The sequence below is a fragment of the Puma concolor genome, chromosome D2 (genome assembly GCF_028749965.1).
Source record: "Puma concolor isolate L17-30 chromosome D2, mPumCon1.1.hap2, whole genome shotgun sequence".
In the NCBI taxonomy this organism is placed as follows: domain Eukaryota; kingdom Metazoa; phylum Chordata; class Mammalia; order Carnivora; family Felidae; genus Puma; species Puma concolor.
In genome coordinates this window covers 36,396,485-36,539,934 of record NC_141677.1, presented here as the reverse complement: position 1 = coordinate 36,539,934, position 143,450 = coordinate 36,396,485, and the positions used below count along the sequence as shown (strand labels likewise).

Below are 143,450 nucleotides of genomic sequence, written 5' to 3'. Positions count from 1 at the left end.
GAGAAAGTGATGTGAAGACAGAGACCAAGATGGGTGGACTTTTTTTGAGGATTAAAAAATGAAATGAACATACAGTTAGTTGTAGAACTCAGGGATCCTGCTTTAAGATTTGGGTTGGCAATATTAACCCCTCAGGTGTGTCCCAGAGCACTTATTGCTGGGGAAACATGGTGAACAAGATAAGAGATCTGTACTGCAATGAGAATTTTAAGTTTTATGTCTGCTTTGGAGGCCTCACAGCCTGATTCTCTGCCTTCCTCACCTCCTGACTCCCAGAAACAGTCTAGAGCTCTGCAGTTTCCTTATCACTAATTGTCTCCCATTAGCTATTCTCCCCCTTCTTCCTTTTAGTAGCAGCACCTGCTGAGTGTCAGCTGAACATGTGCTTTCCAGGTAGAGACTTCATTTCCCAGACTCCCTTGCAGCCGGCGTGGTCCCCTATGTTCCAACCAATGGGGTGTGAGAGGAAGTGACGTGTGTCCTGAGAAGGAAGTTGCCTGCCTTCCCATTCCTCCCCCACCTCCCACACTTCCTGAAATCCACAAGTGGGACTGGTAGAGTCCTTTTCAGCCAGGCAGGAAGGGCAAGAGTCTAGAGGTATGCTGTTCAACACTGCAGCCATTAGCCACATATGCCTACCTAAATTCATTAAAAATTAAATAAAATTTAAAACCCAGGTCCTCAGTCACTCTAGCCACCTTTCCAGTGCTCAGCAGACACATGAGGCTAGTGGCTACTCTACTTGCACACATTGAGAATACCTTCATCATCACCAAAAGCTCTACTGGACAGCACTGTCCTGGAGGATGTGGAGCAACAAGACAGAAGGAGCCTGGGTCCTTGGACCACTTTAAGGAGCAGAGTCACCCTACAGCCTCCCCTCCCCTGACTTCCCATAACATTATATTTTTACAACAGAGAAAAAAACTTGTCTATGTATCTGTCAATTCAGCCAGATTTATATCCTAATAAATACTTTAAAAAATCATTTAAGTTACCAGAGGCAATTTCTGTTGCCTGCAACTACTACATGTAAAACAAAAAAGGAAAAAGGGGGGTTGCTGATGTGGCCTGAGGGAGCAGTGAGGACTTTCTTGGGGAAATGCTGTTTATGCCAAGACTTTTGCCATTTGCCCTGTCCACAGCAATGAAACTGGGTTTAGCTCTTTGGGTCCTATAGTGCCCAGGCCAAAGTGAGACACACAATGTGAGAGAGGATGTCCCTCCCCGCAGAGGGACCTAGATTTAAACAGAAGATCCCAGTTCTGAGGCAGAAAATGTACAAGATGAGCCATGCTATACCAGTCAGTTAACGAGGACTCTCCAAAGACCTCTAGGGTACTGTCAAAACGACTCAGGAGACAACTGAAGTCCTTCCATTGGACAAAGATGGGACAAGTTGGGCATTGATAATAAAACTAACTGCAGTGGATTGAAACACATCAACATGTTTAAATCTATACATTCATAATGATACTAAAAGCAAACAAATGCAAGAAGATGATAGGGAATTAACTTGTTCTTTTGAAGACTAGTAAATAATAGAACAAATCCAGCCTTAGCCTGCCTTTCCTATATCAATTGTACTCGGTAACCAAGTAGTAGATGGAAGAGAAATTTCTCTCTGCTAGCAAATGAAGAAGGAACGATAGTTTTTGCAGTCTCTTATGAATTTATGGATCTAGGTATTGAGTATCCGTGGTCCCTAATACCACAAAAAGAGAGACAACCAGACATTATGTGTCTCCTGATGGAATAATACACTCCCACAGAGTAGCCTTACCAAAAACAGAAAAAACACCCACAAAACAACAAAAAATCTAAATCTAATCAAACCTTTAGATCCAACTTCCAATTTTGGGAAATTCAGAGTCCAGAGGAGGCTTACTGAACATATAATTAGAAAACTCAGGCTATGGGGCATCCGGGTGGCTCAGTCGGTTAAGCATCCAACTCTTGATTTCAGCTCAGGTTATGATCTCATTGTTCATGAGTTCGAGCCCTGTGATGGGCTCTGCGCTGACAATGTGGAGCTTGCTTGGAATTCTCTCTCTCCCTCTCTCTCTTCCCCTCCCTTCCTCCCTCCCTCTCTCTCAAAATCAATTAATTTTAAAAGACATTTCTTTCAACGTTTTTTTTTTTTGTTTTTTTTTTTTTGTTTGTTTGTTTGTTTGTTTTTTGGGACAGAGAGAGACAGAGCATGAACGGGGGAGGGGCAGAGAGAGAGGGAGACACAGAATCGGAAACAGGCTCCAGGCTCTGAGCCATCAGCCCAGAGCCCGACGCGGGGCTCGAACCCAGGGACCGCGAGATCGTGACCTGGCTGAAGTCGGACGCTTAACCGACTGCGCCACCCAGGCGCCCCAAACATTTCTTAAAAAAAGAAAGAAAATTTCTTTTTTTTTTTTTTAATTTTTTTTTTCAACGTTTATTTATTTTTGGGACAGAGAGAGACAGAGCATGAACGGGGGAGGGCAGAGAGAGAGGGAGACACAGAATCGGAAACAGGCTCCAGGCTCTGAGCCATCAGCCCAGAGCCCGACGCGGGGCTCGAACTCACGGACCGGGAGATCGTGACCTGGCTGAAGTCGGACGCTTAACCGACTGCGCCACCCAGGCGCCCCATGAAAATTTCTTAAAAAAAAAGAAAATTCAGGCTGTGGGAAACTCCTCTGAACAACATTCTAGTTTCTTCAACAAATCAACTTTAGGGGGAAAAAAATAGAGGAGGCACTTATGGATTGAAAAAGACTTTTGAGATACATCAACTAATCACAATGCACAGACCTCATTTAGGTCCTGATTCTGACAAACTAAATTTTTTTTAAAATGTGGCATTAGTGAGACACTTGGAAATTGAATATGAAGAGATATTCGATGATCTTAAGGAATTATTGTTCATTCTTCTAGGTGTAATAATGGTGTTATCAGTTGAAGTGATGTGATATGAAGGATTTCCTTCAATATAATCTGAAAAGGACAGAAGTAAATGGGGATGTGGATGGGGGAAAATGGCCATGAGTTGATAATTGTGGAAGTTGGGTGATGGGTACAAGGGGTTCATTATATTCTTCTCTTTCTACTTGGATATGAAAATTTCTGTTTGACATTTTCTTAAAGAACCCTTTGGTATCTTTATCTGTTTGAAATTTTCTAAATATATATATATATTCTTAAATAATTCTCCACACACTAAATCTCAAAGCATAAATTAAGATGACTGGACCAAGGTAGAATTTGGTTTCTGCTGCCTTCCCCACCCCACCCACAGCCACCTCCCTCTCTATCAGCCAACCTACTGGTCCCAAGACTGTCTCATGGTGATTTTATCTCAGGGACCTCAATAACCTTCCCTCCTACCAGGTCTCTTTTATTATGGTTCTAGTAACAGCTTTACTGAAATATAGTTCACATATTGCACAATTCACCCACTTAAAATGTACAATTCAGTGGTTTTTGCTATAGCCACAGAAATGTGCAACCATCACCACAGTCAATTTCACAACATTGCCACTGAGTCTTTATCATATATACATTCCAAAAGTTCTTAATACCTGCACATATTACACAAAAAGAGTTGGAGTCTTGGTCCTTTCTCTCCCAGAAGTCTGCTGCATTTATGCCAGTCTTCCTGCACTGATACAAGTCCCACGTATCATTTATGTTACATACACACACACGCACACACACACAGTGTCACCTGCCTGGCCACCACATCACAGAATGATGGTCTTCCAAGGCCAGGCTCAGCTCCAACAGAGGCCAGGAGGCATGAAGCTGTGAGCACAGGGGTTGACAGGAACCCTTAGGTCATTCAGAGGTGAAAGAAGCAGATGGAGAAATCCTGGCTGGGTGGAGGAGACTCTGGTGGGGCCCTAGCCATTAGCGGCTGCAGGTGCCCCTTCCCAGAAGGGTGGGAGCTGCTCTCCTCTGCCCTCCTCCCAGATAGGAAAGCTCTGTGTCCTCACTGCCCCATTCCTGCCCTCCCACCCCACTCCCGAGGCCCACGAATCATGCCGGCCACTAAGCCTGCGCAGCCACACCTTTCAAAGCAGTGGTTACCTTTATGAGAGGACGAGAGACATTTCCAATGTGGGCAAGAGCCCCTTCTCCTCCCCATCCTTTCTTCCCAAGGAATCAATCTTCTTAAATTTTATCCTCCCAGAGACCATCTGGATGAAAACCATTCAGGAAACTCGGCTGGGTACTAAGCTTAGAGCTCTCATCCATCTTGCCCTGTCAGAGCCCAGTATTTTGGCCTTAAAGAATCCTTACAGCTGGGGCCACCATGGGCCTCCTGCACTCAGGGAGCCTCACCTTCCAGACATCTCAGGTCTGCAAACTGCCTTGCAGTCTTCTCCAGCCCTTGCCCTATTGCTAGACCTTTGGTCCTGCTCTGCTGTGTCACCCAATTATAATATTCAGAGAAATAGTGTGATAGAGAAGAATTCACATAGACCCAGGACTGGAACTTTTCTCTGCTGTGTGACCTCTGAGCCTCAGTGTCCTCCTCATCAGTAAAATTATGGTAAAGATCAAATAGATAATGTACTTGAGAATTATTCTTCTCTTCATTTATTCTGCTCGAGCCTGCTTGCTATCCCTTGAATTGTGCCAACCATCTTCCCAACTCAGGGCCTTTGCATTTGTTCCCTGTACTTGAAAGCTCTTTCTCTGGATAGCCATACGCATGGCCCACTGCCTGTAGGTCTTTGCTCAAAATGTTATCTGGTCAGGGAGGCCTTCCTTGACTGGACTGTCTAAAATAGACACTGCTCCCACCCCACCACATCCACCCCTCTGTGTCCTTTACCCCACTTTAATTTTCTTCAAAGCCCTTAATACTACCTAAGTCATTAGAGAATAAGGCGTTTATTGACTGCCTGTCTTCCTCACTGGAATGGAAGTTCAGTGAAGACAGAAACCATGCATATTTTGTTCTCTGTTTTATCCCCAGTGCTGGGACAATGCCAGGCACACAGAAAGCACTCAACAAATACTTAACCAATGGAAGAATAAATAGTGGATTGCATGAACATATTACACAGTACAGTGACCATCACAGGTGCTCAGTAAATAAGAATTATTATTGCTACTAATTTGGAGATGCTAAGAATGTCCCAAGCAGGGGCTGGATTTCTCAAAATGGGTAGGGACTAAAGAGAAGAACTCAGAAAATTCCCTGGCCTGAGAGGGACCTCAAGCTCCACCCACAGCAAGCCCTTCCCCCTGTGCTCTGGGAGCTTGGTCCTGGGTAGGTAGGGGACTGCAATGACCTGAGGCTGGACACCTCCCACCCACACCTGGATGGGTGCTCAGCTAGCCCCAGCAATAGGGTTAATAAGAGGCTCTTTGTCCCCACAGGGAAGCCAAGCATCAGAAGGGACTGGTCACTAGGACCAAATTTGTGATTGACCCCCCCCCCCCCCCCCCCGCAGGCCAGGTAGGGCATTAGGCCAGGCCCAGCCAGAGGAACCAGAGAAGAGGATCATGAGTCTATCACCCTGAGATGTACCTCCAGAAATCCGGGACTTCCCAATTCAGAAGAAGCTGGACCCCAGAGTTACAGAGGAAAGAGCAAATCTGCACAGAAAGCCCAGCTCCATTACTTTGTGTGATCTCAGGCAAATCACTTAATCTCTCTGAGCCTCAGTTTCCCCATATGTCAGGTAGAAATAATAATATCCACTTCAAGATGTTGACAAGATGATTATTAAGAATAATAATAGTCAGCATTCACTAGCACTTTGCTATATGCTGGGGGTGTTACGTTATCTCCTTTGATCCTTAAAACGTCCCTAATGTTAGGAATTTCTATCCCTACTTTACAGAGGAAGAAACTGAGGTTCAGAGAGCTTAGTGACCAGCCCAAAACCACACAGCTAGGAAGAATCAGAGCAAAACTGGACACAAGTCTGCTGATAGTAAAGCTCTGTATTAACTACCATCTACAGGATGCACTTAGGCCCCAGTACCTGGCCAGGCACTAATAGATTCCCAGTCAAGGTGAATTTTCTTTCCTGAGCTTCAGGTCTGGGGGGCAGGTGAGCCCCGCTACAGGGGCTGAAGGTACAGGGAGCCAGGTGGCCCTTATCCACTGAGTTGAGGCTGCAGCAACAGCCCCCACCCCATCCCCGGCCACGCACTAGCAGCCTGGGCTGGCTTCAAGCTTCCAGAGGGTTGCAGGAAGCTCCTTCCCCAACACCTCCCCAGCTGGGATCAGGCTGGGCTCACCCCCGCAGAGGAAGTTCAGCTAGGTCAGACCTGCCCCTTTCCCACAGCCCCAGAGTGACCCTCCACAGCTTTTCCACTCACCTCTGGGCTGAGAATCTCCCAAGGTCCCCCGCCCAGGGCCTGCAGGGTTATGCTGCCGTTGGTGTTGCGCCTTCTATTAGGGGACAGCCTAATTCACGCATGACCCACACCAATAAATCAGGGAGGGGTGGGGGGGGGTGGGGACATTCATAAATCCATATCAAACAGTCCCCAAATTATGACAGATGACATGGCAGTCATAAAATTGCACAAGCAAAACTCACCAAGTCATTAATTTCATGGCCGTAGAAAATAAACAGACACATTTTTTCGCGGCCCTAATAAATTTTTAAAAACTCAAAGAATGGTCCATCTGCTTCGAATAATTTTTAATTTCCTATTCTGTCTCATTCCCATTAGCTATTCCACTGAGATATTTGCTAAATTCTTTCATTTACCTCCTCCCATCTGTATTCAATTACCCTATTCCCAAATAGAGTGAGTTTTTGTTTCTCCTAAGCGCGGGACAAAATACCCCCGCCTGTACCTTAAAGCAAATGTTATGTGTGTTTTATTATCTGTTAGACTGTATGAGTCATTCTAACTCCATTGCCTGTGTGGAAAGGTTTGGAGAGCAATCTGATTTTGATGTTTTTTGGCTTGGGTGGAAAACACCTGCCCGATTCTCAAAGCTAATCTATTAACGTGGTAAATGCTGTAGCAGATGTTCCTGAGTGAGCAAGGGGCCGCACTGGGCTGTGACCAGGCCCAGAGTGTCGGGCACACAGTGGAAATGCTCAGAGATCAGAGGCCAGAAATATCACTGGGGGCCAGAGCTGTCATGAAGTCACATTTTCTGGCTGCCCCCAGACTCTGGCTGTCAGGAGACTCCTCACTGCCTCCCTGGACTCTTAGCAGCCACTCAAGACAGAAGGACATCTCAAGGTCACCTGGTCTACCCCTCCACACCCCTGTTTTTTACATAAGGGACACTGTGGCCCAGAGAAGAAATAAGCCTTCCCCAAAGCCACACAGCATCCTGAAAAAGGACAACATCCTTTTAGGCTGCAGACCCCAATGTTCGGAAGACCTTACAAGTGAGGTGAGACTCCTTTTGTGGAGCTGAGATACAGAGGGGAGAGCATTCTGTGAGCACACCTTTCCCTACCCCCCCCCCCCCCACACACACACCAAGTGCCTTCTACCTGGGAAAACAAGATCACTGAGGGGCTTTTCAGTCTAAAACTCTTCTATATCTTTCCTCATCCTGGAGGAGTTGGGCCAGGCCTGCAGGAAGTGGGGTGAGGGGTTAAAGCCTTTGCTCCATGGTGGGTTAGTTTCAACACTGTGTACATACCACTGGGAACTGCAAAGCCCTGGAACATGGACTTCCAGGCCAAGCAGCAGATCTGGGGAGGAATCAGGGTCTCCAAAGACACACATTGTAGGAACTATGTTGTTGCTCTCTGGGTGCCCACATCCCCTCATCTCTCATTAAATCCATGCATGCTAGTGGCTTCTTACTATGGGCACCTGAAATACTGCCCAAGAGCTTTCTCTGGCCTGGGATTATGTTCAGTAGAACCTCAGGACAGGCCAGAGGTGCCAGGGACTTGATGGCCCCAAGAGCAAGCCTAAAACAATGATGAATGGGAGTTGGTGTGCAAATATCCCAGCTCCTTCCCCTCTTGGATGGGAGGAAAACAATTCTGAGACATGTTCTAAAGCCATGGTTCTCAACCAGACATGATCTTGCCCCAGGAGACATTTGGCAATGTCTGCAGATATCTTGGTTGGATGGTTGCTATCTGCATCTAGTTGGTAGAGGCCAGGAGGCCACCAAACATCCTATAATGCACAGGACAGCACCCCCCCCCCCCACTCCCCAACCAATAGTAATCCAGTCTAAAATGTCATTAGTGTGGAGGCTGGGAAACCCTATTCTATATCCTCTCCCAGAGGTTCCCAAAGAGATTGAGCCTCAGACGCCCAAATCAATAACCTGCTCATTTAGGCACATTCTCCTGACTTCTTTCCCCTCCCTGGCTCACTTCCCCACTTTCCTTTCAGCACCTCCTAGGACCACCTCTCACATAACTACTTTTACTGAAATCTTCATGTCAAGGTCTGCTTCTTAGGGGACCCAACCTAAGATTATCCATTACTACAGTCATAACAACAACCTTGGAAGATCCTCAAAGGTTTGGGTTCCTGTTTCAGTCACCTACACTCATACGATACACATGAAGTCCAGTGACACCCAAACTGATGTGGGTGATTAAGGACACACATATGTGAGGGCACACCAGCCAGCCTGGCTAGGAGGTTCCTTGGTCCTACTCTAGTGGACCAGCTGATTGGAACTGTGCTCACCCTGAAAAGTGACAGAAGACTTGAGTGCTGATTCAATGCAATCCCTACCAGAATCTCAGCTGATTTCTTTATAGAAATGGATGAGCCAATTCTAAAATTCATATGGAATTACAAGTGACCAGGAATAGCCAAAAAAATATTGAAAAAAAAAAAAGAACAGAGTAGGAGGACTCATACTTCCTGATTTCAAAACTTGCCACAAAGCAACAGTAATCAAGATAGTACAGTACTGAGACAAAGATAGATATATAGATCAATAAACTAGAATTGAGAGTACATAAATACCCATATATCTGTGGCCAACTGACTTTCAATAAGAGTGTCAAGATCATTCAGTGAATAGTCTTTTCAACAAGTGATACCAGGACAACTGGATATCCACATGCAAAAGAATGAAACTGAGGGGCGTCTTGGTGGCTCAGTCAGTTAAGCATCCAACTCTTGATTTTGGCTCAGGTCATGATCTCAACAGTTCATGAGTTCAAGCCCTATATCGGGCTCCATGCTGGCAGTATAGAGCCTGCTTGGTATTCTCTCTCTCTCCCTCTCTCTCTCTCCCTCTCTCTCCCTCTCTCTCCCTCTCTCTCCCTCTCTTTCTCTGCCCCTTCCCTGCTCGCATTCTCACTCTCTGTCTCTGTGTCTCTCTCAAAATAAATAAATAAATAAATAAACAAACAAATAAATAAATCACTTTAAAAAAAGAATTAAATTGAATCCTTACCTCACACCATATACAAATATTAACTCAAGATGGATCAAAGATTTAAATTTAAGAGCTAAAACTATAAAACCCCTAGAAGAAAATATAGGGGTAAATCTTCATTATCTTGCATTTGGGAAAGTATTTTTAGATATTACCCCAAAAGCATGAATAGTAAAAGAAAAAGTAGTTAAACTGGACTTCATCAAAACTGCAATATTTGTGCTTCTAAGAACACCATCAATAAAGTGAAAAGACAACACAGAATGGGAGAAAATGTTTGCAAATTAGTATCTTAAAAGGGACTTATATTGTTAGGTATCTATGAATTTGGAATTACTATTTTCTCCTGATGAATTTAAACCTTACATATTGACCTTTAATACCACTATATCTTCCATAGCCTTTTTTCCTTAAATCTATTTTGTCTGATAGTAATACAATTATGCTAATTTTCTTTTGGTTAGTATTTTTCTGGTTTTCTTTCCCTGTTTTACTTACAATTTTTTTAAAAATCTGTCCTCATGTTTTAGCTGTGTCTCATACAGGCAGAATTTGGCTATTTTTTCTTTTTAAATTTTTTTTAACATTTATTTATTTTTGAAAGATAGAGACAGAGTATGAGCAGGGGAGGGGCAGAGAGAGAGGGAGACACGGAATTCAAAGCAGGCTACAGGCTCCGAGCTGTCAGTACAGAGCCCAACGCAGGGCCGAACTCACAAACCGTGAGATCATGACCTGAGCTGAAGTCAGATGCTTAACCGACTGAGCCACCCAGGCGCCCCTTGGCTATTCTTTTTAAAATCCAGTCTGAGGGACACCTGGGTGGCTCAGTTGGGCAAGCATCTGACTCTTGATTTTGGCTCAGGTCATGATCTCACAGTCGTGAGACTGAGTCCTGCATCAGGCTCCATGCTGAACATGGAGCTTGCTTAAGATTCTCTCTCTCCCTCTCCTTCTGCCACTTGTGCACACACTCTGTCTCTCTCTCAAAAAAATAAAATAAAATAACAGGGGGCACCTGGGTGGCTCAGTCAGTTGAGCATCCGACTTTAGCTCAGGTCATGATCTCACAGTTCATGAGTTCAAGCCCCACATTGGGTGCTGTGCTGACAGTTCAGAGCCTGGAGCCTGCTTAGGATTCTGTGTCTCCCTCTCTCTCTCTGCCCCTCCTCTGCTCACACTCTGTCTCTCTCTCAAAAATAAATAAACATTAAAAATTTTTTTAATAAAATAAAATTATCTTTAAAAATAAAAAATAAGAAAAAAATAAGAAAAATAAAAATAAAAGCCAATCTGATAGTCCATGCATATTAACTGAAGAGTTAAGTCTATTTATATATATAAAGATTTATGTAATATTACAATTATATTTATTTATAAAGATTTATATATATTTATAAAGATTACAAATATATTTGACTTTATTTCTATGATCTTTTTGTGTGTGTGTGTGTGTGTGTGTGTGTGTGTGTGTGTGTGTTTTAATTTGTCCTGCTTCCTAAGGATTTCTTTTCTTCTTTGTTGCAATGTTTTGAATTGACTGAGGTTTTTTTTACTCATCCCAGTTTTTCTCCACCTAGTAGTGTGGAAGATAGGCATTCTACTTCTTCTTTCTTTTTTTTTCAAGATTTTAGTTTTAAGTAATCTCTCCACCCAATGTGGGACTTGAACTTACAACCCCAAGATCAAGAGTCACATTCTCCACTGACTGAGCCAGCCAGCTGCTGGCTTATTTCTTTACTGGTGATTTGGCATTTTGAAATGATTACCTAACTTAACATAATCTAAAGTGAATCAATATTTACCCTTCTCCCAAACAACGAAAAATACTTTAAAAGTTTTAATTCCATTTATTGAGTCCTGGGCTTTAACTCCTTCTCTTGTTTAACCCCATAGAATAGACATTGTTTTGGACAATCAGTGTGTTTGTTTAAATTTACCCATATTTTTATTATTTTCTTAATTCATTGTTTCTTCTTGTATCTCAGACCTTCTTCCTGAGATCATTTTTCTTCTCAAGTTCCTCCTTCAGAAATCCCTCTAATGGAGGGGAGGGATCTGTTATTTACAAATTCTCTCAGTTTTAGTATAAATGAAAATGTCTTCCACCCTTATTCCTATTTTTTGCATTCTTATTGAGATGATTCACATACTATAAAATTGGCCCTTTGAAAGTATACAATTCAACAGTTTTACTATACTTATACAGTCTTACAAACATCATACAATCTAATTCCTGAACATTTCATCACCCAAAACAGTATTTTTTCAATTCTCTTTAGTGTATGAGTATATACTTAGGATATACACTTATTCTTAAAAGATATGATACCTTTTTAAAAAATGTTTATTTATTTATATGGGGTGCCTGGGTGGCTCAGCTGGGTGTCAGACTTCGGCTCAGGTCATGATCTCACAGTTTGTGAGTTTTAGCCCTGCATCAGGCTCTGTGCTGACAGCTCAGAGCCTGGAGCCTGCTTCAGATTCTGTGTCTCCCTCTCTCTCTCTCTGCCCCTCTCTCACTCACACTCTGTCTCTCTCTCTCTTTCTCTCTCTCTCTCTCAAAATAAATAAATAAACATTTTTAAATGTTTAATAAATACAAATGTTAATTTATTTTTGAGAGAGAGAAAGAAAATGCAAGCAGGGGAAGGAGCAGAGAGAGAGAATGCCAAGCAGGCTCCATGCTGTCAGTGCAGAGCCCAATACTGGGCTGATGAAACTTGAGATCATGACCTGAGCTGAAATCAAGAGTTGGAGCAACTGAGCCACTCAGGCATTCAAGATAAGTTATCTCTTAAAAATTATTTCAGGAGATGCCTGGGTGGCTCAGTCAGTTGAGCATCTGACTGTTGATTTCAGCTCAGGTCATGATCCCAGGGTCATGGGATCAAGCCCTGTGTTGGGCTCATGCTGTGCATGGAGCCTGCTTAGGATTCTCTCTCCCTCTCCCACTCCCCCACTCATGTTCTCTCTCTCTCTCTCAAATAAAATTAAAAATAAAAAAATTATTTCAGTCTTATTGAGGATGAGTCTTGGGATGGTATGACTTTTTTATTTTTTATATATATATTTTTTATTTGTGAGAGAAAGAGGGTGCAAGTGAGTGAAGGGCAAAGAAAAGAAGAGAGGGGGAATCCCATGAGGGGCAGAGAGAGAGGGTGAGAGAGAGAAGTGGGGCTCACCCCAAGTGTGGCTCCAGCTCACCCAAAGCGGGGCTTGTGCTCACCCAAGGCAGGGCTCAAACTCACCCATGTGGGGCTCAAACTCACGAACCATGAGATCATGACCTGAGCTGAAGTTGGATGATTAACTAACTGAGCCACCCAGGTGCCCCAGTATGACTTCTTTAAACCTCTTTAAAGCTACTAGTCTTCTTTCACTGTTACTATTGATACTATTGTAAACTGATCAGCCATTACAGTCTAATTTCTTCTAATTATAGAAGTTGTGAACAATAAAAACTTTTCTGTTATTTTAAAGATCTTCTCCTTGGCATTCCTCAGTTTGACTATCATGTATCTATGTATGGACTTATTTTTATTTATCATGTTTTGGATTCACTGGAATTCTTGAATTTGAAAGTTCCGGTTTTTTTAATATCATGGAAAATTCTCAGCTACTATCTCTTTGAACAGTGCCTCTCTCCCATTACTCCTATAACTGCTTTCCAAAAGTCTGATTAGACATATATTAGAGCTTCTTATTTTGTCTTCCATGTCTCTTCTCCAAATTTTTCATTTTTCTTTCTGTGCTGAATTATGTGTAGTGCTTTCAGACCTGTCTTCCAGTGTACTAATCCTCTCTCCAGCTGTGTCTATTCCATTTATCTGATCCACTGAGTTTCTCATTTCAAATGTGATACACTTACATTTCTAGAACCTCTGTTTTGCAAACATTTCTGGTCATTTTCATAATCCCTTGCTTCTTTTTTGTGTCACAGAAGCTCAGGGTGTGGAGTTGTCAGCTGCCCAGCAATGTAGGTATCCCTGGGGACATAGAAATTTCAGCACTCACTCTCTTCCCTGGGCTCATGTTCCCAATTTGTTCCTGGCATCTCAAAATTCCCTTATTTTATTTTTTTTTAATTTTTTAAATGTTTATTTATTTTTTAAGAGATGGAGAGACAGAGTGTGAGTGGGGAAGGGGCAGAGAGAGAGAGGGAGATACAGAATCCAAAGGAGGCTCCAGGATCTGAGCTGTCAGCACAGAGCCTGATATAGGGTTTGAACCCATCAGCTGTGAGAAAATGACCTGAGCTGAAGTCTGACACTTACCCAACTGAGCCACCCAGGAGCCCCAAAATTCCATTATTTTCTTAGAGGCTCTTTTGTTAACTGAAGAAAATTTCAAAAACATATTTCTAGCATCATTAAAAATTTTTTAAGCTTATTTATTTATTTCTGAGAGAGACAGAGGGAGTGTGAGTGGGGGAGGGGCAGAGAAAGAGGGAAAATCAAGCAGGCTCTGCCCCATCCACACAGAGCCCAACTTGGGGCTCAATCTCATGAACCGTGAGATCATGACCTGAGCCAAAATCAGGAGTCAGACACCTAACTGACTGAGCCACCCAGGAGCCCCATCATTAGATATTTTGTAGCTGACATATTTGTATGCCTTTAATCATCATCATCTTATAGATTTTTAAATACCTTTGTTCCTTTTCCAACACCCATGTTTTCAGAACATAGCTATTAAGCACCTATTATGTGCCTAGAACTGTGCTGGGGACTGGGAGAATGAGACAGAGATTGTCCCTGCCCTCAGAGTTTCTTATGGTCTGTTGAGAAGCCAAACACTTAACCAGACATCTGCACCCACCCCACCCCCCATTAATCAGTGTGCTCTGATGGGGGAGGCATTCGTAAACAAGACCATGATGAGATACATAAAGTGCAGAAATACTCTAATAATCAAGTTAATCTCTTTATGTAAATATTCAATACTTAATTTAACGGGCTAGCTTAAATAAAAACTCAAGCTCTTTGGGGCTGCTGGATGGCTAAGTTGGTTAAGTGTTCTACTTTGGCTCAAGTCATGATCTCATGGTTCATGAGTTTGACGCCCACAATGGGTTCTCTACTGTCAGCACAAAGCCCTTTTCCAGATCCTCTGTCTCCCTCTCTCTCTGTCCCTCCCCCACTTGGGTGCTCTCTCTCTCTCCCTCTCTCTCTGTCTCTCTCTGTCTCTCTCTCTCTTTCTTTCAAAAATAAATAAACTTTTTTTTTTTAAAGCTCTTTTTCTGCATTAGAAGGCATGAAGGAAGCTATTATTATTCAAGCCCATATTGTTACTGGGACATGCATCTTTTGGGGAGAGGATCTAGCCCCACCCCAACCCCAATCTACTTAGAAAATCAATTACTCTAACCATATACCTCTTGGAGGGATGGTCTGGTAAATTTTTCCATCTCCTTGCATTTCTACTGATGTTTCAATTGCTTCCCTAGTCATCCCTTAATTCTGGTGTTCTGAGTAACTACTGCTGTATAACATATCACTCCAAAACAGTGGCTTAAAACAACTACATGCTATTGGTTGAATTATGTCCCCAACAAAGATATGTTGAAGTCCTAACCCTCAATATTTCAGCATGTGATCTTCTTTGAGAAATAGCATCATTGCACACGTAACTAGTTAAGATGACATCGTACTGAGATAAGGTGGGTCGCTAATCCAATATAACTGGTGTCCTTATAGAAAGTGGGAAATCTGGACACAGAGACACAGGAGGAACCCAACACAAAGATGGAGGCAGAGATTGGAGTGATGTATCTATAAGCCAAGGAATGCCAAGCTTTGCTTACAATCATCAGAGCTAGGAGAGAGGCATGGAACAGATTCTCCCTCAGAGCACTGGGAACCAATGCTGCCAACACCTTGATTTGGGACTCTAGCCCCCAAAACTGTGAGAGAGTAAATTTCTGGCTTTGTACCTAGTTTGTGGTCATTTGTAACCTAGGCAGCCCTAGCAAATTCATACATGATCCTTTATTCTGAGCATGAATCTAAAGGCTGCCTGGATCCCAGGCCGCTCCCACTCTGGGTCTGTCCTGCATTGGTGGCTGGGGCTGTGCTCGCTCATCTCAAAGGCTCCTCAGGCACATGTCTGACACCTGGGCTGGGAAGACTTGAACAGCTGGGGCTGGATGCATTGGGGCCCCCGGGCATTTCTCTCTCTCCATTTCTCTCACCTGGCAGCCTCGGGGGGATGGACTTCTTATGGGGCAGCTGACAGTTCCCAGAGCAAGTTTCCAAGAGAGAATCTGGGAGAAGCTAGCAGGCCTTTTCTAACCAGCCTTGGAAGTCATAGAGCATCACTTCTGCTATGTTCTATTCATAGAGGCCCCCCTATGTCCAAGCAAGGGGCATGAACTCTACATCCTGATGAGAGGAGCGTGTAAGTATTCATGGACACGTTTTCAAATCTGCACACCAGCTCGGTCAGGGGACATCTGACCTGAGGGATGGGGGAAGGCTCCCTAGAGACAGTAACGTCTACCTGCCTGAATTCCTAGGCATGAGGAGTTAGCCAGGGAGCAAGGAAAGGAGCCACTCCCCTCCTCCCCCTGCCCTGAGCCTCCCAGCTGATGCGGGAATCCTGTCCCCCTTCCATTCTCACTACAGCCCCCAAGCCCAATGAAACCCTAGGCTCACTCACTCAACTCACTCACTCAATTGAGCCAGGCCCTGCACATCCAGACTCTGCCCAGATAACCACCCAAGCCAAAGGTCAGTCCGGGCTCCTCTCTCCCACCAACCAAAGAGGTGGAGGGCAAACTTAGGTCCTTACGTGCCTGACAGAGACCCTTCCTTTTCTGTTCATTTCTGTCCCTCCTTCCCCACTGCTCTGGGGCAGACAGCAGGCCCCTCAGAGAGACTCCCACACATACTATAAGCCCCAAGGTTTGGCATCTCAGCCTTAGGGTCTGGTGCAGCTACTCCCCCCATGTAACCCCTTCTGTGGCTCCCAATTCTCTCTTTGTACTGAGTCTTTACAAATCTGCTCCCTACCCCTCCCCCAGCCCATTCCACTGATAAGGAGATGAAAGCATCTCTGGCTATGTTGTTAGTCTGCCAAGGCCACTTTTCTGTGAAGGGCAACATCCAGGTGTCTCATCACCTGGAAGCGCCTAATCTGGGACAGTGAGGGGGCGGGGGGTGTACACACGCACACAGACAAACACACACACACACACGTGCGCGCACTCCCTTTTTCCCCACCAGGCCTCAGAGCTCCGGAGGAGGCTGAACAAAGGTTTGTCCAAGGTCACATCCTCCTCCTCTCCGATCCTGCCTCCACCCTCAGAGCAGCAACCAAGACCATCAGACCAGTGTGTGCAGGGCAGGAGTGCCCATTTGTTGAGTATCTGCTACAGTTCAGCCCTGCGCCCTCTGTCCCTGCCAACCCCCTTACTAGTCTACTCAATCACAGGATGAAAAAGCCGAAGCTGGGTCTGTGCCTGAGCTGAGATTCATTGTCATGTTCGTCTGAACATTGTTCTCTAAAACTAGATCCTTCACTTCTCGCTTCCTCCTACCCTCCTCCTCTTTACCTCTCCCTCTCTCTTCCTCTTCTTCCCTACCTCTGTCCATCTGTCTATCTGTCTCTAAGCTCCTTCTCTCTCTCCTTTGCTGTAATCCCCCACAAGAGTCTAGGGCTGTTTAGAAGCTAGAATTATCTCCAAGATGGATTTGACCTTCTATTCAGTCTTTCGTACCAGAATCTGGCCACACTTGTTAGGAAAACTGCAGGGAGGAATGAACAGTGGGCTATCTGCTGCCTCCTTGCCCCACCCGCCAAGGGACCTTTCTCAGGTCTTTAAGCTGAGACCCAAGGTGGGTTGGGTGGGGGAAGGAACGACTAAAGACCAGAATGGTAAGGGAGATAGATCATTCCCAGTGGTCAGGCTACAGTAGGACACATACAGCCGAGGAGACAGGAATTAAGTGTTTATCAGTAATCAAAGTTCCTCCCAACCTGAAAGCTCCAGCCCAAAAGAGTGCTACCACTTGAAACCTATGTGACCTCTGTTATGTCACTTAACCTCTCTGAGCTAATAGTAACCCCTAATTTAAAGGACTGTTATAACGATTTAGTGTTGATTTCTTTAGAATGCTTTGGGCTACAAATAACAGAAAAGTCAACCAAGACTTCCTTGAGTGGGGCGCCTGGGTGGCTCAGTCAGTTGAGCGTCTGACTTCGACTCGGGTCCTGATCTCATGGCTCATAAGTTCGAGCCCTTCATTGGGCTCTGTGCTGACAGCTCAGAGCCTGGAGCCTGCTTCAGATTCTGTGTCTCCCTCTCTCTCTGCCCCTCCTCAACCACCTCTCAAAAATAAATAAACATTAAACATTTTTTTAAAAAAAAAGACTTCCTTGAGCAATAAAGATAGTTAATTCTTTCAAACACTGAGATCTGAGAGGTAGGTGTTTTCAGGTTTTGTGCAATGATTCAGAAATTCCATCAAAAACAAGTTTCTTTCTACATTTCTGTTCACTGTCCTTACCTTGTTGTTGGCATTTCATACTGCTCCTCATGGTTGAACGTTAGCTGCTGCCACTCCAGACATCATGCACCACATTTAAAAAGTGGGGCGGGAGGGAGGATATTAATAATACAACACCCCTTCAGACAATGGATCCTAGTGCAGATGATCAAGGATCCCACCTTAAAAGATTCTGCCAATCTTTTGGCATGATCTCCCAATGAGAAACTCATTCTCAAGATACTTTTGCATCTTAAAGGTTCAGAGAAAAATGGTGACACCCCAATGGTAGGGCTCCACGCACATGTGAGGCTAGGTAGGGCAGGAGAAGGCTTCTTGGAGTCTCAGGTCATATCATAGACCTTCAGAGCTGGAAGAGACCAGAGATAGTCTCCCCCAACCCCAACCATACAAATGGGGAAACTGAGGCCCAGGGCAGAGAAGTGATTTCCTCATGGTCACACAGCAGAGCCAGGATCAGGAATAAGGATTCCTGGCTCTGATCCCCTCTTAGCATTCTGGGGCAAGTCCTCAGAAAGGAGGGCTTAGACCAGGAAACGCAGGTGTCTTAGGTGGGCTCCCCAGAAGCAGAGCCTGAATCGGGGATCCCTATTCAGATGGTTCACTGGGAGAGGCTCTGAGAAAGGGAGTGAGGGCACGCATAACAGGGGAAGGTAAAAGCTAAGTCTAGCCGCAGCCTGTTCCCACTGAGGGTCCTGGAGCATGATCAGCATCACAGAGTTAGTCCTACTTTGAGGTCTGGGGGCGCCTGTTGTACCACCACATCCGCCAGCCACTGGCCGCAGCCCGCCCAGCTGGTGCGGCCTTCGGGGTGGGGCAGCTCTCCTCCCTCCGGTGAAGGGGCAGCTGTGAGCCACTAGCAGCAACTCTCCGGCAGCTGGGGGAATGCACACACCAGCAGGTTAGAAGCTAAACAAGCAAGTGTCCTCCCAGAGCCCTAAGCCATTCCTGGCAATCCCAGCCACAGAGCACGGTGTACCAGAGAACAGGCCTGTCCCCTCTGCAACGTCAGTTTCCCTGTTCATAAAATGGGCATGCAGGACCAAGGGACTGCCAGACTCCTTTCCAGCTCTTCCTTCCCAGCTTCTTTGATGCTACTTCCTCCTCACCCCAAAGTTCCAACCGGGCAACCCCAGCTCCCAGACTGGCCACTTGCCCGGGCAGTGGAAGGATCAGTGAGAGCAAAGCAGGGTCTCCACTCAATCAGTCTTGAACCCCACGAGGCTGGCAGAGGCAACAGTTTCTTGGCATGTGTACGTCTCCAGCCTGCTGAGCAGGCCTGGGGAGTCAGTATTTCTTGAAATGTAAGTACCGAGACCACACTGGGTTGTCAGTAAATTCATTATCCCATTACGCAGACCTGAATTATTCAGCGCTCTTGAGGCCGCCTCAGGAACGTGCCCGAGCGCAGTCGATGCCGGCATTAGTGGGATGGATGGAGTCAGGCCCGGGGCATGGTTGGTGCCAGGATGATGGATCTGGGCCCAGAGAAGCTGCTGGGCACAAGGGAGTGTCTGACTAGCAGGTCCTGGGCCCTGGGTGTTTCTGGGGCCTAGGAAGTGGATAATGCACACATCCACCACTCCCCTCATCCCCCAGGAAATTGGCAGAGTGTGTTTTTGGAGCCCCATCTGCTCCACAGGGCCCAGGGACAGAAGATCCAGACTTCACCTTTTCCTGGCTGTGTGACCTCCAGGAGGCTGTTTGCCTCTCTGAGTCTCAGTTTCTTTATCTGTAAAAGATAAAGCTAAATGATGTTCCCAGTATCCATTCTCCCACTTAAGTTTAACTATAGAACTGATTTTTCTCTGAGCATATAATGCTCTAGAATAAAGGTTATTTCTAGACTGAAGTGTGGCCATATGACTAAGTGCTGATCAAAGGAATGTAAGTAGAAGGATCCAGTGAAACTTTCAGGAGGTGTCCTCAAAGGAAAGGGGAGAGTCCTGTTTTGTCTCTTTCGTTTTGCTGAAAACTAGGATGAAGGTGTGATGGCTGGAGCTCATGCAGCCATCTTGCTCAGAGAGGAGAAGCCACATGATGAGGATAGCAGCACAACATAGTACAAGCCTAAGTCCATGTTGGCCCTGGAGCCTCCTTATCACCTCCATCTCTATAAAATAGAGATCAAACTCTCTCTTGCTTAAGTTGCTATTCTTTTGGATTTTTCTGTCACTCCCAGCCAAACCCAACCCTACCTTGTTGGGCAAGTCTGAGGGTGAAATGAGACGTTACAGGAAAAGCAGCCACCTCACTAGGCATTTCCTCTAGGACACTTCAGTGATTAAGAACTATAAGCCCTGAAACCTTAGGATCAAATCCCAACTCTATCGCTTATAAGCTGTGCAACTTTGGGCAAGTTGCTTAACCTCTCTGTGCTTCAGTTTTCTCATCTGCAAGACAGAGATAAAAATTACACCTTCCCCCTCACAGGGTTAATGTGGACTAAGTGAGTCAATATGAAGTTACAAAAAGTAGCTGACACACAGCAAGTGCTGTATAAGAATCGGCAGTTAGTATCCCATTTTTACCTTTCTAGGGGGATTCCATACATAGCTCAGGGACCTACGTTCCCATAACATCTCCCAAAGCTTCATCTCAGTTTGGTTTTTCCCCTGAAGGTGATTGTGCTCTCAGGGCAACGATGCCAATGGCATTCTCAGTTTCAGCCATGACACCAATAGCTTTGCCTCGAGGGAGAAGACCCCGGTCTGAGCCAGTAGAAGTGGGTGGCAGAGACTGGGCTCCTGGTGTGGACCCCAAAAGAGGGTTTTCTCTCCAGGATGCCTATGAAGTACTCAGGAAGAGAGAAAGAGAAATAAAGACCCCTTACTGGCTATGTATCCTGCACAGATATCCCTTCCTTCTGGGCCTCCGGGGAGTGTATTAAATCAGAGGTCACAGCTCATGTGCCAGCAGGACAGAAGACCAATATGAAATATGAGTGAAATGTGTCAGGTCTGAGGCAGCAGGGAGCAGTGGAGACCAGGACAAGAGCACATGACCCAGGGGGGCAGGCATCACACAGAGCCAGCTAACCTGCCAGGCTGCACAATGGGCCTGCTGCTGTCAAATCTTCCTTTCCTTTTTTTTTTTTTTTTTTTTTTAAAGTTTATTTTGAGAGAGACAGAGAAAGAGAGCAAGCAGGGGAGGGGCAGAGAGAGAGGGAGAGTGAGAATCCCAAGCAGGCTCTGCACCATCAGCACGGAGCCCAATGCAGGGCTCACTCGAACCTGTGAACTCTGAGATCATGACCTGAGCTGAAAGCAAGAGTCGGACACTTAACTGATTGTGCCACCCAGACACCAAAATCTTCCTTTTCAAAAGGAATGGAAATCAAATCTGAATTCTTTGTGAAGTTTTCCGATCCTTTACTGTTAGCTCCATTCAAACAAACAAAACACTGATAAAGGCAAACAAAATATGTCCCCGGGCCAGCTTCAGGCCACCAGATGTAAAACAAGTGCTGAGAGGTGTGCTATGTGACACAGTCTGAATTCTGGAGTCCCAGGATATATTTCACGGCGTATGTGAGGGATCAGCTTGTGCTGAGCCTGGGCGGGCAGCATGGAGGAAAGACAGATGCTGGGAGTTTTCCCTCCCAGGGAAGCAGGTGCCGTGGGCTGGACCGGGGTTCAGGATGGCAGGGAGCGCGGGCAGAGGCTCACGCCTACTACCTCAGGCAACACTCTGGCCCCCAGAGCTTCACGTCCTTCCTCTAAGAAACAGATTAGGGAGTCCGGTTTCGGCCCCCTGGCACAACCCTGGCCCACCTGCCCTGCTGAGGCCCTGCCCAATCCACAGCCTCTGCACCCACAACTTTGGGGACCCCCTCGGGGCCTGTGTTGGCTTGGACTGCTGATCCTGCCTCTTCAGTCTGCCATCCGTAATGGGGTTGCACGTCCACACCCTTCTCCACGTGACTTCTCCACTGAGGGGGTAGACTACGCATGCGCCTGTACTCAGCCTGGCCAAGTGACTTGCTGTGGACACTGCAACATCAGCAGCCCTGACTGAGGCAGAGGCTTTAGAACCACTTGGGTGCTTGGCCTCTTGCTCCTGTGCGCTGGTCTCTCGCCCTGTCTGGTCATCGTCACAGAAGTCCCTGTGCCCCTCCCTCCGAGGCAAATACAGAGACTCCCTCTGGAGGGGGAAGTCCCCCAAGTTGTGGGCTGTGAGACCTTGGATGAGCTACTTCCCCTAAGAGTCACCTGTAGGGTGTGGGTGACATGCCTACCTCACCAGGGATTGGGAGGTGTCCATGGGATGCCTCAGGTCTGAGGGGCACAGGGGTGGGAGGAAGTACCCAGGGCTGCTATTTGGACTTGTCAGGAAGGGGAGGAACTTGGCCTGCCTCAAGGGATGGGGCGTCTCCTGTGAGAAAGCTCACCCCTGAGGTAAATGGGGCCTCACTTTTGCAGGGTGTGATTTTGAGTACAGTGGGGAATCTGACACTCTAGCCTGAAGAAAAAGCAAACAGGGTTATCTCAGGACCCACTCCAAACCACTCCTGTGGGAACAGGCCACATTGTTTGTATCAGGAATGCTTTCGAGCTTCCAGTAAAAGAATATGCAACTAATCGTTGCTTTTTTTTTAAACTTTTTTTTTTTAACATTTATTTATTTTTGAGAGACAGAGAGAAACAGAGCATGAGTGGGGAAGGGGCAGAGAGAGAAGGAGACACAGAATCTGAAGCAGGTTCCAGGCTCTGAGCTGTCAGCACAGAGCCCAATGTGGGGCTCGAACTCACGAACTGCGAGATCATGACCTGAGCCGAAGTCGGACTCTCAACCGACTGAGCCACCCAGGCGCCCCCGAATCATTGCTTAAATACAAAGGGTTCCACTTTCTTATGTAACAAGGAGTCTGAAGGAAAACAGTTGCTGGTGTTGGTTCAATGGCTAGATAAGGTCTTCAAGGACCAACCATCATTCCTCTTGCCATCTTTACTGTTTGTTTGGGCTTTTTAATCCCGAACATGATTGCCTCACAACCACAAGAGGGCTGCTATGGTTCCAAGCATTTCATTTTTACACAACCCCATTCAAGGTAAGAAGAAGCTAAACAAAAAAAAAGGAGGAAAAAGTCCTGAGACGCACCCCTTTATCTCTGGCTGGAAAAGAGCTACAGGTGAGGATGAGACAGCAGGTATCTTCAAAAAAGGACTGGGATGGTCATGCCAGTCTGAGACCCATCACGGTGCACCCCCCAGAGTTGGGCATGCTGCCTGAACAACATGAGCTCCTGCAAGCAACAAAGAAAGACGCAGACAGTAGACTAGGTTGACATTAACAGTGTCTGTTGGAGGTGGAAGAATCTTCCCCACAGAAGAGATTGTACCAGGCAGGACTCTTAACTGCAAATCTCACAAGCTGCTCTGTGACAAACAGCAGATTTCACTTTGTTGCAAACAACAGAATCCACTTGACTGCAGATAAACTCCATTGTGTTGCAAACAGCAGACTGGTGGGCCCAGAGAACCGGGCTTGGGTGCTACACAGCCAGGAACTCCACCTCCGGAAGCTCCACCCACTCACTTCCTGGGACTCTTCTAGTTAGAACACAGCTCCCGCCACAGCCCACCTGCGGGAAGGGGCTCCACCAAACCACTCAGCAGAGCGGGAACATCCACGTCTGTCACATTTGCTTGCCAGGGCATCAATCTCCACACAGCCAACGCACGCCGCCCACACTGGCATTCGGGACCCGTGCAGCACCTCTGATAGGTGGAAGCAAGGTCACATGAGAAGTCTGTATGCTTGTCTTCTTTTTGGGAAGGAAGGACCCACAACATAGGCCAGTGTCTCAACGTGGAGAGGTAAGAGCTGCAAGGAGACGCTCTCCACCCGTTCTCGGAAGGGCCCCATGAAGTCTTGGCCATTTGAAGCCTCCTGAGGATCAGCCAAGATGCCCCACAGAAGCAGTGACGCCCAGGAGTCACCATGGCAGCCCTGGCCATCCCGTCAAAAAAGGAGGAAAGTGGGGCACCTGGGTGGCTCAGTCAGTTAAGCGTCTGAGTGTGGCTCAGGTCATGATCTCCCCGTTCCCGAGTTCGGGTCCCACGTCAGCCTCTGTGCTGACAGCTTGGAGCCTGGAGCCTGTTTCAGATTCTCTCTGCCCCTCCCCCGTTCGTGTCTGTCTCTCTCTCTCAAAAACAAACATTAAAAAAAAATTTTTTTTTTTTAACATTTAAAAAAACAGGAGGAAAGAAACAGATGACATCATGAGACACACACCAAGGTCATCGGGGATTGTGGCAGACAGAATTTTGCCCCCACGATCTCTATGACCTCCACCATCAGTGCGAATCCTGTGGTTCTTATCTTAAATGGCAAGGGGACTTTGCAGATGTAACTAAGGTTACTAACCAGGTCACGTTAAAATAAGGACATTACCTGAGATTATCTGGGCGGGCCCAACGTAAGCACAGGAGCACTTAAAGGCAGAAGAGAAAGGCAAAGTGATTTGAAGCACCAAAAAGATCCAAGATGTCTTTGCTGGCCTTGACATAGGAGCTTCACGAGAAGGAACTGAAATCCACCAACAACCAGTGGGCTGAGAAAAGAGCCGGGGGGCCCGGCAGAACCGCAGCCCCAGCAACACTGTGACGTCAGCGTGGCGAGACCCCAAGCAGAGAATGCAGCCATACCTTGACAGCTTCTGCCCTACAGGACTGTGAAATGATAAATGGAGGCTGTTTAAAGCCCGCACGTTTGTGGGTGCTCAGTACACAGCGAGAGAGGTAGAGAAGTATCACCCTCATTTTCTAGCTGAGAAACTCTGAACTCACAGCCACGGAGCTATGGGACCAATGACAGACCCCAAGTCCATCTGATCCTAGAGCCCGTGCTGTCGCTTTCCCACTGGGCCTGTCCAGATAAGGAAGCCGGGGCACAGGAGGCCGGGGCATTGCCAGGTCTGTAGCATCTCAGCACAGAGGAGGCAGGAGCAGGCAGTGGGGCTCCATCGTCCCCACCTCATCTGAGAAGCCCCAGAAGCCCCTAACTCATGGTCTCTCTGATTCCATCCGTTCGGCCTGAAACACCCCTAGAGCCTTGGAGTCAGGGCATTGCCCCCGCCCACACCCCCAAAGTCTTAGGTGAACAGGTGCCATCCTCCCTGGGGAGCTTGGCAAACCTCACCCAGATGCGGTCAGACTTCAGGCTGCAAATTTCTGTATGGAGAGGCCTACGGAAGGCAAGACCTGGACAGAGGCTCCAAGGTGCCCCTGGCAGCCCACAGCTACTGGGGAAGAGCCCACTGAGCGTGGGAAGCGGATGGAGAGCCCAAAGGTAGGAAAAGGATTCCTGAGGTGGGGGCAGGGCAGAGGCGTCAGCTGGCCCCACCAGACTCCACCTCCACGTCTCAGCTCCTCTGATACATGCTCCCAATCAGAGGAAACGGTGGTCCCAGGGGCCAGATCAAACCCAGACATCAAAGATGTATTCAGTTCGGCTGAAGCAATGCTTAAAAAAAAACAAAAGTCTAATCCAAATGCTTAAAATGGTGAGGTTTCACATTACAAGCCAGATTTCAACCCTTCTTGAGAACTCACAAGCTCTGGCCACACTGCATCCATCTTCCCACATGGCGGCATAGGCGGCCAAGTGGCTGCCAGGCCTTTGGACGGGACATGAGCTCTGCAGTGCCCCAGTCCGCACTGCCCCCTACTGCTTCCCCTCACCTACCTGTGCAGCCCCTGAACACTTCCATCTTGCAATTGCTTAGGCCTGACCTGACTCCACAACCCTACTTTTCTGCCCCTACCCTGCCCTGCACAGTCCTGGGGAGCCCCTGGGAGAGAGGATCCAACCCATGTGATGTCAGCAGTTCAGAAGTAGAAGCTGGGGGTGTCATGATAGAAATTCAGGGGCCTCTTCCAGACCCATTGTTGTGGAAAGCTGTTTCCAGGGCCCTGATTTGGCTAAGAATTTGTCAGGGGTCAAGTCTCACTTCCTGGTATGGACCTAAAGGCATGAAGAGGCACCCACTTTCTCTGCCCTTACCAGCCTGAGAGTTCCTGGGTGCCTAGTGGGGCATTTGACCTGCATGGGACCGAAAGGGCAACCCAGAGAGGTAGAAATGGTGTTCCCCCTGCCCAGCCCCTCATGGCCCTGGGAGCAGCTGCCCACATCCAGATGGCCCTTTGGGGAAGCCCAGCTCCCTCCTCCCCACCGCAGGGGCACCTCTGAGGAAAAGAAGCAACACTGACTTTGTTTTCAGCCTCCTGCAAAAGGCTCTGTAGGATTCCAAGGCGACACTTTGCGCCCTTCATTGTGAGCTGAGACGCCCCGGTGCTGCAATGCAAGAGACAAGAAATGAGTAGCAAACGGGGGAGGGAGGTGGAAAAATTAAATTTTGCGTGATCAGCAAGGTTTCAAACAATCGCTCGCCAACTGAAGTGGGTGCCACGTCTATAAGTCATTCTGTTTTATAGACCATTAGGATCTCCAGAGAGAGCCTGCATGGAGACCACTGCTTTTTGTTGAAATTAAAATGTCAGAGAAAAAGAAATAGAACAAAACAGGGAATCTGCAATTAATTACCAGGCCATAAAAATTCAATAATCAGGAGGCAGAGCGGCCGCGGGCCCAGAGGTATCAGAGCCAGCGTAACAAGAATGGAATACATTAATCTTTTCAAATTAGTTTTTTAATCTGACGGGGATATATGGTGACATGCCTCCCCCCCCCCCCGCCCCCGGGGCTCCCGCCGGAAGCCAGGCTTGGGGAGGGAGGCTCGGGTGTGAGCTGGGGGCCTGCCCAAATCCGGACTCCCAGACAAGGTAGAGCTGAGCCCAGGGCCCCCAGGCCGGTGGCCTGGTGGAGAGAGCCCAGCGCGGCTGCCAGGAAAGCACTTCCTGGGTGTCTGGATCTTGCTGGGTCTCAGCGCATGGAATCAGTGAGGAGGGCACCTCTCTGAGCTTTGGTTTCCTCCTCGGGAAAATGGGAATAGTATGCCAGCCTCGTAGGTAGGCTGCATTTAGAAGGCCTGGTATTCAGTGGAAGGCCCCTACGGTTACTGTGTTGACTGTCTAGACCCGCAGCTGCAGCAGCAAGGAGCGGGGTGCCGCTCCAGCACACTGCTCAGGCCGCACTTATGTATCATTTGCTGTGTGCTCAGCCCTGGGAGAGGAGAGACCAGCAGCCCTTACCCTGGGCATGAGGCTCAGAGTCTGGTCAGAGAAACATTTACTGGGGGCCAACCAGGATGCAGAGGATTCGAAGGCAAGGGGGCAGGTGCTTCCCAGCCAGCCGCACCCCCGCCCAGCCCAGGCACAGACAGTAGGCTCCACCCCGCGCCCGGGGTCAGTCCCGCCCTCTGCGTCTGACTGGAGGTCACGTCAGCGGCTCCTGGAGACTTGACCCGGAACTGAGCCCTCCTCCTGCAACCGCCTCCCAGCTGGGGTCAGGGCTGTGCTCCAAGTCTCTCCAGCTCGCTCCGATCTTCCTCGGCTTAGCAGATCTCACGGACCACCCCCTAAACCTCAACAAACCTGCCTCCGGGCCTCGGGGTCCGGGGGCCTCGCACCCGCTAAGCCTCCTCTGGGAAGCCCCCCGGTGAAGTTCCTGACTGGCCAGAGTGGGTACTAAATGGGCTGTTGGAGCACCCAGCCCGGGGGGGAGGTGACCTTGAGCGGCCGGATGACCCGCTGCCCTTTGGCCCTGGACTCCTTTTAAATGTAAGTTACAGCCCAACAAGTGCCGGCCCTGTGTAAATCCTTCACGTGGATTTTCTCGTTTCATCCCCTGGGAGGTGGCGACTGTGAATAACCCCATTTTGCAGAAGAGGAAATTGTGAAAGCAGAGCTGCTCCCCATTCTAGTGTGTGCTGTGGTCTCTGAATGCAGCGTCACTAGGGATACAAGCCACTGGCTTCTTTCGCCTTCCCCACTTTGTGTTACAGTACGTGTTCCATCAATGCTCACTGGAGAGTGACCCTGCAGAACAGCCCTGCAAGGGGACCTCACCTGCCCTCCAATCACTCCCCTCCCCCAAATGTCTCCACTCCTGCCTCCACATGTCTCCACAGCTGCCATTTACTGGACACCTACTGTGTGCCAGGTTGTGGGATCTGGTGCTGTTTACCGTAAGACCGTGGTTCCTACTTCACACAAAATAAACAGGCTGAGAAAGAGGGACCCAAGAGCTCATACGTCTGTCTGGCACCCAACGGCGGGTTTCTAAGAACCTTGTCTCAGAGCCCCATCAACAAGACCTGCCTCTGGACTCTCAAGCCTCCCCTCCTGTGGTTTTTGTCCCCAAACCGGGTCCTTCAATCGGATACCCTCACTCACCTCCCACAGGAAGCCTCCCCTAATTCTCTCAGTCCCTCTCGGAACTCCTGTAATTTCTATCACTTCGTGCAAATTACTATCCTGTTACGCCAGCGGCCCAGCCACCCACCCACATATGCCCCAGGGTCCCAGCAGAAGCAGCAGCGATAATAAGAAGCACCCAGGAGGGGCATCAAATTTCTACCTCCCTGACCCAGGACCGTAGACCTCGAGGACCCGCACCGAAAGCCCAGACCCCAGATGCAGGGCTTGCTCCCCTTCCCGGGCGCAGTTCCAAGCGCAGCCACCAGATGGCGCCCGGCTCGCTCTAGCGGGGCTTGCAGTAAAGCTGTGCGGCCGCCAGATGGCGTTCGAGACCGCAGTTCTGCGGGCAGTACCGGGACAAGGCGGAGACTAGAAGGCAGGCGGGTTCCAGTGCGGGCGCAGAAGCCCAAGCCAAGTGACCTGGACGTCGCTCCCTCCTGGCCGCACCATGATCCAGCCCGCACCCCGGCTCTCTGTGCCCGCCGCGTTGGTCCTGGGCTCCGCCGCGCTGGGCGCCGCCTTCGCCACCGGCCTCTTCCTGGGTGAGTAAGGCGGGGCCTGCGGCACCTCCCGCAGAGCCCCCGCAGGCGGGGCAGGTGCGGGAGCGGAGCCCGTGACTCCGCGAGGCTGGCTGAGGCTGAAGCTCAGCCCTGGCGCCCCGGAGTCCCAGACCCTGACCCAGGACCCCTCCCCGTCAGGGAGACGGTGCCATCCGGAGCGATCCCGGCGAGAGAAGCGCCTGCTGCCCCCTGAAGACAGCCCCCTCTGGCAGTATCTGCTGAGCCGCTCCATGCGGGAGCATCCGGTGCTGCGGAGCCTACGGCTGGTCAGCAGGGCCAGGGGCGGGAACAGGCGCCCACTTCGGACCCAGCGGGCCCCACGTGCTTGTGTGACCTTGGGCTGGGCCTTGGAGCTCCCCGGGCTTCCGGGACACCGCAGGCGGGGCGCGGTGGGCGTTCCCTGAGGGCCAGTCCCCCTAGGCCACGCCCACAGCCGCGCACCTGGAGGGGGTGTGAACACGGGGCGGAGCTGGGTGACTGGCAGTGGTGGTGCGACCCTCTCCCCTCCACCACCGCGACACAGCTGACCCTGGAGCAGCCGCAGGGAGATTCCATGATGACCTGTGAGCAGGCCCAGCTTCTGGCCAACCTGGCACGACTCATCAAGGCGAAGAAGGCGCTGGACCTGGGTAGGGCGCACGGCTGGGACCACTGGGAGCCTAAGTCATCAGTGTCCCCCATTCTGGCCTGAGCCTGTCCATGTCCCTGCCCATAGGCACTTTCACAGGCTACTCAGCCCTAGCGTTGGCCTTGGCGCTGCCCCCGGCCGGGCGCGTAATAACCTGCGAGGTGAACCCGGAGCCTCCGGAGCTGGGGCGGCCCCTGTGGAGACAGGTGAGTGTCCCGCACATTTGAGGCCCTCGTCAGGCCCTTGGAGCCTGACCACTCCCAGCCCTAGGAGAAGGGACCTGCTGGCTGTGACCCCACTCCTTCCGCAGGCTGAGGAGGAACACAAGATCGACCTTCGGTTGAAGCCCGCCCTGGAGACCCTGGGTGAGCAACGAAGTAGAAGGGGCCTTGGCACCATTTTCTAAGTGGGACGACTGGGCGTGAGCTAGTGACCAGGTCTGCTGGGCGGGCTTGAGGCAGTGACAGTCCCCTGCTTCCTGGCCTCACCTATGCGGCCACATGCTGGGTGGCAGGGCGCCCCTCCAGACCAGAGTCCCTGAATGGTCACAGCACCTGGGCAGGCCTGGGCAGGGGCTTCTGACCACCTGGGCTGCGGACTCAAGACCTATCTTACCCCCCGCCCCCGCCCCTCCCTCAAGACGAGCTCCTGGCCGCGGGCGAAGCTGGCACCTTCGACGTGGCCGTGGTGGACGCGGACAAGGAGAACTGTGCCGCCTACTATGAGCGGTGCCTGCAGCTGCTGCGCCCTGGAGGAGTCCTCGCCGTCCTCAGTGTAAGGGATAGACTAGGGGGAGAGCCCTCCTGGGCTGGGTCTCCGTCTTTTCCCTTGGCTCCTTCCTGTGCCCCGCCCCCATGCCACAAAGCCCCGCCCAGTGCTTTCTCCCCCTGGGGTCCTGTCTCCAGCTCTCACCCCTCCTCCTGCTTAGGCACCTCCTCCTCGGCCCTGTCCCTCCATGATGCCCCGCCCCTCCGCAGGTCCTGTGGCGCGGAGAGGTGTTACAGCCTCGACCGCGGGACACCGAGGCCCAGTGCGTGCGGAACCTGAACGAGCGCATCCTGCGGGACGCCAGGGTCCACATCAGCCTTCTGCCTCTGGGCGACGGCCTCACCTTAGCCTTCAAGATCTAGGGCTGGCCCCCCGAGAGTGGCCTCAAGTGAGGGGACCTGGGTACCCCAGACATCAACCCTGAGTTCTAAATTCGACAATAAAGTGGGGCCTGGGACAAGATCTTCTCAGCCTCCGTACGTGGCTCTAACGTGGGGTAGGGAGGGAGGGCCCAGCACTGGCAGGTTCTTCAGCAAAAGGGAGCCTTGAGGTCATAGGCGTCATCCCCTCCGTGGCACTGTCCTGAGGACCACGTGGCACCAGGGCTAAAGCCTGAGTAGGAGCCTCCAGCTGACGGGAGGCAAGATATAATAAAGTTTTGATTGACCTGGCCACATACAGTTGCTCAGAGATCCCAGCTCTTGGGATTTGCCTCCACTCCATAGGATGCTGGCTAGAGCCCCACCTTGGTCTCCCTCCTACTTAGCTTCCTAGGAGGGTCAAGTGAATGAAGCTCTTGTTTGGCGCAGCTGGGACTGGTTGGGAGACCATAGCTGGAGTCTGACAACAGGAAACAGACCCTACAGCTGACCAGGTTTGTGGCTGGGTACTTTCACAGGTTATGCTGGTTCTGCTATCTGCCCATGTTTTCACAGCACTGTCAGCTCGATCTCACCTCTACAGTGGAGGCTCTGGTCAGTGGACATCACTTCTGAAAACCAGGCCACTTGACTTAGACCTGAGGACCACGAGGTTGGAGTATATATCCTGTCCTCCCCCTGAAGTCCTGGAGAAAGGTGAGGGACTGAGTGGGATCACTGACCAGAAAGGTGTGAAGCAGGCCAACAGGTAGGAGGAGACCATCAGTACTGCGGTTTTAAATAAGTTCCCCAGAGGAAGATGAAGATACGGTTAGGCTGTCCGGCACCAACATCTACGAGCTGAGGTGGAGGGAAGCCAGGTGCTTCACTTCTCTCATCTAAACCTCCCTAATCCTAATCCCCTAGGAAGATATCTCCAGGCCACAGATGAAGTGTTCTTCCCACTAACACTGCCTCAGGCAGAAATGGCATCAGCCTAGAAGACAATCAGGTTTTGCCACCACTTGGTTAGGCCTGGGTGCTGCTATGAGGCTGGAGGCTACTAGAAACAAGGCCACAGGAGACCATAACAGGCAACTTTCTTAATCCTAAACTTCTTGGTACGTACATTTTAACCCACAGGGCTCTGGGTATGAACCAACCCTTGTCTCTCCACACATTAAAGCCTATTAAGGTTGCACATGGGGAAGGGGCGCCTGGGTGGCTCAGTCGGTTAAGCGTCTGACTTCGGCCCAGGTCATGATCTCATGGTCCGTGGGTTCGAGCCCCGTGTCGGGCTCTGTGCTGACAGCTCAGAGTCTGGAGCCTGTTTCAAATTCTGTGTCTCCCTCTCTCTCTGCCCCTGCCCCATTCATGCTTTGTCTCAAAAATAAATGTTTTAAAAAAAAAAAGATGCACATGGGTGAACAGGCCCAATTTACTCTTAAATAGATCTTTGACAAACTGGTAGCTCACTTGTGCCACACCCAGTCCTGAGTACTGGACCAGGTAAACACAACATGAGGGAAGGCCACTGGTTAACTAAGGGGCAGCAGGTCATCCAGGAGGCTTCAGGGGTCGCCAGGCCTGTGACCAGTTCCTTCCCACCAAGCACCGCCAGCAGTTTCTCAGCGGTCTGCTGAGCTACTTCACACCTCTCCTGTGTATCCCAAAAGCATGAGGTGTTTTCACACCTAACTTGCAGACATCTTTTTTAACCTAGCAACAGTCTCTCTCAAATGGCTCAAATTCCAACTTTCTGCCATTAAGTCCTGTCTTATTCATACAGGCCATATCTGCCAGTCCGTCAAGATGAACACAGTAAGATCAGAAAGACCCCTTTTTTGTTGTTTTTAGAGGAGAGCACGAATGGGGGGAAGGGGCAGAGATTGAGAATCCTAACCAGGCTCCACACTGAGCAGAGCCCAAGGCAGGGCTTAATCTATAACCTTGAGGTCATGATCTGAGCTGAAATCGAGTCAGATGCCTGACTGAGCTACCCAGGTGCCCCAGAAGGAGCCTTTTTATCACCCCAGTGTGGAAAGTTTGCTTGGGTTTCTAATCTCTCATCAGATTCTTTCTGACCTAGAAATATTCAGCATGTATCATTTTTTGGGTAGTGAGTCTGAAAGTACTTACATTTCCTTATCTGTTCTCTCTCAGACTTCAAATGGTACACTGGGTCTAGTAGTTTCAATGTGAACAAATCTCTCCCTTCTCTTAAACTCTGATCACATTATTCAAACTATCTCCTCCCATCAGAACACTTGCTCTTTCCTACTATTCCAACCAGAATCACCTATTAATTTCTATCATTCAGTCCAAGTGCAGATTAAGGGCCAGTGGCCACAAAACCTGAAGGCACGGCTTCTGGTCTCACACACTTAAGCCCGACCCTTTCAGTCAGTGTCTGCCTAGAATGAAATGACTGACATCTGACCGAGGCCCACATATTCCCTTCTCAGTTCCTCTGGTTACAGACACCCCACTCCACTTGCCTACACCTTGTCCCATCCCACCTATGGCCTAGCTCATTTTCCACAGCGATAGCTTGCAGGGGTGTGGTGTATGTGGCTAACCTTCAGCACCATCCCTTCTTCCTTTCTTCATCACTTACTCTCCACTCCCTCCTGGGGTCAACAGTGATCCAATGGAATTTTGGACAAACTTACAAACTAAAGATATAAAGGCATATATCCTCTTATTTTATTGTAGTCCAAAAAGCTCATGGAGTTACTTTAGGGACACAGAGGACTTAATGGCACAGATTTAGGTAAAAAGCAAAATGCTCACCAGAAAAATAAAGTACTAACTAGATACAAGGGAGATTTGACCCTAGCTGGCAAATGTTTAACTCTGCAAATACTTGGAGTCATTAGTTATGTATACTTGTTTTATTCATAATCTGTAATGTTTTGGGATACCAAAAGTAACTCTAATAGTTGAATTTAACAAAATTTTTTAACCTCATCTTAAAACTTCCACTGATCCATCTCATTCAATGGCAATTTTCAATGTTAATAAGAACATAAAAACAAACATGCACACAATTGCACAGTTTTCATAAAGGTCTATTTCATTATTGGTGGGTAGCGCATTTAACAGTTAAATACATTTAAATAATGTATAGGTGACTGCACAACTGCAGCATTGGTAACTAGATAGATAACCGATTCAACTAGAAACCAGCTAACAAGTAACTGTCTAAATATTTAAAATACAGCTCTTGTTTAGATCATCCTTTGTTTTGATCACCTTCTTGGGGGGAAAAAGCCTGCTGGTCGGTCACACTGGAAATATATTAAGGCCAAATCTTCTGATATCCATTCCCAGAGGTTTCTTTCAGCTAGATTAAGCCTCCAACTCCAGGGCAAGCCCAAGTTTGTGGCCTCCAGCATTAATGCTCTTCCCATCTACCAGAGCAGACAGTGTAAGCTTGACACCTGTAAACAAAAGCAGGCAACTATGATTTGTCTGAACACCTCGCAAGTCTGCAATCTTTGATAGCCTGCCTGTCCCTCCTCAGCCTGTCAGATGACCTACTAGTGCCAGACACCAGAGGGCACTTAGGAGTATCAGAGATACAAGAGAATTCAGAAAGTAAAGAGATAAAGTCACAGAGCATAAAAATGTTAATAAAGTTCAAAGTGCTCTAGAAAATATAGTAATATTCAATATGCTACAAAGGAAAATCATAATTGGACTCAGGAAAAGAAAACTACAATAGAGAAGTGGGGGAAACAGAATACAGACTACATGTATAGACTATTATGTATTGCTAAATTAATGTTAATTTCCTTAGCTGTGACAGTGGTATTGTAGTTAGGAAGAAAAATGTCTTAATCTCAGGATATGCATGTTAGGGCTGGTGTATCCACATGTCTACAAAACAAATAATTCTTAAAGGCATATAGAGAAAAAAAGGATTATGTATGCAGACATGGACAGAGAAAACACATGTGGTAAATGTTAACTGGTAAATGTGGCTAAGGGCATATGGGTGTTCTTCATACCATTCTTTCCTTTAGGTTTCCAAAAGGCCAAAATAAAGTCTGGGGGAAAATCCCTATTTGAAAGGGGGGGTGGGGGTGGGGGGGAATTCCAAGTGCTTTAGAACCTGCTATTCAAATGTGGTCCAAGAACCAGTAACACTGGCATCACACAAGAGCTTGTTAGAAAGACAGAACCCTTCATCCATATCTATGGGCTCAGAATCTGCATTTTGATGAGTCCCCGGGTGATTCATGCACAATAAAATTTGGTAAGTACTGCTCTAGAAAACATAGCAAGGCTCAAAATAGTACATAAAGTAAACGAGACTACAGAGACCAAACAAGGAAAGCAATGAGTTATGTCAGAGAGCACAACACTCCTGTTCTGAGTAGATGCATGCCGAAGCATTCAGGGAAGGGTCATGACAGCTCCAACTTCCAAACAGCCCAGCAAAAAAAAAAGAAAAAAAAAGGAATAAAAAAAATTGTGGCAAAAGATAAACATGTTCATTGTACTTTTTTTGAAAGGTTTACAAAGAAGCTGAGAAATAAAAATAATTTTTGAAACACCATCAAAAAAATCCTACGTATCAAGAACACTTACCAGGCCTCAGAGTCTGAGTATAGCCCACTCCAATTAAACTAGAGTTGTTGACTTTTGCCTAAAATAAAATACAAAAACAGCTGTAAACTTTTTGAATCTCTGGAGAGACAAAGGCCCTCCAGGTTTCCCTATCATGCAATTATGAAGTGTTCTGCTTTTTTATTCACATGTGAAATACTAAAATTCAATATTGTTATTAAGCCCAACAACAGCCAGGTGCCACTTAATTCTTATCCATTAAACTCAAAGTCAGATTATCAGTAGGACCCAATTTTCTTCATTGTAAAAAGGTGACAAACAACCTCTAGGATCAAAACAGATTTGGAAATTATTTGATGTCTACACTCTTGTAATATGTAACATCAAAACAGTCCAGTCCAGAGACAGAAATGATGTACCTACAAGCAAAAGTCACATAAACGGCACTTACATTCACTCGGCACACAGCCAAGCCTTCACTAGCCACCAATGGCCAAGTGAGCTATTGGTCTTAAGAAAGAAATGCCCCACTAGTGACCATCTTGTGCCCAACAAGCTAAGAGCCTCAGACAAAACTGGATACAAGTTTCTACTATTTCAGAATAGAAGTAAACCATCAAACTGTGATGGGCAATACTTCAGGGTGATGCTTGACTGGGGCACAGGGGCACTAGAAATGTTAGATGTATTTCCAAACTAATCCCCAGGAGTCACTCAATGGCACACAGGCCAAAGTTGCCTTCCCATTTTAGACTATGAGAGAGCTACATCAGCTGGCATTAAATCTGTGATGGTGCCATGGACATACATTTGAAAAGAGCAGCAGCGTAGCTACCAGAGGATAATGTGTGAATCCTAAGGTTTTTACTGCTACAGTGTAAGTGGAAACAGACGGGAAAAATAAATGAATCACCGCCTTGCCAATGGGAAAAGCATTCTGGGTGCTTCTCATTCTTTCTGCTTACAACTGCTATCATAAAATAAGAGTGAGGCTAAAGCTTAACTGCCTAAATTATCAAAACATTGTTCTCAGGAATGAAGACCACTTTACGTAACAGAAATAACTCTCGGGGAAGGTTTAACTTCCTTTCATTCCCAGTACATACAGTATAGGCAATGCCTGACCTGTAAGCAACTGACACACAGGAACAGCTGCTAATGTGCCTCAAATAGAGCCAGTGCCTTGCCTCTACACTCTCAGACACTGCACACCCTTCTACCCTAAACCCACTATGACTGAAGGATGAAATAGCAAAGAAGCAAAGCGACTGGGTAGCTCAGTCAGTTGAGTGTCCAACTTTGGCTCAGGTCATGATCTCATGGTTCACGGGTTTGAGCCCCCAGTCGAGCTCCGTGTGGACAGTGCAGAGCCTGGAGTCTGCTTTCGATTCTGTGTCTCCCTCTCTCTCTCTCTCTCTCTGCCCCTCCTCCTGCTCAAGCTGTCTGTCTGTCTCTCTCTCTCTCAAAAACAAAAAACAAACAACAACAAAAAAAAAAGCCTAAGAAAAGGACTAGGGTGGCTATCCACCCCAACTAACCAAGAACAGGTGGAAGGGAGTCCTTGGGATGCAAGACTTTTTTTTTTTAATGTTTATTATTTTGAGAGAAAGCGCAGGCGGGGAGAGGCAGAGAGAGAGGGAGACACAGAATCCGAAGCAGGCTCTAGGTTCTGAGTTGTCAGCACAGAGCCTGACACTGGGCTCAAACTCACAAACCGTGAAATTATGACCTGAGCCAAAGTGGAACACTTTGCCGACTGAGCCACCCATGTGCCCCTGGGATGCAGGACTCTTAATGCTAAAGCTGGAATAGTCCCAGGCAAAGCAGGATGAGCTAGTGGTCACCCTAGCCAGGAGGGAAATCAAAAGATGTACAAGTCCAATCCTGGTTCTATCCCTTCTGCTCTGGGCCTAGCAGTAAGGAAAGTCCTTTCTCTCTCTAAGCTTTGGGATCTCCACCTGCAAAACAGCATTTGTACCACAGACCCTGAAGATCAAATCTAAAGATATTTTGTTAACCATAAAGACAGAGTCCAACTAACATAGTACTACTATTTCCTATAGAAAGACAAAGTAACAATTAAAATGCTATTACTCCTGGCCTGGGGCCAAAACACTGGTTTACCTGAGCTTAGACAGGCTTGGAGCTCAGGGTTATTATCCACACTAACTGAGCAGCTTTTGAGGTTAAACAAACTCCTATGACCTGGTAACAAACTTCTAACACTGTCTCCACAGAAAATGTAGCATTACAAATTCTAATTCCAATCTAGGAGTAAACTAGGGATCCTGTGAACCACGGTTCAAACTTTCAATACAATTCAATCCACCCAAAGATGAATTCCCACAAGCAAAGAGCCCACTCCAAGCCCACAGCAGTACTCACAGAAATGGAAGCAGTGGGGTCCAACTGATATTTGGCTGCAATGCCAAAGCGAGTGCAGTTGGTACCTGATGTCCAAGCAAGGTTTACTGAAGTGTCAAGATCTTCACATACTTTCTGATAAATTGATCCTCCAAATTCTGTCCCATCATTGCTGTAAGATACTTTAAATTAGTAAATCTAAAACAGACACTGTAATGTCTACAGCACTAAGCTGATATTGTAGAATTATAGTTAAACAATGCTATAGTTATACTGCTCACATGGGTCTCTAGTATTCCACTGAAAACGTGTTTTAAAAGGTCTTTATTCCAATGTATGCCCCAAAGTAAGGTCATACAAATCATGATAAATCATTCAGTAGAATTACCACCCAGCCATTAATAATCATGCTGTAGAAGGCTACAATAAAATTATCAAAATGTATTAAGGTAGTATGGGAGGGATTATAAACCAGGCTTTGTAATATGTATTTTCTATATTTACATATAAAAAGAGAAAACTCCCAAACGTTATCAGGTAACAAAGATTATACATCTAGATGGCAGGATTAGGATTATGAGAAATTTTGGTCTTCTTCTTTGTACTTCTGCTATTTAATAATCCGTTGTTTTTATAAGGGAGAAAAATTCTTAAATCCTTTCAACATACATACCTAATTTGGGTTAGGTAAAAACACCATACATTTTAGGCCAATCCTACCAACTCAGCACCTCAGATATCACAGACAAGTCAAACATACTGGTAATTTGGCAACTCTTAGCCTTTTCTAAAACTCCAGAGCACATCAAACCTCATATAAATTAAACATTTACTCTCTCAGTACCAAAAGTCAGACTAACGTTTTTTACTATACACTTCTAAGGGCACCCGGAAATGCCTAAGGATGATCATCTTTTGGTGTTAAGAGAGATCCTTTAGGGGTACTGGGTGGCTAAGTTGGTTAAGCATCCAACTCTTGATTTTAGCTCAGGTCATGATCTGACAGTTTGTGAGTTTGAGCCCCTAGTCGGGCTCTGCGCTGACAGTGTGGAGCCTGCCTGGAATATTCTCTCTCTCTCTCTCTCTCTCTCTCTCTGCCCCTCCCACACATGCATGCACACACACTCTCAAAATAAATAAAGAAATTTTCTTTTAAAAAGGCAGAAATTCTTTTTTAAGAGAAATCCTTTAGATTGTACCTGGGTTCATAAGAAATGACAGGTGACATCAATACCACTCCCAGGTCCTATGTCCCCATAACCCACAAAGGAAATACTCACACATTAGTGTGTAGCTGGAAGTCCCCAGTCCTGTAGCCCACTGCAAAGTTGTTTCTTGTCAGCTTTGATTTGGCACTGTCAAAGGTCATCTGGTACCCAGCAAGCCAGCCCTCATAACCAAAGACAGCTGAACCATGGATTGCAGGTCCAGCAAAATCAAAGTCAACATCACAACCGAGGTTTATACACTCCCTCTTGTAAGAAGACTTGATTTTACCACTTTTCTTTCTGGAAAAAGAACAAGCTGACTTAAAACTGATGCCAGTGGGAAAGCCTTACACACTCAACCTCTGCACAGACAGCACAAGAGGGATTTATGAACTGCAGCACAAATGGGGAGTAAAAGCAGTAGCAGGATAACCCTAAGAGGTAAAGAAGATACAGCTCAGTGAGCTAGAAAAAACAAGGGAACATGGAGTTACTGGACTTCTACCACCATCAGAAGATTGCTTTTTGCACGACTGGCAATCAGTCACAAAAGCCTATTAGAAACATGTTAATTACCCAAGTTAGTGCCACAATGGGAAGAGGCATATATTTGAAGGGAAGCCAACAATAGCGACTGTAGTACTCATCATCTTCCAAAGGCAAAAACAGAAATTCACCACCACAAGGAAGTTAAGGAAGCTATCAAACAGTAAACGTGCACCTTTCCTAAATATACAGAAATACTTTTAAATTTAAAGCAGATAAAGGGGTGCCTGGCTGGCTCAGTTGCTAGAGCATACGACTCGATCTCAGGGTTGAGCTGAAGCTCCACACTGGATATAGAAATTACTTAAAAATAAAAACGAAATTTAAAGCAGATAAAAATGTCTGTACATGCTTACCCCGTGTTTGGTGAAAAGGTAGTATCAAATGTCAGTTTCAAACCTTGACAAATCTATTTTGAGAGAAAAAGAATTTGTTTTCATCATTATTTCCTTTTTGAATTACAAAAATAAATTAATACTAAAACACATGTTCAAAATGTTACCTGGTCTTCAATTGCTATTTCTGTTCCCAGAGTGTTATCAGTGTTCCATTTTTCTGTGAAAGTCAGACCATACTCACACCATTTATATTTGGTCTCCAAGGTTCCAGTAACTTTACCAGTGTCTGTGTTAGATGAACCAGATGTTGAGAATTCCTAGTAAGACAATAAATGACTTCATGAACTTTCTTGTAAGCCTAGAAGAATCACTGCCTAACTTACATAAAAACCTGCTAAAATACAAGAATTTCACTAATCCTTTTTTCTAGTTTCCCAAATATTCCTATCCTCTGCTACTGTGAGTACATACAAGAACAAATTAGCCTGTCAGTTACTAACTGCCACCTTACATACACTGGACATTTCCAACCAGTCAATCACAAGTTAACCTGTATCTAATTCTCAAATGAACAACAAACTGTAGACCTTTTAAGGAAACTTCCACTAAAGTGATTTTATTTGGAATTTAAAAATCAGGGAAGGTGGCAGGGAGGAATGAATGTTTTGGCACTGTTTCCTTTCTGCCTGATATTAAATAAAACACCACGAAGGTTAGTATGGTTAATCATAGATGCCCCCCATCACTAAAATGAGCATTTATAATAACTGACACACTATTAGGAAATGTTTCCTGAAAATTCCTACAACAGAAAGCACTCCAGTGTAGGAAGAATTCATGCCATGAGAAAAAATTTAAAATCTTTGGTAACCTCAATATTCTATTTTTCTGAGATGAAGTTTTCCTAAGATTTCATACCTTCCCAAACATCTTTCACATTCTCATTAAAAACGAAACAAAGTAGGAAAAGATTTGCTCTACAACTGGTTTTATCATGCATGATGTAAACTATATTATGTATGATAGATAATATCAGTAGAGAAAACAATCTAATACAGGTATTAATTTGAAGTACACCACATAATCTTATGTTTGCAGCAAATATAAGTAACTTGCCAATCCCTAATTGACACCAACTGGAAAGGAAGGCATAATATGGAGGGCTTACTGAAATTTACAATCTGCTATAGAAAATCCAAAAACCTAATAATCTTTCAAAGTTTATTATACAGACAGGCAAACTTCCAAGTTAAAATATTAAAATACCTACTGAGTGTTCTGATTCACAATTTGTCTGCTAATGATGGCTACACACTTTGGCCAATGGAAAGCCAAGTCTAAAGAAGACAGCTAATCTAACTAATAGAACTCAACCTGAAATTGTGATGCCTGCAAGAGTGAGGAAATATCAAAAATATATCAGTGGAAGAAAAGGCCAATCATCCCTCACTTAGAAAACAGAACATTTGTATAACTATTGCTCTGCAGCGAGATGGACTCAATCTCCTGACGTAAAATGCTTTAACAGGAATTTCAAGTCAAGGCTTGGCACTCAGTGCCCATACTAAAAAGCACTGGATTATCAGGAAAAAACACTGGATGTAAAATTTAAGAGTCCTGGCATCCAGTTCTGGCTGTCATTTAGTAAATGAGTAACACTGAAAAAGACACTTTTCTGGGTCTCAATTTCCTGTATTGTATTAACAAGATCTACCTTTGGAGGATTAAATTGGACTGGCACTGTGAAAGCTCTGCACATTTTCCTGTGCTCTACACAAAAGGAAAGCATTACTAAAACAATATATATGGAGCATGTTCTTCTAGCAAATCCTTGGAATGCTGAATGTGGAAGTAGCTATTTTTAATCCTGAGTGACAAAGACCAATGACTCTTGAGGCTCCACCCACTGCCATCCATCAGCCTATAGGTTATGAGCCAGCCTATATATATATGTGTGTGTGTGTATATATGTATCTATATCTATATCTATATCTATATCTATATCTATATCTATATCTCCAAGGAATCCTCAAGACACAAAATCAAGATCATCATGTGGGACCGTAATTGGACCAGATGACATCACTGGAACAGCTTACACCTTTCACTCCAACACCAAACACTTAAGGCTTCTACATTCTGGAGCAAACTGGACACCTCTGCAGTTTAGGTGAGAAAACAGAACTAGCTGTTAAAGGGACTTATCTGGGGCCAGGTACATACTACAAGAGCAGTACCACATTGAGTTACACATTAAATGGAAACAAAACATACTGTATGGAATCCAACCCGTATACATCCTTCTTGATCTTAAACCTAATTCTGTAAAGCGTTCCTTAACCACTGTCCACAAAAAGCCTTTTCTCTCCAACAAAGATTTTGATTAATCAATCTAGTACTAGATACACTTCTGATTGTTCTCCAGATTAAAGTTTATTTTGTCTCTCCAACCAGCAGTAAACAAGCTCTTTAAACAAGGATTGAGTCTTCATTTTTCTCAGAAGGCTTTTGTGATGCCAAAAGTGCACAGCAAGTGCTTATATAGGACTTCAAGAGGTTAAAGAGTGGGAACACAAAAACAAACACTAAGTCACTGCTCTGTACTATTACTCTGAGCAGGTAAGCTGCACAACCAGTGAACACTTGGGCTTCCTTACAGACCAAAGAAGCCAAATGACAGATGTGACCAATATAATACCCCTGAAATCCAAGTCTGTGCATTAAGAAACTACAATATGATCAATTTTAATAAATATCAGTTATATGCACTAAGGGAGCTAACAATTACAGCAAGAATTTATCAAAATAACCAGTTAATAGTCAGTATTCACACACATAACCATCCCCAAAGCAATCTCAAAACAGGGCAGCGCCTGGGTGGTTTAGTCAATTAAGCACCTGACTCTCGGTTTCAGTTCAGGTTAGGGTCTCACAGAGCTCAAGCCCTGCATCAGAGCAGTGTGGAACTTGCTTGGGATTCTGTCTCTCTACCCCTCCGTTGCTCATGCAAGGGTGTGCGCACGCTCCCACACTCTCTCTTCTAACAAACAAATGAATGAACACTGAAAAACAAAAAAGGCAGGGGGCACCTGGGTGGCTCAGTGGGTTGGGTGGCCGACTTTGGCTCAGGTCATGATCCCGAAGTCATGATCTCGCAGTTTGTGAGTTGGAGCCCAGCGCACGGCTGTGCTGACAGCTCAGAGCCTGGAGCCTGCTTCAGATTCTGTGTCTCCCTCTCTCTCTGACCCTCCCCCACTCATACACACGCTCTTGCTCTCAAATGGATTAACATTAAAAATGTTTTTTAAAAAGAAAAAGGAAAGTTATTTAACAGTTCATCAGGATTTTATTAGATATCTAACACTCACCACACCACTGCATGACTTTGTTTTCACATCCAGTTTCACCAACCCAAAACCTTCAAGTAGACAGTAAAAGAAAACAAAATGATTATTCTGTATAAAAAATGCATACCAATAGCTGAAATCACATAAAAAACAGAAAAACTTCATATATTCAGAGGAGCATAAAAATGTGGGTTGATACAACATTTAAATGAAAAGATTTTTAATTACTCTATGTAAACTAACATGTACAGCACAGAACATCTCATGCAGCTTTGCCTAGTGTTCTGGTGTATATATGGCACAAAAAATGGTTTTCAAACCATTTTAAAACCTAAATATCAGATCAGAAAATTAACTTTAAGTCTTGGAATAACCAATAGTTTATTGTAATACAGACATTTAGAACAATTATCCCAAAGAGATCTTCCTTTAGGATTAATCAACTAAGTAACTGGAAAAATAATCCAAAGTAGAGGGGGTGTATGTGGAACAAAATCTTCAAGAAAACCCAAACTCACTTGAAAAAATCCATAAACCACTAGGAATAACCACTGCCAAAGCAAAAACACTTTAAACATCATAATTCTAGTCACTCAAGACCTAAGCTGTATCTGAAGGAAATGAAAGCACAGCTGTTTTTTTCTTATAAATAAAATCCATGAACTACAGTTTGAAAAAAATTAGAGGAAACTGGGGTGGAGAAAGATGTGGATTGTTACTATTTTAACAGAAGTTTTATCTAAAATGTATCTAGTAAACAAACCAACACAGCAAGATATTTACAATTTGAAATAATTATTAACTTCCTCAAGCAATCCAAACACATTTTCACTTCTGATCGGGGCGGGTAAGGGAAAAAAAACAAAACAAAACAAACGGAAAGAAAAAAAGAATCTTACCAAATCCCTTGTTGAAAATATCTCTGGCAGCTTTGCCAAGGTCAGCATATGATGGAGGAATACACATTGCTGGTGGGAAGAAACATTCCAGTGTTAAGGTTCCTGTTCCCCCACTTTCTGTCCAGGAACTAGATTATCACCCACTGCTATCTTTAAATTGAAGCAGTCCAACTTGTTGAAGATGTTTTCTTTTGATACTACCAGGAGCTACACTAACTATATGTATTCTAATGATCCGTGAAAGAGATATCACCAATAAAGGTTTTTTTCTAAAATGAATAACCACAGTAAGTGGCTATATAAACTTGGGCAATTCCTTCTAAAACAGAAAAAACAGACTTTCTATTCTGAAATTTACACAGTATCTACAGCCTCACCTCTTAGGACCCAACTAGTACAAAGAACCAAACACATACACATAAACATATCTATACACACAGAAATCTCTGCCAAAATTCACTGGGATAGGCTGATTTAACCAAGTGACCTAAAACCAAAACCTGAAACAAGGCCCTCTCCCATAATAGACCTCTTAGTATCCTCCATGAGTTCGAAACCAATATTCTGGAGTGGGAAAAGACAGGTAATTAACACGTTAATTTCAATACTAGAATTTAGACAAAAACACAATAAACTGGGATTCACTCAAGTATCTACATCAACTAACTATCAAAAAGCACTTTAGGCATATTAATATGGCACTCAAGTCCTTGGCCAATGCTATGCGGCTTAAGGACAAGCAATCTGTGGTGGTTATACCAGCTCATTCATTCTACAGAGCACGTCCACGCCCTTAGGAGCACGTGTAATGACCTTGTGCTCTCACCAAGGGGGTTACTACTTCCTCTAAAAAAGTGACTGACCCAATCTTCCAAAGGCTGAATCCAGCAGTTAGTAACTTTTTGCTTTCGAGTTCGTCAAAGGCACGTTCAAGAGGTGGCGGTGATGCGTCCACAGACCAACTCCCCTGACCTAGTCCCTCTATCTGAAATCCCACAGCCCAGCCCCTCCTCCGCAGAGCTGAGGCAGTCAGACGGTGGAGCGGCTACCGAAAGGGGCGAGTTTCCAAGCCCTTGGAAAGATTAGGGGAAAGAAGGTGCGGTTTTCCGGTGGACAGGCTTCGACTCCCAGCCAACCCCGCCCCATCCCGCAGACATCTCTGCTCTACTTACGCCGCGCGCAGCTCTGTCCATAGGTCGCCATGGCGAAGCCACAGAAAGAGGTGATCTGCTGGAGAGACAAGAGGTGCGGTCAGCGGGGGTTAGGGACAAGTCAAGAGGCCAGAAGGGGGTCTCAGACAGGGAGGCGAAGAGCCGCGGGGCTGCGCGGCCATCTTAGGGAGCCAGGGCCGACCCCGAGTGTGGGTAAGGCGTCCTGCTTGGCCGTCGGGGCCTAGGCGGCCAAGAGACGCGACAGCGGCGTACCTGGTGCTCTCCCGGGAGGGGCTGCTGCCGCCGCTCTGCTCGCAGCTGAGGCCGCTCGGCTCGCTCAGGCTTGGGCTGCAGCTACCGCGGCTGGAGGGCGAAGTGAAGGAGACACCGTTCCGCCCGCCGCAACCCTGTCCTCCCCCCGCCAGGACCCCGCCGATGCCCCCGAGGCTGTCCGCCGCGCCGGCCCCCGCAACGCCGCCCGCTGTCCACTCCAACCTGCTTCAGAACAGCCACGAGGGCCGAAGACACACCCGGCCCCGGGGTGGGCTGCTTCTGTCCGTCGACGGGGGCCGGAAAGGCAGAGGCTGCTGGACCTCGGGTCAGGCAGCGACGAGGGCAACCCCAGAGGAGAGGGGGCGGGGAACGGCGGAGGCAGCGCTGTAGGGACTGCGCGTGCGGGGAATGGGGCCGAGGCCCGGCGCGCGCTCCTCATGGATGGGGTGGGGCGTCAGGCGCGCACCCGCGCGGGACCCGGCGCCACTGGGCGCGGCTGCGCAGCACGGGGGTCACGTACGATTCTCCAACTTCCTTCCAGGGGTGTGTTTCCCGTTCCCTGCAGAGACCGTCTCCGTGCAGGGCGTCTGGAAGGAGTTAGCTAGCGTTACCCCGGCCTAACCTGAGCAAGTGCAGCGTGCGCTTCTGAAAGACTCTCTCCAGGCCCAGGAAGAACGAATGGGACACTGGGGCGCCACCTCCAACGCCACCCGCACTCACTGCCTTCGCCCACCTCCCATCGCAGAGGCCGCGGTGGGAGGGCCAGCCCAGAACCAAGTGGAGCCGGCCTCAGGGTGCCCCGCCCCTTTTCCTCGCTTCTAGCCCTTAGGGTTCCTCTTTTGTCGCCGCCTCCTGGCTTAGGTATAGGACAGCTTTGTACACGCACCGAACCGGAGCTGTCTTGATGAGTCAAGCCTGCTAGAAAATTTAGGAATCTTGCTGACAAGGCAGTAGAATGTTGCGCTCAAGTTCCTTGAGTGTGCTGGAAGAGTGAGGGAGCTAAGAGAACAAGAAAAAATGAGCCTTCTAATGAGATAGAAATAAGGTCAATTGAAGTCCCAGAATCCATCAGCAATCTCAGCATTTTATCCTTACTGTATCTGAGTTTCCTCATCACTAAAATGGCAAGTTTAAAGGAGACGAAGTGGTCTTTAGTAGCCATTCAGCCGCACACAATGAGGAGAGCCTCCCAACCCCCATCCCCTCTGGCTCTGAAAGCCACCTCTGCTCAACTCAAATGCTGCTGGAAGTTCCACCCTCCTCCTAAACCAGACGGTAACCAGATAGAGATTTCCACAAGGCAAACCCAGATTGAAGGTGCATCCTGAGGGACTCCCTCCCATGTGTAAGCTCAGCCATAAAACTTGCCTGGTTATGGTTGGAACTACTCCTGTAACAGGTTAGAAGAAAGGAAGAGTCTTTGCTCAGGCACCAGAAACACTAATTAATGCCTTCATTCAAGCTCAGACAGGTTGCGCCGAAATAGCCTGGTTCTACTGGGAACTTGTTTGCTTTGGCTGCGCTTGATGCTTTTGTGAAACTAATAGCAAAGACTGATGCCTCATCCCAAATGCAGCCTGACACGCCGCCTTCCTGAAAAACCTAGTCTGTGCTCAGCCACCTCCATTACCTGCAATAGGGCTTATTCACAATGTGAACTATCTGTAGTATTTTTAACCCCCAGAGAATTTCACTGTGCCACAGAACACAGACCTTAGGCTTTAGTTTAACCTCCAGGAACCCAAGGAATGTACAGAATACCTAATGACCAGGAGAAGAGTCATGGCAATTTATTTCAAAGTTGTATTCAGTAAATATATTCCAGTGCTTTCATTCAAAGCCCCTTAGAAGCAGCAATAGTAGCAGCCACCACTATAAGCAACTACCTTGTGTCGCCCACAGGGGAAGCAAAGTACACTCAGCTGCACTTCCTGCTCTCAGGGCACTCACGGTCAAGTGTGTGTAGAGGTATCCAGAACTGTGAAGCGTCCAAGATTTTACTCCACTCGCAAGCTAGCAAGTTAGTCTACCATAGTTTTATAGGTTCATAAATGCTGGCAGAAGACATGAGACTCAGTCAGAGACAAAAGACTTTATTACTTGTGGCATGGCAAGCAACACAGGTTCATGTTTGAATTAGTTCCCCTTGCCCTCTCTGTCCCCAGGGGTGATGCAGAACAGCCCATGTGGAAGCTGTGCACAGTAAGTGTTTGTGTCACAGCTGAGGACCTGAATTTAAGAAATCTGTTTTACAAAAAAAGAAAAAGAAAGAAAAAACAAACCTCCTGTTTCACAAGCCGCTGCCGCAAACCTGCCCAACCTCTTCACTCTGCCCCAGACAGAAACACTATCTCTATCTTCCAAGGCTGTTCGCTATGCAGACATCCTTGAAAAGATAGTTTGGGATAAAAGAAGTCATAAGACCTGGAGAACCTCCATGGAGAACTGTCCCACAAAAAAGGATAGGGAATTCAGGAATTGCAAGTACAGTGCTAAATGCAAGTACAGAGATTTGTGGGCATAGTCACACTGAAAAGACACTTGCCCTAAAGTCTGAAAGGAGAACTTATCAAAATTAAAAAGCCAATAGGTCAAGGGTGGAAACCTAAATTCTAGAAAGAGACATGTGCAAAGCCATACAGGTACTTCAAGTGGCAAGAATCACTTGGAAACCACAAGTAATTAAGTAAACCTGGAAAAACCTACAGGAAAAGTTGAAGATGTTGGGTGGAGTCAAATGCTGAAGGTCCTGAAAGCGGCAAGTGAAGAGGAATCTAGGATGGCTGGGAGCAACATTTCTGACCTGAGCAACTGGGAGAACAAAGGTTCCACTCAGTGTTGTGAGGGCTACAGGAGGAGGGTCAGGTGTGAGGATGGAGGATGAGGAAGAGAGAGGAAAGATGATTCTGTTTCAGATAAGTATGAGGAACCAGGGGCCACATCTGAATAGAGCTATCCAGTAGGCAATTATGAAGCCTAGGAGAAAGGTATAGGTAGGAGATACTGGAATGAAAATTTTGGTTTTAATTAGGACTATCCTTGGGTGTGATTAAAGTCAATAAGTGATGGGATAGCAATAAAGATAGTAGAAGCCTTAGCAGTGTTGGTATTCCAGGGGTGAACAGACTGGCCAGGAGGCTAAAAGAAAACCTAGGAGGGAATACTTCCTGGAAGCCAAAGGGCAAGAGCAGTGACTGGACGGTGCTCTGCAAGAGCAGTGACTGACGGGGAGAGTGCTGGACGGTGTCACATCCTGAGGAGTGGTCAAGTGAGGCAAAGAGTATTAGCTTCTCTTAGCTACAAATTACCTCAAAACTTAATATTTTAAAACAACAAACATTTTATTACCTGAAAGTTTCTGTGGGTCAAAAATTGGCTTAGCTGGGTAGTTCTGGCCCAAGGCCTCCCACTGAGGCTGCAGTCAAGATACTTGCTAGGGCTACAGTCATCTGAAGGGTTGACTGCTATAGGATCTGCTTCCAAGATGGCTGCCTCATATGGCTCTTGGCAAGAGGCCTCAGTTCTTCACTATGCGCATCTGTCCATAGGGTTGCTTGAGTGTCCTCATGACATGGCAGCTGGCTTCTCCCAGAGCAGGTGATCTAAGAGAGAGAGGCCAAAGCCACAATGTCTTAGATGATCCAGCCTCAAAAATCACACTGTTGGGGCACCTGGCCGGCTCAGTAGATACAGCATGTGACTCTTGATCTCAGGGTTGTAAGTTCAAGCCCCACATTGGGCACAGAGCCTACTTAAAAAAAAAAAAAAAAAAAAAAAATGGATTCCGAAATCATGCTGTCATTTCTGCCTTATTCTGTTTATTAGAAGTGAGTTATTAAGTCCAGTCCATGCTCAAGGGGAAAGAAATTAGACTCCATGTTTTGAAATGAGTGTCAAAGAATTTGTGGATATATTTTAAATTATGACAATCAATGCTCTTGTCACATTATTTACATTTCTCCTACATGGAAAATATATTAACTCCCTCTGAAGATCTCCCCCAAACCTCCAGCCTTTATAGCATTAGCAGAAATCTTCCGAAGTATATTTCCTTAAGTACAGCAACTCCAGTACAGTTCCTCTTGATCTGAAGACTTATGAACCAAAGAGACAAGCTGTCTACCCCCAACACATACACACTTTCAGTACACATGGGGTAGGATAGGCACAGGATATCTAACTGCTAAAGACACCCCTGGTCAAAAAGGGAGAAATAGGACATATACAGGAGTCCATAGCAGTTCTGAAATCCAGCCAGGCAAATTTTGACTGTTTCTCTATTAGGACTCAGTCCTATTGTTGCCTGTGCCAGATGAGGTCACATAGGGAGAGACAGCCTTAGATTCACATGTCTTCTTTTCCTGTCCCAAGCTCTGTCCCATTATGTGAAGGGTACACCCCAGCTCACACTTCTACTCCATCCCCCTTCACATACACACACTCCTTGACCACTTCTGTGGGTTCAGGGGTATGTCACTGGCAGTTCAATCCATGCTCAAGAGAAAGGACTCTGGGGAAGAAATCCTTACAGTCCCCAGAAGCAGGCTGAGAACTGTTTCAATGGGGAAGACAGATCTTCTGTATCCAGAGTTTGGTCCAGCTATGGAGAAGGTGAGCATGGTAGGCATGTTTCCTTGGCCCTGCAGACTCCTCACCCCATAGAAATAGGTACAATCTGAGGAGGGTTTGAGGGCGGCTTTCTAAAGTATGAGGCCCAGGGTGGGAGGGCCCTTTTGCCCAGGTCTAAGGACAGCACTGGGGCTAAGGACTGGGAACCTTCATATGACTGAAACAGACATTTATTGTGATGAGAGAGAAGGAGAGCCAGGATGGTAAGCTGTGGTTATGGTTAGAATGTGGGACGTTGAGATGTAAGGTTTAGCAGTGGAGCATTCTGGGTGGTGAGGAACCAGGGAAGAAGGTGGGGTGGAAGTGAAGTTCACTGGAGTTGAGGTCAAAGATGACAGGTGAGGCTAGGTTTTTGAAACTAACCACCCCACACACACTCAACATGCAATGGTGAGATAGGCACAGGTTGTGGCAGGGATACTGAAGCCACCAGGATGTTGCTAGGATAAAAGGTAGAGAGGAAAACTGGGGAGTCAAGTGCCAAAGTCCTCAGGGAACACAGGGGAGTAGCCAGGAAGTTAGTCATAAAGGATAACGAGTAGAGGATGATAGAACTGATGGTGGAGGTGATTTTATAGGAGGGTGGAGGAGGAAAAAAAAAAAAAAATGGCCACCCTTCCCATCCCCAGGTCCAGCCCTTGAGTATGGAAGGGTGTGGGGGAATGATCAGGCTTCTCTCTGGGAAGAAGGAACATCTGTAGGAAAAGGTCCTTTTTTTGCCAAGGTGAGGAGAATGAAAGAGCATTCACTGGTGCAACTGAAGACTTAGGGTAGTTTATTTATAATAGAACAAGGTTCTGGAGGGGATCAAGGGAGGGGGCAGCAGTGAGAGGACAAACCAGAAAGAAGGAAGCACAGACAGAACTGTGGTGAAAACTAAGGAGAGTGCAAGGAAATAGGGGGACTTAAAATATTTGGGGAAATTAGGACCCATGGCTTGAGGTGATGTCATTCCTAGGATTAACAGAGCTCAAAAGCCAAGCCAGTACCTATGAAAAATCCCTGAAATTGTGCATAAAGAACAGTGTGCCTGGTTTTGTGCACGTAACTTTGGGCTATCATTCTCAGATACTCAGATATCATTTTCATCACTGATCTAGACTGCCTGTCAAAGCCCAGCAGTGACCAGGGGAAAGGAGAAGCATTCTACAGCTCTCCAGATCGCAGGCAGGGGGGGACTGTATTTCAATTTACTATTTAATATAAGATGTGATGATTAAAGAAGATAGTGGAGTTACAGCTTAATAGGTAGAACACAAAATAAGTGTAAGTTTCATGCAGTTCCTCCCCGTTGATATTCTGGTGGAATGATTCTGGGTTGATGCAGAGACTGATATAAAAGGACTTTGCTACTTATCATGCAGTCAGCAACCTGGGGTCTTGCTCGGAGTTCCAATTAGAACACTGGTGAAACATTGTTTTTTTTCCTTGAAAAACTCACACCTTCCTTATGGGAAAGCTTAGCCCAAAGCAACAGGGAAAATGAAGAGAGGCTCCTGACCAAGAAACTTCAGTGGCTCCCGTTTGCCCAGAGCATAAGGTCCCTGGTATAAGGAAGATGGATCATGATTCCACTCTGCCTTCCTTCACAGACATGTTTCCTACCTACCACCTGTGCTAATTCAGGTCATGGACTATTCCCAGATCACGGTGTTTTCATTCAGTCTCACTGCCTTTGCTGTATGCTGGTTATCCCACCTGGAAGGCTTCCCCATCCCCACTGTTTTGAATTAAGAATCCTTTTATTTTCTTTTAAGTTTATTTATTTATCTTGAGAGAGAGAGAGAGAGAGTCACAAGCAAGGGAGGGGCAGAGAAAGAGAGAGAGAGAGAGAGGGAAAGAGAGAGAGAGAGAAAAAGAGAGAGAGAGACTTCACACCATCAGCATGGAGCTGGATGCAGGGCTGGATCTCACGAACCATGAGATCATGACCTGAGTCGAAATCAGTATCAGATGCTTAACCGACTGAGCCACCCAGTTGCCCCCTCTGAATCCTCTTACAGCCCGACTCCAATGTACTCCCACCACAGTGTTGGCTGACTTACCAACTATGCATTCATTTACTTTCTCTGAATTTCTAGGGCATTTGTGACCTTATGGCATTTATTACATAGTTTCTAGTATTTTATTATGAAAATTTCCAAACATACAGAAAAGTTGAAAGAATTGGATAATGGATGCCATATGCTACTATCTAGATTCTACAATTGCCATTTTGTTACATTTATTTTTATCCCATATCTATCCATCTATCCATTCATCAATCCATCTTACCTTTTTGATGCATTTCAGGGTTAGTTGCAGACATCAGTACACTTCACCTGTAAATACTTCAGCATGCATACCATTAACTAGAGTTCAATATTTATTTGTGCTTTTTAAAGTGAAATTTACTCACATATATCATGGAGTTTTTCTGTTTGTTTGTTTGCTTTGCTTTGTTTTTAAATACTCTGGGGCACCTGGGTGGCTCACTCAGTTAAGCATCTGGCTTTGGCTCAGGTCATGATCTCATGGTTTGTGAGTCCAAGCCCTGCGTCAGGCTCTGTGCTGACAGCTCAGAGCCTGGAGCTTGCTTTGGATTATGTGTCTCCCTCTCTCTCTGCCCCTCCCCTGCTCTCTCTCTCTCTGTCTCTCTGTCTCTCTCAAAAATAAACCAACATTAAAAAAAAATACTCTGCCTTCCCTAGGACTCTCTTTTTTTAATTTTCAATGTTTATTTATTTTAGAGAGAGAGAGAGAGAGAGAGAGAGTAGGAAGGGGCAGAGAGAGAGGGAGACAGAATCTGAAGCAGGTTCCAGACTCTGAGCTGTCAGCACAGAGCCTGATGTGGGGCTCAAACTCACAAACCATGAGATCATGGCCTAAGCCGAAGTCAGAAGCTTAACCTAATGAGCCACCCAGGCACCCCTACCTTCCTTATGAAACTTTTTAATGGTGAGAATCATTTATTACTCAATTCTATCCCCACACACCCAATATCTAATAATGATGACACTAGTAATGATAAACATAATCAAAATAATCATGGCTAACACATACTGAGCACTTTGTGCCAGGCACTGTTCTAAACACTTCATATGTTTTTTTAAAATTCTTATAACAACCCCATGAAACAGGTAGTATAAAGATATCTGTTGTAGATAAAGAGAGGTTAGGTAACTGGCCCAGGTTGCATAGTTCTTCCAGTGGGTGGAGACAAAATTTAAACCCAGCTCTGAGTCCAGGGCATAGGTTCTTAACCACCATTCACATTGCTTCCCCATTGTCAAAGCCTTACCCATTGAGGGAGAGTAATTTTATTTACGGAACATTCAAAGAGTCCACTGCTCTGGACCATCCTTGTCATGACACATTAACAGAGATAGTTGGCTTCAAAATTTCCCCCTGTTAAATCTGTAGTAGGGGCATGAATCCATAACCTGAGGGAGAGGAAAGCTGGCTTCTCCACAGACCTGTCAGTGGGTCATTGCTGTGAGTCTCATGACTCACATCCCACGGCTGCCTGCATCTACTGTATGGCTGCCCTGTATTTCTGGACCTAGTGTGGGAGGCAATGGAAGGAGGGTGAGGGAGAGTTCTGAGGCCTGGGAGAGTCACAAGGACAGCTTGGCTGGCAGCCGCCTGGACACTCAGTACAGAAGGAAGCTGATGAGGAAGCCAGAGGCACAATAGGCCATTATTTCTGGCTGCAGGAGTTTGGTCGGTTTGCTACTGAGTGACCCAACATCCCTCCTACCAGTTTGAGTTCCCTTAGACCTTTGGTTGGAAGTAAAGCAATTATATTTCAAGTAATTCACAGGCTATGTCTGGAGATTGGGGGAAATACCAAAGCTCATTATGGCTGTAAGTAATCAGGTATTCACTTTGAAGACCTCCCTCTCGCTACAATCCCCACTACACACCACCTCCAGGTAATACAACGGAGTGCATGAGTCCCCTCTTCAGGCCCCTCCATAAAGCCATGAATGCACCAGGTTAAACATAGGCTACAGCCCTCTGAAATATGGTCTAACCTAAGCTTCTAAGCAAGCATAGAGTTTTGTTAGCCACTATTTACACAGGGCATTGATAGAATTTATATATATAGAAAGAGCTCTGTGATCAAATAGATTCAGGAACTGTTGGATTAGTTAACCCATTCTTTAAGTGGAACTTCTGAGAGCCTTGAATTGATGTGCATGATGAGTCTCTGCAAGGAGAATGCAGTATGTTCCCAGTTTTTTCAAGAAGGATCTCAAGAGACTAGTGTTCCATAGAAAGTGTGCTATCTCTGGGGCGCCTGGGTGGCTCAGGTGCTTAAGCATCTGACTTTGGCTCAAGTCATGATCTCATGGTTCATGAGTTCAAGCCCTGCATGGGGCTCTTTGCTGTCAGTGCAGGGCCTGCTTCATATCCTCTGTCCCCTTCTCTCCCTGCTCCCTCCCATTCATGCTCTCTCTCTCTTTTTCTCCTTCTCTGTCAAAAATAAACTTTGAAAAAAAAAAAAAAAGAAAATGTGTTATTTCAAATATCATTCTCAACATAGCTATTCCTGAAATGTAACCAGTTCTTCTAAGCCTATCATGGCAGCCACAAAAATGCACTGTTCAGATCTGCTGCTATGCAGAGCACAGCCGACTCACTGGTCCAGTTGCTGCCCTTCTAGATCCAGTGAAGTCACACAAGGTATTTCTAGCCTGGAACCAAGTGTAATGATGAACAGGGGTCCTCGTGCAGGTCCATTGCCGCACAATGTGGGACTCCTCTCACAAATGGCTTTGGCTTAAGGATGTCCCTTTGGCCTGGCCGAAGCTTTCTTAGAACTGCGTTGCCATCTGAAACTCTTCCTACTCAATCTTCCTTCCTGTGCTGAAATCTGAAGCTTCTCCTACATTTTCTCCTTTGTCACAGGTATATCCCTCAGCAAATCTCTTGCACATTTTTTTAAAGTTTATTTATTTATTTTGAGAGCAAGAGCAAGCAGGGGAGGGGCAGAGAGAGAGGGAGAGAGAGAGAATCCCAAGCAGGCTCTGTGCCAACACAGAGCCTGGCATGGGGCTTGATCCCACCAACCATGAGATCATGACCCGAGCCAAAACCAAGAGTCAGACGCGTAACCAAATGAGCCACCCATGCACCCCTCTTGCATGTTTAATTCTACCTCAGCATCTCCTGCTCAGAAAATGTAAACTAGCACTCCTATCTCAAATGTTTTCCAAAGCCTTTCCAGATTTAGCTCCTCCTCGCAACTACATGTCACTTTTATGGCATTTGCCTTTGTGGTCTGCACTGAGAGGCCTCCTGATACAGTAGAGCAGCACATGGAAGACACTCTTGGAGACAGTGACCCAGGTCTGAATCCCAACTCTGCACTTACCAGCAGTAAAACCTTAAGGAAATTCCTCAGCAAGCAGTAAGTGGGGGTGACACCACTATTTTGCAAGGCTTCCAAGGATTAAATGAAATGTTCTATTTAAAGCACCAAACATATGGGGCGCCTGGGTGGCGCAGTCGGTTAAGCGTCCGACTTCAGCCAGGTCACGATCTCGCGGTCCGTGAGTTCGAGCCCTGCGTCGGGCTCTGGGCTGATGGCTCAGAGCCTGGAGCCTATTTCCGATTCTGTGTCTCCCTCTCTCTCTGACCCTCCCCCGTTCATGCTCTGTCTCTCTCTGTCCCAAAAATAAATAAAAAACGTTGAAAAAAAAATTAAAAAAAAAAAAAAATAAAGCACCAAACATAGGGGCGCCTGGGTGGCTCAGTTGGTTAAGCATCTGACTTCAGCTCAGGTTATGATCTTGTGGTTCACGATTTTGAACCCCACATCAGGCTCTGTGCTCACAGCTTGGAGCCTGGAGCCTGCTTCAGATTCTGTGTGTGTGTCTCTCTCTGCCCCTCCCCTGCTCCTTCTCTCTCTCTCTCTCTCTCTCTCTCTCTCTCTCTCTCTCTCTCTCTCAAAAATAAATAAATAAATAAATAGCCTTTATCTCTTCAAAAAAAAAGCACCAGACATAAAGCAGGTACTCAAAAAATAGAATAATGGTCATTTAGTCATTTGTATTTTTTTCTCCTTTCCCCTATCAGATTATAAAGACTTGAGGGTGGATAGTTTGATTTTCATCTAACTCTCCTGAAGGGCCTGAGATACAGGTGTTATTCATAGTGGGTCAACAAATAGCTGTTAAATTAAGTGGGGGAAAAATGCAGAAGGAAAGGGGCATCTCAGAGAAGAGGGGCAGAAGAGCCAATCAGGAGTGTTAGCCAATGACATAAGAAATATAAATATTCAAAATATATAATACATGTATAAAATAGAAAATATTTATGTTATACATGTGCATACATATATACATGTTATATGTATATTTATATTTAAATATATAAAAGAACCATGCTTTCAGAAATAACTACTGAGAAGAGGGCCAGGAGACCAAAGTTGTGCTCCCTGGTCCCTTTGCAGAGGTTTGTACTCTAAGGCCTGTAAGCACAACCTGGAAGGGCAATTTTACCAGTGAAATCCTTATTTCCTAAGCTCAGTGCAACTAAGAAAAAAGTGGCAGGAAACCAAAGGAAGGAAATTGCAAAGATGGATGGGAAACAATGTGTCAATGAAGGGACACAATTAGAATATACAGAACCAGGAGTTTCCATCCAAGTTCAGAGTACTGCTTTTTTGTTCAGTTCAGGGTATCCAGTCACCATGATTTTAGCCTGGCTTGGAGGGGGAAACCACAGCAGTGGTGGCCCCCAGAATAACCTGTCCTGGGCCTTTGTAGGAGGAAGCTACTGGAATTCATAGATCTTCTGCCTGTATGCCCAGCTGTGGCTCCACCTCTGGGGAAGCTCAAGAAAGGACATCGTCTGTTTTGGGAGCCATTGCTCTCTGATGGGAGGAAGGAATTCACACTCACCTCAGCTTTTCCCAAAGCCTCATTAATTCCTTGAAACCCCAGCTCCAGGACATTTTTAGTAGAGTACAAATATCATACTGGAAGAAATGGTTAAGGCCCTCTTTGTGGAGCACAGCCCAGCATTAATGGCCTGTTTGCCCTCCCAATCAACAGGTGTTCATGTGTAGCAAGATTCCCTCCCCAGGTAACACCCTTCTGTTCTAACAGAATGACCTTCCATGACGGCCTATGTTCTCTTCATTTAAATCCCTTATGCCACAGAAAAGCTCTATGGATACATGTATATATGTGTATACAAGAAGTGTTTGAAAGAGGAGGAGGGGAAAGTTGGGAGGGATTGCCTCTTAAGAGTCAAGGCTACTGCTACATCTCCCCTACAAGAAGAAAGCTACCAAGCTCATGAAGTTCAAATCTAGAAGCCAAAGTGTACCCGGGACATCTCCTTCATCTCCTCCAAAACAGTATCAGTTTTCTCTGTTTCCAGCAGTTTTATGAGATGAGCTACAATGACACAACATTTGAATGAATCACTCTGCTCAGTCTGCAATGCCAAGACTACAAATATAGTTAATTCAGATGAACTAGGTCCCTCTGACAAGCGTTGGTTTGACTGAATCATAGAGCGTATTAAAAGAAATTCAGTTTTATTGCCTTCAGGAATCTAGTGGAACTAGCTAATAAATTGCTCTTCAGTATAGATCTTAAGGGAAATTTGCGTTAATGAACAGATGAGAATATTTTCTAATTATGTCCATCAATTGTTTATATGGAAAGTGTTACCTGAAATGCTCGCTCTTGTTTATATCACAGTATTTTAGTTGAATAACCTCCTTGATAAACAGTATAAAATAAACCATCCAATTTTCTATTCCTTCGAAACAATTAATGCTGCAATGGCTCTATAAGCATGAAATCAAGCTACTGTATGTATCAGTCAGCTTTTATTCTTCCTGCCCTGGGGACACCCTAGTCTTTCAAATTTTGTGACACACATTCCTTCCTCTCACACTTCCTTCTATAAATGTTTGTTAAGCAACTAGTGTGTGTCAGATACTAATTAAAAATCAGCAATCTCACAGACTAGAAAGGGAGACAAACATGAACAAGTATTGTAAGGTGCTATAGCCGCAAGGACTGCTACATGAACAGAGGACCAGGGATTATGAAGTAGTCAGTTCACCTTGAGAGTATCAGGGAGGCCTTAGATTTAAATGGATTCTTGGAAATGGAGGACATGTTCATGTGACCAGCTAGGAGGGAAAGGGGAGCCCCAAAAGAAAGATGCCTAGGCATGATAGAGCATGGCATGTTTGACAAACTGTAAATAATATGGCAGGAAAGGGACAACAGATGGGATGTTAGCAGAGGAAACAGAAGAAAGAGGGGTTACTTAACAAGGGCAGGCTGGAGAGGTCACTGGGGGCCAGATCAAGGGGAGCATGCACTGGCTCTCCTCAGTACTGGGCCAACATCACATCCGGAGTATCTTATTTAGGACAGTGGTGACACACTGGAGGGCAATAATGAAGTGAGAGGGTGAATCTGGTCTCTATACTCCATCTTGGCTACAGGCAAAAGTCTAAATTTGCGATTTCTTAACAGAAAAATTTTGTAAGTATATGTGTTTGCCCATTTAATTCGAGGCAAAGCCAAGTAAGAATGTGTCCTACAAGGAGATTGCATTTAAGATATACAGCCTCAGAGCCAAGACCAGCCTTGTGAAAACAGACTTCAGGACAATATGGAACTGGATATTGGCCAAGAAGACTGGAAAAACACACTCTGACCTCTTAAAGAAAGCCAGGCCTTTCAAAATACAGAACAGTGGGAAGGGGGTTTAGAAATAAAATGTTAGAGGGGCGCCTGGGTGGCTCAGTTGGTTAAGCGACCGACTTCGGCTCAGGTCATGATATCGCAGTTTGTGAGTTTGAGCCCCGTGTCAGGCTCTGTGCTGACAGCTCAGAGCCTGGAGCCTACTTCAGATTCTGTGTCTCCCCCTCTCTCTACCCCTCCCCTGCTCACGCTCTGTGTCTCTCTGTCTCTCAATAATAAACATTAAAAAAATTTTTTTTAAAGAAATGTTAGGTATATCAGTTATCTCTTGCAAACTAACAAATATACCAAAACTTTGTGGTTTAAAACAATTTATGTCTATGATTCTGCATTTTGACTGGACAATTCTTCTCTTGGTCTCTATTGGGCTTCCTCATGCAGCCGTCTCAGCTGGTGGGTCAGCTAAAGGCTAGGCTCAGCTGGGATAGCTTGGTCAGCTGGGCCTCGCTCTCCTTACAAGATCTTTCATCCCAGGCTCCTTTATGGCATGGCTGTTTCAGGCCAGCGTCCCAAGAGGGTGAAAGTGGTAGCCTCATGAGTCATGTATCAGCACTTCCATCACATTTTATTAGTCACAAAGACAGCTCCTGTAAGGGGTGGGGAAATACGACTTTGTCTCTTGATTGAGGGAGTGGTAAAGTCATATTACGAAAGAGTATGAGTCTACCACAGAGGATTTGATTCCTACTGCAGAAACACCTGTATGATGTGGGGGAGTACAGAAGGGCTGAAAAGCAAAGAAATCCTTCCCCCAGTTCGTTGCCCAGGGCAGGGACAGAACGCTGGAAAAGCTGAGTGGCAGAGTAGCCAAAGTTCAGCCAAAGTCTTCCCTGAGTACAATTTCCAGAGCCACCCGGTAGCAAAGCCTAGTTAGGGCAAACATAAAAGTTAGCAAGAGAGCCCTGTATCCAAAGAGGGCATGCTGCTCTCCCTCACACTCGACTCTCAGATTTTAGGGAGGTTTGGTTCAAGTATGGTAATTTGCCAAGTGATACTTTTACTCCAATAATACCTTTTGTTTTTATATCTGGGACTATTTCCTCCCTGTCTTCTTTCAAGCACCTTGTAAAGTGAGAACAGGACTTGTCTTCTTCTTCTAGAGATAAGGAAACTAGGACCAGGAGGGACCATCCTCCAATCCCTCAGAAGGTTGACACGAGAGCCAGGCTTCTCAAAATCCCCTCTCGGGTCTCTGTCTTATGCCAGGGCATGGATTGTTTTTGTCCCTGATGCCTACCGAGGCGTCCCTCCTCAATTCCTTCCTGCAGGGGTAGCTAAGTCCTTCCCTGGTGGTGTAATATCTTCAGTTTTTTTAAAAAAATTTTTTTTTCAACGTTTTTTATTTATCTTTGGGACAGAGAGAGACAGAGCATGAACGGGCGAGGGGCAGAGAGAGAGGGAGACACAGAATCGGAAACAGGCTCCAGGCTCCGAGCCATCAGCCCAGAGCCCGACGCGGGGCTCGAACTCACGGACCGCGAGATCGTGACCTGGCTGAAGTCGGACGCCCAACCGACTGCGCCACCCAGGCGCCCCATAATATCTTCAGTTTTTAATTCACTAGCATCTAAGGCTCTGTATAAATAATTAGGACCCAAGTCCTCCATTGCCAGTTTGCGGGCAGAAGAACTGCCCAGACAAGGGCAGCTTACTGGGGCTTTTGGAAAGTGATGTGCAAAACCAGCCCGCATTTATGCAAAGAAAACAAAAACTCTAATTCAAAACGATATAATGCACTTCTTTTTAAAAAATAAAAAAAAAACATTTTATTTATTTTTGAGTGAGAGAGAGAACGTGAGCAGGGGAAGGGCAGAGAGAGAGGGAGACACAGAATCCAAAGCAGACTCCAGGCTCTGAGCTGTCAGCACAGAGCCCAACACAGGGCTCGAACCCATGAACTGTGAGATCATGACCTGAGCTGAAGTCGGACACTCAATTGACTGAGCCACCCAGGCACCCCAAGAAGTATGCACTTCTATGTTTATTGTAGCATTATTTACAATAACCAAGATATGGAGGCAACTCAAGTGTCCATCGATAGGGAAATAAATAAACACACACACAACTGAATATCAATCGGCCATAAAAAAAGATGAGATCTTACCATTTGTGACAGCATGGTTCATTCTAAAGGGTATTATGCTAAGTGAAATAAGATAGACAAAGACAGGCAAATACCATATGGCTTCACTTACACGTGAAATCTAAACAACAAGACAAAGGAATAAACAAGAATCAGAAGCAGACCCATAAATACAGAAAACAAATTGATGGTGGCCAGAAGAGGGTGGGTGGGAGGATGGGAAAAATGGGTGAAGGGGAGTGGGAGGTACAGGCTTCCAGTTAGGAGATGAATGGTACAGAGATGAAAGGTACAGCATAGGGAATATAGCCAATGGTATTATAATAGCGATGTATGGTGACAGATGGTAGCTACACTGGTGGGGAGTATAGCATAACACATAGAGTTGTGGAATCACTATGTTGTACACCTGAAACGTATGAGTCATTATGTAACATTATGTGTCAACTATATTTCAATAAAACAAACAAACAAAACAAATAACAGTCCTCCTCAGCCCGCAGGCTAAATACAACTAATTAAAGAGCTGCAGTGGGGCACCTGGGTGGCTCAGTCGGTTAAGCGGTCGACTTCGGCTCAGGTCATGATCTCGTGGTTTGTGAGTTTGAGCCCCGCATCGGGCTCTGTGCGGATGGCCCAGAGCCTGGAGCCTGCTTCCGATTCTGTGTCTCCCTCTCTCTCTGCCCCTCCCCCATTCATGCTCTGTCTCTCTCTGTCTCAAAAATAAATAAATGTTAAAAAAAAAAAATTAAAAAAAAACTTTTTTTTAAAGAGCTGCGGTAAGGTAATGATCAAAGGGTGGATATCACTTTTTAGTTTCAAAGTACTTTCACACTATGAACTCAGCAGATCCTTATAATGTGATGATGATGATGATGATGATGATGATGATATCTTACACTTATGATGTTCCAGGTACTATTTTACATCCTTTGCATGTATTAATTCATTAACCCTCATAGTAACTCTATGAACTTAAGTACTATTAGCAACTCAAAACTGAGAGACAAAAAGTCTCCATAACTTTACAAAGTTACAGAGCTAGTATGTAAAGGAGCCAAGATTTAAGTCTAGGCACCTGGCTTCAGAGTTCATGCCCTTAAACTGCCATACTATACTGTCTTCCAAATACTATCATCCCATCATATCAAATAAGGAAACTGGGGCAGTGATTTGGTGACCTGACCAAACTTAGGCACAGTGCCATTACATCACATGTAGGACACAGACGCCAGGCTTTCCCCCGTAAGCCAAGCCCTCTTACAGGTAACAGTTGAGGTTATCAGCCATTTCTATTTCGAGTGGTTTTCCTAATAGGAAGGATTATAAGGGTTGGGAGGTGGAGTCCAGAGTGGGAGGCCAAATTTGAATACCACACCAATTTTGAATCTATTCCTAAACATGCTACCCAAGGCTAGGGAAATGAAAACATAATGCATTTTAGACATACTATTTTCCTTGAGAAGACAATGGCTACCTTTAAGTTCAGAAGCAGAGGAAGGATGAAATTGTGAAAATGGGAGCTGCTCAGTGAACTGACCCTAGAAGCTAGTCCCTAGGAAAAGGAGCTTGACAAAGGGAAGGAGGGTCAAGGAAGGTCATGCTCTCAGTGCCAATGTATGAAGGCACCAGGCAGTGTGCAGGGAGAGAGAATACAAAATTACATTGCTCTCAGATGATATTTATCCCCACTCAACTACTACCCAAGAAAGGACAAACTTCCTCTAGCCTGCGCCTAGATTAGAAGCCCAATCTGTTGCTTTCCTTTTGGAGCCCTCCATGAGAATGCAGCTACCAATTCCCATGATGAATCAAATTGGTGAATATATTCCTTTCACCTCTGCCAAGCCCTGGTCCATCCCAAGGCTTAACCAAGAGTCCCCTTGTGTCCTACAACTCAGATACCTGACCTACTCAGGACCCCCGGCTCAGAGTGGCAGGATTGAAGGCCACTCTTTCCACTCCTGGCAGGAGCCTAACCTCTCCACTCTATACAGGTGGGGTTCTACTCTTTAGCTCTGGCCAATGAGAGCTATTTCAAGGCTAGGTCTCTCTCATCTCAGGGCCAACACCATTATCGTTATTTCAAATATTTTTCCCCTAAGCGTCCTCGGTGGTTGCTTAGAATTCAGAATGCTGTCAGTTGCTTTGTGAGTTGGTGTGTGTGTTATCTGCTACTGAATATCTTGACAGAATGGGGTCAGCAGATTCTCTAGTTCTGGCCACCAGAGAAACAAGAATTTAAGCTGGAATGAGGGAAGGATAAAATGGTCCCTATTCACAGATGGACTACAACTATGTGCAAAATGCTAAGAAATCTAGAAAAGAACTTCTAGAATATAGTACATGAGTTTGGCAATATCACAGGGGAAAAGGTAAACATCCAAAAGTCAGCTGTATTTCTGTATACTAGTAATGTATAATTGGAAACCAAAATTAAAAGAGGAAATGAATGGGGCACCTGGGTGGCTCAGTCAGTTGAGTGTCTGACTTCGGCTCAGGTCATGATCTTCTGGTTCATGGGTTCGAACCCCTCGTCAGGCTCTGTAGCGGACAGCTCAGAGCCTGGAGCCTGCTTCAGATTCTGTGTCACCCTCTTTCTCTGTCCCTCCCCTGCTGGCACTCTGGCTCTCTCTCTCAAAAATAAACATTAAAAATTAAAAACAAAAAAAAAAGATGGAATGAGTGAATAAAAAAGCTAAGTGTAGCTTAGAGTAGCTATTTGTATAGAGCTTCAGTGGACAGAGTACTTTTAAAACCACCAAAGAGGACAGAGGAGGGAACTAGGGAGCTTGGCAAACACCTGCATTCTCACTCCACCCCATTCTGAAATGCCCTTAGGGGAGGGCGCCTCAGACAGTTGGCTGAAAGGCTCTTCAAGGGATTCTTATCACCTCCAGAAAGAGAAACAGTTTGAGCGGGAACATCAGAATTCAACACCGTTGGCACTTGCATCTAACCTAGGAACCTGTTAGAAATGGCCGGTGGGGGGAGGGGAGAGGGAGGGGAGGAAGACAGGTGATCTTGAGGCACATGCTTTGTTCCAAACAGCAACTTCCTACCTCATTCTGTGCCTAAGACCAAGGCATCCAGGTTGCTGGAGGTTTATAGCACCCTCTGCTGGTGACCACTTGCAAAGCCCGACCTCTGAACCAAAACAAAGCTCTCAAAATTAATTTGCTGGCCTGTGAATTTTTTACTCAACTGAAGGAATGTTAAGAAAAATCCTCTTTCCTATTACATACACTGATGCCTCCTCATTTTATCACAGAATTTCCGAGATCATGGCGTACTCTCCTCTGGTTCTGCTGCCACTTTCATTTCCTTGTGCATCCTTCCTTTTTCCAGGCTCCTAATAAAGGACCCAGAAGCACTTGGTGAAATTTTCAGAGACAATGGTCTCCAAGGCCAGGCAAGGCCTGGAGGCCTCCAAGGCCACACAGGAGGTGGGTGGATGAGGCCTTCTCTGCCTTACCCTCAGGTCTGTGTCACTCTAGCTATAATGGAGATGTGAGTCACTCCCCTACACAAACACAAAGTCTCTCAATGGCTTCCAGAAACTTGAAGCAAAATCTAGTCTTCACCAGGAACTCTGAGGCCTGCATGATTGGGAGGCTGGCTACTTTTTTATAAGTTCACTTCCAATCATTCTTTCCCTTGTTCACTTTTTAAAAGAAAAAAAAATTGTTTATTTTTCACACACACACACACACACACACACACACACACACACACACACAGAGTGTGAGGGGGGGAGGGGCAGACAGAGAGGGAAAAAGAGAATCTGAAGCAGGTTCCAGGCTCTGAGCTGTCAGCACAGAGCCTGATTCAGGGCTTGAACTCACAAACCATGAGAGTTTGTGAGTTTTTAAAACTCACAACCTGAGCTGAAGTTGGGCACTCAACCAACTGATCCACCCAGGTGCTCCTCTCTTGCTTACTCTTAAGCTAATTTGGCCTCTTAAAATTTGTACAACATGCCAAGCCTATTCTAGAGGTCAGTGTACCCACTATTCCCTCAAACTCTAGATATCCATGTGGTTCCTCCTTCATTTCATTCAGGCCTCTGCTCAAATGTCACCTCTGCAGAAGGCCTCTGCAGTCAGACAGAAAGTGCTCCCTAGCACTCACTATCCTTTTATCTGTTTTCTACTGTGTGTGTGTGTGTGTGTGTGTGTGGCCACTTTTGACTACCAAAAGGGTCAATTCCCACCAACCAAAGATCGCTGGGGCCATGCATGAGTCAAAGTTTTTAAAATTAAACTTCATGTAGCAAGAGAAACTAAACACTATTGAAAGGAATGGGCAAGCTCAGTAGGAGGGTGTTAGGAGGGGCTTGTACAGGATTTGGGCTTGTGTTTGGTGATATTACAGAGGGTTCATGAAAACAAGGAGGTGGGATGCTATTCTGAATTGAGTGTTTTCAGAAACCTGGGGCAATTCAGGATCTTAGTTGTACGTATTAATCGGGAGAGGGGTGTATGGTTATTTTTATGTTGCATGGTGTCTGTCCTAGCCTGATTACAAGTAAAGATGGTCTATCAGTCATGCATGCTGATGTTGATATTCTATAACATTGTTCACGTTCAGTAAGGAAACACCACTGTCAGTTACTAGTTGACAACTGTTAGGGATGCCTTTTTCTTTCTCATATATTAGTTTATGGTCTATAAAGTAAGCTTCCTGAGGGCAAGGAAGTTGTTTTATTTACCACTGAAGCACCGGTGCTTAAATAGTAACTGGCATATAGTATATGCTCAATAAATGCTTGATAAATATTCTTTCAAAATATCTTCCATTACTCAAGTCCTATACATCTACAATGGAGCCCTATATCTGGGACAGGGTAAATTCAGATCCTCAGAATGTCTCATAGGTAGAGGCAGAGTCAGCAGTAGTTGCTGCTGGGCAAACAGGTATTAATGTTTACCCTTTATTAATTTTTTTTAATTTTTAATTTTTTTTAAAGCTTATTTTGAGAGAGAGAGAGCACAAGCAGGGGAGCAGCAGAGACAAGGAGAGACAATCCCAAGCAGGCTCTGCACCATCAAGGCAGAACCCGATGCGGGGCTCAATCTCACTAACCATGAGCTCATGACCTGAGCTGAGGTCAAGAGTCAGATGCTCAACTATGTGACACAGGCACCCTGTTTACCCTTTATAGAACTTTAAAATGGAAAGCAACTGAGTCTTCCAGACTCTCCCTTAGACCAGGGAGCACTTAGCTTCCTTCAGGTGCTTAGGAAGACAATTATCCAAAACCCCCACTACTCTGCATTGGCAAGACATGGCCAAGTTAAAGACTATGCTATAAATAAAATGGGAGAAACACACCTCAATCTGTTAAATCATCTTCATTTCCCTGTTTTATATATTTTAAATGGAGCGGAGTTTTTTTTTTTTTTAAATGTCTATTTTGAGAGAGAGAGAGGGAGAGAGAGAGAATCACAAGCAGGCTCTGCACAGACAGCGCAAAGCTCGATGCAGGGCTCCATCTCCTGACCCTGAGATCATGACCTGAGCCGAAATCAAGTCGGAAGCCTAACCAAGGGAGCCATCCAGGTGTCCCTCCCCATTCAATATTTTATAGTCATATGGATTTTTAACAAAATATATGACATAGTCTGCAATGCAGTTAGTGCTCCATAAAGATTTGTATTCCAATAAAGCTGTCACCTTCCCTTACTATATTACTATTTAAAAATACTTCTGGGGTGCCTGGGTGGCTCAGTTGGTTAAGCATCCAACTTCGACTCAGTCATGAGGTCATGGTTCATGAGTTGAGCCCCACATTGGGCTCTGTGCCGATAGCACAGATTCTGTGTCTCCTTCTCTCTCTGCCCCTCCCCCGCTCACTCTGTCTCTCTCTCAAAAATAAACATTTAAAAATTTTTATTTAAAAAAATAATTCTGCAGGGGTGCCTGGGTGGCTCAGTTGGTTGGGTGACCGACTTTGGCTCGGGTCATTCATGATCTCGCGGTTTGTGAGTTCGAGCCCCGCATTGGGCTCTGTGCTGACAGCTCAGAGCCTGGATCCTACTTTGGATTCTGTGTCTACCCCTCCCCTGCTCACACTCTGTGTCTCTCTGTCTCTCAATAATAAATAAACGTTAAAAATAATTTAAAAAATACTTCTGCACTTACTTAAGTGAAAGGGAATTAAGATATCATTTTTAAACCTATCAGATTGCCAAAAATGATAAAGTTCAGTAATACATTATTTTGGCAATGGTATGGATTAACTGGCAAACTCATACACTGCTAGTGGAAGAAAAAACTGTACAACTTCTATTAAGGTCAATCATGTGACAATATCTAACAAAATTTAAAATGCACAAACCCTTTGACCCAATACCATCAATTTTAGCAATTTATTCTACAGATGAACTTGCACACATGCAAAGTAATATATTATTTACTATAGCACTGTTTGAATAGTAAATAATCTAAATGTCCATCTTTCAGGGAATGAGTAATAAATGACATCTATACTCAATGGAGTATCATATTGCCATTAACAAGAATGAAACAGGGCAGCCTGGGTGGCTCAGTTGGTTAAGCTTCTGACTCTTGATTTCAACTCAGGTCATGATCTCATGGTTGTGGAATTGAGCCCCACATTGGGCTCTGCACTGACAGTGTGGAGCCTGTTTCAGATTCTCTCTCTGCCTCTCTCTCTGCTCCTCCTCCCCTTACTCTTGTTCTTTCTCTCTCTCTCTCTCAAAATAAATAAGCATTAGAAAAAAAAAAAAGAATGAAGCAAATTGCATTCTTTATGTACTTATATGGAAAGAACACCAATATATCATGTGGGAAAGAGAAAAGCAGCTCTTGACACTGGGGAGCTGGCCTGGTACCATCAGTTAGAACTTGGGTGTTGCCAGAAGCTGGCCCAGGACCCATAGCTAGGCCTTATTGTTTTCCTGTTGAACATAAAAAAAATTTCACCAAACACCATCATATGACAAGGAGACCAGTGACCATGATAGATCAAGATAAAAACAGGGGCGCCTGGGTGGCTCAGTTGGTTAAGTGGCTGACTTCAGTTCAGGTCATGATCTCGTGGTTCACGAGTTCGAGCCCCATGCTGGGCTCTGTGCTGACAGTTAGGAGCCTGGAGCCTGCTTCAGATTCTGTATCTCCCTCTCTCTCTGCTCCTCCTCTGCTTGCACTCTGTCTGTCTGTCTCTCTCTCAAAAAAAAAAAAAAAAAAAAAGGATAAAAACAAGACTAGTCAATAATTATGTCTGAACACAGATAAAAATATAAATATTACTGAAACCACAAAAATGACCAAATATCCCTCTATCCTAATATGTGACTGTTGCTTCCTTACCAATTGTAACATTAGCTTCGATCCATTCTTCCTGTCTTAAGATTTATTAAGATACTCAATCATTGGATTGCCCCAACATCCCGAAAGCATCCAATCCAGAGCAAATCCATGCTTCCTTAAAACTTTCCCCCTAAACCACCTAAATAACCACCCAAATCCTAAAATAAGTCCTTTCCAACACCCTCCAGCTGAGATGCCCTATAATTTCCCATGTTATATGTTCTTCCTCATTGTAATGAGCAATAAACCTTATTCAGCTAAGGTGTGTCCTTGGAGGGGAAGGCATTGGCATATGTTAAGTGAAATAAATAAGGTATGAAACCATGTATGCATGTGCATATACATGTATATGCTACAGTTTGTTTAAAATAATATAAAAATAAATGAAAAAATATGTTTTTGTTTGAATATGCATGGAATGCCTCTGGGAAAACATCCTAGTTAAAAATGGTTGTCCTGATGGACTTCAAGCTGTATTACAAAGCTGTAATCACCAAGACAGTATGGTACCGGCATAAGAACAGACACTCAGATCGATGGAACAGAATAGAGAACTCAGAAATGGACCCAAAAACATGGCCAACTAATCTTTAACAAAGCAGGAAAGAATACCCAATGGAATAAAGACAGTCTCTTCAGCAAGGGTGCTGGGAAAACTGGACAGCGACATGCAGAAGAATGAACCTGGACCACTTTCTTACACCATACACAAAAATAAACTCAAAATGGGAAAGACCTAAATGTAAGGCAGGAAGCCATCAAAATCCCCGAGGAGAAAGCAGGCAAAAACCTCTTTGATCTTGGCCGCAGCAACTTCTTACTCAACACATCTCTGGAGGCAAGAGAAACAAAAGCAAAAATGAACGACTGGGACCTCATCAAAATAAAAAATAAAAAATAAAAAGCTTTTGCATAGCGAAGGAAACAATCAGCAAAACTAAAAGGCAACCGACAGAATGGGAGAAGATATTTGCAAACAACATATCAGATAAAGGGTTAGTATCCAAAATCTATAAGGAACTTACCAAACTCAACACCCAAAACCACATATGAACACATATGTTCAAAAAACACCCAAAAACACATATGAACACACGTTCAAAAAACAAATAATCCAGTGAAGAAATGGACAGAAGACATGAATAGACACTTCTCCAAAGAAGACATCCAGATGGCCAACCAACACATGAAAAGATGCTCAACATCACTCATCATCAGGGAAATACAAATCAAAACCACGAGATACCACCTCACATGTCAGAATGGCTAACATTAACAACTCAGGCAACAACAGATGTTGGTGAGGATGTGGAGAAAAAGGATCTCTTTTGCACTGCTGGTAGGAATACAAACTGGTGCAGCCACTCTGGAAAACAGTATGGAGGTTCCTCAAAAAATTAAAAATAGAACTACCCTACAACGCAGCGATTGCACTACTAGGTATTTATCCAAGGGATACAAGTATGCTGTTTCAAAGGGGCACATGCACCCCAACGTTTATAGCAGCACTATCAACAATAGCCAAAGTATGGAAAGAACCCAAATGTCCATCAATGGATGAATGGATAAAGACGATGTGGTATATATATACAATGGAGTATTACTCGGCAATCAAAACGAATGAAACCTTGCCATTTGCAACTACGTGGATAGAACTAGAGGGGATTATGCTAAGTGAAATTAGTCAGAAAAAGACAAATATCACATGACTTCACTCACATGAGGACTTTAAGACACAGAACAGATGAACACAAGGGAAGGGAAGCAAAAATAATATAAAAACAGGGAGGGGGACAAAATGTAAGAGACTTTTAAATATGGAGAACAAACACAGGGTTACTGGAGGGGTTGTGGGCTACATGGATTAGGGGGCATTAAGGAATCTACTCCTGAAATCATTGTTGCACTATATGCTAACTAACTTGGATGTAAATTAAAAAAATAAATTAAATTTAAAAAAATGGTTGCCTTGAGACGCCTAGGTGGCTCGGTCAGTTGAGCGTTCCACTTTGGCTCAGGTTGTGATCTCTCAGTTTGTGAGTTCAAGCCCCACACTGGGCTGTCTGCTGTCACCATGGAGCCCGCTTCGGATTCTCTGTTCCCCTCTCTCTCTGCACCTCCCTGCTCACGCTCTCGCCCTTAAAAATAAATAAACATTAAAAAAATGGTTGCCTCTTGGAAAGGGAACTAAACGCTGGGGCACAGGAGTGGGAGGAAGTTTTCAGTATATACAGTTTGTTACCAAGTTCATTACTTACTCACAATAACTTTTTAAAAAGATAGCAAAATCACAGGTACCACTGTGGAATGCAATAGTGAAGAAAATTCAGAATCTTGCCTGGACAGTTAGGATTATCAAATTTCTGCAGGTATGATTTCCACCATGTTGCAGTCCTTCAAAAATCGCATCACCACTGCCAACTACTCTCCAGCTAAGCCTCCAAAATGAGCTTTGGGGAAAAACAGGATCAAATTTCATGTACTTGGACATCGTATTGATGAAGGCTGCTGATCGATGATCTCTAATGAAAAACCATCAGGTACAGGTGTTTAGAGTGGGATCCAAGACTCTTAGGGCTGGGATATGAACAGGTCGTGGTGGTTTTATACTTCCAGTTCTCATAGGGGGCCCTGTGAGCTGAGAACATACAGCATTTAAATATTATGCTCCTCTAGCAGATGCCTTACAGCCATCAAGTAGTCTTCTTCACAGTTACAGCTGACGGTGGTAACCGAGCGTCTCTGAGGCATTCTCTTGACCCGGCACTTTTCTCAAGTCTCTGCTAGAGCCGGCTCCCACTCCACATGGTAGCCGGCAGTCTAGCACTCCATTGGGTGGGTGAGCTGTTGACCATAAAACAGACAATTTTGGATACAGGGTATATTATATTCTACAGTCATATTTCACAAGCCAGTAGCAGTTGACAGCTCATTTTTGGGGTGTCTTGATCTTCCTTGGCTGGGGGCAAAAGCTTCCTATAGCTGTGCCCAGGCCTGGTTACTTGACCTACTATCTTGGGGTCTGTAGCATTTCCTTCATCTCTAGTTTGACCTGTTGTGTACTTTCCACCATCCTACCCTCTCTCACTTTGCCCTCCATTAACTCCTGTTTTATAAAGCTACTTATATCTGTCCCAACAATATAGACCCTGGCAATAGGCATCCCAGTGCTTCCATTAAAAACACATACTCTGTCAACAGCTCTCTAATACATACACAAATAAATCCTTTTTTTTTTTTTTTTTTTTTTGCATGAGAATTAGAGTCCTGTAAACCTTTCATCATATCTTTATGAATTTTTCCTTCAGGGAGGGGTCAGTTCAAGTTTCACATGCTTAGTAAATTCTGCTTGGACCCTCAGACCCCAGTGAGCCCTTCCTCTCTCAAGTTACCAAATGAAGACAGTAAATTTGTCTGTTGACTCAGGGGTTTCTAAACATTTCCTTCCCCTATCATTAACTCTTTTTTCAAAGGGAAAGCCAAATCTGTGAAATACCAGCTCTGGATGACAACAGCACAAATTCAGGGTGCCTGGGCGGCTCAGTCAGTTAAGTGACTGACTGATGATTTCGGCTCAGGTCATGAGCTCATGGTCATAGGATGCATCCTCATGTCAGGCTCCACAATGAGGTGAGCATGGAGCCTGCTTGGGATTCTCTCTCCCTCTGTCCCCCACTCTCTCTCTCTCAAAATAAATAAATAAACTTAAAAATAACTGGGGTGCCTGGGTGGCTCAGTTGGTTGAGCACCCGAGTCTTGATTTCAGCTCAGGTCATGATCCCAGGGTCATGGGATTGAGCGCTGAGACGGGCTCCATGCTCAGCATGGAGCCTGTTTAAGATTCTCTTTCCCTCTCTGCCCCTCTCCCCCACTTGTGCTCTCTTTAATAAATAATTTTTTTTTTTTTTTAGGTTTATATATATGAGAGAGAGAGAGAGCAGGGGAGGGGCAGAAAGAGAGGAAGAGAGAATCCCACGCAGGCTCCACACCATCAGTGCAGAGCTTCACGTGGGGCTGGAACTCATGAACCGAGAGATCATGACTTGAGCCAAAATCAAGAGTTACTGCTTAACCGACTGAGCCACCCAGGCGTCCCAATAGAATGTGCTGGGTTTTTTCTTTAAAAGAAAAAAAAAGGAAAAGAATGGTACAAACTCCAATTCCCTTTCCCCTACCCCTGAAGAAGTTCAGCCTGCCAGTTTCAAAACTACAGGTTTATTCCACCAACAAATGTTGTTGGCTACCTTTTCATGTCAACTTCCCAGATAGATTATTAATTTCCCATGGGCACAGATCCTGTTTTATTGACCTAAATTCAACTAGTATTTCAGCATTATGTACCAGCTACTGAACCAGCAAGGGTAGAATACTTTCATATCTGGCCTTTGATACAACCTAGGAGATAGGCATTTTTTTGGTCTCCATTTTACACATAAAGTTAAGAGGAGCTGGAAGAAAAGACCTAATTTATTTATTTATTTATTTATTAAATTTTTTTTTTCAACGTTTATTTATTTTTGGGACAGAGAGAGACAGAGCATGAACGGGGGAGGGGCAGAGAGAGAGGGAGACACAGAATCGGAAGCAGGCTCCAGGCTCTGAGCCATCAGCCCAGAGCCCGACGCGGGGCTCGAACTCCCGAACCGCGAGATCGTGACCTGGCTGAAGTCGGACGCTTAACCAACTGCGCCACCCAGGCGCCCCAGAAAAGACCTAATTTATTTATTTTTTTTTTATTTTTAAAAAAAATTTTTTTTTCAACGTTTTTATTTATTTTTGGGACAGAGAGAGACGGAGCATGAACGGGGGAGGGGCAGAGAGAGAGGGAGACACAGAATCGGAAACAGGCTCCAGGCTCTGAGCCATCCGCCCAGAGCCCGACGCGGGGCTCGAACTCACGGACCGCAAGATCGTGACCTGGCTGAAGACGGACGCTTAACCGACTGCGCCACCCAGGCGCCCCAAAAGACCTAATTTAAACAGCAGCAGAGATGCAACTCATGCCCAGGTCCTCAGAGTCTAAATCCAGTACCTTTTCTATTCCATCAAGCAGACTCTAGGGTCTGTCCTGGATTATTCCTTCCCAGAGTTCTCAAGAGAGACTAGCTGGGGCCACTACTAGAGAGGCTACAATTAGTAGTGATCATGAAGACAAGTTCAGTCATGGATCAAGTTCATATGGTCTATGACAATGCTTAGTGTTCCAACGACACCATGGTTCTAAGCTACTGAGCTACCCCCAACAGCTGTTTTCCCTTCTTTTCCTGTTTGTCATTATTTCCAAAGCTGACCTGCCAAGATGATGGCATCTTCCTAACATAATCTACAATTAAACCAAAACCAACCAGACAAAAGCTTTAATCTGTCCAAGAATAATTAGCAATTTGCTTCTCTTTTCTCCCTCTCAACTTAACCTACAATTATTCTATACCTTCAGGAAGATCACTTTTCTTCTCTAGTTTACACAAAAGAAAGGGGAAAGAGCAAATGGCTTATCTAAAAGACAATTAGGAATCAGTAAATGCCCGGGACTAGATACCATATTAAGATTTAAAGTTGCTGGGCCCAATCATTCACAAAAATAAAAACTTACTGTATAAAAAATAGACCATCTGCATTAGGAATGCAAGACACTCAAAGAAATGACTGCAATCCAACTTTCAAATGTTTTATTTTTAGTGTTTTTAAACATTTTAATACAACAAAGATATAAAATAATATATATTAGTTAAATCTGGATTTAATTTAGAATCAAGATATTTACTTATATACAATACTGTGCTTCAAGGTATGGCTACCACAGGAACGTTCACATCTTCAAGTAATACTAGTTTCTCTGTGGATAGAGTGACATTTAGGTAGTGTTCTTAAAACAAAACATGCCCACTTTAGTTTAGCAAACTCATTTTGCTTCCCCCGCTCAGTACCAGTTTCCACTTCCTTTGTTCCATATCAGGAATACTTCAATTGTCCTAATAATCCATAGATTCTCTCAAAAAAAATTATTAAAATTAAGCATTTTTAAGATGACTAACTAATAAGCCAGTAGTTTATACTGAAACAGACCTGAAATAACAACAAAATTATCATAGTATTCCTTCTCCCTCCACATCAGGCACAAAACATCCTTATGCTTAAACATGGAGTACACTGAATAAAAAGTCCATTGGCTAATTTAGGGTAAAACATATTCTAAAAACCAACCTTACCAGTAGCTGAATTATGGCTTATAGATTTCATAGATATTTTTATTGAACTTGATGCAAAATAATAGGCCACATTTAAGTTACTTGAAATTGGTGGCATTCACTGAGTGTGAGGGGTAGGTGAGAGGGGAGACCCAAAACCTTTCATCGTAATTTCAGTCATTCAGAGCTTCTCAAACACAGAGAGGGAGAAATCCTCAACCTCTTTCCTTTCTCACTTGTCATGTGAAGCAGTCTGACTTTTGATGTTACTAACAAGTCACCTCTACAGAGGTAAGGGGGTAATTCAGGCTACACTTTTACAAGTGCACACCATCTTAACCACCAAGTAAAGATGGCATTAAAACTGACATGCTTTGTTGGCTTTGAAACTATCTAAATGAAACCAATCCTGCTTAAGAAAGCTATTGGACTATTCTAAAAGAGAACTTTCTTGTCTCAAATGCCTGAATACCTTAAAGAACTGACACATGACTATTACTATAATTACTTTTTTTAAGGGATAACTTAGGTCTACAAAGACTATCAAAGAAGTAAATTTATTAGATCACAGAGTTTAAAACAAGAATATGGTTAACGTTCTCAAGCATTTTAGAACATGAATCCTTAAAAAATGTTTACTATAAAACTAATGATGAAATTGCCTTTTGCTGAATACACTGAAAGCAGGTTAGTGTTATGAATATGACTTTGAAATATAAATAACACTTTCCAAACAGATGTCTCTAAAAGAGACTTTCATATAAGCTATAAAAGGATTTGGCTCCTCAGTTTCCATTTACAAATTGTAAGATTTTTGAAATTCTAAGTAACAACACTCAGGCAGGTACAGGGTAAGAAAGAGCCACTTGTGGTGTGTGTAAATCATTACACAATCAGCAGGTCTTTTAGTCAACAGGTGTTTTGTTGTGAACAGTCCACATTTCTTCAGCTGACTGGTTCTAAGATTACCTTCATTGCTTTCTGATTACGAAAAAAATACTTAATCAGATATGGAAGCTGTATTTTTACCCCAGCAATTCTGACCACAGAGAGTTATGGAAAGGATAGGCATTTGAGAATTTTGCAGCAAAGCCAAAAAAGGTTTCTCCCAAATTATTCAGTAATAACAATAAATGTGCCTTCTTCAAAATCTCCTACTCTCTACTAACTTCAATCACCCTTCAGTTAACAATGTCCTGCATAGACTTAAAAAAAGAAAAAAAGACAAAAAAGGCTACACTGTCCTCAGGAACATAGAGAAATGCATTGAGGACTTTCAATATAACCTCCAGTTTGCATTCCCCAAACCAAAACCTTCTTGGTTCCTTCTATACTGAACTTTCAGTATTTTATAAGCTTTCACAAGCCTGCAACTGAAGACAGGGCAAAAAAATATATAGATCTAAGGCATGTAGCTTCTCCACCTAGCCACATTCATACCCAAAATGTGAATATAAATACCACATTTCCAATGGTTTAGATTTTAACAAGAAAAAAAAAATACAAAGACAAAATCTGGAGAGTTTCTGGACAAAACAAAACAAAACACAACTGTAATATAGGTTTCATATTAAAAAAAGAAATGGAAAAGAATTTTGTGTCCAAGTTTTCCAAGAAAGAGACTTGGAGATGATGAATTTATGTAAACACTGCCTTGTATTAGTTATAAATTATAAATCTAGCTTACCTTTTCCTCAAATCAGATATGATAAATGCAAGGCTGAAAACTTATTTTACAATCCTCATTGCAGTCTGCTGTTAGGCACTCTGCAAAGTTAGTTACAATTTTTTTTTTTTCTATTTTGTTCTAGAATAGAATCCATATAAAGGAAAGAAGACTGATGTTAGGAAATTTATCATTAAGTAGCTATCCAACATTCTTGAATTAATGTTGCCACAGCTTTTCTTCAAACATTTTTCCAAAAGCTAACATTAAGTCCCTCCCTAGCTAAAATACAGTCTTGCTCTGTCACTTGGAAAGAATGCTCGTTACACATAATTTGACCTCAAGAGTCATAGGAAACATCCTTCACCTTTCATGATTATGCAGTTTCCTTACATGAAATGTTGGCATTTTTGTCCCTAGCATGTAAAACAATCAACAATTTAAGATAGAAGATTCTAAAGTGTGAGTTTTAAAATCATAATAAAATTTGAATTGCCTTGTGTCATTTCTCAGGTGAGAAATAAGATATAATATTCAGAGTAGACTCAAATTGGGGTAATTCAGCACTGGCTGAAACTTGTTTGCATAATATTCCTTTCCTGCTCACTCCCTTCAAGCTCCTCTGTACCTTATACAGGGGTGGGAATAGGACTCAAAATGCAAAAATAAAATATTTCACCCACATGACAAGCAGATTTCAGCTAAGTGGCCTAATTTTAGACCTCAATATGTCAGCACTTTTTCCAACTCCTTGTTTTAAAATGGAATGTAAAAACTACACACTTAATTTTCCAAGTGGCTAAGCTCAATCAGTTGGGGCTCAAATTCCAATTCCATAACCATTCTACTGTCATAACTATTAAAATCATTAAAAGCAAAGTGACAAATGTTATCACAGGGGTCAGATTACTTACGGTACTAAATTTCTAGTGTAAACAGTAACTAAGTTATATCACTTCCTGACTGCCAAATTAAGACAAAATAGAAAGAATGTATGTACACAATTGTATTTAAAAATGAAAAACAACAAAACCTTTTTATATCCAAATATATTTGAGACTGTTTACTTCTGATGGCCAAGAATGACAAATAATAAACCAAATATTGTATAATGCCTGCAACCTGTTATCATTTCTTTTCAGAAATAGAAAAAATATTCTTTGCATGCAAACCTCCCTACTTAAAGACATCAGAACTTTATCTAACATTTGGTAAAACACTCCACTATTTTACTCATTAAATAACATCATTAAATAGCATAAAATTGGGTTGTCATAAGTCTAACTAACAACTACAGCACAAAGTTGTTCCAGGTACCTACCTCACTAAAATTAAGCCAATTTGATTTTTATGGATGCAGCCACTTATCCCTCAAAAATACTGACTGATGGTCATACTGAGCCCTCAGAACAAAATAGGAACTGCATCTTGTGTTTTATCTTTGGTGAAAAATGCCAGTACCATATTTTTACTCAGTTACCTCATGGATAGCCCCTTTCATTTTCTTCTTGTTTCAGGCATCCTGGCATGTTCAGTATACTTTTCTTAAAGATGGTTCAGGAGGCAAAAATTATTTGTTAGTAATACAGATTACTTTGTAGAGTTGCAATTTTCAAGAATACAGAGATCAGTTCAAAGAACAAATACTGCTCACTTGGTAGGGGTTTTTCCCTTGAAGATATTAAGGAGCTTAAAAAAAATTATTTCTTGACTAGAGTCCTAATGAAATTACAAACAAACAAACAAACAAACAAACAAAACCACTTTCAACCAGCAAATTGCTTAAGTTCAACAAGCCAGTACTCAACAGGTAAAGGTAACAATCTGACTTCAATCACAACATTAAGTTTGTTGAAAAAGAAGGGTCAGGAAACATCTACTTAAACTTAAGCTTCCTATTCAAACAGATATGTAAGGACTCTTGATTGTTCTTGATTTCTATAATCATAGCCTTGCTCAGAATATGAACTTTACTTTGTCAACATATAAGCCCAAAAGCAAGGCATCCAGGAACAACCTAGGGGGAGAAAGCAAAGTTACTCACTTTCGACAACTACTATATATTTAATCAAGAACCCATTACAAAGGTAGTCTTTATCCAATTAATCTTTTCATTATTGCTGGTTTTGAAAATGGCCAACAATATTCATTAGGTACTGTACCATTAACATTGCATTCAAAAAAAGAAAACATGGGAAACCAAATTCTTGCTCTCCTACTCTGCTGATATGCTCTGGTATTGGCTAGAGTATGGTAGTACAAAAAGAGTCTTGTCGTGATATAAAAGGCAATAAACACATCAATGGAATAATGTTCATGGGCAGCCAAAATGAAGAAGATTCCAAAGAGGTTGAGAACCCAGGATAAAGTGTGCAAGAAATTCCAGCTTCTTGGTGTATCTGGGAAAAGGACAGAAACATCGTTTCAAAACCACATTCCTTCCAGTGCTCCTAAGTCATGTGTTTCTTAGATCAGTCTGTTCCTTTCATTCTTCACAGAACTTGACAGCCTTCCCACAGCCTCCTCTGCAGCCAGTTATCTAATATGCATGGAAGCATTAAAGAGATACTTACATTCAGTGACAAAGAAATTCAGCATAGTTAGGACGACTGTGTGACCACTGAACATGTAATCTCCGCAAGTGTGAACACCAGTTAGGGTCATACCAAAGCCACTCCAAATGGCAAAGGCCCGGCGCAGTTTCTCCCATACACTGCCATATACCTATAAAGAAAGCTACAGATTAGAGAGGTAGGAGCTTCTGAACATCTACTCCCATTGAAATTCAAATGCTGAGTGACTTAGAAATAAGATCTAAACGAAAGCAACCAGACTCCCAGTCTAATTCCAGACATCAAGAAAGAGTGGTCAGAAATATTCTGGTAATTACATGAAATCAATGTAATTCAAATTTCTCTACTAGAAGTTCCTTTACAGTGAAAAGGTCACTATTACACAAAATGTTTCCAAGTTTTAATCCAATAATACAGTAGTATTTGCTGGCTGTTCTTGTCAACAAGAAAGAGGCTATGACAGTGACAATGGCTACCATTCAATGTCTATTCATTTTCCCCTTCTTAACTGGTAACAGAATTTCAAACACTGCATTTCCTATCCTCCCTTACAGGCTTGGTGTGGTTATGTGACTAAGTTTTATACAAATAAGATGTAAGTGGAATTGTAAAAGATTTCTGGGAAGGCTAATTATAAAGGAAGGAGACAACAACTATACAGGAGAGCAGAAAGACAGAAGAATCATGAGTTGTGGTTAATTAAGTCCATACAATTACACATGACCTACTTTCAGATTTCTCTTATGAGAGAGAATAAACCGTTTGTTTATTAAACCATGCCACCTTGAATTTCCTGTTATTTAAAGCCAAATCTAATCCCAACTCCCACACATAAGCTTAAAAAAGCAATCCATTTTGAGGAAGAGTTTGAGTAAAGGTCACTTTTTTTTAAAGGCATTTAACACATAATAACAGTACAAAAAATTGCTAGAATTTAGTGTGCATTTACTATGTGTAAGGTATACTGCTAAGTGCCTTATGTGTTACTGTATTTAATTTCCACAACAATCCTATGAAATGATTCAATTGTGCAGATGAGGAAACTGGCTTAGAGAGGTCACACAGTTAGTAAGTAACACAACAAGGATGTGAATCTTTGTTCACATGTGAATCCAGGAAGACCAATTCTAAAGTCCTAAGTCTTAGAATTCCACTCTCCTTGCTAGATGGGGTGCTGCCCAATTCATCAATCATTTAATAAAGCCAGTTAGATTTAAAAAAAAAAAAAAAAAAAGCAGGGCAGGACAAGAAGAGGAATTTATTATTAGACAAAAGGAAAGAGAAGTTACTAAAATACACATGGTTTGGTTCCTCTAAGCCCTCTAAGAAGAACAGCGTTGGAGATAGTACTCTTGTAAGAATAAGAAATTAGGCAATGAAGCACAGAGACTGCTAGGAAAATGTATCTCAGCCAGGGACAGGAAAAAAATGATGCCAGTCAAAAGAAAGCAATCATTTCTCAGTTACTCAAGTCTCCCTATCCCTTCCAATTTTAAATATCCCAAATATTCTTCCAGAAAAATAAAAATTAAAACATAACAGACTAAGATGCCTTGATAAGACAAGGTACAAAAATCTGCTTTAAGTAGTTCTTTCCTTAGGGTGGGTCCATTGCTACGTTTCAAAAACAGGCAGGTTCTTGGTTCTGTCCCTAAACCTCCTACTTCTGGGAATGAGATTTCAAGCAATTACTTTATTTCAATGAAAATGCCCTATGGAGTTCACTGTAAGGGACTTGACTGCTAGTTACTATCACCTTAACCTTCTATTTTTAACAACTGCAACAAATAATACAGGTCAATAAGTAGGTTATATTATAATTTAAAGCAATTAACAGTATTTAGGGCAAATTTGAATAGAAATGTCCACATATAACTAACTGATAATGAAAAACAGTCATTAGAGACAGAAAAAGGGTTATCCATACTATAGAGGAATGGTACCTAATTTATTTTTGTAGTACATGTTGTAGCGCTATGTACATATATCATTCTCTTTAGTGGCTGACCCAACAATTAAATCCCTCAGCTACAGGAAATTCTCTTTTCAGTGTAATAAGCTTATATATTTCTTTTTAAAAATCTCTTCTAATCAATTACCATACTATTTGGGGGAAATTGTTCTATCCCTATTTCACACCATGTACAGAAACAAATTCAGAAGAGTAAAGATTTAAATAGAAAACATAAGACCGTAGAAGTCTCATATCATTATCTTTCATTAATCAGAATGACAATGACTCTAAAAATTGATAATAAGTAGTGCTGGCATGAGAGTGGGAAAACTGATATGCATACAGTGTAGGTAGTAGTGAAAAATTTGTCTTTTCTGGTAAACATTTGAGCAATATCATCACTATTTTTAATGTTCATGTTCTTTGAAGTCATAATTCCACTTCCAGGAATTTATCTTAAGTAGATGTTTAAATAAGTGAAAATACATAAATGCACCAGGATTTTTACAAAGGCACTGTTTATAAAGAGTAAGATTTGGAAACAACATAAATGTGTATCATTTGGAAACTGGTAAATCATATAATGGGACACTGCAGCTATTAAAAAAATGAGGTATAACCATATGCATTTCTTTAGAAAAAAGTAATTAACATTAAATAAAACATAAGTTAAAAGAACAATATCTGCAATATAATCTCATCTTTTATTTAGAAAGTATCTATTATATAAACTTATGTGAATGTGTAAGCATGCTTAAAAATAGTCTATGTGGCTATATACCCAACTGTTAATAGTATTATTTATGGGATGGGTGAAAGAGGAAATTATGTGAGCTTTTACTTTTTTTTTTTTAATGTTTATTTTTGAGAGAGAGAGAGAGAGAGAGAGCGCGAGCGCGATTTGCAGGGCTTTAACTCATGAATCGTGAGATCATAACCTGAGCTGAAGTCTTTTTAACCAATTGAGCTCCATGTGAGCTTTCACTTTTCAATTTATATATTTTCAGAAAAATAAAATATTTCCTTTACACGAAATCCTAAGGGTCATATTAACCTTTCCCCCTTGCTTACTGGTCAGTGTCCTAATACCTAGAGAAAGTTTTGTTACCCTTCAGCTCAGGGCTGTATTTTTAGTTCTTGATCTCCTTTGGCTGCTTAATCTTCCTTTGCTGGCATTTCAGCTATTTACATTGCAATAGAAGACCTGACAATTATGTTTTACACTTTACAAAGAATATTAAAATAACAACAAAGCTGTTAACACATACATTTGAATATTAGGGAATACATAACTAAAGCATGGAAGTTTATAATAGTAGGATAATAAATTCTTTTGTCCAAATTTAATGAGTCTCAAAGGCCAATTTTGTATAGTATAGGTGGTTTTCAGGTTTTTAAAATTTTTTGTTATCTGGGTTTTGTTGTTGTTCCCATCTGCATAATCTCTCCTCTCTCAATTTAATCAAAAGAGAAGATATGTCTACAATATAGCAAAACAAGCTACAAAGTTTAAAACAAAAACAATAAATCAGCCATTATTTAGTATAGTATATCCCAGGAAAGAGTAAAGTTTAGAATAGAGTTTAGAATGCTTTAAATGGAATATGGTCAAACTGCAAAACTTTTAAAAAAGGAGTGATGAGGACACTGAAGGGACCAGAGTCATGTCGTATGAGGAACTAACGATGTTCAGTATACTGGGAAAGGGAAAATGACAATTGAAAGAAACTTGTTTTCTTTTCTTTCTGTGTTTGTTTATTTTTGAGAGAAAGAGAGAGAGAGTACGAGCAGGGGAGGAGGGGCAAAGAGAGAGGGAGACACAGAATCCAAAGCAGGCCCCAGGCTCTGAGCTGTCAGCACAGAGCTCAATGTGGGGCTTGAACCCACGAGCAGTGAGATCATGACTTGAGCCAAAGTCGGACACTCAACCGACTGAGCCACCCAGGTGCCCCAAAAGGAACTTGCTTTCTATAGCTTCACGGCACAGAACCAGTTTCAATGGACTGATGTAACAGGGAGGTAGATTTTGGCTTAAGATTACTACCAAATTATTTCTAGAAATCTATAGAGATCTATAGATCTAGAAATCTATAGAGATTTCTTACAGATATTGAAAATACTTAAAAGCACATTTTACTATTAAAAGCAAAATCTTAGCCCTATTACATATATGGTGCCATCAACCCACCAAGAACAAAAGGAAAGAATGATGAAGAGGTAGCAGGCTACCTTTCCAGTACACTGCAGGTGCTGTCCTGGCACGGAGAGGGAGGTCACAAACATGGTAAAGCAGCGAAGCAAGAACACAGTACCCATCAGACTACAGAGCCTTCGAAGAAGTATTGACCTGTGAACAGAGTGACCAAAAAAGAGAGAAAGATCAGAAGAAAGCAAACCAAAAAACTCCAGGCATCAAGTGTTTACTTAAAGGAAGAACAGACAGGAAAACCACTAGAACTAGACTCTTTGAAGAGGACAGAAATTTTAGAGAATTCTTCAATCTAAAGCATCATTGTCTAATAGAACTTTCCGCAATGATGGAAATGCTCTATAACCGCACTAATAAGGTATCTACATGTGGCTCCTGAGTACTTGAAATGTGACTAGTACAACCAAGGAACTGAATTTTAATTTTATTTCATTTTCATTAATTTAAATAGCCAGATGTGGCTAGTACCTGCCATGTTAGACACTGCAGACCTAAGAGCATCATTTCATTGATAAGAAAATATGGCTAAGAGAAGGTAAAGGAGCTAGTGAGAAAGAAGTAAGACTAGTACCTAGCCTGATTCTTAGCTTAATGTTAGCCCTGTTATTCAACTATCGCTCATAAATTATTTATTTTATGAGAGGTAAAACTAAACACATGATTCTGGGGAATTTTTTGCTGATTAATAACACCGTAAATTGGTTACCGATAGTAGCTATCTAAGAAACATTCTCTAACTTCTCCTAAGTTAAACGTAAGGTATAAAATAGTAAGTCTTTTGGGGTGCCTGGGTGGCTTAACACTTAACACTTAACACTTAACACTTAACACTGGTTAAGTGTCTGATTTTGGCTCAGGTCATGATCTCATAGTTCATGAGTTCAAGCCCCGCCTCCGGCTCTGTGCTGACAGCTCAGAGCCTAAAGCCTGCTTCAGATCTGTGGCTCCCTCTCTCTCTGCCTGTCCCCCACTTGTGCTCTGTCTCTCTCAAAAATAAACATAAAAAATTTTTTTAAATACTGTTTTTTTTAATACCAAGTTTTATATTAAGTAAACTTAAAATTTTGAACTGCACTGTAATATCACTTGTACTGTCATATTATTTTTTTAAATGCCTTAAACCAAAACAGACTATAAGATTCTTAAAAACAGGAATTATGCTTTACACGTTTTTGAAATGCTCTTCCCACCCTCAAAAAAGCACTGAACACAGGTTAAGACATCTCAAATTTTAGTGTGTACACCTGGGATGGAGCTTAGGCATCTACATCTTAACAAGAAGCCTGGTGAGTCTAATGAAAGTAGTGCAAAGACCACATTTTGAGAAACACTTTCTTTGACAAATTAAACATCAAAACTTGCATTTAACTGGCCACTGCTATGCTTTGCTAAACCTACCACAGTTTCCTGTTTTGAAGAGTGGAGAAATTCAAATTCACTGGGTCTTGTGAGTCAAAGTTAAATCAGAGAGCACCAGTGATATACATGTTCTTAAATCACCTCTGGTTTTAAGCAATTCAGAGTTAAAAATATTGCTGGAAAATGGGAAAGAATGAAGCACAATACAGCCTGAGAGTGTGACAACAATAGCAATCATCAACCTTTCTTTTCACCTTCAAAGCGATGCAATAACTGCTGCTTAGGAACTGAAGCCCATCAGCAGTGTACCTCAAGCACTTCCTGGTGAGGAGAACCGATCAAAAATTCAAGAAACTGTCCCTATTTCTCATCAGTGTCCAAAGACAACAGATAGCAGATCCACAAACTTTAGAGTTCTTTAAAATTTTTCTTCACTATGCCTTTTTACTTAAATAATTTCCTCTCACTAAAGTAGGAAAGAAGCCTCCCTTATACTTTTTTTTTTAATAAAAAAATTTTTTTCCTTTATATTTCTTAGTGGAAGTGCCAAAGAAGCACTTTCTCTATTCATCAATTTCCTACACCATCTTAAGCAAACCACACTGGCTAGACAGATGTGCATGGTGTGCAAAACAATCCCTTTTCTAATGAGCCTCCTGCAAGCAGAGAACAATGTCTTCCATTCAAGCACTATCCTTGTCCAAAGACCATCTTTGGACAAGTTTGGAGGAGTTTCTATCCTTCCACAAAAAGTGATATTTCCGGTTTGTTTCCAAAGAAAGTTAAAGCTAGACTGTTAGCGATTGGCTAACGGCCGAACATTGCCAACTCTGATCTTTGTGTTCAGAATACATTCAGAATGTAACTAAATATGGAGGTATTACCTCACGGTGACTTTCTTGTTGATCAAACCCAAAACATTTTCCATAATGGCTAAAGGAAATTAACAAGGAAACTACAAAGGGAGAAACAAGGTTTGATGAACTTTATCCAAGACAGTAAAAACATTTTGTCTTTTAATGGAATAACTGAGGTACCTGTGTTTGTGGAGAAGAAGAACCAGGAGCCAAATATAGCACAAAATCATGCCACATACTTCTGTCATGGCAAAGGCCCATGGGATTCTAGGAACACTGAAAGAGAAAAAAATTACATTTCATACTGACAAGAAGTGCATGTATGTGACACCTTTTGCAACATGATACTCTTCAAAATTTATTTCTATAACTTTTACCTCTTTCAGGAGAGGATATTTAAAGAACCTGGGGGAAAGATCTGTTTCATCAAATATCTCATTTATCAAAACTTCTTTGCTGGTTTTGATTCCCAATTAATGGTTCTCTGTGAAGAGGTGACAATCCTTTTCCTCCCCCCCGTAGAATGGTAGACCTGGATACGAAACTGCCCACAAAAATCAATGGGAAAGGGTTCACCTCCTGCATGATGTGCTAACTGCAGAATCCAGACAATTGGGGCTTGAACTTGACTCTTTTCTCCCTATAGCAATTTTTATTTTTTAATTTGGTTTTGTTTTAGAGGCAGTAAATTGTTTTTACTCCTTTTTCTGCCCTCCTTTGTTTTATATCCTTGTTTTCTTCTATTGTTTCCATTGACCCCTCTTTCCTCACGAAATCCACAGCTCCTGTGGTTATTCACTAGTAAAATACATGTCACATTTCCTAATTTAAAAAGAAAGAGAAAGGGGCACCTGGCTGGCTCAGTTAGTAGAGCATGTGACTCTTGATCTTGAGGTTTAAGTTTGATCCCCATGTTGGGTATAGAGATTACTTACAATCTTAAAAAATAAATAAATAAAAAGAGTGAAGGAGGAGAAAGAGAAGACAGAGGGGGAAAGGAGGTAAAGGTGGAAATGAATTAGTGCAAATATATCATCTCCAGGTGATCATCTTTTTTTTTTTTTTTCCATTTATTTACTTTGAGAGATTCAGAGAGCATGAGCTACAGCGGGGTAGGGGGTAGGGTGGGGAGAGAGGGAGAGGGAGAGAGACATAAAATCCCAAGCAGACTCAACACTGCCAGCATGGAGCCTGATGCAGGGCTTGAACTCACAAATTGTGAGATCATGACCTGAACTGAAATCGAGTCAGGCGCTTAACCAACTAAGCCACCCAGGCACCCCTGATTGTCTTATTTTTATTCTTTGTACATTTCCACTAAAATTTTTTGTACAATGTATTAATTTTATAACTAAGGAAATAAACGTATCTTTAAAAATAAAACATGAAACCTGAAAGAAAGGTATTAATAGTTTTATCCAACCAAACCTTATTCAAAGTGAAGAGAATACATCATCTTTAGTCAGGGACTTGTCATTTATTACCTCAAAAGATTCCTCTTACGTATTTTTAATCTATTGCTGCCTTATTTATCTCGCATTACTAGGGGAAAAGGTTATCACATATCAGAAATTTTTAAATAAAAGAAAAATTCCTTTAAAAGACTTTTAACTGTATAAATTTTTAAATGAACATTTAAAAATAATACATATGTATATATGTGTGTATGTATATATGTGTGTGTGTGTATGTGTGTGTATATATATATATAAAATTGTTTTATATATATATATATATATATATATATATATATATATATATAAAACAATTTTACAATGTTTAGGATGAAAATACATTTCTGCCCCACCCTCTACCTAATTCTTGCTTCCCAGAGGCAATCACTTTCACTCTTGTGTTTCATTTAGCATTATATCTCTTAGCTCCCACAGTCCATTTTCTCTCCCCTATTCTCTACAGTTTCACAATTTTTTAAAAAATAATTTTTGGCTTTTACTTAAGTTTCTAAATACCATTTGCAGCTGAGTCAGTAGAGAACAATAATTAAATCCCTTTCTTGTAGAAATTCTTATAATTCTCTAGAGCTAAAAAATCTTTCTTTCTTTTCTTTTCTTTTTAGTTTGCTCTGTTTCTTATGTGCCTATCATCAATTCAGCTTCAAACTATTCTACCAATTCAATTTTTCCTTTTGGGGAAATCTCTCTTAGAGCTCTTCTTTTTTTTTTTTTTTTTTTTTCAAATTTAGTAGGTTTGGTCATGATCCCAAGGTTTGCCTTTCCCAGAATGGCATATAAATGGAATCACACAGTACGGTTGCATTTTCTAGTCTGCCCGTATGGCTCTTTTTTTGAAGTAAAACTCGACTTTCACCTTGTAAACTCCTCTTTTCTATATTAGATTCTTTGTTTCCTGAATCCAAGTACTCGTCTTTTTCAGTTTACTCTTTAGTTTTGATTGTTTCCTCCATTCGTTTTCTGAGAAAGACAGGCTGAAGGACAAACTTGTTTTTAATGTTAGATTTATTGAGGTTTAATTTACAACCCAAAAAATTCATCCCTTTTAGCTGTGTAGTTAGTTCAATGAGGTTGACAAACGTATTTGTCAGTCATGTAACCACCGCCACTATAAAGATATAGAATATTTTCATTACTCCAAAAAGTTCCCTTGTGCCCCTCTGTAGTCAACACCCTCTCTCACTTCTAGCTCTGGGGCAACAAGTCAACTGATTTCTGTCCTATATAGGTTTGCCTTTCTCAGAATGGCATATAAATGGAATCACACAGTATTTATCTAGATACCTTTTGTATCTGCCTATTTTCACTTAGTATATTTCAGATCTACCCATATATACTGCATGTATAATTCTTTACCCTTTCTTTATCTACAATTTCCTTTCCATTCACTGGTTGATGGGTATTTCGGATATGTAATGGATATTTGGATATATTCAGTTTTGGGTGGTTTTGAATAAAGACCACATACAAGTCTTTGCATGGATATATGTTTTCATTTCTCTTAGGTAAATACTTAGAAGTGAAACTGTTAAGGGTTATGTTAAGGATATGTTTAACTTTTTTTTTTCAATTTTTTTTTTTTTTTCAACGTTTATTTATTTTTTTGGGACAGAGAGAGACAGAGCGTGAACGGGGGAGGGGCAGAGAGAGAGGGAGACACAGAATCGGAAACAGGCTCCAGGCTCCGAACCATCAGCCCAGAGCCTGACGCGGGGCTCGAACTCCCGGACCGCGAGATCGTGACCTGGCTGAAGTCGGACGCTTAACCGACTGCGCCACCCAGGCGCCCCAGGATATGTTTAACTTTTTAAGAAACTATCAAACAGGGGGCGCCTAGGTGGCTCAGTCGGTTTAGTGTCTGACTCTTGATTTCAGCTCAGGTCATGATCCCAAGGTCATGGGATCAAGCCCTGTGTCAGGTTCCATGCTGAGCATGGAGCCTGCTTAGGATACTCTCCCTCTCTCTCTCTCCCTCTTTTGCTCCTCTCCCTGTTTGCATTCTCTAAAATAAAAAACAAATTATTAAAAAAAACACCACAACTATCAAGCTGTTTTCAAAGCAGTTCTGTCATTTTGCATCTCTACCAGCAATGTATGAGATTATCAGTTCCTCTGAATCCTCATCAGGCGTTATCATCAATTTTTTTCATTTTAGTAATTCTAGTAGCTGTGGGATTGGAAAGTAAATATTTTGAGACTTGAAAACTTAAAAATATCCTTGGGTCTATCAGCAATTGCACTACTAGGTATTTCCAAAGGATACAAAAATGCTAATTCAAAGGGGCATATGCACCCCAATGTTTACAGCAGCGCTATCAATAGTCAAATTATGGAAAGAGCCCAAATGTCCACTGACTGATGAATGGATAATGATGTGGTGTGTCTGTGTGTGTGTGTGTGTGATGGAATATTACTCGGTGACCAAAAAGAATGAAATCTTGCCATTTGCAACAATGTGGATGGAACTAGAGTATATTATACTAAACCAAATAGCTCAGAGAAAGACAAATAGCATGATTTCACTCATGTGGAATTTAAGAAACAAAACAGATGAACATTGGGGAAGAAAGGGAAAATAAGATAAAAACAGGGAGGCAAAGCATAAGAGACTCTTTACAGAGAACAAAGTGAGGGTTGCTGGAGGGGAGTAGGTGGGGGGATGGGCTAAATGGGTGATGCTCATTAATTAGGAGGGCACTTGTTGGGATCAGCACTGGGTGTTACATGTAAGTGATGAATCACTAAATTCTACTCTGAAACCAATACTACACTATATGTTAACTAACTTGAATTTAAATTTTAAAAAAATTTAAAAACTATCCTTCGGTCTAACCTTATAACTAATTGGTAGTTTGCTTGGACTGAGAATTCTAAGTTAGATGTTATTTTGTCTCAGAAAGTTAAAGGTCTTGTCCTCTAGCTTCCACTGTTGCAAAGAATTTGATGCTATTTAGATTTCCAATCTTTTCTATGTTACTTGTTCTGTCTCTTAAGAAGCTAAATTTTAGGGGGCACCTGGGTTGCTCAGTTGGTTGGGCTTCTGACTTCAGCTCAGGTCATGATCTCACAGCTTGTGAGTTCAAGCCCTGCATCGGGCTCTGTGCTGACAGCTCGGAGCCTGGAGCCTGCTTCAGATTCTGTGCCTCCCTCTCTCTGTGTCCCTCTCCTACTTGCACTCTGTCTCTCTCTCTCAAAAATAAAGATTAAAAAAAATAAATTAAAAAAAAAGAAGCTAAATTTTAGGATCTTCAGCCTAAAATCCAGTGTTATAAAATTTTCCATTTCTTATTCAGTGGGCCCTTTCAATCTGGAAAGTCACATCCTTTGAATTCAGGAAATTTCCTTTATTATATCCTAAATAATATCTTCCCCTTCATTTTCTCTATGTATTCTTTCTAATACCCTTATTTGTTCACTGTTGGGCCAAATGGATTGATCTTACTTTTTCTCCTCTACTTTTCATTTTTGTTCTACATACAGGGCAATTTATCAAATCTATATCCCAATTATTCTGCTGGATTTTAAATTTCTACTTTCATTTTTAATTTTCCAAAAGCTTTTTTTCTTCTGAATTTTCCTTTTTTATAGCCTACTGTTACTGTCTCATAAAATGCAACATAACATCTCATCTGTGAGAATATGGTTTATTTTTTGAAGTGTTCTTATGCTATTTTGTGTTTCCCATGTTGCTTTTTTCTGTTTGCATTGGTCTTTTGTCCTTAAATGTCTGATCATTCTTGACCATTCATATTTGACAGTGAAGCACTAAAAAAATAATTTGAAGCTCTGTGCGCATAGATTGAGCTTCTCACGTTGTGGGTTTCATGGTAGAGTGATAAAGGGGTCTGGTTGATGAGATAGGGATATCTCCCCTACCATTGTATCTATAGTCCTTTTCTCTTGTGTAGGTTTTCCAAGGAGAGGGATCTGTTCTCCTGCTGAGATGACTGGTGCTGGGAGGGAATGGGGATAAGAAGTCTGGCTACTTAAGGAAGGGAGCTAGAAGTTTCAGTGATCAGTATGTAAATTTATAGTAATCACCTTGAACACATCTAGGTACCTTTGTTCTCATGAGTCCAGAGTCCCTCACATTTAACTACTCTGGATACTATACCATCTATCTTCTGTTGGAATAGAGCAAGTCTAAAAGCTTTTCAACCAATTCTCCCATATTTGGCTCCTATTTGTACCTGGTTGTGACAGATACCTGGTGCCATCTGTTTAGAGAGTTTTTCTGGAGCTCTGCAACACAAACTCCCCTTTTGGACATTGCTAGCTCCGGTTCCTAATCTTATAATAGGCCCTCAACTTCCTACTTTCCAAATATTCATCATTATCACTACTTTTGCCTTCATAGGATTATAGGGTTCCCCTCCATCTCCTTTTTACTGTTATTTTAGTGGAATGTTGTGAGGAAATGTTTTTTCAAGATCTCATTATTTATTTTGATACAAAGTTATCTAAAATGCATTATACATGTACATACCTCTTTTTTCCTAGATAAAAATTTAACTGTGGTAATTATTACCATTACTTGGTAATAATCATGATTATGAACACTGATTATTACAGTGAATATGATAATGACCTCAGGATTACTGAGAAATGAAGGTTAAGCTCCAGGCTAGAGTAGTTTTTCCATTATTTATGTTTGCTTTTTATAGTGCTTCTGGTTCTTCTGTTACTAGTATGGCTATCAGCTATCCTTCCTCACTGTTTTAAGTGGGCCTGCCTATAGAGGCATCCCTATCTCCTAATTTTCTGTTTAAGATGTACTGAAGGTCTTGAAATTGTGTAACATAAGCTTCAGAAACAGACTTTGAAATAAAGATCAGTGTGAAAGTGATTAGGAGTGTTCCCAAGGGAAAACCTTAGGGTAGTAAGAAAATGAGATTAGGAAGGCAAGGAAGCAGGGTAAAAGTGAGACATCAAATAAAGGCTTGTGGGGTTAACTATGGCAAGGGTAATTATGGCTCAATCCTATGGGGACTTTGGGAGACAGTGTAGGTCCGACCTAAAAGTTGTCCCAATTAGGGTGAAGAGAAATAAAATATTTATATCCTATCTCATCAGTCATTAGTTAAAGGCCGTTGCTGGAAGGATGTAAATTCCTAAGCATGTTTGCCTCTCTTTCCAAGCAGGCAAAATGTATTCAGCAGCCCAGATGCAGCTCTCCAACACAGATACATTTACTGGATGTTGGGGGCGTCCACATGCAAGAAAATGAAAGAGATCTGAGAGTACACAGGAAAAACACTGATAGCACCTGTTACCATTCTCCTATGAATAAAGCTTCAATGCTTAAGAGCATGAAGATTTGTAGTGGGTGGCACTATACGGAGTCAGGCAAAATTTGGCTTCATATCCCCATTACAAACTGAAAATTACATATATGTTTACACAAAATTTTGTACACAAATGTTCATAAGCAGCATTAATGGCAGCCAAAAAGTGGACACACCCAAACATTCATTAACTGATTAATGATAAACAAAATGTAGTATATATCCATACAATGGAGTATTATTCTGTAATAAAAAGGAATGAAGCACTGATACATATTACTATATGGATGAATCTTGAAAAATTATGCTAAATGAAAGAAGCCAATCACACGCAAAAAAGGCCACATATTGTATGATTCCATTTATATGAAATGTCCAGAACAAATTCACAGGTGTAGAAAGTAAATTAGTGGTTTCCAGGGAATGGAAGGAGGAGGGAATGGAATGAGACTGATAATGGATAGGAGTTTCTTTCTGGGGTAATGAAAATATTCTGGAATTAGTGGTGATAGTTGCACAATTTTGTAAATATAATAAAACCCACTGAATTGTACACTTTAAAATAAAATCCTCATTTCTCTCTCAGGTCATTTTTCCACCTTTCTCCCACTACACCTTGGTTATAGGCATCTATCGAACCTCAGCATCCATTCTCTCATTTTTTGAAGACTTCAGCTTCTGGTTCACTGTCACTTTCTCTAAAACTTCTATTGTAACTTGCGTTCTTCTCACTTATCTTTTTACTTCTCCTTTGGCCTTGTCTTTTACTCTGCTTCAGTGACCTGCACCCATGGTTATAACCTGGATCTTGTCATTACTAAGATTATTTTTCATAATCTTAATTTCAAGAATCCTATATAAACCAACACCTCTTTGCTTTCCAGCTTATTCCTTCTAGTACTCCCAACTTCAATAATTTTGAGACCTAAAATCCATTGATCTTACAACATTTTCACTGTCCTTCACCTATCTCATTTCCTCATGTCCCTTCTTATCCACCTGAGTCCATGGTCAGTCATTATAATCACTCCCTTGCCTGGTCTTCCTTCATCATGCTGCCTAGCAAACCTTCAACCCTGCTTATTAAATCCAGTTATCCACCTATTCCATCCACCTATTTGAGTGAGGTAGTAAAAATACATCATGCCAACATGACTACTAACTTCAAGGAGGCCATCAGTGCTGCTACTACATCACACAAGTCTACTCACTCTCCTAGATGACTATTTTACACCCCATTCATTTTCCTCAAACTGCCATCTTTCTCTCCATTGTAACTCTCTATTTGCAGAGAAAATAAAAACAATCAGGAGAGCACTTCCTCATGCTCTACCATCACATCTAACAATGTGCTTCTGTATTTTCTATCTTCTCTGTTATGTATGAACAGTCCATGTGCCTAAACCAACCTCTCCTACCGATTAGATCCCATCACTTTTCATTTACTCAAGGACATGACTCTGATCATGTCCCTCTCTTTCCTCCTAACATCATTCCCCTCCGCCTAAATTGGGTCATTCCTATAATCAATACAACAAACATACTATAATATAGCCCATCCCAAACTAAAATCCTGGTGACTCTCTATCCTTTCCTTCTCTGTCCAAGATAGAGCTCCATTTCTCTACCACCTTTACAGGAAACCTTTTAAGATTTGATTGTTTCCAATTTCTCTCTTCCTATTCTTTTTCTCTCTTATCAACTCTAACCAATTTTTTTTTTTAACTTTTCTTGGCTATGAAAAGTTGAACGAATAAATACTTTAAGGTCTTCACTTAAATCCTCCGTACAAGAATTACCATTTTTTCCACATTTATTTTTTTTCACTCTTTCTATGCATAGCTACATACACACACACACATACTGTTTTGGAAGAACCTGAACCCACCCCCTGCAAAGTAAGTTGCAGACATTATGACACTTCTCTCCTAAATACTACAACATGATTCTCCTAGGAAGAAGGATATCCTTTTCATAACACAATACACTATTATACCCAGGAAACTGTAACACTGATTGTTAGACAACATTGTTTAATATGAAGTCCATACCCAAAATTTCCTAAATGTCCCCAAAATGTCAACAGTATGTATTTTTTCTTGATATAGGTTCCAATTAAAGTTCATATATTGCTCTTGGTTACAGCTCTTCAATATCCCTACAATTCTCTCTGCCTGACTTCCGTTTGCTATAATATCTACATTTTTGGAGAGTCCAGATCAGCTGTCTTATTAGACTGTTCCTTGTTCTGGATTTGTCTGATAATTTCCTCATGATTAGACTTAGGTTACATTTGGAGGGGCAAGATTATTATATAGTTGATACTGTGAACATCACATCCAATGCACATGTCAGTTTGAAATGCTACATTTGATCATTTGGTTAAAACAATGCATGTCAGATCATGACACTGGAAAGCTACCTTATTCTTCCTATAATTAAGTAGTATGTGAGATGATTATTTTCAAATCATGTGAACATCCTTGATCTTTCACCTAATGATTTTAGCATCCACTGATGACTTGCCTGAATCAATTACTATGCTGGATGTTGCAAAATAGGCCATCCATGTTTATTTGCTGGTATCATTCTTGAAGAATTTCCCCTCTTGCCAGACCATTTTTTGTTTATCACTATGGATTCACAAATTCTTTCTTTTACTCAATATATTAGAATCCATTACCATCACTATGCTTTTGGATGTTTTAATTGCCCTAGTTTGATCAGTGCAAGTCCCTTCAAACCAGCGCATATGTTCTTCTGACATGCTTTCATTGGTTTTATGCACTTCCTTGATTTATGGAACAAGAGCTGTTTCACTCATTTTATATTTTCCTTGCTTCACACTTAAAACCAGTTCATATCAGTTCTTAAAAATCTTCCTCACTCTTCTTTGTGATTTAGTAGTACTCTGCTATGCAGAGTATTATATTCAACCAGTTTTCCAAGGATAGGCATTTATATTATTTCCAATATTTGCAATTACTACAAATAATGTCACAATGAGCAACTGTCACAATGAGCATATGTTTCCTATTTGTGGATTATATCCCATTAGGTAAATTTCAGTAAGTCTCATATTCTCTTTTGAACCCATTATAATCAGCTTCTGCTTTTACTAACTCTTGTGAAGGTCAATGTTGCTATATCTGATGGTCAATTATCCACATTTGACTTGATCCCTGAATAGCACTTAAAAACAGCTAATTATTAATTATTCCTGCCCTCTTAAAATACTTTTTTTTATCTTGGCTTCCAGGATACTACTTTCTCTCTCTGCCCTGACATTCTCAGTCTTCTTTACTGGTTTTGCCTTACTTCTCTGATTTCTGTTAGAATGTTCTTGGGCTTGGGGGCATCTGGGTGGCTCAGTTGGTTAACTGTCTGACTTTGGCTCAGGTCATGATCTCATGGCTTGTGAGTTGGAGCCCCACATTGGGCTCTGTGCTGACAGCTTCGGATTCTGTTTCTCCTTCTCTCTGCTCCTCCCATGCTCATGCTCCGTCTCCCTCTCTCTCTCTCTCTCTCTCTCTCTCAAAAATAAACATTTAAAAGATTAAAAAAAATAATAAGGAAATGTAAAACAGGCCGCTCATTTAATAAAAGAAAAAAAAAAGAAAAGAATGTTCTTGGGTTCAATCTTTAATCTTCCCACTTTTTAACTCACTCGCTAGAAGACCTTATCTAACATCACAGCTTTACCTGTGCTGGTAACTTCCAAATTTCAGCCTACATCTTTCTGAACTCCAACTCATCCTTCCATCTCTTACTTGACATAATGATTTGGTGTAAAAGATATCTCAATCTGACATGTCCAAAACCAAATCCTTACATTTCTTTCCAAGTCAGCTGTCTTCCCATCTCTGTAAAGGGCAACTCCATCCTTGCAAAGGGTCAGGTCAAAAATCTTGGAGTAATCCTTGACTTTTCTTTTTCTTATGCTTTACATGCAAATCCATCAGCAAATCTTGTTGGCTGCACTTTCTAAATATATAAATAGAACTTGACTCTTTCACACAATCTCTACCACTACTATCCTCATCCAATGCACCTCATTTTTGTCAAGGTGAATTCAATAATTTAATCCCTATTTGGCCATACTCACGTCCACACTCAGGCTATTCTCAGTACAACAACTAGAGTTACCTTTTAAAATGGAAGTTAGATCACTCCTTCTCTAAAATACTTTCCAATGGCTTCCCTTTTCATTCAGAATGAAAGCTAAAATCCACACAATAATCTACAAGTCACTATACAATCTGGATTCCTGTTTCCTCTCAAACTTCATCTCCAACTGTTCTTCCCAGCTCTCATCTGCTGTTCTTTAAACCTGCTAAGTACCCTACCAATTCAGGATTTCTGCAACTTGTGTTGCAACTTGGAATAAGGAAACAACTTGGAACAAAGAACAAGGAGCAAGGAACAACTTGTTTCCTCTGCCTCCAATACTCTTTCCTTAGATATCCATATGCTTTCTTCCTTACTTCCTTAGGGTCTTCTGTTTATAATTGGGAAAACTGTATAGAATAGGGGAGGAGATATAGGGATCTAACAGTTTCTTCAACAGCTTTCATTAGATTCTTCTTTTAGCACCACCCTTTCATCTGCAATACCCAGAGTTTTGAGAAATCTGCAATATAGACTGGGTTGGTTCTCATTTATCCCAATTGCTGTTTTAGAATTTGATTATTTTAGGTCTGTTTGTTGCCACTCATCCACCTACTTTCAAACTTCCAAAAATGTATGGCTACTCTCTCCTCTCTTATCTGCTGCATCCTTGTAGGCTTACACCTTAAACAAAAACCTCTTTACTACACTTTAAATTGGGGTTTGTGAGGACAAAAATGTGATATGTACATCATTTTGCCATCTCAACACGAATACTTTAATTCACTTCATTAAAAAAAAAACACATTCTAAACAAAAAAAAAACATTCTACAAGGCACTTTCAGAAGGGTAAATATTTTATAAAAACAATCAGGAAAGTTCTACAAACTTGAAACAGATTTTTAAAATCACAAATATAAAAACTAATAGTTTTGAGTTTTGTTCTATTCTTATTTTTCATATGCATATACTATATTCTTTTTTATGCATGCAACACTTCATAAAAACAAGAGGATACTATCAATGAATCAATTTGTATTATTTGTGATAATTCCAATTTATTTGGTGATACAGGAGCCTTCCCCATATTTTTGGAAAAGCTTTTAAACCCCATTCATCAAGAAAAGGTAACCAAATTCCATTTATTATAGACACCATTCCAGGAAACCCTTTTAAAATGTGAACTGCCCAAGGAGCTATAATATAGCTATAAAAAAAATAAATTAAGCAGTGGCTTTTCCCACTCACACAGGCTTAAGGTCTAATTTACTTTAAGACAGGGGAACCTGGGTGGCTCAGTCGGTTAAGCGTCTGACTTTGGCCCAGGTCATGATCTCACAGTTTGTGAGTTCGAGCCCCGCATCAGGCTCTGTACTGACAGCTTGGAGCCTGGAGCCTACTTTAGATTCTGAGTCTCCCTCTTTCTCTCTCTGCCCCTCCCCCAGCTCATGCTCATACTCTATCTCTGTCAAAAATAAATAAACTTAAAAAAAAAAAAGCGACTTCAAAGCATATCTTCATATGCTACCAGATAAATAGAAAGTATGTATCAACCAAAATAATAACAAACAACATAATTATCATAACTATATTATCATTGCTGTTATTGCAACCTTCTGCAAACTTGGCAACTAGAAACAAAACTTACCTGTCTAAGAATATATCTGGGAGTGGTGGATAGGTCTGCATATCAGGCACTCGCTCGTGGACTATAACCATAATGAAAGATGTAAACCCAAATACTATAAAAACATATATACAACTCAATATGGTCTTCCAATACTCTGGGTCCAATCTTCGAATAGAATGTTTGTTTTTACCATTCATGTACTGGTACTGATCAGAATTCAAATCAGTGATTGGTCCATCACAGTCATGTGAAGGCTCTCCATTACAGAGCCACTCTGCACTGTGAAGAGCACTGATGAAAGGTGTCATGGAACCCATGGGACTGTCACTGTTGTATCCCATTTCTTCTAAAACATCAATATGTATTTTCTGCAATTTTCGGACTGAGAGCATTAACCTTTTAATGTCCCCTAAGATTTTGATTTCCAGAGGAGGAGACCGGAGATCATATTCAGTCAATGTTAGCAATGTGATTCCATCAAGTCGGTGCTTATTACATAAAATGTCCACATATTCAAAAAAGCCTTCATCCTTCAGCCAAACAGCTACATGCTTGGTAGTCCAGCGGCGAATGCAGAGGTGATTAGGAACAGCCATTTCCTTTTCCACTGCCTGTCCAGGGAAATCAGGAAAACAAAACAAAAACTTCAGTGTGTCCTAACAACTCCTTTAAAGACCAAATACACGTAAACATACCAGAAACAATAATTTTTCTACTCTGATCTATTGGCTTCTAGAAGACAGTAAAAAGGAAAAAAAAAAAACCCAAATGATTGGTTTTCAGTAGATTAACATTCTAATAATTTTATGATATGGCCCCCACAGAAGAAGGAAGGCTAATGACTAAACATTTTTACAAAAAATTACTCTACAAATGGCCTTTCCACACCATAGCAAGTGTAACTTCATTAGAAAAAGCCTACTGCTGAGAATTGAGAAAAATCTCATTTTAATGCTTTTCTTAAAATGAGATACAGAAAGATACCTAATACATAAAAATTAATCAAATTTTAGAAATCTTCATGTTTGATGGAATAAGTATCTCCCACTTCTCTAAAATGAGAAAACAAAAACAAGAAACACCACCAAGGTAGATAGAGAACTAGTTTTAGGAAACCCCTTAGATTAAGAATATTTCTACCCACTACACAAATGATTTCTAAACAGATATAAAGCCTATAAACTAGATATAAGTATCTTATTAGCTCATTTCTTTCCATACTTTGAATATACCATTATAGAACTAAATAAGAAATTTCCTTCTTAAACTATCACTGAGATTTCAGTGATAAAATTTTTAAAAGAAAACTGTCATTTCAATGTACTCATATTTGAGGACCCAAACTTTATATTGTGATTGTAAAAGGCCAATGATGTACTATCTGAAAATGTACTAATTATTTTTACTACTTTGATCCACATAGTTCTGTTTATGTTCTTTTTCCATTCTAAAACTTTCAGTAACTTGGGCCTCTATCAGGTTTATAAGATAACACAGGAGACAAAGGCCTACATGGAAAAAACTTATTTCCCTGAAGTACTTTCCTCAGTTACTAAAGCATGTGGGTTTTCTGACATCTTCCATATTTTTAAAGATCCTATTTCCTTCTGAGATGATTTTTTAATTAATTTTTTTGAGAGAGAAGGTGCAAGTAAGCGAGGGAGCAGAGAAAGAGAGAATCCCACGAGGGGTAAGAGAGAGAGAGAGAGAGAGAGAGAGAGAGGAGACGATTTTTTAAAAAAAACACAGTAGGCAAACTTTAAAGCATAACAACAACAAAAAAATAAAGAATGACATAAGAAATACCCAAATGTCCACTACCCAGTTTGAAAAAATATCAAATAATTCCAATATATGTTCTGTTTCTTAATCTGGGTATTAGTCATACAGGTTATGTTCATTTTATAAAAATTCAAGAAACTATATGCTTATGATCTACACTTTACGTATGTTAAACTATATTTTAAAAGTTTGCTTTAAAAGGCCAAAAACAAAACATCAATACAATTGAATGTCCCTCCCTGATACTGTCCCCTTCCTCCCCTTCCCAGATGAAATAATTGTTGATTTTGGTGTTTATCATTTTCTTATAATATGCACTTTTGGCTATGATAAATCTTCTATGCTTACTTATGTTGAGAAAAGTAAAAAAACTGCTACTGTTCTACATTCTTCCCCTACCCACACAAACTCTTGCCATGAAGACTTATAAATACTTGAAAAAGGCAGATACTTAACTACATGAGCACCACCACTTACACCATCAAAAATATTCAGGCAACAAGAAATGCTTATTAAATATTTATTTCTTAATTACTAAAAAGCAATCCTAATTTTTGGAAGCCTTTAATCAGATTTTGTTTCCAAACAGAGTTTTTCATATTATCAATCCACAATAGCTTTTCAGTCTTAGAACATTAACAGCACATCTGCCTATAAGGATCTGTATGCTTTAAAAAGCTGCCTAATTCTTATGTACTAAAGAGCTACATAAACTCTTACTCAGCTCTTTTTAGCTACAGTATATCATCGCCATCCCAAACATGTTTTATGCAGTTTACCACATTGAATTTATACACACTGATGTATATAATTTTATGTAAGTTATCACATATATACAAAATTCCATTAAAATGACTTTGGTATGTTTTAGTTCATATATATATCCAGATGGTTTCATCCCACCCACTACATACATATCTCTTCCCCAAAGATATGCTCTGAATTAATTTCTTCATCTTTGAATATCCAACCACACCTGTTACATACAAACTCTGCAGCAGTTACGATGTAGCAAATTTGCAAAGTTCATCTCCCACAAAACAAGGCTGGATTCTTCTGTCATTTTATTTTCTATTCTGCTACCTTTCTCCTTTCTCAAACAGCTTACCACCAATGGGTTCCAAGTCACTCCCATCCTTATAGCATTATCCTTCAGTACGGTTTTGTCTCATACACTGTTCAAAATGATCTTCTCTTTGTTGTTTTCTTTTTTTTCCCCTGTCTTAGATCACCAGTTCTCTATACTCTCAATTGGGCCAACAATCAAAGTTTGATGCTGGTGTTTTAGCTGCTACAAAACGAGTAACACAAGGAAGCCTTCTGGAAGTCTTTGAGCCTGCTGTGGCAATGTCCTAAAAACATGACACACTCCACTAATGTGCTTCATCAGGTCAGGACATGTCCTTTAATTGTATGCTACTACATATAGAGGCCCATATTTATGTAACACCGTGAAAACCTGCACTAAAGAGGTATATTAAAAAGATGATAAAAGGCTTTAGGGCCAATTTAGTATTTATGTTGTGCCATAGAAACTACATGGAACAGGAAATTTTGAACAGAGATATGACGGCTATGAGTTTCATATAAATCCAAAAAAATGAAATTAAGTTAGTGTTTAAGAACACTTTCAGCTTTAATCAATAATTAATATGAATCAATTAAGGTTTAAAGGGACTCCATTTTTGACCAAGATTTAATGAGAGGGACCAAATTTACCCTCCCACCACAAATAATCAAATGATAGACAAAATACATGGGAGAGAAAAACCAGCATCAAGACACTGGGTATCAGACAAAAAAGATCGCTGCCAGACAGAATACAAAGTGAACCCTACTGCCCCAGCTTACTGCCCTAAGAGGTTCCAAGTCATGTGTGACACAGGACACAAAATGGGTGAGGGCTGGCGGACTTGGTGAGTTGAGGAGATAGAGCTGAGGGTCTGGGGAGATCCAGGTGGCTAGTGTTCATGAAATAGATTACTGGAGAAGAGAAAGATGCACAGACAGAGAACTTGTTAGAGACTGAATGCTTTGTCTCTCCAAAATTCATATATTGAAATCCTAACCCCCCAATTAGGAGGTGACTAGTCATGAGGGCAGGGCCCTCATAAATGGGATTAGTTGCCTTTTAAGAGATACTCCAGAGAATTTTATCACCCCTTCCACCACCTAAAGACATAACTAGAAGATGACTGACTATGAAGCAGAGTCAGGCTCTCACCAGATACCAAATCTGCTGGGCTTTGATCTTGGACTCCTCAGTCTCCAGAAGTCTGAGAAATAAGTGTGCTTTGTTTAAGCCACCTAGTCTACAGTATTTTTGTTATAGTAGCCTGAAAAGACTAAGACAGAACCCCAGAGATCTGCAGAGATTGTCCTTTGAATATGCAGCTAAAATGCTGATCATCACATACACACGAGGAAACAAAACAGGACTGAAAAAAGCACCACCCAGAAAGATTAGAGGGAACAACACTCAGTACACACACAAGACCAATACAAATGCCTACCCCAAACAGACTGAAAAAAACCAAAAGAATCTCACAATTCATGGGGCATTAGGCAAAGTGCATAGGAAGATCTTGCATAGTAGTAAGACAAAATTAATCCTAAAGCAGTAGTTGTTTGACTGGGGGCAATTTGCTACCCCCTCCCCAACATTTGGCAATTTCTGGAGACATTTTTAGTTGTAACAAGTAGGGAGTCACTTAAAGGGCAGAGGCTACAGATGCTGTTAAACATTCTACAAAGCACAGCATAGCCCTTCACAACAAAGAAATAACTGATTCAAGATGTTGATACTGAGTGCTGATATTGAAAAACCCTGCCCTACAATGAACAGGTCTCTGGTCCAGTCAAATAAATCTTTTTTTTCTTGAAGTTTATTTATTTTTGAGAGAGCGAGTGAGATAAAGAGAGAGAGACAGAGACAGAGAGAGAGAGATTATCCCCAGGCTCCATACTGTCATCACAGAGTCCAAAGTGGGGCTCGATCTCATGAATTGTGAGATCATGACTTGAGCCGCAATCAAGAATCAGACACTTAGCCGACTGAGCCACACAGGCACCCCCAGCCAAACAAATGTTAAAATCAAGATCCAAAAGAATCAAATTATTTTCCAGTAACTTAACTACATCCTACAACAAAGTTCAAGATTACTAGGAGTATTTAGCACTCAACAGATAAAATCCATTATGTCTGGCATCCAATCAAAGATGCCTACTCTCTATCCAGAGTAGGAAAAATTACCTATAATTAATAGAAAACAAATCAATCAAAATTGACCCAGAACTGGGGCGCCTGGGTGGCGCAGTCGGTTAAGCGTCCGACTTCAACCAGGTCACGATCTCGCGGTCCGTGAGTTCGAGCCCCGCGTCAGGCTCTGGGCTGATGGCTCGGAGCCTGGAGCCTGTTTCCGATTCTGTGTCTCCCTCTCTCTCTGCCCCTCCCCCGTTCATACTCTGTCTCTCTCTGTCCCAAAAATAAATAAAAACGTTGAAAAAAAAAATTAAAAAAAAAAATTGACCCAGAACTAATACAGATTAAATAGAATTAGCAGACAAGAAAATCAATGAAGTTATGATAACTCTATTACATATTCAAGAAGTTATAGACATGGGCCATAAACAAGCTCCAATGGAAACTTCTAAAGATGAAATTACAATACACAGAATGAAAAATACACTGGATTGGATTAACAGCTGATTAGACATTACAAAAGATAAGAATAATAAACTTGAAGACACAACAATAGGAATTACTCAAAAAGAAACACAAGAAAAGATAAGTTTTTTTTTTTTCCTTTGAAAGTAACCTTGTAGGGGCGCCTGGGTGGCTCAGTCGGTTGAGCGTCCGACTTCGGCTCAGGTCGCGATCTCGCGATCTCGCGGTCCGTGAGTTCGAGCCCCGCGTCGGGCTCTGTGCTGACAGCTCAGAGCCTAGAGCCTGCTTTGGATTCTGTGTCTCCCTCTCTCTCTGCCCCTCCCCCACTCATGCTCTGTCTCTCTCTGTCTCTTAAAAATAAATAAATGTTAAGAAAAAAGTTTTTTAAAAAGACACTCAAAAAAAAGCATTTGAAAAAATCCAATATTTATTCCTGATAAAACCTCTCGGCAAACCAAAAACAGAAGCGTCATCAACTTTATAAAGGGCATCTTTGAAAAACCTGTAGCTAATATCATACTTAATGACAGAAGTCTGTACACTTTCTTATACTATCAGGAACAAGCCAAAACTATCCATTCTCACCAATTCTATACATTGGACATTCTGGCCAGTAGAATAAGGCAAGAAAAGGGAATAAAGCCATACAGACTAGATAGTAAGAAATAAAACTCACAATCTGCAGAATTTGCAAGCAATATAATTGTTTATTTAGGAAATTCAGTGGAATCTATACGTACACACAAAAACCTACCACAACTAGTAAGTTAGTTTAGCAAGATTGCTAGATATAAGATCAATATACAAAAATCAATTGTATTTCTATATACTAGTAATAAAAATTCAAAAACTGAAATTTATAGGGGCACCGGGGAGGCTCAGTTGGTTAAGCATCTGACTCTTGGTTTCAGCTCAGGTCATGACCTCATGGTTCCTGAGTTCCAGAACATTGGCTCTGTGCTGACAGTGTGGAGCCTGCTTTGGATCCCCTCTCTCACTCTCTCTGACCCTCCCTTGTTCATGCTCTCTCTCTTAAAATAATTAAACTTTAAAAAAATTGAAATTTCTAAAACACTACCATTTACAATAGCATCAAAAAATATCAAATACTCAAGGATAAATCTGACCAAACCCGGAAAAGACCTGCACACTAAAACCTATAAAACACTGTAAGAGAAATTAAAGATCTAAATAAACAATGAGAGATGGGTGGGTCAGAAGATTCAATATTGTTAAGATGTCAATTCTCCCCCAAATTTGAACTACAGATTCAGTGCAATTCTAATCAAAATCCTGGCAGGCTTTTTTGTAGATGTTGATAAACTTAACTCACAAAAGCTCATATGGAAATGCAGAAGATCCAAAATAACCAAAAACAACTCTGAAAAAGAACAAATTAGCTGATTTCAAGACTTATCATACAGCAATTATTTTCTACCGCTATGTAGCTAATTACTATAAACTTAGTGACCACCCTCAGTTCTTGCCTCTTCTTATTCTGAAAAGCAGCAGCTTCACCTGTGTTGAACTCCCCTTGTACCTGGAATCTCTCCTGGAAAAGCACATTCCTTCTCAAGGACTTGCCTGATTAAGTCAGGTCCACTAAGAATAATCTTAGTTTCTTAGTCAACTGTGCCACATTAACACAACATAATCACAGGAGTGATCGCCCATCATATTTACAGGTCCCTTCTATTATTATACAACAGTCACTGGAGACCATTTTAGAATTCTATCATCTACCCCAAATCAAGACAAAGTGGTAGTGGCATGATGATAAATAAAGCAATGGAACAGAACAGGGAATCTGGAAATAGACCTAGATAGATAGACAGATCGATAGATACCTGTTTTTCTACAAACATGTAAAGGCAATTTAATGAAGAAAGGATAGTCTTCATCAAATAGTATTGGAACAAATGGATATCCATATGCAAAAAAGTCAATCGATATCTCTCACCACATATAAAAATTAACCCCAAATGCATCACAGACCAAATGTGAAGTCTAAAACTATAAATCATCTAGAAGAAAACACAAGAGAAAATCTTTCTTACCTTAGGTTAGGTCAAGATTTCTTAGATATGACACCAAAAGCAAAATCCATAAAAGAATAAACTGATAAACTGGATTTCATTTGTCTAGGTAGGAGACTGAAGGACCTTTATAGTTTTTAGTCTGTAAATTTCTGCATTGTTTGAATCTTTTATAGCAATGTATTTCTATACTAAAAAGACAGAAAATACATAAAAGTAATATATATTCATTGAAGAAATAAACTTTTAAAATTACCTTTGAGACTACTGCTTGTAATTTGTTATAACTCTCACAGAATTTTCTACGAAAAGAAATCATACCATAGATAATTCTGTCTCATTTTTCCTTAACATTATTACATGAATCCTGTCTCATATTATTAAATTATCCTTTGAAAAGGACAGTCCATTAATGGTTATACAATAGTTTGTCCATCTCTCCATTGTTGGCAATTGTTCACAATATTATTACTATTACAAATAGTACTGTAGTGCCTTACTTAAGATTTCTAGGAGTCAAGTAACTATCAAAAAAAATCTCAAGTGTTTCCCCACTAACGTCATTAAAGCTTAATTCACAATTAAAAAACACTGCATGAAAAGCTTGTACTTGTCTAAAACATTAATTGGTATGTATAAAGGAAACATCACCATTTGAGATAAAATTCTAAAGAGGTTTACTCTGAAATCATGAACAATTAAGAATTTAATTATCAAAGGCACTGACAGAATATTCAACTCCTGCAGAATCTCATTATCAACAGGCATTAGTCAGAGTTCCAAGTCCTAGATAACAGATAAACAAAAGGAGCTGACTGTTCTGTACAAAGGGGAACAAAAGTATCTTATGGATGGACTCCAGTTAGAAATTTTTGAAAACTATAAAAAATGCAATTTTCGGCACATCAACTCTTTTATTTACAAGCATATTTCTTTTCTTTCCAAATTTAGTTCATACTAATTAGAGATTTCACCAGCCTGAGAGCAAAAGAGCTTACAGTATATTGCTTATATACTGTAAAGATGACTTTATCTCCATACTTAATAAAATGAAAAAAACCTTATCATAAGAACTTTAGTTTGGTATTTCTTAACAGTAGCATAGCTATTCCTCAATCAACAAGCCTTTAATGCATCCCATTAGAATGACCCAAATCTCTTCACAATAATATAAATAACTCAGTTGTGTTCTTCTCTATTAAAACTGCAAGAACTGTATGTTAGGCTTGACAAAGTACAACCAGTCCAGAACTGCAAAAGCAGATAATGATTATCAATGAACTCTTTCCCTACTCCTCCTTGTTGAAACTATTTGTGTGCTCCACCCTACCTCTGTATGACCAGTTGCAGAACAATCTGGCCCCCACTGAAAATGGCTGAACTGAAAGGAGCATTACCTTCGTGAATCACACTGACTCAGCGTTTGTGACAGATACGATGAATTTGGCACTGATGAATTGGCATCTTTTCCAATCTCCCTCTAGTTGTTTTCTGCTACTACAGAGGTTGAAAGCTAAAAAATTATTCCCCAGGATCCCTTGCAACTAGAGTTCTAAATGTGAATTAGGTTCGGCCAAGTGGATTCTCTGACAAGAGATACGGAAAACAGTAAGTGAAGTAGGGGCCATTTTCCTGAAGTTCTGGCTGTCCACAAGACAGACTATGTAAATGTTGGGTGTGTGTTGTATGTGTGTGTGTGTGCATGCGCGCACAATTCTCCAGTTTTCAGTCACTAAGTGTTGAGTATAAGGAAGAAGTTGCAATTGTGGAGCAGCAATGCTGCCTTTCTAATGCCTGCATCAGACACGATGATACGTTGTTTTGTTTATGTTTGTTAAACCATACATAAAACTTACTATTTTAACAATTTTTTAAGTGTACAGAACAGTAGTATTAAGTACATTCACATGGATGTGCAACCATCACCACCATCCACTTTCAGAACTTTTTCTTCATCCCAATTGAAAACTTTGTATCCATTAAACAATAACCCCCCCCCCCATTATCCCCTACTTCCTAACCCCACAACAACCAACATTCTACTTTCTGTCTCTATAAATTGGACACTAGGTACCTCATATAAGTGAGACAATATTTGTCTTTCTGTGTCTGGCTTATTTTCCTTAGCATAATGTCTTCAAAGTTAGTCCATGTTGTAGCATGTTATCAGAATTTCCTTCCTTTTTAAGGCTGAATAATATTTTGTTGCATGGGGGTGCCTGGGTGGCTCAGTGGGTTGAACCTGAACCTTGATTTCAGATCACATCATGGTTCATGAGTTTGAGCCCCACATCGGGCTCTCTGCTGACAGCATAGAGCCTGCTTGGAATTCTCTCTCTCTGCCTATCTCAAAAATAAACAAACATTTAAAAAATATTTCATTATATACATATATCACATTTTGTTTACCCATTCATCCATCAACAGACATGAGTTGCTTTCAAATTTTGGCTATTGTGAATAATGCTCCTATAAACATGGCTGTACAATTTAACTGTTCAAGTCCTATTTTCGTTTCTTTGGTGTATAAACTCAGAAGTAGAATTGCTGAGTCTTTGGTAATTTTTTTTATTTTCAGGAATCACTACACCATTTTTCTTTTTCTTTTCTTTCTTTTTTTTTTTTTTAGAGAGAGAGAGAGAGAGAGAGATGGCACAAGTGAGAAGGGGCAGAGAAAGAAAGAGAGAGAGAAAAAGAGAAAATCTCATGAGGTACTGAGAGAGTACTGTGGGGGGAGAGAGAAGCAGGGCTCACCCAAAGCAGGACTCAAACTCACAAACTGTGAGATCATGACCGAGTCAAAGCCAGCTGCTTAACCAACTGAGCCACCCAGGAGCCCACCATACCATTTTTCAAAGTAGCTATACTATTTTACATTTCCACCAGCAATGTACAAGTGTTCCAATTTTTCCATACTCTTGCCAACACTTGTTATTTTATTTTATTTTTTAACAATAGTCATCCTAGTGGATGTAAAGTGTAAAGTAGTTTTTATTTGATTTCCATAATGATTAGTGATGTTGAGAATCTTTTCACGTGCTTACTGGACATTTGTATATTTTCTTTAGGGAAATGTTTGTTCAAGTCCTTTGCCTATTTTTGAATCAAGTTGGTTTTGTTGTTGAAATGGTATATTCTTTTTAATTTTTTTACTGTTTTTATTTCTTTGTGAGAGAGAGACAGAGCATGAGCGGGGAGGGGCAAGAGACAGAGGGAGACACAGAGTCTGAAGCGGGCTCCAGGCTCTGAGCTGTCAGTACGGAGCCCGATGTGGAACTTGAACTCACGGACCACAAGACCATGACCTGAGCTGAAGTCAGATGCTTAACCGACTGAGCCACCCAGGTGCTCTGAAATGGTACATTCTTAAAATTGTTCCACGCCGGCTTTCTAATACCTTTGATGACTGTGGCAAAGGTAGCACTTCTTTGGCACACAAGTTCAAATCTTGTTATAGGAGTCATTCCTAGCAGCCCAGCCCAGAGCCTAGAGTAGTTTCTACCTCTTGTAATTGAACTCGCCTGAATATGTCAGTACAGGCCAGGCCATTCAATCTTCCCAGTTGTTAACTTTCTTTTCTTTTCTTCTTTAAATGTTTACTTATTTATTTTGAGAAAGGGCAGGCATGTGGGAGCAGGGGAGGGGCAGAGACAGAAAGAAAGAGAGAATCCCAAGCAGGCTCTGCACTCTTAGCACAGAGGCCTGACATGGGGCCTGATCCCACCAACCATGAGATCATGACCTGAGCCGAAATCAAGAGTTGGGACACTCAACCAACTGAGCCACCCAGGTACTCCAAACTGTCATCTTTCAAAGCAAGTGAAGTACCTAAGGTTAAAGGCTTCAAGCTTGCTCACAAGGTCCACATTCTAGTTCAATTCTAGGTAAGGCAAATAAATTTATGCTATTTCAACTTCCTGGGAAATTAATTAAGCAGGATATGGTTTCATCTGTTTCCCCCCCCATTAAATGCACATACTCTTGCATTATCTTTGGAATGAATGACTTGTTTTATTTCAATAAGCTGTACAACATATTTTTTTCTCAACCAAGCACACTGTGCCAATGGAAAAAGATGAAGCAGTAAAATGTCCCATTGATAATTTAAACACAACAAAGGCTCTGATCTGGTCATTTCATCTATTAAATAGGTTCAACTCTATCTATTAAGAATAAGAAAGTAGACAGGTGCCCCACGTCTTCTAGACAGCCATAGGTCTCCTGGGAGTACAGGAAAAGTGAGGAGGCTGTGGGCTTGGGTGCACCAGACTGCCTACTGTGAAGCCCACAGGGGAGAAAATAAAGGAGGCAAATAGCACGACAAATTAAAGAAAGGGGGAGAAAAAGTAAAACATGAATATATCTAGTAAAAAAAGTCATGTAGCACCTAGGGCAGCAGGAGAGCTTAAGAGATTTTTGACGTTAGATTATTTTTATTTTTAGAGACTATAGTAGGGATTACTAAGAATATTACAAAGACCTGTATGATGAGCACATAATAGGTTCTCAACAAGCATTATTAAATAAATGTGCAAAAACAAAGTAGCAATCAAAATAACTGCCCCAATGCCCTTCCAAACAGGATTATTAAAAACAAAATGCCTTGTTTTACACTGGCTATTTCATTCTTAAGAGTATAGTCTTAAAAAGATTTTACATTTTCCCTTTATTTATGCACATTTCTAATAATAAAATTTTATTACAAATTCTTCAGGGCTTCCGTTTTACATCAACAAATTTAGAATGTCTAACTGCCAAGAGACAACCCCTGGCCACTAATTTGATAAACCCATAGGAATCAGGATCTGGTAATCAGCCTCAATGATTCAAAACTTGATCTTTTGTCATTACCCTAGAGTTGATCAAATTGAGTGAGACTACAAGCGAACTTATATAAGGTACTGATGGATAAACTAGAATGCCAATCAATACTAGGCACATAAGTGTCTAGAAAGAATACTCAAGAATCTTGTCCCAGGCAGATTTGTTCACAACTCTGAAGTATCTAGAAGGCTGACTTAATAAGCAGAATGTTACTTATAGAGTAAGTAATCAGAGCACAGAAAAGCAGATGATTTTAAGCAACATTTTTATGAGACTTAATGTATAATGTCTGTGCCTCACAGAGTATCTGTCTAGAAAAAGTTGTTTACATCTCTCAGTTTATCTCTCTTTTCCACACAGAGTAGATATAAAAAACCTTTGACTCCTCCTTTGCCTATGCTCCATGGAATCAATATAAACAATGGTTTTCAACCTGGCTACACATTAGAATAATCTGAAATAAAAAAAAAAAACAACAAAACATGCCTGTTCTACTTCCCATGCTTTTTTTTTTTTAACTTTCTTACTGGATCAGAATCTGAGAAGCTTGATATCTGCATTTTTTAAAAGCTCCCCAAGTGATTCTGAAGCACTACTCCAGACCATCCAATCTAACTCTGCTTGTTCTTCTACTTCTGGCTTGGCTAACATTTAATCTTTCAAGTTCCTTCACACATATCTTATTTCATCCATTATATGTTGATTCTGTGTTGAGCAGCTGTTTCTCCTATATAAAAATCTACATGATACAACTGAATAAACTATATCTATACACAGAACTGCAGGTAAAGACATATCACACTCTAGGGTTGACTACTGATATATATTAAGAAAAACTGCATTTAGTTTATACTAAAAATAATCCTTCAGAGTCTGTTTATAATACCCTAGCACCCAGGAAACAGAAACTTTTTATTATTTTAAATAACTGATCAAATGTACCCACAATTTGGGGTGCCTGGGTGGCTCAGTCGGTTGAGCATCTGACTCTTGATTTTGGCTCAGGCATGATCTTATGTTCCGTGGGTTCAGAGCTGTGTTGCAATCTGCTTGACAGTGTGGAGACTGCTTGGAATTCTCTATGCCCCTCCTCCGCATGTGCTCACATATGTGCACACTTTCTCTCTCTCAAAAATAAATAAACTTAAATAAATTTACCCACAATCTATATATTAAAAAAATTTTTTTTAATGTTTATTCATGTTTTTGATAGAGCATGAGTGGGGGAGGGGCAGAGAGAGAGGGAGACACAGAATCTGAAGCAGGCTCTAGGCTCTGAGCTGTCAGCACAGGGCCTGACGCAGGACTCGAACTCACAGACCATGAGATCATGACCTGAGTTGAAGTCGGACACTTAACTGAATGTGCTACCCAGGTGCCCCCACAATTTATATATTTCTGATAATTATAAGGAAAAAAGTCTTCAAAACATAGTAAGAAAGCTAAAAAAAAAAAAAAAATCTATAATAAATATTAAGTCTATAAATTCCTGGTAGGATTTAAGAGCTTTATTTTCAACCTGTCCTTTAACTTAAAAGAAAAGTAGCATGATATGGTGAAGAGCAGTGAATTGGTTGTCAAAATTCTTGGAGCTCAATTTCAACAACATTAATTAACCTTTTAGGTGATTTAAAACAATCTAAACTTCTTGGCATCTCAATACCTTATCTATAAAATGAGGAGGCAAAGAAAGAGCTCATAGAAGGAAACTAATATTTATGAACATCTATTATAGATCAGACACTGTCCAGGATGATTTCACATGTGATTTAATAATAATAATAATATTAATAGCAATAATTGTAATAATAATTCCTGCTTCGTCTTTGCCTAGTTGCTTTGGGGACTCTGTCTGACTGGACCTGTTTTATGTTTTATTTTATTCATTATTTTTTTAAGATTTTATTTTAATTTTTATATTTATTTATTTTTAAGAATATATATTATTTCTCCTCCTTTTTTATGTTTATTTATTTTTGAGAGAGAGAGAGAGACAGAGTGATATCAGGGAAGGGGCAGAGAGAGAGGGAGACACAGAATCCAAAGCAGGCTCCAGGCTCCGAGCTGTCAGCACAGAGCCTGACTTAGGGCTTGAACCCACGGACTGTGAGATTATGTATGACTTGAGCTGAGGTCAGTCATTCAACAGACTGGCCACCCAAGAGCCCCTAGGATTTTATTTTTAAGTAATCTCTACACCCAATGTAGGGCTTGAATTTAAAATCCCAAGGGGCGCCTGGGTGGCTCAACTGATTAAGTGTCCAAATTCATTCAGATCACATCGTGATCTGGCAGTTGGTGGGTTCAAGCCCCGCATCAAGCTGTGCTGATAATGTGGAGCCTGCTTGGGATTCTCTCTCTCAAAATAAAACTTAATAAAACCCCCAAAAACTGAAGATGTCAAATGAGACTAGCTAATCACTCTCAAGACCAAAATATCTTCAGAATAAAAAAATACATACTAGAAATAAGATCCAGATGATTTGGAGGTGATTTGTAATACAGCTTCTTCATTATAAAACTTTCAACTTTTGTTAAGAGACCCTTTTACAGATAGAAATAATACATTTTCCTCATTATTTGTTGGGAAATCTAGGCTAACTATTTAGGTACCAAAATCAGGTACATACACGTATTAATAATACAAACCAATAGCTGGATTTCAAAAAATCTTTTCATTTCAGGCAACTATTAATTTCCCTTATTTTATTTTTTCAATAATAAAAATAAATATTTTTTTTTCAAAAAAAAAATAAAAATTTTTTTATTTTTGGGACAGAGAGAGACAGAGCATGAACGGGGGAGGGGCAGAGAGAGAGGGAGACACAGAATCGGAAACAGGCTCCAGGCTCTGAGCCATCAGCCCAGAGCCTGACGCAGGGCTCGAACTCACGGACCGCGAGACCGTGACCTGGCTGAAGTCGGACGCTTAACTGACTGCGCCACCCAGGCGCCCCTAATTTCCCTTATTTTATAACCACCATGTCACCAGCCTAGTATCCCAATGAACAACTCTGTTCTTTCCCCCAGGGGAACTACAAACCTATCTTTGTGATAATCCCTTGTTTTTCTTTATAGTTTCAGTACCTAAGCATATATTCATAAACAATATAGTTTAGTTTTGCTTGTTTTTCTTTTATATGAATCGAATCACACTGTATGCATTCTTCAAGTATTATACAAAAGTAGATTGTAGCATTCACTTGTTTTAAAAAAATCTGAATGACAGTAATTTTGGAAAAAGTTTAGAGGACTGCTAAATTGATAAAAACACAGACTCAAGATTCAAAGTAATATAGGAAATGTTAAATAGCCATTTTAATTTGTCCATGAAGACAAAATTAATGGTATATCACCTCAGAAGAATTAACTGCACAAAATAGGGAAGCATATTCAACCAGAACCAAAAAAACTCAGTTATCATATTCTTCAAAGGAAGAAGACAAAAGTATGTACTGTTCCTTGATATGAACTCATAATCCTTTTTCAGTAAAAAGTCCCTGGAAGACTTGTTTCTTTGACTTTTGTATGATTAGTACAACGAGGTGAACAGGATTATCAGTTACCCAGTCAACACCTACTGGAAGAGGAATACAGCGGGCAGGATGTGCAGGTACAAGATATTCCATCTCTGCAGAGTGTTGTTCTTTAAAAGAATGTATGTCCTAACTCACACACTCTTTGATTTCTGAACTGTGTTCAGTACATTTTTAGGAAGTAACAACAGGCAATAATTAGATTAGCTACCACCTTAAGACATTTATGAAGGGCCAGAAAGTGCTCTAAGTGTTTTACTTGTATGTTCATATAATTCTCACAACCACATAAAGTAGGCATTATCATCTTCCTCAGTTTACAGATGAGATAACTGAAACAGATGGGTTAAATAACTTGCCCAAGATAAACTTGTACTAGTAACTAGTACAGACAGGTTTCCAACCCAGGCAATCTCATTTCAAAGTCCATGTTCTTTCTCACTACACCACACCACCTCACATAAGCTGAGGGTTCTTGTACTTCTGTAGGGATTGAATCTCATAAACATTAAATATTTTCTAGTTATCAGCAGAGGAATTTATCAAAGGTTTTCAGTTACATTACATAAAGATTACATCAATGAGACTGCTTAATGATGGAAGCTTTTTGAATCACAAATTTGCACTGTACAGGCTCAAACATTTACTGTCTGCTATATCCAGATGTCAGGTAATAAGGCACTGGGGATATAGACAGTATTAAAATGCCCTCATGTTATGTTTGTTCACCTATTAAATATTTACTGTGCACATACTACGTGAAGGGTATCTCACTAGGCAATGTAGCACTTACCTAGATAAATATGAAACAGATCCTGGCCTCAATGATTTTTAGTCTAGAAAGGGATATTAAAGAAAGTCATTATGAAAAAAAGGTAAAACAAATTACAGCTGCTATTTATATACATTAGCTCACTTAATCCTTAAAACAACACTAATAAAGTGGTTACTTATGAAACTTGTTTAAAAAATTAGGAAGTTAAGGGAAAGAGAGGTTATTTCCAGTTGGTGAGATCAGAAGAGTTCTTGGAAGTGACATCTGAGCTGAGCCTTTAAGGAAGGGTGAAGCTGTGAACAGAGACGGAAAAATAAAAGTACACTAACAAAGGGGCAGCTGAATGGCTCAGTCGGTTAAGCGTCCGACTTCAGCTGAGGTCATGATCTCATGGTTCGTGGGTTCAAGCCCCACGTCGGACTCTGTGCTGACAGCTCAGAGCCTGGAGCCTGCTTCAGATTCTGTGTCTCCCTTTCTCTCTGCCCTTCCCTTGCTTGTGCTCTGTCTCTCTCAGTCTCTCAAAAATAAACGTTAAAAAAAAAAAAAAATTAAAAAAAAAGTACATTAATAGAGGAAAATTGTATGAGCAAAGGTATGAAGACAGAAAACAATGGAGAACTATTAGTGTTCACAGGGCACAAAGGACTACTGGGATATTAAGCTGAAAATATAAATTGGGGCTAGATCATGGAAACCTTTGTCAAGTTAATGATATTCTTTTAAAAATTTTTTAATGTTTATTTACTTTTGAGAGAGAGAGAGAAAGAAAAAGAAAGAGAGAGGCAGAAAGAAAGGGGGACAGAGAATCTGAAGCGGGCTCCACGGACAGCAGAGAGTGTGGGGCTTGAACTCAACAAACCGTGAGATCATGACCTGAGCGAAAGTCAGAGGCTTTAACTGACTGAGCCACTCAGGTGCCCCATCAAGTTAAGGGTATTCTATAGACAATGGGGAACCACTAGAGATTTTTGAATAAGAGGATGACAATAAGTGTGCTTTAAGGAGAATAGCTGTCAGAAAGTGTAAAACAGACTGTGAGGGATGAAGCTAGCATAAAAGTATTTAACAGGCTAAATGAAGGAAATAGCTTCTAAAAATAGAGGCTTCACAATTCGTGGGTTTGAGCCCCGGGTCGGGCTCTGTGCTGACAGCTCTGAGCCTGGAGCCTGCTTCAGATTCTATGTCTCACTCTCACTCTGCCCCTCCTCCACTCACACTGTGTGTCTCTCTCAGAAATAAATAAACATTTAAAAAATTGAAAGAAAATTTAAAAAATAGAGGCAAGAGATGAAGGAAATACGACAGCAGATGAAAAAATGGCGGTAACAGCATTCTTTCTGATAAATACTTTTTTTTTAAGTTTATTTTGAAAGAGACAGAGTGCAAGCGGGGAAAGGGCAAAGACAGAGAGAGAGAGAGAGAGAGAGAGAGAGAGAGAGAGAGAGAATTCCAAGCAGGCTCTGCACCAGCAGTGCAGAGTCAGACACAGGGCTCGAATCCATGACCTGAGCCAAAGTCGGACGCTTAACTAACTGAGCCACCCAGGCGCCCCTCTGACAAGTACATTTTTATTATTTTTTTAAATTTTTTTTAACGTTTATTTATTTTTGAGACAGAGAGAGACACAGCATGAACGGGGGAGGGGCAGAGAGAGAGGGAGACAAAGAATCGGAAACAGGCTCCAGGCTCTGAGCCATCAGCCCAGAGCCCGACGTGGGGCTCGAACTCGCGGACCGCGAGATCGTGACCTGAGCTGAAGTTGGACGCTTAACCGACTGAGCCACCCAGGCGCCCCTGACAAGTACATTTTTAAAAAGAGCATATGTGGACTTCTGCTTGTGGGAAGATGGAGTAGACATACTTTTCACTATTACTCCCTGGATGAACTCAAATCTAGAACATACAAAGAATTCCTAAAATTCAACAATAAGAAACTAAAAATCTAATTAAAATCGGTGAAAGACATGAACAGGCATGTCATCAAAAAAGATGTATGAATGGCAAAAAAGCACATGAAAAGATGTTCAACATCACCAGCTGCTAGGGAAATGCAAATTAAGACCATGATGAGGTATAAATTGTTACAATATGGAATGCTGTCAAGGATGCAGAGAAACTGGACCTCTCACGCTGCTGGGGGAAAGTAAAATTGTACAGCCATGCTGGATGATAGTTTGGCCAATTTCTTTAAAATCTGAGCATATGCTTACCATACAACCGAGCAACTGTACTTCTGGGCATTTATCCAAGAAAAATGAAAACTAAGGTTCACACAAAAACCTGTATACAAATATCCCCAGCTTTATTACTTTTAATAGCTGAAAGGTGTATAAAAACAAAATATCCCATAATATGTGAACAGTTTAACTGTGGTACATCTATACCATGGAATACTATTTAGCAATAAAAATTAATAAACCATGGATACATACAATAAGTAGATGGATCTCAAGGGCATTGTGGTATTTGGAAAAAATCCAATCTCAAATGGTCATATACAGTATGATTCCCTCTGTAATATCCTCAAAATATCAAAATTATACAGGTGGAACACAGGAAAGAGTACGTATTGAGGGTGGAGGGTAACCCAAGGGAGATCCTTATAGTGATGGAATAATTCTATATTTTAAAAAAAAAAATTTTTTTTAACTTTTAAAATTTATTTATTTAAGTAATCGCTACTACACCCAATGTGGGGCTTGAACTCACGACCCAGATATTAAGAGTTGCATACTCTTCTGAGCCAGCCAGGTGCCCCTCTATATCTTAATCAGTGCAATGGTTACACAAATCTACTCATGCTAAAGTAACACACAACTACACACACCTTTTGAACCAATGTCAATTTCCTGGCCTTGATATTGTACTATAAATATGTAAGATATAACCAGTGAAAGGTATGTGGGATCTCTCTGTACTATCTACACAACATACTGTGAATCTTTAATTATTTCAAAATAAAAGTTAAAAAAAAATTTAAAGGAGCAAAATGTCCTAAAAAATAGCAGATGCATCATATGTATGTATCTTTAAATAAGTAAAATGTCAAACTATTAAGAGTTCTCCAGTGGACTCCTTCACCATCTACATTAAACATTTCCAAAATTTCTAAATTTTATACAATAAGCATATAATAGTTGATAACCAAAGAGAAAAGACTCTTTTTTTTTTTTTTAATTTTTTTTTTTTTCAACGTTTATTTATTTTTGGGACAGAGAGAGACAGAGCATGAACGGGTGAGGGGCAGAGAGAGAGGGAGACACAGAATCGGAAACAGGCTCCAGGCTCTGAGCCATCAGCCCAGAGCCCGACGCGGGGCTCGAACTCACGGACCGCGAGATCGTGACCTGGCTGAAGTCGGACGCTTAACCGACTGCGCCACCCAGGCGCCCCGAGAAAAGACTCTTTAAAGAAAATGAAAACAATATTATCTCTCCCTGTTTGAAGCATATCACACAAATAAGATATGAATAGAAAATTAAGAAAGAATATCAATTAAACTCAATTATTAATCTACGTATGCATATATACACTAAATAAAAGAAACAGTGAGGCAACTAACAAGCCCAAGAGGTCCAAAAAAATATCTAATTGCAGATCCAGCACCATCACCCATTACCAGTGTGACTTTGGAAAATGACTTAACCTTTGTACTTTAAGAGATCAAGAGATTACGAACAGAACCTAATCAGAAATATTAAACATACAATGTTTTGTAAATCAGGATGACAGAATTCTTAAAATGGTAGAATTGGAAATGACTTGAATGGAAGATTTAGTACAATTCCTCAACTGACAGCTTAAGAAACAAAGGCTTGAGAGTTAAATAAATTTCAGAAAGCTATTCTGCAACAGAATTCAACAAATAACCCAGAATGCATAGCAGTTAAGAATGCTGGCTCTGGAATCAAACTGCCTAGATTCAAATCAGGGATTTACAACTCACAGCTATGTGACCCTGCATTAGTTACTTAACCTCCTTGGGCCTCATTATTTTTATCTGCAAAATGGAGAGAATACTAGCTCTTACTCCACAGGCTTATTAAGATTACATGGACTAAAACTTGTAATGCTTTTGTAATAATGCTTGGCATATACAAACTGCTCAGTAAATATAAGCTAATACTGCCATCCTCACTAACTCCTCTTTCTGCCAGTATTGCGCTAGGCCTGAAATTAAATCATTAGGATAGTCACCTATCAACTAATAGTTAAACCCACTTTTTTTTTTTTTTAATGTATATTTATTTATTTTGAGAGAGAGAGAGCAAGCGAGCAGGGGAAAGGCAGGGAGAGAGAGTATCCAAACCAGACTCCATGCTCAGTGCAGAGCTCAGCTTGACATGAGACTGGATCTCACAAACTGTGAGATGGTGACCTGAGCTGAAATCAAGAATCAGACACTTAACCGACTGAGCCACCCAGGTACCCCCAAACCCACTCTTAACTCAACCTTTGGGTTAATATGAAATACTTATGAATATTTGAAAATAGCTGTAAAATCTTATTAAGGTTTTGCTCAAGATGGAATTACCTTTCAGGGAAACAACAATGTAATCAAAGAACAAACTGAAAAGTAAAATAACAATATGATTCCAATTAATCGGTGTAGACTTCAACTCAACCTGAGTTTGTCATATAAAAACTTCCTTAATATCAAGTTTAACTAAATAAAAAATATTTCAACAGGAGCATATGAATATTTTAAAAAATATGTTATAGGTTGATGATAATTGATTATTGTTGACATCTAAAAGTACTTCTAGGGGTGCCTGGTTGGTCGGTGGAGCATGAGAATCTTCATCCCAGGAATGTAGGTTCAAGTCCCACACTGGCTGTAGAGGTTACTTAAAAATAAAATCTTAAAAAAAAAAAAAAAAAAAAGTACTTCTATACCTTAACAATTAACTTGGGAAATTTTCCTAAAGTGACAGGCACAGGGCACCTGGGTGGCTCAGTTGGATAAGCTTCTGACACTTGATGTCGGCTCAGGTCATGATCTTACAGTTTGTGAGACTGAGCCCCAAGTCAGGCTCTCTGCTGTCGGCATGGAGAATCCCTGAGAATCTCCTACTTGGGATTCTGTCTCTCCTTTTCTCTCTCTAAAAAAATAAATAAACTCAAAAAAAAAAAGTGAGAGGTACCAATAACTGGAAATAGACAAACCATCCTGGTGGTCTTAATTATACAAACACATAAGAGACCAAAATGACTTTCAAGTTATCATTATGCAATCTTTAGAATACAAAGGATATATGAACAAAATGAAAACTTTTTTTTTTTTTAAGTGGGCTTCGTGCCCAGCACAGAACCCAATGCAGGGCTCAAACTCACGACCCTAATGTCAAGACCTAAGCTGAGACCAAGAGTCTGATGCTTAACTGACTGAGCTACCCAGGTGCCCCAAAAACTTTACTTTCTGTGTGTTTTCAGAACCAATGTTGAGGTTCATATGATGATAGTAATTTAAATATGCTGGATTTTTCTTGTAGTTTCACTCGATCATGTGTAATCTAAAATACTAGAGTATAACCTGAAGTAATTGTCTTATTTAAAAACTATATATTGTCTTCAAAAACCATACATTCGAATGCCTCTAAAGGAATTTAGAACTGATTAAACTCGATTCATGAACACAAAATGTGCTGTTTTTGAAAGTTATTACTGATTTGGCATACAGTAAAAATTTTTTAAATTATAATTTCCAAGTGACCATATCCCAAGACAAAAAAGAGGGGGAAGAAGGGTGACTGGGTGGCTCAGTTGGTTAAACGTTGGACTTCATCAGCTCAGGTCATCAATCTCCCAGTTCGTGCGTTTGAGCCCTGTGTCAGGCTCTGTGCTGACAACATGGAATTTGAAGCTTGCTTCGGTTTTTGTGTCTCCCTCTCTCTGCCCACCCTCCTCCCCAGCTTGTGCATGCTCTCTCTCAAAAATAAACAAATCATTAAAAAATTTTTTTTACAAAAGAGGGGAAGAGATTTTTAAAAATTATATAGTAAATATATTCTCCTTAAAACAATTAAACATTATAGTTGAACTCAAGCTAAATAACATTAAATCCAATTTTACCCAATAAAGCTTACTTATTATACATTTAATACAGACAAATTCTATCAGTTTGCAGATCCATAAGCCAGAGCATAAAATTAACTTTTATGAAAGTAAGAAGACTAAACTATAATGTAGAAGAATGAAGTTTACTTTGGGCATTTAGCTCTGCAGTTTGTAGTATTTAGAACTATGCAGCTTTTTTTCTAATCCCATTTTTATTTTTTAATCCTATTTTTAAATCTTTTCATCAAATTTTCTCTTTCTTTTTCTAAACGTTTGTTTATTTATTGTTTAGAGAGAGCATGAGTGGAGGAGGGGCAGAGAGGGGCGGACAAAGGATCTGAAGCAGGCTTTGTGCTGACAGCAGAGAGCCCCATGTGGGGCTCAAACTCACAGTGAGATCATGCTTCAGATCAAGAATCGGATACTTAACCGCCTGAGCCACCCAGATGCCCCGTTTACCTTCTTAGCACAGAGCATTGTTTCCAAAATATCTATGAAATCTGGTATAATTTCAAAAGTTACAAAGACCCTGAACCAATTTCTACCAACCATTTTTGAAACTCCAGCAGTGATTCTTTACTATTTTGTTATGTCCTACTTCTGAGCAGTAGAGTTTGATGCAGCACATTTGAAGAAATTAAATTGCCTTCTTAGTTACATCATCATTCTTTTGGCTGCACTTCAGTTCAGGGACGTTTTTTGCTGTCCAGATCATGCAATCTCATATGCTATTAAAAAAAAAAAATTGTCATGTATACCAAAGAACCCACACTTTTTCTGGCTCCAACTTGCCTTTAAACTAAGACTCCCGGGGCGCCTGGGTGGCGCAGTCAGTTAAGCGTCCGACTTCAGCCAGGTCACGATCTCGCGGTCCGTGAGTTCGAGCCCCGCGTCGGGCTCTGGGCTGATGGCTCAGAGCCTGGAGCCTGTTTCCGATTCTGTGTCTCCCTCTCTCTCTGCCCCTCCCCCGTTCATGCTCTGTCTCTCTCTGTCCCAAAAATAAATAAACGTTGAAAAAAAATAAATAAATAAACTAAGACTCCCACTGGCAGGATGCATCTAATTCTATACCACATCCAGAACCATCACAGCTCAATGAGTAAGAATCTAATTAGACAATATTGCTCAGTTTAAACCCTCAGTTGCAGTAAAATGTTTTACACAATGATGATAATTTAGTAGTAAATTTGATGAGGGGTTCTTGATCTGGCTGCATGCCAGTACAAAGAAATATACCAGCAAAGAAGTATATAAATTCTAATTCTTATTCTAATCACTAAAATGATATTTGGAAAGACTCGTAGTTTGATATATTGATTGGTAAAATCTTTATTTCTAAATATGCTACACCTCCAAATCAAATCAACATGATGGAAAATGAGAAACTGGCTCAAGATTTCAAAACCCATCACAATATTGTGAAAATATACTGAATTTGGACTCAAAATTTAATGTATAGTTTTGGCAATCTTTGACTTTCATGACAATATTACATTGATAAAACTGACATTGATTTAATTTAGTCTCGAAGTTCCAAAGTAAAACCAATTTGCAGACATTTCCAATAACTCAGTGATACGGCGTAACTTACAAGATTTGAAATTAGCAGAATTCGTGGTTCTCACCTCCTACTAGATAGAATGTCTTACCTGTCAAGAATTTTAAGAGAACAAAGGATCAAGATATTAGATACTACCTCTCTTGTCCACTGCGACAATTACTCACCTAAGCCCACAATAAAAATTTAAGACAAATATAAATATAGGTCACTGACTCCACAACAGTCTTTTGAGGTACACATGATAAAAACTATTTTATGGTGAAAGACTGTGATGGAACTATTGTAACCAAGTTTTCCTAGTTTCTACTATCCTAAGCAAGAGCAAAGATAAACTCATATTATGTTACATTCTGTACTGAAGTGATTTTATTACCAGGAAGACCCAATGTGTAGGGAAGTAACAGAACACTTCAATATGGAGACATGAAGTCTAGACTCAACTAGAAGGTTAAGCTTAAGATCCAGTGATGACAGTGCTGTGTATATGGGGGGGGGGGGGGGGGGGGAGCCTAGGAATATTCACACAAGTCTGTCACAAATTCATATCCAATACTCATGTGACAAATTACCAACCAGTGACAGAGGCAGCATGTAAACACTGAATTGTTCTCCAAGCGTGCCTGGTCCATGCTCTCCAATTTTTGTTAACTTCTGGATTTCTCAAAGGTAAGAGGACAGTAAAACCTAAAGTAAGAATTACTGTCATGATTAATGGCTGTGTTAGATTCACACTACGTAACACCATATATTACATCAGGCCAGAAGGTAAGAATTTTCAAAGAATGTCCACTTAATATGGTCATTCTTATAAGACAAAATAATAATATTCATTAGAACATCTGTGATTCAACAATTTCTCAAAAACAGTGTTTAAATTTCAATTCTCAGAAAAGCCATGAAATGTTACCAAATCAACTATGGCAAAGTTTTGAAAACGCATTGAGGATTTAGTGGTTAGCAAAATACATTTTTACAAGTAGTTGTGCAATGTGAGAGTTTTTACAGAATGCAGAGAGTACTACTGAAATCAAAACTGATTTATCTGTGATAAACAAATAGTAAAAATAAAATAAGTTTAAAAAAATAAACAAAAATGGATTTATCTAAGTATATCTGCAAGTTCTGCCACTGTGGTCATGATGGCTTCTTCTTGTTTTAGGGAAAATGCTCTACCACAAAACTGATTTTTTCTTTACAACTAAGGGACAGTGAGAACTGTCAAAGGGAAACAAAAGTAACCATTGGGCATTTAATATGTTAATTATACAACTCCAGGGGTGCCTGGGTGGCTCAGTCAGTTAGTCTGACTTTGGCAGGGGTCCTGATCTCGCAGTTTCTGAGTTGGAGCCCCACATCGGGCTCTGTGCTGACAGTTCAGAGCCTGGAGCCTACTTTGGGTTCTTTGTTTCCCCTCTCTCTCTGCCCCCCCCCCAAAGATAAATAAACATTAAAAATTATACAATTCCATTTAATGGTTTCTTTAATGTTATAGTAATATTAAGATGTAACCTTAGAGTTCTATTTCAGTTCCATTCAGTAAATTTTTAAATGCCAAGACTTTTATTTAGAGCTAAGTATAAAGGCAAGGTCTTTAGAGAAATCTGTCTGGTGAGGGTAAACAGAGATATAAGCAATAGTAATATTACGTAACTTCCAACTAAATATCTTTTGTATTAAGTTAAAAGGGAGTTAATCTTTTGACAACAGTTAAAGCAAAGAATTCAGCTCTCCTTTGAAGAAATAATTACTAGTCCACTAAGCATTTGAAGATGACAGTCTATATACATAAGCTAATTGAAAAGTTTTTGCAATAAAGTACATTTTCACTGCATGAAGATTAAATAGTAGATACCTGTTTAGAGAAGAAATACTTGATCAAAAGTTTGTTTTGAAATGGCCAACAAATGTGCAAAACATAGAGTCAAATAAAAAGTTGCAAAAGTAAAACAACATATGAAACATAGCTGAAGTCAAAGACTTCTTGAAGCCATGTTATAATTTAACAATTACAAACGGAAATTAACTTACTTATACTAAAGTGAACATAAGTAGTGCAATCATTATTTTTCTGGCACAATTATTGTTTTGGTACTGTCTTCTATAAAAAGCATTTGTGTACCCACCTATCCCAGTTCTGTTTACTGACAACTACAAGCATCCTCTATTTCTTATTCTTCTAGATTACTCTCCTAAAAATATTATTTATACAATATATACAAAATTGCATTAATACTGGTCCTGCAAATGTATCAAAAGAACTTCTCCGATTTTCAAGAGGTGACTCCAATCCTGGAGTTAGGGGTGAGAGAAAGAGCTGGTACTCCTGGGCTGCAGTGATTTCACGTAGACAGCTGGCCCTTGAACAACATGGGTTTGAATTGCACAGGTCCACTTATATGCAGACTTGTTTCCCGATAAGTACGGTACTGTAAATGTACTTATTTTTTCCTCCTTATGATTTTAACATTTTCTTTTCTCTAGCTTACTTTACTATAAGGATACAGTATATAACACACATAACATACAAAATGTGTTAATCGTTTATGTTATCAGTAAGGCTCCTGGTCAACAGGCTATTAGCTAAGTTTTTGTAGAGTCAAGAGTTATAGGGGATTATGACTGCATGCTTCCAACCTCCTGGTGTTCAAGGGTGAACTGCAGTTTTATAACCCTTTTAACCTGCATTGATCATATTTTTACCCTGTGGTCAAAATAATGTGTCAACTCAAATTGTCAAAGCGGAACCAGTCAATACTGAGTCTCTGTAAAACCTAAGCGTCCAAATTCTTGTTTTGAGGTTTTGTTTTGTTTTTTTTAATTTAATGGTAACGTATTAAGTCTTTTTTAAAGATCTAAACTTGTCTGGTATTTAAAGTAAACTTGAAGAAAAAACACAAAGACAAAAACACGCTATTACTGTTAGTAAAAAAACCCCAAAATGATACCTTTATGTTCAGAATCACCCCCTTCACTATCTTTTCCAAACATAACTTCCTTTTTACTACTTCCCCCCAGTCTTTACGGCAAATCAATGTTCAACACCGCCCCAGATTATTAAAACGATCCCCTATTCACAAATGAGAAAGCCCCATTATCCAAGCACATTACCCTAGTGATCTTCGACGTTTTCAAAGACACCTGTGAAAATGCCAAAGCCCTAAATTAGATCCCCCAGGGCTCTTTTTCTTTCTTGACCCCGTTTCTCTTTTTAAGGCCCTTTAGGTCAGACGACTTCCTAGCGGACAGCCCCTCCCTTTTCCAATCAAACCTAAATCCTTCCCCTAATTATCACCCCCCACCCCCCCCCCCCCGACTCTGGTCAGCTACCTCATCATTCACACCCGGGTTCCGTCGCTCGCCAGGCAGCAACACTGACCGTGTTCCTGGCTCCTACGGTGCCTCGCCCCCACTGCCAAATCCTGGAGCATCTCTTTCTCCAGTCCCGCATTCACGCGGGACCCGTTCGATCTGCTTCCCTCACTATTCGGCTCTCAAAACCTTCCAAGCCCTTGTCTCTTCAAAGCCATCTCTCCCTCAGTCTCCCACTCTCCCACCTCACCTCAGGCTCTCGGCTCAACAGCCTCCATTTCCCACAGATTCCATTCTAGAGCCGACTCTCCAGGCTCCCTCAACCGTCTTCGGTGGCCCCTCCAGACCCCAGTCCTTGGGAGCCCCGGCTCCGCCCCTGACTCCCAACTCACCCTCGGCTGCAGGAGACCCCAAACCCCCCTCTCGTCAGGCTCAGCTGCCGCTCACCTCTGCGGTCCGGGTCGGGCTCCCCCGACCCAACTCCGAGTCGGCGTCCGAGCCGCTGTCGGAATCCCGGGCCCTCCGGGCCTCGCCGGAGTGAAGCTCCTCGAGCGGCGGGGGCGGAGCCCGGGGAGGAGAGCCCGAGTGGAGACGGGGGCGGTGGCGGCTGCGCGCAGGCATCGCTTCGGCCTGTCTCTGCCCCGCCGGGAGCCGCTTGAATCCGAACCGGAACTGCTTCGGGAGGAGGGGCCGTACCGGAGGGAGGCGGAGCCTACGGGCGGGGGTGGGGCCCAAACCGGAAGGTTCGCGGGACTCAAGCTGGGCTGGGGGAAGGAAAACCGCAGCAAGGAAGTCTGAGAGCGCATGCGTCAGGCCCAACGCCAAAGGGGGAGAAAATAAAGGGCTGGTGAAGTTGGTGTGGGGCCTATGGGATTAGTAAACGGGGTTTGGGAACAAGAAATTACCTAATTCCTTTGGAGGGAGCCAGCTCCTCTGCAAGAGCCAATATCCAGGGATCATTGTTACCATTTATTGCCTTTACTTTCTGACAGCGCTTATGCCAAATGTTATATAAATATCTCACTTAATCCTTGTGCCAACTCTCAGGGTGTTATAACACAGAACTGCCAAGAAACCTACCTGAGGTACTGCAGTTAATACATGCCAAAGCCAGTATTCTTAAATCTAACAAGATTCTGTACTCTTCTTATTCCATTACCCGAAAGTACCTAACCTGGCCTAGAATTGGCAGAAACCAACTCCAAAGCCACCTGTGACCTGAGCTCCAAACCCTCCTTGATCTTGCTTCCCCATCAAGTGCAGGGCAGACTTCGGAGGCTCTGATGGGATGGAGACAGGTTGGGGGGGAGGGGACAAGAGTGCCTACTGCTCCCGTGGGATGCCCTGCTGTAGCCTTTACCCTCAGGCTGGACTCAAGGCCAGAGGCAGTTGGGAGCCTTCCCACTGATGAGGAAGCATAAGGCAAGCTGAGGGCAAAGCACAAGCTAACAACACCCCCCACCCCCACCCCCGTGGGATATATGTGACATTCCTCAGGCACTTTCAGGCTGTCTGAGAACAAAATAAAGGACAGTAAACAAATAGTCAAGGAGCACCTAGGTGGCTCAGTCACTTGAGTTTCTGACTTCAACTCAGGTCATGATCTCATGGTTCGTAGGTTTGAGCCCCACCACCGGCTCTCTGCTGACAGCTCAGAGCCTGGAGCCTGCTTCCGATTGTGTCTCCCTCTCTTTCTGCCCCTCCCCCACTTACTCTCTGTTTCTCTCTCTCAAAAATAAATAAACATTAAAAAAAAAGAAAACAAATGGTTAAACTGAGACTCTCCATCATTTTACAAATTACAAGAAAAAGGCAATCTTATCAAAAGTTTTATCTACAGGAACTCCCTACTGTCTTAAAGATAATGCTTTGCTAGAGGGAAAAACAACTTTAGTTTGCCAATAGCTAGGCCTTCAGTAATCTGTGAGTCTTAGCGTATGGAAATCTCTTTAAGAAACTTCCTCTGGACTTTACCTCCCCCAACTCCATAGTATATAACCAGTCACTCTTCATAGCTCTTTCTGCCCAGGGTCCTGTCCCCAGGCTTTAATAAAATCACCTTTTTGCACCAAAGATGTCTTCAAGGATTCTTTCTTGGCCGTCAGCTCCAAACTCCCACCACCTCAAAACCCCATCACCACAGCAAATCATATTCCTCCCAACCCATCAGAGCCTTCACGAACTCACCTGAGAGCGGGCAAGTCCTCTTACCTCTTTTGCCCATAACTGCCTCTGACAGGAGGGCAGATATAGAGCTTTCTTAGTTTCTGTTGTGGGGACAAAAGCCCTTGTAAGCAGGGGAATCTCCCTCCCATCCCCAAAATGTTTCTAATTTTTTTTTAATGTTTATTTATTTTTGACAGAGAGACAGAGTATGAGCAGGGGAGGGCAGAGAGAGAGGGAGACACGGAATCTGAAGCAGGCTCCAGGCTCTGAGATGTCAGCACAGAGCCTGACGCAGGGCTCGAACTCACAGACCACGAGATAGCGCCCTGAGCCGGAGTCGGACACTCAACCGGCTGAGCCACCCAGGCGCCCCCAAAATGTTTCTGATGACAGTCCTTTTGGCTCTTTAGAAGTCTAGGGCAACATTCACTTCCCTTCTCCCCACTTTGATATACACAGCACATTTCAGCTTTCTCTTTTGAGAAAGCCATCTTCAGTACAGAACCATTGTTCAAACCTTCCCCCACAAACCCCATGGCATCCTTGAGATGAAGTCCTCCTTGCCTCCTCTCCACATTTCTCTGACTACACAACCCTCGAAACTTTCCCTGGGCTGCATAATCCAGAGGCTCACTCAGCAGCCATATGGTTCCCACCCAATTGGTAGCCCACCCAGACCTGCGGAGCTTTTTTTATCACTCATCCTTGGAATCAATCACCCCTCTCCACCCTGGATCTCTATTTTAACTCAGTCCTCAGAACTAAATAGCCTTCCTCAGGGCCCAAAGCCTCTTAGTTCAACAAATGTTAGGCATTACGATGTGTTAGATACAGAATATCCTTTGTTTCATTTAATCCTCACAATTCTTTGAAGTAATTGCAATTATCCTTACTTTACAGATGAAGAAACCCAGGTGGAGAAGTAAAATAACTTGCAGAGATATGATGGATTCTATGTTGTCATGGAATTTGGGGTTAGGGGAGTAACTTGGGGGGAAAAATGTCCTGTTCTCTCTGGAGGCCCCACGACTTGCTGAGTCACTTGCTTCTGTCCCACCTGTCCCTGCCAATCTCCAGGAAGGAGAAATGACACTGGAGAGGCAGAAGAGAAGTGACCGCGGAGACAGAGGGCTGGGTGGGCTGGCCCATGGCTGAAGCCTCAGTCCCAGTGCTGAGGGGAGATGCCGAAGCCACGCCTTGCCCCAGCGTTCTGGAACTGGAGGAGCTCCTGAGGGCAGGGAAAGTTTCTTGCAGCCACGTGGACGAAGTTTGGCCCAACCTTTACATAGGAGATGCGTGAGTGATAGCTCGTTGGAAAGGGTGTGGGGAAGGGGACAAGGAGAGACAGTTCTTGGGCTCTTTATCAGAGATGAGGGGTTGGGTGGCACAAGGAGAAATAGTTCTGTTCTGCACATCTCGGGCCAGGGACTGACTCTAGGACTCCTGTGTGCTGGGGTGAGTGCAGTGATCAGATGTGACCACCAGGGGGAGGAAAGCTTTTGCCTGCCTGGATGATTGGCGCTCCCAGAGGATTCTGAAATCTTCTGATATATCCTGGACAATTGGCGAGTCTCAGGGATAGAGACCTGGGGAATGGTGCTTTCTGGTATGACATGGGATGGACAGAGAGCTCCCCTTCCTGAGTCCAGCCTCCTCTGGACACAGAGTGGGTGAGGAAGGTGAATCAGGGAAGGTGTCATTAAACATTTGCAAATTAGAAACAGGTACGAGGTGGTGGCCACAAGAGGCCAGATGTCCGTGGGAGGGCATGGGGCAGGAAAGGAGGGGCAGCTGGATTCCAGAACTGAAGCAATTCTTTCCTTCCTGTCTTGGCTAAGGCAGGAGCAGATCACCTCAGGTAGCAAAGAGGGTCTGAAGATAACTCCCCATACCACCAACAACCCTTCCACCAGAAAGCTCTGAGGGCGGGGCTCAAGTTTACTGGGTTCCTTCTTGGCTCCCTTTGGATATTGATGGCTCTGTCTCTCTGAAGCAGGGGGCCAGACCAAACCTCTCTTCTGGACCCCATGGCTTAGCCAGCAACCAGCCCCATTCCTCCCCTTCCTAGGGCCACGGCAAATAACCGCTTTGAGCTATGGAAGCTGGGCATCACCCATGTGCTGAATGCAGCCCACGGCGGACTCTACTGTCAGGGCAGCCCTGACTTCTACGGCAGCAGTGTGAGCTACCTGGGCGTGCCAGCCCACGACCTCCCCAATTTCGACATCAGTGCCTACTTCTCCTCAGCAGCTGACTTCATCCACCGTGCCCTCAGCACACCCGGGGGTAGGAGTTGGGTCTGAACTCATATTCCAACCTGCTCAGTCATTGGGGGGCGAGATATCAAGTTTCCCCTCAAATATCGGTGCCCTCCCATTTCTAGTTTTTCAAAAGCCTTCAGGTTTTTAAAAATCCTCTGCTCAGTGCTACTACAATTTATCCAACTTCATTGCTTCATAGACAGGGAAACTGAGGCCTAGAATACAAGGTCATGTCACGAGTTAGGAGCAGTCCTGGGACTGAAAGCCAAGTTTCACAAATAGCAGAACAGTTCTTTCTCTGCATCATTCAGCTTTGAGAAATTGCCATTTAGTAACTAGATGTCTGGTTTCTAAAGTATTTTCAAATGGAAAAGAAAGCAAACTTAAAAAAAAAATTTTTTTAATGTTTATTCATTTATGAGAGACAGAGACAGAGCATGAGTGGGGGAGGGGCATAGAGAGAGGGAGACACAGAACCCAAGGCAGGCTCCAGGCTCTGAGCTGTCAGCACAGAGCCCAATGTGGGGTTCAAATCCACAAACTGTGAGATCATGACCTGAGCTGAAGTCGGACACTTAACTGACTAAGCCACCCATATGCCCCTAAAAAACCAACAAACTTCTAATGCCCAGGGTAGAACAAAGGAGGCTGGGGAAGCTGGAGCCCGCACTCTGTGTTCATCCTGGGTAAGGGCCATGCCCCTTCTTACCTGACCCTGGGCAAGCCAGTGTCCCTCTCTGGACTTCAGTTTCTCATCTATGTGACAAGAAAGACAAGACTATGGCTCACAGCACTCTTTAACATCCAGAGCACTTTGACATTCGTTTTGCAAGCATTCATTTACCAGCTATTTATTATTTTTTCTGTGCCAGGCACTGAGCTAGGTACTAAATCCACACTTAGACGAGGCAGGATCCCTGCTCTAATGGAACTTGCCATTATATGTTTTGTGGAAAGATGGTCAGAATGTGGAGTATTGTGGGTACTATTCCTTTGAATGGGTAAATGTGAAGAGACGTGGGAGACCAGGGACAGGGCAAGGGTGCTCAGTCCAGAGGACCAGGAGGTGAGGAGACTTCCCTCTACAGCAGTATTCACTGGGCCACATGCAAAAAGGATGAGCTGTTCTGTGATTCAAGTGATACCATGAGTGGTCAGGAAAGCCTGTACAAGGAAATCATGTCTTAGCTGAAACCTGACAGATGAGTACTAAACATTAGTCAGACCATGAGCTAGAGAAGCTATAGGTAGTTGGAATAGCATGTTCTAGGGCTGGAGGCCAGAGACCATAAGAGCTTTAAGGAACTGAAAGTTACCCAGTGTTCTTAGATCTGAAGGTTGGGGTGAGACAGCCTGAGATGAAGCTGTAAGGTTAGCAGGGGCCAGCTCACGGAGGGTCTTGTAAGCCGTGTGTTAAGGAGTTTGGACCCTATCCCAAGGGGAGGCAAAGGGTGTTGATATACCCATTTGACTGATCAGGAAACTGGGAACCCTAAAGGCTGAATGGTTTGCCCAGGGTTACATAGTACACCCAAGGCAGAGCGGGGAAAGGAACTTGGGTCCCTACCCCTGCCCTTGGGTGGGCCAGCTGGTGGGAAAGGGTCTTTCACCGGGATGTCTTCCTCAGCCAAGGTCCTGGTGCACTGTGTGGTAGGGGTGAGCCGCTCTGCCACACTGGTGCTGGCCTACCTCATGCTACACCAGCAGCTGTCCCTGCGCGAGGCAGTGATCACCGTGAGGCAACACCGATGGGTCTTTCCCAACCGAGGCTTCCTCCACCAGCTCTGCCAGCTGGACCAGCAGCTGCGGGGTGCAGGCCGGAGCTGAGGGGCCAGGTGAGGGCTGGGCAGGGAATGAGGAGGTGAGGGGCAAGACTGGGTGCAGTTAAGAAGTGAGAGGTCAGGTCAGGGCTGGATGGGGAACCAGGAAAGGGAAGGCCCGTGAGGGTTGGTGGGGGACATGGAATGGGACCAGTTCAGAAGTGGGTTGTCAGGGCTATGTGTAGCCAGAGGGAGGGTTGAAGGGGCCTGGCTAAGGCAACCTTCCAGAAGGAGCCTTTCTCCTGCAGCCTACTCATGTTCTTCAGACCCCTGAGAAGATGGAAATGTTAGGAAGGAAAGAGGTGGAAAGCATATAATGGAAGAGGTGAGGCCTTCTTACCTGGTTCTGATGTGGGCTGCCCTGCTTCCTTGGCCAAAAGCCAGTGGGGGCTCACCTGAACCCCACTAAGGCAGCAACACCGCCAGTCCTGACACCTGTGGGCTGTCTGGACATTCCCACACCTCTGCATACCTCCTTCCCAGGTCCAGACCCCAGCTCCAGCTCTGGGGGGAAAGTGGGGCTACAGCTGTCACTCCAGGCTTAGCTAATTTTCACATCAGCCCTGCCTCACCCTTCTCACAATGGAGAAGGAGTACAGGTACTCCTGCCACCAGCCATGGCCTCCTTACCTGAGCCCAGCTTGATATAAAGTTCTCCTGCCATCATGCCATTCCATTCCTTGCCTCAGACCCAGTACCCCACTCCCTACCTGTCCTCCCCCAATCAGTCTGATCTCAGAGATCCACAGAAGCAGCCTCCCTAACTTCATTCCCTCTCAGGTTCTGAGGACCCCTGTAGGACATTAAAGGTCTATCCAGCTCCTTTCTACTTCCGTTTACCCTCCGTCCTGCGGCCCCATGTGCAGTGCATTCAGAGCATTAGCAGATGGTCCTTAAGTTCCAGAAGAGGAACAGATCCTCAACACTTCCTCCCCCCAGGTCTCCCCACTCCTGATGGGGGCCTCCTGTATCCCCAGCTGCCTAGTAGAAGGAGTTGGCTGCTCCCAACAGCAACACTGCTTCTCAGGCTCCTGGCCCACAAACGGTCACTGAGGTGCTACTTCAATTTCTTTGGCATCAGCCCTGTTTTCCTCCAGCTCAGCTGGGAGGCCACAGGGACGTCTCTTCCTGTGGTGGAGTGGCTGTGCTGGCACCAGCATTGTGAGGGAGCTGTGGTGTCACCTGCCCTTCTTCTCTCACCATGCTGAGGCTGGGTCTGTTTTGTCTGTCCCCAGTAGCCCACCTGCCTCACATTCACATCCCCCTTGAGGGCCATCAGCCAGGGAGCTAAGCCTCCTACCCATGCTGTGCCTTCCCTCATCTCTCCTCAACCCTGACTTGGGCTCTGTGCCTCAGTGCCCACTGGCTCAGAGGGGTTGCCAGCTAGGGGTGGGTGATGGGCCTGGGCTCTCTTGGGAGTTGGAAAAGTGGTAGCTTTTTCCTACCAAGAGCTTCCCAGGATGTGGACTGAATTTCCCTCTGCCCTGCCCCCCACTAAAAGCTGTTCTTGTTTCTGAATTGGTAACTGGCACCACTGCCAGGGAGCCATGTAGCAACACTGACCCCTTCCTGATACTTTCAGAAGGATGAGCATCTTGGGGATGGGGATCAGAGCAGGACGGAGAGATAGGTTTAGAGTTTGGGGGTGAGTGTAATGGAAGAAAATTAGGGTTATAGCCGTGGTTGGGATTAGGCCTAGGGCTGAGCTGGGTGGGAAACCACTGTGCGGAGCTCTGTGTGTATGCGGAGCCAAGAGGGAGACAAGAATGGCATGTTCCCATCCTGCTCTCTCCTCTAAACAGGTTTCAGGAAACTGGTGGAAAGCAGATCTCTGATTATGCCCAACTGCCCCACTTCCTTGGCTTGGAACCCTTAAATGCCCTGACCTCCAACTTCAGTATCTCTCCATCAGACAGCTTGGGGGAAATCAGTTGGGCTGCAGCACTGCACACTTCCTTGAGGTGCCACCCACCAGACAGCCTGTGCTACTGGAGTCCCCAGGAGTTGTGCAGTGTGCAGCCTATATGGCCATACACAGCAGACCTAGGGACTCCGAAAGATGAGGGGGCCTTGGGGAAAGGTCATTTCTCTCCATGAGCCCTAGGCCCCAGACCTAGGCCCCAGACCTGCCTTATTTCTCCCAGCACCTGTACCCACTTGACCTTACATAGAGGACTCAAGGCAGAGGCAGGTTTAGATGGCAGTTCCTGCCTCTGCCCTGACAAGTCCCAGCCATTCTGGGACTTGGGTTGCCTGCCTATAACATGGAGCTCATCTCTTCCCCAGAGCTGGTCATTACTCCCTGCCGCAGGGCTGTGCCACTTTGCTGCCCTGGCACTGGTCCTGTTGGCGCTGCTGGAGGCTCTGGCCCAGGTGGATTCCAAGAAGATGGTAAGAACCCAGTGTGGAGTCCGCCCTAGAGCCTGCTACTCCATCTGCTTCCTCCCGCTGCCTGCACTCCCTGCCAGCCACTGTCTTCAGTCCCTGCAGGTGGGAATGGTCTGCCTTCTCAGCCAATCCTGAGGCTCCTTAGGCAGGGGCTCCAAGTTTCCTGGGGTGGGAGGATGGGAGGAGAGCGGGAGGGGACTCTAAGTGTTCATGATTGCCCTTAGCCATAGCTCCCCCCACCAGCTCTCCCCAGGGCTCAGGGGACCCCAGCAGGGGCTGAGCCCTAGCTCCCTGGAGTTCAGACTTCAGAGTCACCCTGTAGGTGTGGCCGCAGGTGTGCATACGTCTCTGTGTGTGTCTGTCATCTGGGAGTGTTGTGTGGAGGAGTCCTGAAGTCTATATGAGAAGGGTATCTGGAGAGCAGGAAGGATTCTTAACAGGCCTAAATCCAAGGTCCTTAACTGAGCACAGTGGCCTTGGAAGGACCTAAAACACCATCTTGCTGACCTCAAGGGACAGTGAGATCTGGGTTAGGAATACTTTCTGGAGGAAAGAGGAGCCTGGCAGAGGGCAGAGTGGCTTCTGGACACACAGCCTCTGATGGCAGGCCAGCGCAGGTCTAAAGGCCTGCTCTGAACCCCACTTACAGCTTTGTTAAGTGTACCCACACTTCCCTCAGCCTGGGTCTTCTAGATCTTAATCCTGGGCCAGTCCTATAATCCTCAGCTCCCAACTGAGCACCCCTGGACCTGGGTTCTGATGTTGACATCACTGCCAGTTTGTGTCTGGTTTTGGCTAGTCTCTTTTCTGTCCTCCTCCATGGAAGATCCTTCTAGCTCTAACCTTCTTCCCATCCTTCATACCACCCTCAAAGGCCAAGGGAGCTTTTAAAATGGCTTATTGGATCTTCTTTCTCCCTGCTCCACATATGCATACACACCATAGCAGACCCCTGCGAGCTGCCTCCACTCCCAGCAAGGCCAGATGCCTGGCTGGGCTTGGCACTGACCATGCCAGGGACCCAGTGGGTGAGTTGGGAGTGTCAGGGGGAGGCCAGAAGAGGGGAGCAGCACATCATGCTTTATAATTAAACTCAAATCAAAAAATAGAAACAGCATCAAGTGTGCGGAGACAGGCAGCTGGAAGCCGGCAGCACAAAGTGGCCGTCAGAGAAGACCACAGCCTGGGCCAGATATCCCCACAGGTGGGTGAGTGCCCCTATTTCAGGGGGGCCACAGAGCATGCTGAGTCATGAGGGTCAGGGCACCTGTGTCTATGTGTGTTGTGGAGGGACTGGGTTAGATTGGAGGACAGAGTGGGCTAGAGATACAGGCACAGACAAGAGCAGAATAGTCAGAAAGATGTGGGCTCAAATCCTGGATCCCATGCTTACTGGCCGCATGACCTTGAACACATCACTTAATCTCTCTGAGCCTCAGTTTCCTCATCTGTAAAATGGGGATGATAACGTTATCTGCTTTATAAGGGTACCGTGATGATCCAATGAGAAAATGTAAGCATTTAGCTCTGTCTGGTACACAGTCTATCCTTAGCAGGTGGTGAATATAATAACAATTATTGCTGGACAGAGAAAAAAAACCTTAAGAGACACAAAGAAACAGAGACTAAGCCTCACTGTCCTGGGGGAGGTTACCCTCTACCCAGGATATGGCTGAGGCTTGAAAGGGTAAGAGTAATAATAGTAGTAATGATAATAATAGTAAGATGCACCATTCTGAAGGCATCTACCATAAGGCAGACCCTGTGGGAGGTGCCTTACATTTAGTATTTCATGAAATTCTCACAGCAGCCCCATGAAAAAACCGGCTCGAAGAAGACCATACAAACACCTGACCTGAGAACTGCCCAGATCTGTCCTCCTCCAGGGCCTGCGTGCTGAGTGCAGAGCCCCACTGGCAGCTCATGTTGGCTGCCCGCCTGCCACCCTCCCTGAGGCTTCCTTTACCAGACTCCTCACTCGTCTTGCCCTGAGATCTCTGGCCTCAACTCTCCTGTGGCCACAGTCCCATCTGGTCTGCTTGGGGAGGAGGAGGGGGAAGCAGAGAGCCTGGGGAGGAGGGAAGGCCAGGGGGACGTCTGGAGCTTCAGCTGAGGAGGTGGATGGCAAGAGCTGCCCCCCGCCCCGAGGAGGCCTGTGCCTTGGCCTGCCAGCAGGTAGAGTGGTGTGTCAGGGGCTGTGGAGGAGCATGAGCTCCTACGAGAAGCTGGGGAGAGCAGCATAGACAGGAGGAGGGACACACACAAAGACAGAAAACAAACACCTAAACTTGTCAACAGCGGCAGCACAAGAGCAGAGAAACCACTGCCCACAGAGGCAGGTATTCAGCTTAGGGAGAAGACACAAGAAGGAGGCAGAATGAGGGCCAGAGTGAATGAGGAGAAGAGCCAGGCCTGACCTGTCCCTACTAAATGTTGGGCGCATGCTTCACTCTGTGGTGGCCAAGGAGATGTGGGAGGAGGAGTCAGTCCAGGTCCGGGGGCAGCAGAAACCAGAGGAGCTGCTGTAGCCACTGACTTCCCTTCCTTGGATGTGCTTGGAGCTTGAAGGATGAGTTCTTGCGCAGGGGGCTGGACCCCCAGTAGGACAGAGTGGACAAATGTGGGGTACATCTGTGAGCATCAGGTATGAGAACCTAGGTGGGACCAGACAAGGAGTACCCCAAAGTCCAAGGAAAAGGCCCCCATTCTTCAGACTTGGGTCTAAGGCCCCTAGGAGATTGAAACATGGGCTGTGGCCTAACAGCCCCCAATTCCTGATCCCTCTGCTGGTTCCTCCTCTTCCCAGGAGTCCCTTGGGACCAGCTCTGTGTCAGCCAGAGCCTGGCTGCCTACTCCCTGGCACAGCTGGACTGCGATGCACCCAATGGCCACAGGGTGGCGGAAGTACCCCACGCCAAGCTCAGAGGCCAGCGTGGGTCTGCCAGGCTTCCCAGAGCTCCATCTCCTGCAGCTCCAGCTGCTGGCGGCAGACCAGTGTGGCTGTTGGACAACCCTGGGGCCTGGGGCTTTCTCCACCCCAACACACTATGCCAATCCCTACCCTGTAGCTACTGCAAACCCAGCCACTGCTCTCATTCTCAGGTCACACCCCCAGGGAATCCTAAAGTCAGGCAAGGCCAAGGATCTTAAACATTAGACAGACCATCGGCCAGACAGGAGCAAAGACTTGCTGGAGGCCACCAAATGAGTTATGGCCATGCTGTCCTCCCTCCCTCCAAAGTTCTCTTTCCACCACTTCAGGTAGCTTCCATTGGACATGGGAAGCTCAGGGCCAAAAGCCTTTCATCCCAAAGAGATGCCAAGCAGAGAGGGTTTGAAAGGACTGTGCTTCAGGCTACAGCAGCCTAGGTCTGCTCTCAGACCCCACCCCCACAGGCTCCAAGGGAAGGACCTGGAATTCTAGCCGCTTCACAGCGTTTGTGTTCTGGGCGGAACCTGCCCCAGCCCAGTTCCGCTCATGTGCTGAGTCCTGTCCCTGTACCCACTCCCCCATTCCTGGCCCCAGACCATGCCCTAGGTAGGTGGCAGGCCATTCAGCCTGCCCTGAGAGGTCACAGTGGGGGATGAAGGGGAAAGCTGGGTCTTCACTTCCACCCTGCCCACCGGCTACCCGCTGGGTGAGCTTGGCCAAGCCAGTGGCCTCCTGGGTGCCCATTTCTCTTCCTGGTCCTGGAACTGCCTACCAAAGAGAAAAGATGTTCTTCCCAGTTTGTACCTTCCCTAGTTACTGGTTGAGGGGGCCAGGGACAATTAGCCAAGATAGGCACTCCTTCCCAACACAGCACCAGACCCAGGTTCTGGTGCCACAGATAACCCAGCTCTGCAGGGTCCCGGATACCCTCAGCCAGATGACTCCTGACACAACTCACCCTCCCTGGGTGAGGCCTGATCTTCAGCACTGGCCTGAGTCATGGGGGTAAGGAGGAAAATCCCAGGGCCTATAGGCAGATGTGTGACCCCAACACTAGGCTCTCATGTAGAGACAGACGGATTAGTAGCGACCATTCTCTGGAGTCCCCAACGATGGCAAGTGGAAGGCTTAGAGACAGAACTGAAGGAACACAACTGGATGGAAAACTCAGCCTTCCTACTTATCACCCATATGGCTTTGGGCATCACTTAAAAATTCTCTCTGACCTTCAGCTTCCTCCTATGTAAAATAGGGAACTAACCCAAGTGAGGCCTCAGGCCTATAAGAGCATCAGTTTACTTAGCACAGAAATACCAACAAATGTCAGTTCATGGCCCAGGCCCCCTTATTCCTGAGATGGGCTCTGCCCTTCAAGCACCTGAAACTGGGAGGGAATGGACACCTGGGGAAGTAGCAGAGGAGGGAGCTTGAGATGAGCTGCCAGGTTGTGGGGGCCTTCGTAGGTGCCCTCTGAGAGCCACAGTCATCTGAAGTCCTCATCCCTATAAAGTCCCAAGTACCTGTGACTTAAGGGACAGGGTCTTCACTGACTAGTTGTTACAAACAGGGAACTCCGAGGGCCCCTTGGCCAAAGCTTCCACCATCAGGGACCTCTGGAAAGTGCAGGAGAGAGCTTCTCAGCTTCACAGGGGTGACAAGGGATTGATTCCCTTGTTCCCTGGGGAAAGGGTCTAGGCCTCAGCCCCACCTGAGCTGGTTAATAACCTCATCCAAAATAACTGAGGCCCTTTTTGCAGCATCCCAGTGGCACCTGGGCACTGCACCATGCCTGGGCCTTTCCATCAGCTTGACCCACAGGTAGGGATCCTGCCCCCAACCACCACAGTGTCCACTGTGTTTCAGAATGAACTCGCTGCAGAAGCAGGACCTCCGGAGGCCCAAGATCCATGGGGCAGTCCGGGTGTCCCCCTACCAGCCACCCACACTGGCCTCCCTACAGCGCTTGCTGTGGGTCCGTCGGGCTGCCATGCTGAGCCACATCGATGAGGTCTGGCCCAACCTCTTCCTAGGAGATGCGTAAGTACTACTCATGGTGGGAGGTAGAGGGGACAGAAGGAGAGCCTCTCCCAGAGTCCTCCAGGAGCAGAGGTGGCACCCTCTTTGACTCCCACCATTTCTTTCCACATGTTCCTTTCCTTCTGTATTACTATTAATTTTAGCTGTGGAAACAGAATACACATAAGAAAAGTGCATAGAGGGGCTCATTCAGTTGAGTGTCCAACTCTTGCTTTCAGCTCAGATCACGATCCCAGAGTCTTGGGATTGAGCCCTATATCTGGCTCTGCTCTCTCTCTCCTTCTGCCCCCTCCCCCACTCACACACATGCACTCTCTCTCTCCCCCTCTAAAATTAAAAAAAAAAAAAGAGAGAGGGAAGGAAAAGAAAAAGAAAAAAAGAAAAGTGTATAGAGCACATATGAACCGTTTCGCCATCCAGGACAAGAAATAGGACATTACTTATGCCCTAGAAGTCCCACTCATCATAATCCCTTTCCTTGTAGATAACTACTAAGTATTGAAATAATTATTTCCTTGCTTTTCTTTATGGTTTTAACACCTATATACCTGACAATGTAGTTAGTTTTGTTTGTCTTTTAAAGTCATATGAATGGAATCCTACTGTGGATCCTTTGTGCCTGGCATCCTTTGCTCAGTGTTGTAAAATTCACTTGCATTATATGCAGCTGAAGCTCAGACATTCTGCATTGCTGCATACTATTTGTTTGTATGACTATCCCATAGTTTATCCATTCTATTGTACGTGGGCATTTGAGTTGTTTTCACTTTTTGGCTATTATGAACAGTGATCCTAGGAACAGTCTAGTACATGGTTCCTGGGAATACACACACCAAGTTTCTATAGGGTGTATATGTATAAAGAAAGTAGAATTGTGAGTCATTTCCCCAAAAGTTTTCCTAAAATTTGGAATATATGGATGAATATACGTGGATTTCAGACATTTTCCTTAATATTTAGAAAATATGGTTCAATATCTTATAAATAATATGGCAAATATGCTTTCCCCGCACCAGATAACCAGTTATAAAATCCTTGTTGACTTTTTAAAAATACACACACACGGGGCATGTAGGTGGCTCAGTCGGTTAAGCATCCTACTTGCTCAGGTCATGATCTCGCAGTCTGTGATTTCAAGCCCCACATCGGGCTCTGTGCTGAGCGCTCAGAGCCTGGAGCCTGCTTCAGATTCTGTGTCTCCCTCTCTCTCTGCCCCTCCTCCGCTTGTGCTCTGTCTCTCTCTCTCTCTCTCAAAAATAAATAAACATTAAAAATAAAAATATACAGACATAAACGCTTTGTCACATTTTTTTTTTTTTTTACAGAAATGATACCTCTTTCTAGTCCCATTTTGTAATCTACTTTATGTAGAAAGATTTTTTTTTTAAACTTTTGAATGGAACCACACATCCTTTGAAAACATTTTTTTTTTTCAACGTTTATTTATTTTTTTGGGGACAGAGAGACAGAGCATGAACGGGCGAGGGGCAGAGAGAGAGGGAGACACAGAATCGGAAACAGGCTCCAGGTTCCGAGCCATCAGCCCAGAGCCTGACGCGGGGCTCAAACTCACGGACCGCGAGATCGTGACCTGGCTGAAGTCGGACGCTTAACCGACCGCACCACCCAGGCGCCCCTGAAAACATTTTTAAACAAAGTTCTGTATCCTGCATTCTTTTTAAGTTTATTTATTTATTTGAGAAAGACAGAGACAGTGCTAGTGAGGGAAGAGCAGAGAGACAGGGAGAGAGAGAGAATCCTAAGCAAGCTCTGAGCTGCCAGAGAAGAGCCCAATGTGGAGCCAGAACTCACAAAACTGTGAAATCATGACCTGAGCTGAAACCAAGAGTCAGACGCTTAACTGACTGAGCCATCCAGGCGCCCCAATGTAGCCTGCATTTTTCACAGGTGCTCAATATAGCACAAACACCTTTCCTTGTTTACCTGCAACAATCTACAACATTTTAGTGGTTGCATAGTATTTCATTTAGATATACCATACTCAGTCTCCAATTACAAGATAGTGATTTTTTCCAATTTTTCACTATCTTGAATATCATTAGGTCCAATTTATATATGTCTGTGGGCACATTTTGGGTTTTTTTCAAGTTCCTAGAAGGGGACTTGCTGAGGCAAAGGATGTAGATATTATGCATATATTTTTTAATTTTTTTTTTGTTTATTATTTTTGAGAGAGAGAGAGAGAGAGAGAGAGAGAGAGAGACTGAGAGCAAGCAGGGAAGGGGCAGAGAGAGAGGGAGACACAGAATCGGAAGCAGGCTCCAGACTCTGAGCGCTCAGGACAGAGCCCGATACAGGGCTCGAACTCACAGACCGCGAGATCATGACCTGAGCTGTAGTCGGCCGCCCAACCGACTGAGGCACCCAGGTGCCCCAATATATTATGCATATTTTTAAGGCTTCTGATGCATGTGGCCAAACTGCCCTCTAGAAAAGTTGGGCTGCATGAAACGGAGTCTTGGTCATCTGGGCCTGTTCACTGTTTCCAGTCTCACACTTGGAGGAGGGGTGGCAGAGGAGGGAAGGGGACAAGTTCCAGCCCAGCCAGAGGTGACCCAATGAGACCTGCCCCACCTCTCAACGTCCCCATGCCCTCCCTGCAGGTACGCAGCCCGGGACAAGAACAAGCTGACCCAGCTGGGCATCACCCATGTCGTGAATGTTGCTGCGGGCAAGTTTCAAGTGGACACAGGTGCCAAGTTTTACCGCGGAATGCCCTTGGAGTACTATGGCATTGAGGCTGATGACAACCCCTTCTTCGACCTCAGTGTCTACTTTCTGCCTGTTGCTCGATACATCCGGACTGCCCTCAGTGTTCCTAAAGGTGAACTGCTGGGGAAGACACTGGGGTGGAGGTGGGGGTAGGGATGGTGGTGAGGGGGTGGGATCTGGGGCACTTTTCCCAGTAGCACTGGTGGGTGGGGTGTCCAGAGTTACAAACATCTTCAACAACCCTCCCACCCCATGGAGCAAATAGCTACTACCATTTAGTGAGTGTTCCCTTCAGGGGACCAACAATCACAGACATAGCTAAGGTCTGATGTGGTTCAGGGTAACCATCCCTCAGTAAGAGGTCTGGCATTGGGCAGAAGGTACACAACCTAGCAAAGGCTAAACAGACCCCTCTAAGATGAGGCCTTGGCATAGGGCTGCAGGGATAGAGGAGAGGGCAGAACTAAGGGGGTAAGGGACACTCCCTCTAATCAACCACAAATCCAGGGGACTCCAGGAATACTGTCCCGTCTCCCACCCTTTACAACAGGATGGCAGAGTTGGAAAGGATGCCAGAAGAAGCACCTTGGACCTGGAGAAGGGAATCCCAGCTGTTAACCTTAGCTGGGCCACTAACTTGCTCCATGACCTTAAGCCAGTCCCTTTCCCTCTCTGGGCCTCAGCTGCCCCATCTGACTGTAAGAACATTGTCAGTATTCCAGGGTGCTGTGATAGGTGGGCTGAAGGATGGCCAGAAGCATCTCCAATTCCCGCTGGGGTGGGTGGTCATTGTGAGGGCAGGTAGCTGATGCTAGGTTGGGTCTTTCCAACAGGCCGTGTGCTGGTACACTGTGCTATGGGGGTGAGCCGCTCTGCTACAGTTGTCCTGGCCTTCCTCATGATCTGCGAGAACATGACGCTGGTGGAGGCCATCCAGACGGTGCAGGCCCACCGTGATATCTGCCCCAACTCGGGCTTCCTCCAGCAGCTCCAGGTTCTGGACAACCGACTGGGGCGGGAGACGGGGCGGCTCTGACTTGGTGAGCAGCCAGAAGCCCTGACCTTCTGGCCAGCATGGCCCAACCCAACCAGCCTGGCCCTGGGGACAGCAGCCTCTGCTGTTTCCAGTGACCTTGAGGTATAAATAGCAAGTGGGGGCTTAGCTGAGGCAGAAGCAGGGAGAATTGAGTGGTGACCTTTAGCAGGTGGATTTCCCTGACCCAATCCAAAGATTCTTTATACAAAAGAGAGTTCAGTCTGTCTCTATAATAAAATGTTCATCATAATAAAGACAGGAGATCTTCTGGTGGTTTGTGGGGGTGGTGGCTTACTTTCAGGATGGCCACGAGAGTCCAGAAGGCTTGCCAGCTCTGACTTAGCATGTTGGCAGCCTACAGAGAGAGTCTAAGTCCATGTTGAGTTTTCGTGAAGAAAGAGGGCACATGAGGATCAATTAGTAGTATCTGCCTTGGGTACAAAAGGGAGGAGTGGGAGTACCAGCGCTGAGAATTAGCTGGCCTTTTCCTCATCTTGTCCTCCTCATATCATCACCCAAGAGCAAGGTTGTCTGAATAAAGACCAAGGTTCAGTCCGTCACCATCCTCCTCCATGCCCACCCCATCAAAAAGCGATCATCAAAACTTGCTGTACAAATAACATCTCTTGAATCTTTTCACTTATGCGTACTTTCAAAAGGACAGACTAAAACAAGCACCAACTGAGAGAAGAGGGTCTAGGGAAGAGACAGCCCAAGAGTCCTGGGTGAAGAATGGTTTTATGAAGCAGCAAAACATTTAGTTCCAAGATTCTTCGTTTTGTGCCCTAATAGCACAATATGAAAAGCCCCAGGTTCCTCAACTGGAGCAAAGTGTCACGGGCTGCTCTCCTCCCACCTCTCAGGCTGCTCCTATTTTAGCCTTGTCTCTTCCAGCTGACCCTTAAGCCTCAAGGTTTCTCATGGTTCTGGCCACTGCCTCTTCTCTTCCTCACAGTTCTCACTCTGCTGGGGGGGTCCCTTTGCCCCCACCCCAGCCTCAGTTCACATCTCTAGGCTGATGACTCCTCTGAGGCAGCCCGGTTTGCTCTCCTGAGCTTCAAACCTCTGTATCCCACTGCCCACCTCTATGTCAATACTGCACTTGAATTTCAAACTCAGCTGAGCTTTTCCGCAGCCTCACCCCACCAGCTGAACTCTTCCTCGTTCTTCATTTTCATGAAGAGTTCTGACAGCCACCATTGCTCAAGTCAGTGATGGGTATCATGTCCCCTCCTACAATTAGCCTATTGATTCTACTTCCTCAATACCTTTGGGACCCG

At 43.1% G+C, this 143,450-nt stretch overlaps 4 protein-coding genes across 22 annotated transcripts; 2 read left to right on the top strand and 2 right to left on the bottom strand.

Moving 5' to 3' along the window:
* Positions 1-27,217: 27,217 nt before the first annotated feature.
* On the top strand, positions 27,218-30,581 carry COMTD1 (catechol-O-methyltransferase domain containing 1). Of its 5 annotated transcripts, none has more exons than XM_086680065.1 (9): positions 27,218-27,524; positions 27,629-27,747; positions 27,875-28,705; positions 28,862-28,989; positions 29,247-29,352; positions 29,439-29,557; positions 29,662-29,716; positions 29,992-30,125; positions 30,329-30,581. In XM_086680065.1, the coding sequence occupies exons 3-9, from the start codon at positions 28,612-28,614 to the stop codon at positions 30,479-30,481; spliced, it is 789 nt and encodes a 262-aa protein (XP_086536191.1). In that variant the 5' UTR covers positions 27,218-27,524; positions 27,629-27,747; positions 27,875-28,611; the 3' UTR covers positions 30,482-30,581. The 5 variants fall into 5 exon arrangements, with proteins under 5 accessions (XP_086536191.1, XP_086536189.1, XP_086536190.1 ...); XM_086680063.1 differs by having other exon boundaries at positions 27,218-27,747; positions 27,875-27,924; positions 28,153-28,705; XM_086680064.1 differs by having other exon boundaries at positions 27,218-27,747; positions 27,875-27,931; positions 28,337-28,705.
* Positions 30,582-33,357: 2,776 nt separating this feature from the next.
* Positions 33,358-45,543, bottom strand: VDAC2 (voltage dependent anion channel 2). 3 transcript variants are annotated; one of them, XM_025918351.2, is made up of 11 exons: positions 45,402-45,543; positions 45,180-45,269; positions 44,928-44,985; positions 43,756-43,824; positions 42,878-42,927; positions 39,674-39,826; positions 39,528-39,580; positions 38,698-38,925; positions 37,439-37,589; positions 35,075-35,132; positions 33,358-33,921 (listed from the first exon to the last, which is right to left on the bottom strand). In XM_025918351.2, the coding sequence occupies exons 3-11, from the start codon at positions 44,956-44,958 to the stop codon at positions 33,830-33,832; spliced, it is 885 nt and encodes a 294-aa protein (XP_025774136.1). In that variant the 5' UTR covers positions 44,959-44,985; positions 45,180-45,269; positions 45,402-45,543; the 3' UTR covers positions 33,358-33,829. The 3 variants fall into 3 exon arrangements, with proteins under 3 accessions (XP_025774136.1, XP_086536186.1, XP_025774138.1); XM_086680060.1 differs by having other exon boundaries at positions 44,928-44,982; XM_025918353.2 differs by lacking the exon at positions 45,402-45,543 and having other exon boundaries at positions 44,928-44,982; positions 45,180-45,336.
* Positions 45,544-73,603: 28,060 nt separating this feature from the next.
* On the bottom strand, positions 73,604-125,485 carry SAMD8 (sterile alpha motif domain containing 8). Of its 4 annotated transcripts, none has more exons than XM_086680057.1 (7): positions 125,245-125,382; positions 113,889-113,931; positions 97,269-97,861; positions 84,936-85,031; positions 82,560-82,677; positions 78,377-78,527; positions 73,604-78,202 (listed from the first exon to the last, which is right to left on the bottom strand). In XM_086680057.1, the coding sequence occupies exons 3-7, from the start codon at positions 97,844-97,846 to the stop codon at positions 77,898-77,900; spliced, it is 1,248 nt and encodes a 415-aa protein (XP_086536183.1). In that variant the 5' UTR covers positions 97,847-97,861; positions 113,889-113,931; positions 125,245-125,382; the 3' UTR covers positions 73,604-77,897. The 4 variants fall into 4 exon arrangements, with proteins under 4 accessions (XP_086536183.1, XP_086536184.1, XP_025773766.1 ...); XM_086680058.1 differs by lacking the exon at positions 125,245-125,382 and adding an exon at positions 120,477-120,655; XM_025917981.2 differs by lacking the exon at positions 113,889-113,931 and having other exon boundaries at positions 125,245-125,485.
* Positions 125,486-128,050: 2,565 nt separating this feature from the next.
* LOC112854375 (dual specificity protein phosphatase 13B) lies at positions 128,051-142,428 on the top strand. Of its 10 annotated transcripts, XM_086680056.1 has the most exons (9): positions 128,052-128,259; positions 129,032-129,249; positions 131,007-131,059; positions 133,331-133,534; positions 134,542-134,636; positions 137,280-137,369; positions 138,228-138,401; positions 141,026-141,246; positions 141,968-142,428. In XM_086680056.1, exons 1-9 carry the CDS (start codon positions 128,111-128,113, stop codon positions 142,168-142,170), a joined length of 1,407 nt encoding a protein of 468 aa, XP_086536182.1. In that variant the 5' UTR covers positions 128,052-128,110; the 3' UTR covers positions 142,171-142,428. The 10 variants fall into 10 exon arrangements, 9 of the variants coding, with proteins under 9 accessions (XP_086536174.1, XP_086536182.1, XP_086536179.1 ...); XM_086680048.1 differs by lacking the exons at positions 129,032-129,249; positions 137,280-137,369 and having other exon boundaries at positions 128,051-128,259; positions 130,852-131,059; XM_086680049.1 differs by lacking the exons at positions 129,032-129,249; positions 137,280-137,369 and having other exon boundaries at positions 128,053-128,259; positions 130,852-131,059; positions 133,331-133,435.
* Positions 142,429-143,450: the final 1,022 nt, after the last annotated feature.

Coding starts and splice junctions, on each gene's coding strand:
- SAMD8 (XM_025917981.2), bottom strand. CDS start 125,418: ATGCCTGCGCGCAGCCGCCACCGCCCCCGTCTCCACTCGGGCTCTCCT. Junction 97,862..125,244: donor GCCCGACCCGGACCGCAGAG/GTGAGCGGCAGC, acceptor TTCCCTGGACAG/GCAGTGGAAAAGGAAATGGC. Junction 82,678..84,935: donor CTTCTTCTCCACAAACACAG/GTACCTCAGTTA, acceptor CTCTGTTCACAG/GTCAATACTTCTTCGAAGGC.
- COMTD1 (XM_086680065.1), top strand. CDS start 28,612: ATGATCCAGCCCGCACCCCGGCTCTCTGTGCCCGCCGCGTTGGTCCTG. Junction 28,706..28,861: donor CGCCACCGGCCTCTTCCTGG/GTGAGTAAGGCG, acceptor CCTCCCCGTCAG/GGAGACGGTGCCATCCGGAG. Junction 29,717..29,991: donor GCCCGCCCTGGAGACCCTGG/GTGAGCAACGAA, acceptor CCCTCCCTCAAG/ACGAGCTCCTGGCCGCGGGC.
- LOC112854375 (XM_086680056.1), top strand. CDS start 128,111: ATGGCTGAAGCCTCAGTCCCAGTGCTGAGGGGAGATGCCGAAGCCACG. Junction 133,535..134,541: donor ACTGTCTTCAGTCCCTGCAG/GTGGGAATGGTC, acceptor ATCAAAAAATAG/AAACAGCATCAAGTGTGCGG. Junction 134,637..137,279: donor TGGGCCAGATATCCCCACAG/GTGGGTGAGTGC, acceptor CCAGCTCTGCAG/GGTCCCGGATACCCTCAGCC.
- VDAC2 (XM_025918351.2), bottom strand. CDS start 44,958: ATGGCGACCTATGGACAGAGCTGCGCGCGGC. Junction 42,928..43,755: donor TATTTTCAACAAGGGATTTG/GTAAGATTCTTT, acceptor GTCTACTTGAAG/GTTTTGGGTTGGTGAAACTG. Junction 39,581..39,673: donor AAATAGCAATTGAAGACCAG/GTAACATTTTGA, acceptor CTCTCAAAATAG/ATTTGTCAAGGTTTGAAACT.